General features: G+C 42.8%; 5 protein-coding genes across 9 annotated transcripts; all 5 read right to left on the bottom strand.

Annotated features, from left to right (window-relative positions):
- Nucleotides 1-3,645: 3,645 nt before the first annotated feature.
- LOC129865133 (ADP-ribosylation factor GTPase-activating protein 3-like) lies at nucleotides 3,646-17,390 on the bottom strand. Of its 2 annotated transcripts, none has more exons than XM_055937630.1 (16): nucleotides 17,212-17,390; nucleotides 16,228-16,346; nucleotides 15,969-16,041; nucleotides 15,525-15,656; nucleotides 15,267-15,347; nucleotides 15,023-15,140; nucleotides 14,870-14,926; nucleotides 14,671-14,717; nucleotides 14,304-14,458; nucleotides 14,053-14,184; nucleotides 13,152-13,289; nucleotides 12,777-12,929; nucleotides 12,487-12,610; nucleotides 10,400-10,487; nucleotides 6,273-6,397; nucleotides 3,646-5,886 (listed from the first exon to the last, which is right to left on the bottom strand). In XM_055937630.1, exons 1-16 carry the CDS (start codon nucleotides 17,278-17,280, stop codon nucleotides 5,869-5,871), a joined length of 1,629 nt encoding a protein of 542 aa, XP_055793605.1. In that variant the 5' UTR covers nucleotides 17,281-17,390; the 3' UTR covers nucleotides 3,646-5,868. The 2 variants fall into 2 exon arrangements, with proteins under 2 accessions (XP_055793605.1, XP_055793607.1); XM_055937632.1 differs by lacking the exon at nucleotides 17,212-17,390 and adding an exon at nucleotides 16,912-17,115.
- A 1,132-nt stretch (nucleotides 17,391-18,522) lies between these two features.
- LOC129865132 (protein kinase C and casein kinase substrate in neurons protein 2-like) lies at nucleotides 18,523-58,135 on the bottom strand. Of its 2 annotated transcripts, XM_055937628.1 has the most exons (11): nucleotides 58,026-58,135; nucleotides 40,542-40,632; nucleotides 40,178-40,334; nucleotides 39,787-40,022; nucleotides 32,360-32,515; nucleotides 31,983-32,158; nucleotides 31,485-31,605; nucleotides 24,802-24,926; nucleotides 21,983-22,135; nucleotides 20,332-20,522; nucleotides 18,523-20,006 (listed from the first exon to the last, which is right to left on the bottom strand). In XM_055937628.1, the coding sequence occupies exons 2-11, from the start codon at nucleotides 40,596-40,598 to the stop codon at nucleotides 19,894-19,896; spliced, it is 1,485 nt and encodes a 494-aa protein (XP_055793603.1). In that variant the 5' UTR covers nucleotides 40,599-40,632; nucleotides 58,026-58,135; the 3' UTR covers nucleotides 18,523-19,893. The 2 variants fall into 2 exon arrangements, with proteins under 2 accessions (XP_055793603.1, XP_055793604.1); XM_055937629.1 differs by lacking the exon at nucleotides 21,983-22,135.
- A 285-nt stretch (nucleotides 58,136-58,420) lies between these two features.
- LOC129865129 (polyglutamylase complex subunit TTLL1) lies at nucleotides 58,421-66,741 on the bottom strand. 3 transcript variants are annotated; one of them, XM_055937625.1, is made up of 10 exons: nucleotides 66,428-66,741; nucleotides 66,005-66,136; nucleotides 65,360-65,568; nucleotides 64,918-65,098; nucleotides 64,436-64,573; nucleotides 64,014-64,122; nucleotides 63,718-63,861; nucleotides 63,468-63,554; nucleotides 61,811-61,974; nucleotides 58,421-60,224 (listed from the first exon to the last, which is right to left on the bottom strand). In XM_055937625.1, the coding sequence occupies exons 2-10, from the start codon at nucleotides 66,115-66,117 to the stop codon at nucleotides 60,092-60,094; spliced, it is 1,278 nt and encodes a 425-aa protein (XP_055793600.1). In that variant the 5' UTR covers nucleotides 66,118-66,136; nucleotides 66,428-66,741; the 3' UTR covers nucleotides 58,421-60,091. The 3 variants fall into 3 exon arrangements, with proteins under 3 accessions (XP_055793600.1, XP_055793599.1, XP_055793598.1); XM_055937624.1 differs by having other exon boundaries at nucleotides 66,005-66,125; XM_055937623.1 differs by lacking the exon at nucleotides 66,428-66,741 and having other exon boundaries at nucleotides 66,005-66,421.
- Nucleotides 66,742-71,313: 4,572 nt separating this feature from the next.
- Nucleotides 71,314-73,674, bottom strand: mcat (malonyl CoA:ACP acyltransferase (mitochondrial)). The gene is made up of 5 exons (XM_055937626.1): nucleotides 73,021-73,674; nucleotides 72,698-72,785; nucleotides 72,380-72,597; nucleotides 72,039-72,176; nucleotides 71,314-71,741 (listed from the first exon to the last, which is right to left on the bottom strand). The coding sequence occupies exons 1-5, from the start codon at nucleotides 73,465-73,467 to the stop codon at nucleotides 71,469-71,471; spliced, it is 1,164 nt and encodes a 387-aa protein (XP_055793601.1). The 5' UTR covers nucleotides 73,468-73,674; the 3' UTR covers nucleotides 71,314-71,468.
- Nucleotides 73,675-73,919: 245 nt separating this feature from the next.
- Nucleotides 73,920-86,341, bottom strand: LOC129865128 (differentially expressed in FDCP 6-like). Its single transcript, XM_055937622.1, has 13 exons — nucleotides 86,183-86,341; nucleotides 85,908-86,096; nucleotides 84,482-84,622; nucleotides 83,312-83,500; nucleotides 82,443-82,673; nucleotides 82,127-82,273; nucleotides 77,050-77,158; nucleotides 76,654-76,865; nucleotides 76,441-76,548; nucleotides 76,131-76,297; nucleotides 75,649-75,850; nucleotides 75,272-75,362; nucleotides 73,920-75,132 (listed from the first exon to the last, which is right to left on the bottom strand). The coding sequence occupies exons 2-13, from the start codon at nucleotides 86,001-86,003 to the stop codon at nucleotides 74,933-74,935; spliced, it is 1,893 nt and encodes a 630-aa protein (XP_055793597.1). The 5' UTR covers nucleotides 86,004-86,096; nucleotides 86,183-86,341; the 3' UTR covers nucleotides 73,920-74,932.
- Between the last annotated feature and the right edge of the window lie 14,662 nt (nucleotides 86,342-101,003).

Raw genomic sequence — 101,003 nt, 5'->3', positions numbered from 1 at the left:
ATCATTTAAAAAATAAAGCGTTTATGTTTAGTGAGTCTGTCAGATCAGAGGCAATGGGGATGACATGGGATGTTCTCTTGATAAGTGTGTGAATTGGACCATTTTCCTGTGCTGCTTAGCATTTAAAATGTAACGAGTACTTTTGGGCGTCAGGGAAAATGTATGGAGTAAAGAGTACACCGTTTTCTTAAGGAATGTAGTGAAGTAAAAGTAAAATTTGTCAAAAATATAAATAGTAAAGTACAGATATTCAAAAAAACGACTTAAGTAAAAAATACTTTAAAGTATTTTTTACTTAAGTACTTTACACCACTGCAAAAAATACCCACAAAAAGGGGGTAGCCAAACATTTAGTTTATTTGGCCTTGAGCAAATTACATTTCACCAATTTACATACAGTGCCTTCAGAAAGTATTCACACCCCTTGACTTTTTTCCACATTTTGTTGTGTTACAGCCTGAGTTTAAAATTGATTAAACTAATATTTGTGTCACTGGCCTACACACAATACACCATCATGTCAAAGTGAAAATATGTTTTTCGAAAGGTTTAAAATTAATAAAAAATGAAAAGCTGAAAAGTCGAGTCAATAAGTATTCAACCCCTTTGTTTTTGGAGAGTAAACATTTGCTTAACAAGTCACAGAATAAGTTGCATTGACTCCCTCTGTGTGCAATAATAGTGTTTAATATTATTTTTGAATGACTACCTCATCTCTGTACCCCACACATACATCTGTAAGGTCCCTCAGTCGAGCACAGATTCAACCAAAGACCAGGGATGTTTTCCAATGCCTCACAAAGAAGGGAACCTATTGGTGGATGGGTAAACATTTTTTTTAAAGCAGACATTGAATATCCCTTTGAGCATGGGGAAGGTATTAATTTCACTTTGGATGGTATATCAATACACCCAGTCACTTCAAAGATCCAGGCATCTTCCCTAACTCAGTTGACAGAGAGGAAGGAAACTGCTTAGTGATTTCACCATTAGGCCAATGGTGACCTTAAAACAGTTACAGAGTTTAATTGCTGTGATAGGAGAAAACGGAGGATGGATCAACAACATTGTAGTTATTCCACAATACTAACCTAAATGACACAGTGAGAAGGAAGTCTGTACACAATAAAAATATTCCAAAACATACATCCTGTTTGCAACAAAGCACAAACCTAATATTGCAAAAAATGTGGCAAAGTAGCTTTTTGTCCTGAATACAAAGTGTTATGTTTGGGGCAAATCCAATACAACACATTCCCCGAGTACCACTCTGTCAAGCATAGTGGCGGCTGCATCATGTTATGTTTATGCTTGTAATCGTTAAGGACTGCTGAGTTTTTTGGGATTAAAAAAATAAACAGAATGGAGCTAAGCACAGGCAAAATCCTAGAGCAAATCATGGTTGTCTGCTTTCCACCAGACACTGGGAGATTAGTTGCTTACCACGAAGACAGTGAATGTTCCTGAGTGGCCAAGTTACAGCTGTGACTTAAATCTGCTTGAAAATCTATGGCAATACCTAAAAATGGTTGCCTAGCTATGATCAACAACCAATTTAACAGAGCTTGAAGAATTTTGAAAAGAATAATGGGCAAATGTTGCACAATACAGGTGTGGAAAGATCCAGGTGTGGGAAGCTCTTAGAGACATACCCAGAAAGACTCACAGCTGTTATTGCTGCTAAAGGTGATTCTAACATGTATTGAGGGGTTGAATACTTATTTAATGAAGATTCCCGAGTGGCACAGCGGTCTAAGGCACTGCATCTCAGTGCAAGAGGCACCACTGCAGTCCCTGGTTCAAATCCAGGCTGTATCACATCCAGCCATGATTGGGAGTCCCGAGGGCTGGCCCAGTGTCGTCTGGGTTTGGCCAGAGTAGGCCGTCAATGTAAATAAGAATTAGTTCTTAACTGACTTGCCTAGTTAAATAAAGGTTAAAAAAAAAACATTTTACAAATCTTCCACTTTTACAGTATTTTGTTTAGATCGTTGACAGAAAAAGTCAAGGGGTGCGAATACTTTCTGAAAGCACTGTAGTTTAAGTGCCCAATATCAAGAATCGATTATCAATAGCGTTTCTATATTTTCCTTACAATAATCCTGAATGGTGCAACAAAGACATAGTCTACCCTTATGCAAGGTAATGTGTGAATTTTACACATAGCTAAGGGCCATGCAGGGGCATCTTAATGATTTGGAGGCCCCAGGCAGAGACCAGCCTGAGGTTCCCTCCCATGTCTATTTAACACAATCATGCTGAAAGAAGAGCTGTTCGGAGCTGGCTCAATATTGACCAAGACTAATCTTTTATTTGTAATTGTATGACCTTTTTAAACGTTCTAGCCAACATTTAACATTTTCAGAAAATGTTGCAGTTTTAAAGCTTATTTACTGCAATTCTACACCTTTTCCAATAGGACAGAGAAAATGTTTCTGTTTTCCTGCAATTCTACACATTTTGCTAAGGGATGGAGAGAAAATGTTGCAGTTTTAAAGCAAATTTCCTGCAATTCTACACATTTTGCCATGACTTATGCCATGCTCATACGACATCTGGTAAGAGTAACGGACAAAATCAATGGGAGCACCCTAGTGGTAGGGCCTCTGGGCACGTGATCCGTGTGCTCGGTCGGCGTGATCCGTGTGCTCGGTTGGAAATTCAGCCATGATTAAGGAATTAGGTTTAGATAGCTGGCTAGACTAACTTACCTAGAAATCCATGTTTTTTTGCTGACATTGAGTGACTCTCAGGCTGCGTTTAGGCAGGCAGCCCAATTCTGATATTTTTTTCCACTAATTGGTCTTTTGACCAAATCACATCAGATCTTTTTCCGCTGATCTGATTGTTCAAAAGACCAAGTAGTGTAAAAAAAGATCATAATTGTACTGGCTGTGTAAATCCAGACACAGTGACAGACATAACTGATGATGCACTGCCACATTTTGAAATTGCACCTTGTGTATTCTATTCTAACTCAAAACAGTAAGTTGAGACCCGACTGAGTTACTAAACTCTATATTTATTTTGGTGGGGGGGGGGGGGGTTCCCGAATGGATGCAAGGCCCTAAGCAGTCGCTTTCTGGTAGGGCCGGCCATAAAGTAGAACAGAAAAAAATGCAACCATGTTTATACATTCACAAGGCTAAGAAATGGTCAAATAACTTGCATCAAAAGTGAGTGAAATGCATCAGAAAGGTATTGGAAAGTTCAGTAAAACATCAGGGAAGATAATCAGGAAATAATTGTGTGTAGAATAAAATATCTTCATTGTTTTCAATTACGTTTTTTTCACAGTCCCTCCTAACGTGTCCGGCACCATTTGAGTGTTGTAGAGCGAAACAGAAGATAAGTACGCGTTCCTGAGAGTCTTGGCTTTCAGGCACGGGTTATAATAATAGCTAATAGCTCCAACTATTCAAAAGCTAGAGCCAAATTCGCAGGATTAAAACTGAAAACGCTCAATTTGTCACTACCGCTAAATTGCGCACATCAGAGGTTTCTCATGTGCAGAAAGGCAAGGTAAGAGAATTTATGTATTATTAAACAGAATTATGACAAGTTTACAAGGCCCCTGATGATGTGAGGCCCCAATGCAACAGCCTGAGTTGCCTAATGGTAAGTCTGCCACTGGGGACATGCAAGTGCAGTATATTTTTTATTCTAAAGCAAAGTTTCTTATACACAGCAGCTGACAATGATACACACCTTGATTACACAAATTTAATGAATCTCTAAAGAACTCATGTCCATAGATGTATGTTGGTAAACAATGACATTTGAAATCTGATGCAAACCTTCAGGTGCTGTTCTATAGATTCACATGTACATTCAAGCAACACTTTTTTTTACTTGCATGTTTGAATAAAAATACACAAAAGTAACTAAATCTTCCCATAATTTACATTTTTTTGGGCATGTGCACATGTATCCTAATTCTTTGGATTACAGTAGAAAGAGCTTGAACAAAAGCCCTGGTTGGTCACTGAATTACACACTATACAAAATCCAGATTCAAATGGGTAACATTACATCTTAAATATATTTATCTTCAGTGTTAAATCTCAACTCAAGAATTTGTATTAGTAAGGATCAAAATACGGTGCATAAAAATGGTCAGGAAGTTAGGTATGTGATACTAGGTAGCCAGAAATACCTCTAGCAACATCCAGTTAAAGACTTCTAGCCATCCCCTTCAAAATAACAAAATCACACTATGCATAAACTCCCAAAATAAAACCCACATATACCCAGTGTGAACATATACTCTAAACACCCTAAATATTCTCTGCAAGGTACACAGTTCAGAGGTAATATACAATGAATCTGCTCAGCAAAGGGTTAGAGGTTACCCTTCACTAAACACATAGTACAACTGTTGTTGAAATGAGTCAGGCCCTAGGATGGGCAGCCAATAGGTTCTTGATCAGAGGGCCACATCCCATTTCTTTTACACAAGTTACTTTCCTTGTCTCTTTTTTACCCTTCCTTCATAGCCACAGAAGGGTAATATAATTGGATGGGTGTCCTGTGTTCCTCTCAGAGTAATGCAGTCACAGAAAATGGAATAGGTTATTTGCCTGCGTTTAGACAGGCAGCCCAATTCTGTTTTGTTCAGATCTTTTTAAGAGCTGACTTGATTGGTCAAAAGACCTATTAGTGAGAAGGAAAAAAATCAGAATTGTGCTGCCTGTCTAAACACAGCCTTTTGAGAGTACTGGGACAGAACATTAAGATACTACTCCCTTCATTCATCTGAACTGATAGCCAATTGTAATATGGAGAATATGTTTGGCTGCTGAGAGGCAGACCAGATCACACTACACAGGACCGTATCATACCAGTGTGTCCATATACACACACAACACAAAGAAATCACGGTGAGTATTCGGTCCTTCAGTCAAGTGAGACATAAGTACACTTCCAAGACTAAGGGCACTTTCAAACCAATGCAAACAATGCTTCAAAAGCACAGCAGACACCTTTTTTTCAGAGAGCAGTGTAGAGGTGGATAGAAGTGAATGAAATGGCAGATTTACACTGTCCAACAGATGAGATGGGGACATTTTGTTGCACCCATTCATGACTAGAGGTCTGTCAACCAATGTAAAACAATGTTTCTCCCACCTCAAATGTTCTCCACTTCACCATACCTCCAAACACACATTCAGTGAATCGGCACACGCACAACACGTCGCAGGCATTTTGGTTTGAAGGCACCCTAAAATTTAAGACATGTGTCCTACATGGCAACATCTCCCTGCATTTGACAGGTAATTAAAACAATGCCCATCAGATTAATTAACTAAATTATTTACATACCGCATGTAGAAAAATTCATGTTATCACGCTACCAGATGATGTCTTCATTGCAAATAGTTACATAAAAACCAAGGTGACCAAGATGACATATGATTCAATAACAATTGCACAGGGGAAAAGGAACCCAAAACCTAAGTCCCCCTCAATTAGAACCATAATGGATGATAACAAATGTATTTTGAATACCATGGATATAAACATCTGTAAATATCAAAACCAAAGGCCTGGACAGATTAAATAATAAGCTGTGGAAATAAGTGTTCTTCATACATCTACCTCATAGAGGATGTTGGTTCGACATAACTCCAATGTAGATAATACGTCCTTTATTCAAAAAGCTGCTATATACACACACACACATATATAGCTACAGCCTATGTTCTGGCCTACACAATGTCGCTAATTCTCTCTCTCGCCCATATCTCTCCCTCTCCTGCACGGCTGAACTTGTCCATCTCCCGTAAGGATGTTTACCGACTCCAATACCCAGGGGACCTAACAGGGTGTGTGTGTGTGTGTGTCATAACACAGGTACACACACTGGACTCACGTACTGTAGTGGTCCTGAAACAAAGAAGATACACAACACGTAAGAACCTACTGCTTACACCGTACCAGTTGTCTGAGTGTTGACGTTGCATAATTAGGTAACCTTTAAATAAAGTTGCCCTTATACACAATGTACTTTGGTAACTAGTATGTTGTATCTAGCATGCCTTTGACCAAATAATCACTGATACCGTTGTTACTGTGCACTTACATAGTAATTAAATCAAGAAACTGGATTTCCAATTGGAATAATGATATAAAAAGGGCAAGTTCTTATTGTGTTGAAATTGCCTTACGGCTTACAGTCACCATAACACATTCACTTCAGTATGTGGCACATGTGGGAGTCAATCTGCTGCTAGCACCAAGCTCCAACCAACAGGGCCATCTGAACCACAAACCTGAAGGGACGTGACTACTCCGCTGGCCATGACGGACAGCCTCCCGGCCGCAGAGCGGACACCCAGCTTCAGCTGGGACATGTCTGGAGCACTGGGCAGCATGTTGGTCAGACGATATGAGCTGGCTGCATGGGGACCGGAGAGAGAGAGATGGTTAGTAACATCAGTGGTAGTGGCAGTTGCTTTATAATGATCATTCTTCTGATGTTTAAATTGTGGAGGTGTACACATGCAGTGCCTGGATTAATAAAACCTCTGACTAGGAGTGCTGATCTAGGATCAGATCCCCCATCTAATTCAATATGATCTGAAGGCAAAACTGATCCTACTCAGATGCTTTGTGAATATGGGCCCTGGTGTTCACTTGATTTAGTGATATGAAATGGTTAAATTATATACTTTAAAAGTGTGATACAGTACACTCAAAGTATTCAGGCACCTTGACCTTTTCCACATTTTGTAACGTTACAGCCTTCTTCTAAAAAATATATATTTTTCAAATCCTCAATCTACAGGTTTTTTGAAAGGTTTGCAAATGCATTAAAAATAAAAAAACAGAAATACCTGATTTACATAACTACGGAGACACAAAATTGAGCTCAGGTGCATCCTGTTGTTTTCACTGATCTTCCTTGAGATGTTTCTACAACTTGGAGTCCACCAGAGGTAAATTCTATTGATTTGCAAAGGCACACGTCTACAGTCGTGGCCAAAAATATTGGCACCCTTGCACTTTTTTCAAGTTACTCAAGAAATTGAACAAACTGTCTCCACAATTCTTTATTTCACTATTAATACTACAGAACATTTGTTTTTGTTTCAGAACTTAATATATCCATTTAAAATGTAAGAAATAACATTGACAAAATGATTGACACCCTAGACTTAATATTTGGTAGCACAGCCTTTGGTCAAAATAACTGCCTTCTAACTGCTGTTTTCAGAACTCTCCACAAGTTAATGGGATGTAGATCTGGACTCATTGCTGGCCACTTCAGAACAGTCCAGCGTTTATTCTTGAACCATTCCTGGGTGCTTTTTTAAGTGTGTTTGGGGTCATTGTCCTGCTGGGAGACCCATGATCTTCAACGGACACCCAGCTTTCTGACACTGGGTCTGACATCGCGCTCCAAACTAGTGTGCCAGAGGCAGCAAAGCAACCCCAAAACATCACTGAACCTCCATTTTGGACTGTAGGGAAGGTCTTCTTTTCTTTGAAAGCTTCATTTTGTTTTCTGTAAACAGAGATGTTGTGCTTTACCAAAAAGCTCTAATTTGGTCTCATCTGTCCACAGGACATTCTCCCAGAAGGATGTTGGCATGTTCAGGTCTTTCTATCAGCAGTGGGGTCCTCCTGAGTCTCCTACCATACAACGAGTTAGCGAAGGATGGTCCGAGTTGAAACTGTCGTACCTTGTGTCTGAAGGTCAGCTTGAATCTATGTGGCAGTTGACAGAGGTCCTTCACCATTCGAACAATCCTTCGCTGCAATCTTCCATCAAGTTCTCTTGCGGCCACATCCAGTGAGGTTGGCTACAGTGGCATGGGCCTTAAACTTCTTGAAAACATTACGTATGGTGGAAACAGGAACATCAAGGTCTCTGGAGAGGGACTTGTAGCCTTGAGATTGTCCATGCTTGTGTCTGACCTCATAACTCACTGGTTTTCCTTTTGTCCACGCTCATTGCGGTACACACAGTGACAAAACAGGAGAACGAGTCCTTTTCTCTATTCAAACTGGTTGAATACATAGTTTTTATACTGCAGGCATCTTCCATTCACCACAGGTGAGTTCAATTCCAAAGTAAATGAGAATCACCTGCTTGAAATCTAATTATTTCTAACTACGTCTAGAAGGTGCCAATAATATTGTCAGGTCTATTTTAGGATTTCTGTGGAATTAGCTAAGATTTTGTTTTGTTCAACTGCACACCCGAAGACATACATATACACTACCGTTCAAAAGTTTAGGGTCACTTAGAAATTCCCTTTTTGAAAGAAAATCTCATTTTTTGTCCATTAAAATATCAAATTGATCAGAAATACAGTGTAGACATTGTTAATGACTATTGTAGCTGAAAACTGCAGATTTTTTAAATGAAATATCTACGTAGGCGTATAGAGGCCCATTATCAGCAACCATCACTCCTGTGTTCCAATGGCACGTTGTGTTAGCTAATCCAAGTTTATCATTTTAAAAAGGCTAATTGATCGTTAGAAAACCCTTTTGCAATTATGGCAGCACAGCTGAAAACTGTTGGGCTGATTAAAAAGCAATAAAACTGGCCTTCTTTAGACTAGTTGAGTATCTGGAGCATCAGCATTTGTGGGTTCGATTACAGGCTCAAAAAGGTCAGAAACAAAGGACTTTCTTCTGAAACTCGTCAGTCTATTCTTGTTCTGAGAAATGAAGGCTATTCCATGCAAGAAATTGCCAAGAAACTGAAGATCTCATAAAACGCATGTACAACTCCCTTCACAGAATAGCGCAAACTGTCTAACTAGAATAGAAAGAGGAGTGGGAGGCCCCAGTACACAACTGAGCAACGGGACAAGTACATTAGAATGTCTAGTTTGAGAAACAGACGCCTCACAAGTCCTCAACTGGCAGCTTCATTAAATAGTACCTACAAAACACCAGTGTCAATGTCAACAGTGAAGAGACGACTCCGGGATGCTGGCCTTCTAGGCAGAGTTGCAAAGCAAAAGCCATATCTCAGACTGGCCAATAAAAATAAAAGATTAAGATGGGCAAAAGAACAAATACACCGGACAGAGGAACTCTGCCTAGAAGACCAGCATCCCGGAGTCACCTCCTCACTGTTGACGTTGAGACGGGTATCAAGCTGCCAGTTGAGGACTTGGTTTTTGCTCTGACATGCACTGTCAACTTTGTGACCTGACACACATATGCATACATACACATACGTATGTAAGGTCCCACAGTTGACAGTGCATGTCAGAGCAAAAACCAAGTTATGAGGTCGAAGGAATTGTCCGTAAATCTCCAAGACAGGATTGTGTTGAGGCACAGATCTGGGAAAGGGTACCCAAACATTCCTGCAGCATTGAAGGTCCCTAAAAAAAACAGTGGCCTCCATCATTCTTAAAAATGGAAGAATTTTAGAACCACCAAGACTCTTCTGATGTTCACTAACAAAGATACAGAGTTCCTCTGTGGAGATAGAGAACCTTCCAGAAGGACAACCATCTCTGTAGCACTACACCAATCAGGCCTTTATGGTAGAGTGGCCAGACAGAAGCCACTCCTCAGTAAAAAAGGTACATGACAGCCCGCTTGGAGTTTGACAAAAGGCACCTAAAGGACTCTCAGACCATGAGAAACAAGATTCTATGGTCTGATGAAAACAAGATTGAACTCTTTGGCCTGAATGCCAATCGTCACATCTGGAGGAAACCTGGCACCATCCCTACGGTGAAGCTGTGGGGACGTTTTCAGCGGCAGGGACTGGGAGACTAGTTAGGAGGAGGCAAAGATGAACGGCGCAAAGTACAGAGAGATCCTTGATGAAAACCTGCTCCAGAGTGCTCAGGACCTCAGACTGGGGCGAATGTTCACCTTCCAACAGGACAACGACCCTAAGCACAAAGCCAAGACAACACAGGAGTGGCTTTGGGACAAGTCTCTGAACGTACTTGAGTGGCCCAGCCAGAGCCCGTACTTGAACCCAATCTAACATCTCTAGAGAGACTTGAAAATAGCTGTGCAGCAACGCTCCTCGTCTAACCTGACAGAGCTTGAGCGGATCTGCAGAGAAGAATGGGAGAAACTCCCCAAATACAGGTGTGCCAAGCTTGTAGCGTCAAACCCAAGACTTGAGGCTGTAATCGCTGCCAAAGGTGCTTCAACAAAGTACTGAATAAAGGGTCTGAATACTTATGTAAATGTAATATTTCCATTTTTAGATTAATACAATTTACAAACATTTCTAAAAACCTGTTTTTGCTTTGTCATTATGGGGTATTGTGCGTAGACTGATGAGGGGGGAAAAAAAAAAAATATTGAATCCATTTTAGAATAAAGCTGTAATGTAACAAAATATGGAAAAAAACAAGGGGTCTGAATACTTTCCCGAATAGACTGTATGAATGGTTGGCTTCCTTACCCGCCTGTTTCTTTGGGTCATCAAACAGGTCAGCTGAGCTGATGGAGTTGCTTCCAGAGAACCTCTCCAAGCGAGTCTTCGCCTCATACTGCATGGAAACAACCACATTAATACTTCAAATGACATACTTGATACTAAACAATGAACATACTACACATAGGGGTATTACTTCAACAGGGATTTTCAGGTAGATAAAAAAAAAGTAGATAATAATCAAAAAGCAATGTTGCAACAACAGGGAGAGACAGCCAGAACAGAAGCAGAGAAAATGTCTAACAGCCTTCTCTGAGAGACATATGAATTCCACAGCACCAAATGAACTGTAAACACCAGCCTCAGAGGCTTATAGGATGTCACAGCGTAGCGTAAAACTTTAACCAGAACAGTCAACACTGGCAGATATTTGATACTGGCAGTCAATTAGATCAAAAAGGTAGGAAGATCAGTACTTAGGTACAACATAATTATAGACTCAAATAAAAGGAAATCAAATCCATTTTTTGTATATTCACTACCAGTCAAAAGTTTTACAACAGCTACTCACTCAATGGTTTTTCTTTGTTTCTAGTAATTTTCTACATTGTAGAATAATAGTGAAGACACCAAAACTATGAAATAACACAAATGGAATCATGTAGTAACCAAAAAAAGTGTTATACAAATCAAAAGATACTTTAGATTTGAGATTCTTCTAAGTAGCCATCCTTTGACTTGATGACAGCTTTACACTCTTGGCACTCTCAACCAGCTTCACCTGGAATGCTTTTCCAACAGTCTTGAAGGAGTTCACACATATGCTGAGCTCTTGTTGGCTGTTTTTCCTTCACTCCGCGGTCCAACTCTTCCCAAACCATCTTGATTGGGTGATTGTGGAGGCCAGGTAATCCGATGCAGCACTCAATCACTCTCCTTCTTGGTCAAATAACCCTTACACAGCCTTTAGGTGTGTTGAGTCATTGTCCTGTTGAAAAACAAATGATAATCCCACTAAGCGCAAACCAGACGGGATGGCGTATCGCTGCAGAATGCTGTGGTAGCAATGCTGGTTAAGTGTACCTTGAATTCTAAATAAAATCACAGACCGTGTCACCAGCAAAGCACCCCCACAATACCACACCTCCATGCTTCACGGTGGGAACCACATGCGGAGATCATCGGTTGACCTACTTTGCGTCTCAGAAAGACACGGCGGTTAGAACCAAAAATTTCACATTTGGACTCATCAGACCAAAAGGACAGATTTCCACTGGTCTAATGTCCATTGCTCGTGTTTCTTGGCCCAAGCAAGTCTCTTCTTATTGGTGTCCTTTAGCAGGGATTTCTTTGCAGCAATCCGACCATGAAGGCCTGATTCACGTAGTCTCCTCTGAACAGTTGACGTTGAGATGTCTCTGTTACTTGAACTCTGAAGCCATTATTTGGGCTGCAATCTGAGGCTGTTAACTCTTATAAACCTATCCTCTGCAGCAGAGGTAACTGGGTATTCCTTTCCTGTGGCGGTCCTCATGAGAGCCAGTTTCATCATAACGCTTGATGATTTTTGCGACTGCACTTGAAGAAACGTTCAAAGTTCCACATTGACTGACCTTCATGTCTTAAAGTAATGGACTGCCATTTCTCTTTGCTTATTTGAGCTGTTCTTATCATAATATGGACTCGGTCTTCTCCCAAATAGGGCTATCTTCTGTATACCACCCCTACCTTGTCACAACACAACTGATTGGCTCAAACGCATTAAGGAAAGTAATCCCACAAATTACATTTTAACAAGGCACATCTGTTAATTTAAACGCATTCCAGGTAACTACCTCATGAAGCTGGTGGAGAGAATGCCAAGCACGCGCAAAGCCGTCATCAAGGCAAAGGGTGGCTACCTTGAAGAACCTCAAATATAAAATATTTAGATTTTTTAAAACACTTTTTTTGGTTACTACATGATTACGTATGTTATTTCATAGTGTTGATCTCTTCACTATTATTGTACAATGTAGAAAATAGTAAAAAATAAAGAAAAACCCTGGAATGAGTATATGTGTCCAAACTGTTGACTGGTACTGTATGTGTGTGTCCCGTGACAGTGTGCCTACCTCAGAGTCATCCTGCTTGCCAAAGTACATGTCAGAGGAGATGGCCTTGACGTCCCCAAACTTCTTGCGGGCGTCGCCTGAGTCTGAGACAGGGACCGGGTCTGCTTTCCGCCGGGCTGCGGTCCTGTGTGTGAGAGAGAGGGAGGGTGCATTCAGTGACAACTGCAGTGAGAACCTTAAAATAGAATAAAAAAATAAGTGGCTCAGAGAACTTATACGGCCAAATACATTTTTACTTTTTCACATGCAATTTCATGTATTTTCATCCCTGGAAATCAAAGTCAAAGTACCTGTCGTCCTGTGAGGAACTCTTGGTGCTCAGGTAGAAGTCTGGCTCTGGCTTCCTGCTCTCTTTCCTCCAGCCAGACTCCCCCGTCTCGCTCCAATTGGAGAAGAACTTGTCAGAGGATTCTGTCGGGTCATCAAACTTGGTCATCGACATCCTGATGGGTTTCATATGGAAAAGAGAACTCAATTTAATGGATTTCGTTCCCAGATCATAGCCTGGTCCCAGATATTTTTGTGATATCTTTCCAACTCCCATTACAAGACAACACAAAGAGATCTGAGACCAGGCTAGCCATGTCAGTGATTACTTCCAAGAAGGAATGGCAGAAGGAATGATCCATTGCTAAAGTATTGGAACGTTGCCGGAGTGTGGTGACCTGGATGTAAAGGAGCCTTCGTCAGTCTCCTCTTCCTCCTTCTCTGTGTACCTCCGGCTCTTAGTGGGCTGCTTGGACCCCACTGGGCTCTCCTGCTGGATAGTGTGCATGTCTGACAGCACAGAGTGAGAAACTCCACTAGAGGGAGATAGAGGGGGGAGAGACAATGGAGTCAAATAATCAAAGTATTTGTTACCACAATATCTCCAATGGTTACAACATGTTTCAGTCCCAACAATAATATAATTATTTTAGATCAGGGTTTCCCAAACTAGGGGTCGCATGATTTGAAAAATCGGGTCACGAGAGAATTTTAACTTGGTTCGTAGAACCGGGGTTACGTCAGTACCGTTTAAGCTACAAAATACTATGACCCCATCACTGAAAGATAACTCTCAGGAACACGTACTGTTTCCCTTTACTAGCCGTTAGAACCGAGTGCACAAGACCAGACACTAAATCAGACTGGGAGAAAAATAACAATCAATTATGGTATTTTATACACAGAAGACCATACAACATTATTGCCTGATGATCTTCTGAACTTCCCAATACCTTTCTGATGCATTTCAGTCACTTCAAACCATAGTCGTCAGATTGAAATAGTGTCAAAATACTGTCCAACAGATTTCTAATACTGTCATAACCCAAATTAAAAAAGTAAACATTGGCCGTCGATTACATATATTTTTTACATGGTGGGGTCGCCAAAATGTTTTAATATCAAAATGGGATCGCACGGCAAAAAAGTTAGCGAATCCCTGTTTTAGAAGATGAGTGACTTATCCCCTGCAATGTAAAGTACCCCTTTAAACTATTCTACATAGGACATCTGTAAAAAGTATGTTAAGAAATAAACGAATCCTTTTATCACCACCACCATCAATTCAATCCCCCTCACCTCCTGCTTCCAAAGCCCATGCCCAGTCTCTCAGCCTGCTCCTTCTTCTTCTCCCCCATCCCCTTCATCTTCTCTGTATTACTCCTCTGCTGCGCCTCCAGATCCTTATAGGCCAGTCTCATGGAGGCACCACTAGAGGGAGGAAGAGAGAGAAAAATGGAGAAGCAGAGTGAAGATTAGAGAATAATTGACAATGTGGATGAGAGAGCGAGAGGCCAATTAAAGTCCATTTAAATTGGAGATAGACTCACATAGATTCCTCTGCTGGTTGGGGGCTGTTCTTGGTGGTAGTGGGTGCTGTATCTCTCTCATTGAGTTTGTCTACCGCCTGTGCTTTCTTCTCTAGGTCACAGAAACTCTGTTTGCTCACCTTCTTACCCCCAAGACCACCTTTCTTAGCGCCCAACTGAGACAAAACACAGGACACAGACATGAACACGTGTCTACTAATCTACTGACCCACAAGATCCATGAGTGATGTACACAGTCCATTCACACTAAATGCCCCACCCACACACACACACACATCACCAAATTCACTCTTATTCATAAGCACAACACACATAGGTACATGGAAGGAACATTACCTCCTTAAATCCACTACCATAGAGTACATACTGTTTTCTTGGCCCCAGTTGGTTTCTTCTTGAGAAGAGAGGAGGACTCTAAGGGAGAAGGAACAGTGGGCATTAGAATACGGCTGATAGAAACTGCTAAGAGCTACTGTTCCAGGCTGAGATATTTCATGTACTCCTAATGCTTAAGGTTCTAGTTGAGTATCTTTAGTCTCTAGGGCATAATCTCTTGGTCCTCTTACCTAAGGCTTCTTTAGGAGACATACTTAGCACGTCAACACTGGGACCCTCTGTATTACCTGAAGACAGAAAGAGTTGAGGACATAGACGACATGGACAAACAGATGCAAGTGTATGTGTGTTTCTGAAGTGTAAATATTGAAGTAGAGGTGTACCGTTTTTGTCTCTCTCAGTTTCTTTTGTAGAGGGTTCCTCTACTGGGGTGGGGCTTAGATTCATCTGGGCGGAGCTTGTTATATTAGGTTGGGCGGAGCTACGATCATCAGGGATTGCCTGCCAAAATACGCAAGGTAAGGACAAGACCATGTAAACAACATGCACACATCCATAATCTTCTACAATTTCAAATAAATAAGTGCTAACAGTCATACACACACTCAGGGGTGAGCACACACACACCTGCGCATGCATACTGAAGAAATCCTCCTCCTTATTGACGGGAGATGTTGGAGAGAGGGGGGCCTGGCTGTCCAGCCACAACTGCAGGGAAACAAAACAGAGGATTCCTTGGCATCTATAAGGACCTAAGTATACAATCATTTAAATCAGCCATGTTGATGCGACATGATTATGTTGTTAAAGACAGTATAACAAGTAACCAATGTTGACTAAATCCATTTTTGCCCAGTGGAATGTCTGGATGGATGTGTGTGGCACCTCAGTGCCGAAGCGCCTTGTGGCCTGCGTGGCCGAGGTCTTGATCTTCTCGCGGTAGAGCGCAGCGGCTCGGCTGTTGTACTTGGTGTTGGCGGCATTGGACGTGCAGCCTTGCTGGGCAAAGAAGGCATTCTGAGAGACACGAGGGGGAAAACAATGGTTTGAATTACACATTGACTCTGTAATACAAAATGTATTGTTAATAGTTAACAGAATATTGCATTAATCATACAGGTATTATACAGGGCCCTATTGTGACATCATGACAACATACAACATACTGTCCAGAAACATTGCCGCCCACCTGCATACATTCTAGAGATAATGCCCACTCATGCAGTCAGAAACATAACTACTAGTACCACCCTCTCAGCGCTTAACAACACAGCAGGTTGGGACGTGGCTGCCCACCAGTCAGTGCCCACCATGGATGGCTTTACTCACCGCGCTGGCATTGCCGCCCACCTGCATGCATCGCAGCTGGTACCAGGACCAGTTAGAGTCCAGCTCAGTAGACCTGAAACAAACAATACACAGTTCTGATTTTGAACACTCCATCGGGCCATAAATGTGTCAAACTGTGTGTTGTGTGAAGCCAACGGTCCTGTCCAGAAACAATCCCTAGCCCCTACCCACTAGTGTAGATCTGAAAGAACAGGATGGGGTAGGCAACAAATGTGTTTTTTCATTCATTGTTCCTTACCTGATGAATGACAGGTGCACTCCTAATGACCTGTGTGTTCCTGAGCAGTCTATACAGAGAAACACTCCATAGGTGATACTGGCCCAACTAGGATTCTTAGCCGAACAGTCAAAGCACGCCTGTAATAGAAAAGAAGCAACTTTGGAAAACATGCGACTTGAATACAGACAAGGTGTTCGCTGTCTCCTTCATGCAGTGATAAGTCTATGGGGACATTGATAAGCAAATTAATATGAGCGCATGCCAAATAGATAGCAAAACACTAACAAAAAATGAAGCAACCCAGTAGCGTGGAGGTCTGAAGTACAAAATATTGACCTCATACTGTATATTCTTTTCTAGTATTGCCTCTACTTGTCCACACATTAAGCGAACGCCGACATTTACCGAAAGTATTTCTAAACTAGCTAATTACAAATGTTACAATATAGTGGAAACAATGTTTCCAAAACAGCATTTCGGTGCTTGCGGTTGCAACATTGTCGCGTTCAATGTAGCCAGGCCTAAACAGCAGACGGAAACAGCTGGAATCGACAGTTAATGAGCAAGAGGTATTGTTTATGTCTGTGTGATATCTTTCATCTTTGTGGTGTCCATGAGTCAACATTTACCAGACATCTATACTTTACAATAAACACACTGACGCTAACGAAGTGGACTGTCCAACCAGTTTCTTAAAAGTACCATCTTTGTTCCAACTGTCATCATGCCACATGACAGCTGGCTCGAACGTGACTGTCCAGGATGTCCTATTGTTCCATTTAAAACTGCGCAGGCCAATTATTTCTTAAACACTGCAAAAACATTTTGTCAGGAGGATGTGCAATGAGCATACATGGTTCAAAGCTTTTCCATGTGCGTTTGTTACGACGCATCTACCCCTGCCCAGCAAAACAGTGCGACGTGTCATTTTTTCCCCTCTGAAGCTAGCTAGCTAACATTAGCTACTTCCTCGTTAACGGCTGAAAGCTTTTCAACTCTCACCTTATTCGTAGAAAGGGAACGTAGTCGTTTGAAAATGGCAGCAATATCTTGCTTGCTGGGCTCTGACATCTTTCCACCTGTTGTTAATTTCACCTGATAGGTAAAGCGCAGCGTTTAGCAAATTTGTTTCCCTGTAAATCAAAAATACTTCCGGTCTCGTCATGGGTAAAGGCACACGTCAGAACGATACTTTTTTTTTGTTGCCTGTGCTCTGATTGGTCAGCAGTAACACGTGGGCATTATTGTAACATGGAGGTCTGGGTAGTAAAGTTACATTTCTTTCTATTATCCTTGATCCTGTATGTTTAATAAAAATAAAAATAAAGAAATGACAACAGTAAAACTTCTCTTTTCGTTCAATTCATTTATAATGCATGCTGTGGGACAACATTGGCAAACTGAGTTGTGCAAGTAAAGCTGCTGCGGTGTTCTGTTGATGGCATGACCTGAAACCAATGATATACATCTCATGACCTGAAACGCACAGAAAACTTCACACCTCTCACACTGACAGAAAACTAATATCAAACCAAATCGATCTTCCTCTCGATATGCAGTTGTAGGCATAAAATGTACGGGATATTTCCAGGAGCATCATGCATAAACAGTGTGTGCTAAATAATGCATTCACAACAATGTCAGAGCCATAACGTCAACTCCCAATAGGAGAAACCTATACTCGAGATAGGAATTGGGATAGGTCCTAAATAACAGATATAGTTTGCCAATACTGGTAATGCACATGTGGTGGCATTAAGGGTGTTTGTCAATCATTAACTTTTAAAAGTAAATGAGAAATATAATCTCACAGTTATTTGTCAATTACTAATCATAAGTAGGCTCTGGCCCCTCTGGAGATATGTAATATTTACAAACGTAACAAGACAGCAAATTCGCGAGACATTCGCCATAAAACATTCAATTATTGTACAAACGGATTTGTTTCCGAATCACAGCATTTCATCTGACAGAGAACAAAAGCACTTAAGGCATCTCATAAATTAACAGTCTTTGATTTCCAAATAGAAATTTAAATCACAACTCCCTAATCTGTAACTGGTTAATTTGTTCATAGGTTTCACGCTATTTACATGCAAACATACTTTTATTAAATCGAACCCTCTAGTTTGTGAAAAACAGTAAAAGCTGTGTTTTTTATTGCTGAATGTGCAACATTGTTTCGCTGCCACACAAAAAGTATATTCTCCCAAAGCTTTGAATCGGACATCCAGTGCAAGCTACAGCTAAAGCTCCTAGCTTCAAGTGACACACCTTATTGCCCAACATTCAGTGTGGAAAGAAAAAACAACATCCACATGATGTAAAAATCAACCAACAAAAAGTGAAGTCAATTGAATGAATAGCGGCTGACACAAATGGCACCCTATGCCCTATAAAGTGTGCTACGTTTGGCCAGAGCCCTATGTGCCCTGGTGAATGTCCCTGATACTAAAATGACCAGCAAACGTGTACAATCAATAGGTGAGCCGATAAAATGAAACCATTAAAGAATATACAATCCATTAAAGTTGAGGGGTAAAGGTTAAAGGAAAACTTCTGAGTGCGTCACTTATTGTTAAAATGTGGGTTGGCGCAACATGGTATCAGAGCATTTACAGAATAATATGAAATGCTCTGAGACCAGGCTGGTTGGTGACGGAGGAAGAACTGGATATAATTAATGATATCGGTTTCTCTCATTCATCAACTATTTGCTGAGCAAAACATAAATCAGATTTAAAATACAAAAAGGCATAACAAGACTTGACAAATCTGAACTATAGGCATCAGATAAGAAAGACAATTGTTCTGAACCGGCACTGCCATGAATTCCAAGCCCTTTTCTCAAAAGATTTGTTAAGTCAAATAAGAAAACGGGGTTGTAGGTTCTGATATTTCCGACAAATGGCTTTCATGTGAAAAAAAAAAAAAACCTTGATTACTGTCAAAAGGATTGGGTGAAGGACGCTCAAAACAGCGCAAGAAATAACATGCAATTACAAATTCCCCTTATTTCAACATAAGACTTCCAAATCGGATCCTGGACTCCAAATTGGTGTTGCAATAGAATCAGATCTATAGAACAAAAAATATTTATCACCAACTGTCTATGACAAAAATGATTTTAAAAATTCAACTGAGATTACTTTTAGGTCTCCAATCAGTTTCAAATCAAATCTAAAATGTGCTAGACCTCGTGAATGGGACACATGTATATCCTCTCCCATGTCTGTTCACATCTTTTAAAATCAGTTTATTCTTTCAACGTCTTCATAACTTCAAGCTACAATTGGAAGGTTACATGTTTCAAATAGCTTTTTATATTTATTTTCTGTAACAGTAATGGCTTTAAGTAACATTTGCTTTTGTAGCTGGCTTTAGACTCTGTACTGGGTGTCCCATCATAAAGGCTGACAACGAGAGCAGGCCATAGTTGTAGAAAGATTTGTGCTTAACGACATGGGATCCAGGAAGATACAAGAGAGAGCAACAACATCATCCTCTTCGATGGGCAAACCCCTTCCTTCTGCCACCCCTTTCACTCACTCACACTGCGGCCAGCCTCTACCACGTAGGGGGAGAGGGGCGAATGCGAGGCCTGCCCTGCCCACCCTCCTGCCCCATCTCCTCCACTTCACCCCATCCTCTGTCTCGTTTTCCTCCTTGTCCCTCGCTCGGTCATTACTGGATGTCTTCTACGTAATTGGCGGGGTAGAGACCCACCACGCTGTCTTTCAGGCGCCCTCTGCACCAGCCCTGGTCGTCCTCGTTTCCTATCTTGGTGAACTCCTCGCCTTCAGGACAAAAAGGGAAACAGGGAGGAATGGACAGATGATTATGTGGAAAGAAGGTGGTAGATGAGCATGTCTTTCTGTTGAGCAGCTTCAAAAAGGATTTGTGACTCAACTCAGCCTTTTCTCTGTGTTTTAATTGTCATAGATAACTGATCTGACAGGACATGGCAAGTAAAAGAAGACTGGTGGAGACATCCAGTCCTTTCCCTTAGCAGTGGTTATACAGGGCAGGGGTCTCTTCACTCGCATAGTCTTTAGTGTATTCACACACACACACACACACACACACACACACACACACACACACACACACACACACACACACCTGCTTTGAAGCTGAGTTCATCCTGCTCCTGTCCTTCGTAGTCGTAGAGGGCACGCACAGCCACAGACACCCCCGAGGACGCCGGCTCCACCTCAAACGGGTTCCCATCGCCGTTGGCGTCCTCAATGGAAAACGGGTTCACCCCAGTCTCCTCATCCGACCACTCTTGCGACTTCTCCACACTGCTGGCGCTGAACAGACAGAGGCAGCAATCAACATAAGGGAAATTTGAAAATGTTACTTGTCAATCATGCCCTGCTCACACACACACCGATTGGACAATCCAGCATGCCAGGCGAGAGAAGCGGGAACAAAAATAGTTAATAGGGCCTGGGGTAGGGGGGCATAAAAACAACACCACCAATGTAGAGTACAGCACAACATGTAGAAGGCCCAGCAAATGCATCTCCGAATCCGCCCGGATACATAGACTGAAAGACTATAGATTCCCCCTTCCTCTCTCAAATCAGCTAATGGAGGGAAAAACATGCCTTTTTAGGAAACCAATGCTGTGAGGTTTTGTTGGCGAATGGATTTGTGAGTTTGCTTTGACACCACTTGGAGTGGACACACAGACAAAGTGCTCAGGTAAGGCAAGGCAACACAATGACACAGTGACACGAGTACATTACAAAAGCATGGTTGGAGTTCACCCCATCCACCACTAGAGAGAGGTAGATGTACAGTACCCAGATGAACAAACACCCTTCTTCCCCAGTCAGAAAACCCATGAAACACACACACATCCTCACGCACACACGCTCTCTGAAGCCAGGTTACAGTCAGACTCTTGCAGTTGGTACACTCAAACACCTATGGCATCTCATAGTTCCTGCTTTACGCCAGAGAGACCGACACACACCGTTGACTTTATGAGTGCTAGTTTCTCTGTCCTGCCTTGAGTCAATATCAGACCTAATGTAAAACAGGACCCAATTAAGGTTTCCTCACTAAGTTGTAGACAGCCTTTTGTTTAAAAGTCTAAATTCTATAGAAATTGTATTTTTAGGTTCCAACTTGCAATAGATCTGACTGTAAAGTAAACACAGACAGGAAAAATACACACACACACGCAGAAAGAATGCTCTGCAGGACTTGGCACTGTTAGGAGTGATGACTAATGTAGGTTTGGTGTGATTGCTCACTGAGAGCCCATGCACCGTAACACAGCCTGCCGCTAGCCAGGGAGAGGGAAGGAGAAAGGGGAGAGGAGGGGAGCGGTAGAAAAAGAGAGAAAGAAAGGAGGGGTGACAACAGAGAGGGAGAGAGGGCAAAGGGAGGAGAGGAAGAGGACAAGGATAGATGAGAGGAATAAAAGAGAGAAGTAATGGAAAAGAGAGGAAGAATAACAGGAAAGAGTGAAGGGAAAAATAAAGATGAGGACAGGAAGGGTGTTCCTCAATAGTGTGTTATTCAAGTGTTTCTCAGGGGTGCACATTTTTGTTTTAGCCCAGCACTAGCTCACCTGGTTCCACTAGTCAACTAATCAGCAAGCCCTGTGTGCTAGTGCTGGGCTGGAACAAACATGTGCAGCCCTGAGAAACACTTGCGTGACACTAAAATACTAAATTCACCCAAAGACTGAGGGAGAGAAAAAAAAGAAGAGGGAGAGAGGGAAGAAAAGGAGGGAGAGGGTCTCTCTTTCACCAACGTTTTCACTTCCTCCACTTTTTTGACATTGAGCGGACTGCTGTTGTTGTTGACGATAGTGGGCTGTTCCTTCACGGTCCCCTGGAGATCCTCGTCGTCGTCATCCTCGAAGGGGTTCGAACCCACCGGCTCTGTGCTAGTGGGCACAGTCAGGCTGACGACACAGAGACACGGAAAGGCATTTGTGACACACACACACGTACACCCCAAAACACATACTCGTACACATACACACCTTGAATCCAGACAGCTTCGTGACATACCACAAGCTGAATCGAAAACCTTTGGATATGAGGGTTTAAGACATAACGGACACACAACTGGTACACAAGTGACACTTCCATAACCAATCAAATAGACCATATGAGCATTGTGAGAAAAAACACATGACCAGTCTGAGGACACTGACGAGGCAACGCTGGGTACGTATGGTTTTTAGACATCCATCGTGACACTAGGACACAGTCACAAAATAAGCATGTTCAGTTAACAAATAAGAAATGGTCAGTTTCCCATTCACACAACATGTATACACCTTCACCAATTCCTCTTCTACAATCTCACTGATGCTTTTACGATCATTTTATCAGTGTTTTCCCCAGCTGATACGCTCTGGGGTTAAGAAAACGGTCACACCTCACTTCACCAGGAATTCATTCTGAATTCCAATTTGACCCATATAATAGCCCATTTCCCTAGACACTTCAGGTAGATCTAAGAGGGTCCGATTGGTATAAGCAATACGGCAAATACGGCATTTTTCCCTCTGATTGGCTTGGTTAAAGCATTACCATATTACTGACACCTTTAAAAAAATATATATATTATCTAGAGAAGTACCTTGGGTTAGAGGCTGGAGGTAGATTCGGAATTCCACACTATTCTGTTGTGAGAACGAATTATGATGAAGTCACCCTAGACATTGATCTACGGTCAGTTTGGTATTACCCCCTAATGATTAAGGTTAGGATTTGGGGAAGGTAAGCTGATCCTAGACCTGTGCTTAGAGACAACTTCAACCAGGAACCCACTGTAGTGTTGTATGTACATCGTATGTTTACAGTGCAGTTGGACCATGGCACGTAGTAGCCATCTGTCCAATCACAACGTCACTGCACCGTGGACACCTTTATTGACAGTCATGGCGCCACGCTCTCTGAGATAACCACATCTCTCTCAGAGGAGTTGAAACACCAAACACTGAACGGTGGCAACAATGTAACTTTGGTTGAATGAAGTCAGAAAAAAAGAAGATGTTCACACATTCTCAATGATGTTATATTGTAATATCAGCCAGTTTTTTGGTGATAGGCACAAGTGTTCTTTGTAGAGAGATACAGACAGACAGACACAGACAGACAGACAGACAGACAGACAGACAGACAGACAGACAGACATGTGTCTGTCTGTCTGTCTGTCTGTCTGTCTGTCTGTCTGTCTGTCTGTCTGTCTGTCTGTCTGTCTGTCTCTATCTCTCTACAAAGAACCCTTGTGCATATATATATATATATGTATATATATATATATATATATATATATATATATATATATATATATATATATATATATATATATATATATATATATATATATATGTATATATATATATATATATATATATATATATATATATATATATATATATATATATATATATATATATATATATATATATATATATATATATATATATATATATATATATATATATATATATATATATATATATATATATAGCGTAATACTCGATAGTTAGTTGCCCATAAACAACTTTTAAAATGAGCAAATTATAAAATGCTGATAGCAGTAATTTACTAGCAGTAAACTATCAATTTAAGGGGGATAGCTTGATAGATGTACTATCCCTTTAAGGGGGATAGCTAGCTAGATCTACTATCCCTTGAAGTGGTTGTATCTCTGATTTTGCTATAGCGCAGAAATGTGGACCAACTCTCAATGCATGAACATGATAAGGAAGGAGTGAAGTTGTACCTCGGTCCAGACAAGAATTTCACTCTTAACCCCTTTTCCTTATATGGACATTGTTTGTTCAGTCTATTGTTTGTGTTTTCGTGAGCTGTGAAAATGAATTTCCACTGTAAGTACAACTAATCTTGATCGACACACACTCACCTTCACCCCTGTAGACACAAATATACAGTAGAAGTGACGTGACAGAGTACGTGTCTCTTATGCTAGTAGGGCGAGGCAGACCCATGTTTGGCAATATGCACATCTGATGGATACCAAAAGGGCAAATGCCTTGCGTGCCTCACATTCCTCTCATTAACTCCCCTCACACTCCTCCAGCGCCCACTAACACACTCCCCCAGTACCCACCCTACACACACTCCCCCAGTACCCATCCTACACACACCATGGGTCATGTTTGGAGTCAATTCACCAGTGTGCAACCTTTACAGTCAGTGGGGCACTTCTGTTTTCTCAGGGCTTGTTACAGGAATGTTTACCGTGACCATGGCAACAACTCAGTGGTGGAAGACGTCATTCCAAAAGCTTTTCTCCGGAATGCTTTACCAGCGTTCCCGATCAGCGGCAGAGAGCCTTGTTGTGGAGGAACAGTAACTATGATGTTTAGATGTGAAAGTGGTGTGGAATGTGTGAAGAGAGCCTTGTGTGTGTAGGAACATTAACTATGATGTTTAGATGTGGAAGGGGTGTGTGGAATGTGTGCAGCAGTGGTAAGAGAGTATTGGAAGCTACATTCTTTCACTGGCCTTCCGACACGTTTATCTACTGCACCTTGATAAATGTCTTCCCACTTCCTGACAGTGTGTGTGTGTGTGTGTGTGTGGTTACCTGCTGCTGCTCTTGGCTGCCTGCTGCTCTTCCATTTGGCTGATGCCCGTCAGGGTGACTCCCTCGGAGGGCTTCTTCTTAGTCTCTCGCCGACTCAGTGTACGGTTCAAATCTATGGACCAGTCCTGACACACACACACACACACACACACACACACGATTAGAGTCACGCACCCGTGGACATAGATGAACATGATTCACATGCTCAGTTCAACGGATTCAGCATCAATGTTCAAACATTAGTAACTAAAACTGCTTGTCTTAGCAACAATACTACACAAAGGACAAGCACTGAAATAATGCACACACTTACACCCAGGCGCACACTCATTGGAAGTTCAGATGCTCTAACTAGCACAATCACTAGGTAACGTTAGGCAAACGTTTCTCAGGCTGTGACTAAACACTGAAGACCAGGGCTGTGGAGTACTGAAACAGTGTGTGTGTGTGTATGTGTGTGTGCGTGTGTGCATAGTTAAGGTAAACACATCCATCACCATAAAGACAGACATAGCACCGAGCCATCACAAACCTTCACCAGAAGCTAAGAAGCGGGCTTGAATCAAAACTTCATCCCAACCAACGCCAACAGAACCTCAACCCAACGTTAGGAGAACGTTGTCCCAATTCAGGCCCACAGAGAGACACACACACTTTAACATAGTCCAATACTGCAACTCTATCCACAGAAGGACAGGGGCTGTGTTCAGGAGGGCCCGAGACTCACTACAGCTCTAGAGGTTACATAGGGGCTGTGTTCAGAAGGGCCCTAGATTTACTACAGCTCTAGAGGTTACATAGGGGCTGTGTTCAGAAGGGCCCTAGACTTACTACAGCTCTAGAGGTTACATAGGGGCTGTGTTCAGGAGGGCCCTAGACTCACTACAGCTCTAGAGGTTACATAGGGGCTGTGTTCAGGAGGGCCCTAGACTTACTACAGCTCTAGAGGTTACATTTCCCTTATAGTTCTACGTTTTCCCAAGCCACTCCCTGTTCCCACAGATATAACAAGTGGGTTGTTCTCGAAGTTCAAAGGTCAGTCTGAGGGCCTGACTGGTGAACCCAGAGTCAAATTATATCACACGACCTGGCAGGCATCATGTGACCCCCTGCAGGGTTCACAGGGGCTGACAAGGTCAGAGGTCACCACGGGGTGAAAGGTTAGATAGAGGAACGATGACAGAAGGAGTCTTCTGGAATACAGACATCCAGGAAGACAAACATCCATAGGATGAGACAGGGGGAGGAAGGGAGGAGTAGTCACGCACATCCCCACACGGGTCATACACGACAGACGTGGTGACGAGGCCATTCATCAGACAGACGTGTGTGTGTGTGTGCGCACTTCCTTGTGTGTTTTCAGGTGCTCCTCGTAAAGCATTAGGAGGGCCAGAATGGGCACATAAACCGAACACACACACACACACAATCACACACAGAGAGAGAAAACGCAAACAGAGGACGGAGAGTGAGGTAAATAACCCTCCCCCCAGGAACCACGGTGATAGAATAGTCCTTCCCAGGCAGAACTCACTACAATGGACCTTCTGGACCTAGAGGAGCGGGACCAGTCCACATTCTGTCAAACGGAGGGGTGGGTGGGGGTGGACAAGACAGGAGCATTATTTCCAAGTAAAGAACAGCCATTTAAAGAACAATGCTTTAACATCCAAAATGAACACATCTAAGCACAGTATCAGTTAGTCTGTGATCATGAAGAGGTGTCTTGTGATAAACGTTGCTCTTCATTTAGTGTTATGTTGATGTGGAGTTTGTTTTATGGTCCTTTTAAACGCTCTTCTTCTAGCACTACGAACATCGATTTCTGAAGAGATTCTACCTCACTCAAATGCTTGTTTTTAATTACTGAATGAACCTACGTTAAGCAACTCTGGATAAGAGCGGGTGCAAAATCAGTATTCCTCAATCCATACCAGGGGGCACATATTTCCATATCTTGCTTTTCTATCTTCTGTTTTGTAACATGTGTCATGACGTTGGCCTGGGGGTAGGTTTATGACAGTCATAAATACCTCTTTCCCCCGTTCCTCTCCCTACTCTACTGATGTGACATTAGAAAGCCCCTTTGGTTAACATACACATTCTGGGAACATCAGAAGTTGGGAGGAAATGAACTATATTCTGGTAATCCGACCAACTGAACATATGTGGTGGTACTTAAGGTATATTATGTCAGTTCGGTTGCCCTCTGACACATTCTCATCAATGATAGAATGACAAACTCTACTGTAGAAAGTCTAAACATCAGAGGTATCGGATTCACATGGAATTGTTGTTTAATTCAAATGTTTGAATATGAAATTATTTGTGAAGAGATTAAATGTAATTTTAGCTTCCAAATGAGAGATTTGGGTTTTCATAAGTTTGGGCCTCTGCTCAACCAGTGGCCCGCCCCTGTGAAGAGACATGGGTTATAAACTTTTCAGACACACTCCTCTCCCTCTACTATATAAGCCATTGACGAAGATTTAACCTTTTGTTCCGAGGATATGAGGGTGACGATCCCATGTCAGAATGGTTCAGGTAATAACTACAGAACTAAGCCAACATCAGCATGAGCTTTGGTTGTGAATGGTATGAACTTTGAACTCGTATTCACTTCAGAAGTGATACCTCCTAGCCGTTGAGTTAGCAACAGCTGCTACAAACGCAGGTTAGGAAGGACAGTCAGAGTATCCCGTCTACTACACAACGACGTTACTACAACGTATCCAGTGACCACCAGAGACATTCTTCAAAGGACAGAGGACTCGGTTTGGCAACAGGGTCTTCTATCTACCACCAACCTACTGAAGCGCAGCTCAGAGTAAATATTTATTGCATTTTCCTTTTCCAAATGGGCGGTAATTTAGAATGCATAAGATACTGTATTTACGATAGCACAGCTTCGCCTCTGTTCCAGTCTCCCGCTCTTTCACTAAAACCCAGCCCCCTTTCCTTTGTGTAACAAGCTGTCATATCTGTTCCGCCCGCTAGGAACGTTTTCCTTTATGACGGCAATTTGTAATCAAGTTATGATTTAATTGTGTATGTGTGATTAGTTAGGTATTTAGTAAATAAATAATTAAACCCAATTTTGTATTGCTGATTCAACTTGTTAGCCAGGATTCTTGCAGATAACCAAGAATTTACAACTTTCAGAATATGAGACTGAAGTAAGGTGACGATTCATGTTGACTGCTATTGATGTAAAATATTGCTAAATCTTTAAGAGTTTATTCGGAAGATAACAGCTCTATAAATATTATTTCGTGGTGCCCGACTCTCTAGTTAATTACATTTACCCAATTAGCTCAATCAGGTGATATTAATTATGGAGAAAGTCTTTTATAGAATAGCATGTCATAGCAATTAATCCGGCATAGCCAAAGACACGACACATGGTTTGACATCAACAAAATAATACTCCATGCCCTTATGTTGTGACAGCGCTATCATTTCCTCTTGGATAGAGCTTGGTTACAATCTGCGCATTGAAGACAAGTCAGTATTCGGTACAACCTGACAGACAGGTTTGGTGTCTGTGTGTGTGTGTGTAAATGACAGAAAAATGCTGGGAAGATTGCACACTGTCACAATGGGCTTTTGTGTGGTACGACACGTCCCAGTATGTCCTTACTATAGCTTTAAGTACAACTCGACGAATGGCTTGACGAACTCAATGTACTTTAAAATGACTAAAACCAAATTGAAACAGTGTAGAAAATATAATGAATCTATATTTATAGTTTCTCGACCTTCCAACTCGCTAATAATCACTAGACATTCAGGGAGCATAAAAAATAAATAAAATAAAAACGGGTAGATGTGGCTGTCATGAAATTTCATCAGCCGGTGATTGTCAAGCAAATAACTATCGGTCTCATGGTAATTGACTGTTAATTAACATAAACGCGTTTAGCATCTCCTGGCTTCCACACACAGCCTACAAGCCACTGATGCAGACCTTCAGAACATATACATTTTAAAAAGTATAATAAACCCATGTAATATAGCCTGCACCATCACAATTAAACCATTATTTATTTTAGACAGGTCTAAAGAAGCATGATATGAAGAAAATGTTTAACAGAATAGCATACTCTGAGTTGTCCGTATGTTAGGTCCTGATCTGGCTTTGCCAAATGGCTGTTGGCTACAATAGTTCATTTAGCAGACAAGATTTGCTTAGAATTCCATGGCATTATATAATAGTATGAAGAATACAATTGAACAAAGCTGTATAAAATAGAAAGGATATTTTCTCCAAGTGATGGAGTGCGCACATGCGGCTATTCTGTGTGGAGCTGTTAACAAAGAAACAGGTATTCCTATATGCTTAATTTAGTTATTATTTATGTAACTTTAGTTCTACAAATGTTTTGTTATACGTTTTGATTTTTAAATACATTGTAAGGTCACATGACGCGACTAATGATGATTTGAAAAATGTCACTCGAAAGGCATGAGTGCTGCTTTGTTTTTAGCGCAGGCTGTACACACTACATCAGCCACTCATTCACAATTTGACAAGCACTTGATAATGCATAGAATTTTATGGCAGCATCCCGTGTGTGGCCGTAATGCACCCCAAAACAATCCATGCCTTTTGCGTTGTGCCCTTCTCCCGGAGGGCTCCGCGCTCCATCATGTGATCGGTTCTTTCTCAGAGGCTACAAGTGAAGAAAGACACATGGGGGACACAACAGCGCGCATCCTTATCCAATTCCGAAGTGCATATTGAAGACATTGGAACTGTCCACATTAACTTTTCGTCAGCCAACAAGATGAGTAGGCCTAACGAACAGCAAAAGCACTAGCCTATGTCAATCTACTATCCCCCATAGTACAAATTTTGACCTATTCTGTGCGAGAAATAAATATTCCAAACATAGTCTGGGACAGTTGTGGGATGCGCTAGATCCCAAATTAATACAACCACTAGCATTAAAAATTACTTTTTTTTACACAATGTGACTGACAACAGATCAGAACGTTTAGCTTAAAATGTTGATAAACTATTAGCTATTTCTTCACATTATAAGCACAAAAAATGTGCACATGGTAGTAAGCAATAAGCGTAAATGTTCCATTAGCGGGAAAACACGATTATCAAAAGTGACAGCAAATGCAATTATGCATGTAATGCTTTTATTATAAAGGTGCATTTTTATGGTGAAAATTATCTTTACAAAACTTGAAACTCAATCGCTGCTTATGTATACCGTTTAGGCTCTACACACTTTGTAAAGCTGATTAATGTGCTTAATTTTAAAGAAGTTATTTGGCCACTTTAGTTGTGATACAAACCTTATTAAAACATATGGGCTACATGAGGTGTGTGACTATGAAAAAGCCACAAAAAAAGGCAGTTTATTATGCTGGGCATCATTCACAAGTGATAATATATAATTCAAAAGCTAATATTGTCACCCATCAGACTATTCTTGATTTAATCTTCTCTTTACATATACTAAATAATGTGCGTGTGAAATTTGTTTTGATTTAGAATGGACCATTATCATTCACCTGTATCGAAACACGGGCAGCGGAAACAAATACATGTCATCTATGCACTTAAATAGCGAATGGAGGACACTTTTCCCGTGGTTTATTTTCCTGCCAGCCAGGTAGGCTATACTCCTGTTGTAAATATAAGCAATGTGCTTAATATTAGGAAAGTTAAAAAATAAATATAGTAGGCCTAGTCTATAGAAAGGTAAGTCTCCTCTTTTTAGTAGAGGTCATCACTGTTTTCTCGCAATTGCATAGCCTATTGAAATGTTGCGCAGCATGAGCTCTCATTAAGTGTTTGATTCGATTTGTTATTACATTTGCATTGATGTCAGAGTGATTAGATGGAAAATAGAGTGCTGAGTACCAGAAGGCAGTTAGCAAGTTTGGTAGGCTACTAATGCCAATAGCAGCATCAGAGCTTGGAGATCCTTATTACCGTGACTAAACGATCACGTGGAATTTGACTGCCTTCATGACTTGTGACCGCTTTTGTGTCGGTAATACAGTCACCGCAACAGATCTAAATTGGGGACTATTTTTTGAAAATTCTGATGACATGGAAATAGCATTTTCAGCGCAACCCTTAGGACCTCGAAGACAGAATGCAGCCCCCCGGGCAAAATTACTTAGACACCCCTGACCTAGAGGGAGAAATGGCAGAGTGGGAAGAGTAGTTCCAATGGAATCTTTCCACAGAGTCATAAATCTTGTTGAGTTATTAATACCAATGTAATAACTTCTCTGCCTCACCATGTACCTCAAACTCAGAACCGTTCACGGACACTGAGCCACTCTCTCTCTCTCCCATCTCTCATTTCCTCAATACGTGTACCTCAAACTGGGGCCAGTTCATTGGAGCTAAACCCCTCTCTCTCTCCCATTCCTCTCCCATCCTTCTCCCTCTCCCCGTACCTCAAACCGGGGCCAGTTCATTGGAGCTAAACCCCTCTCGCTCTCTCTCCCCCATTCCTCTCCCATCCTTCTCACTCATCCCCGTACCTCAAACTGGGGCCAGTTCATTGGAGCTAAACCCCTCTCTCTCTCCCATTCCTCTCCCATCCTTCTCCCTCTCCCCGTACCTCAAACCGGGGCCAGTTCATTGGAGCTAAACCCCTCTCGCTCTCTCTCCCCCATTCCTCTCCCATCCTTCTCACTCATCCCCGTACCTCAAACTGGGGCCAGTTCATGGGCATGCCAGGACCGTGGTTGGAGCGGAACCACTTGAGGTCCTCCTCAGCATCAGCAGCAGAGATAGTGTCCTCCAACGTGTGGTAGACTGTCTGAAATCTAGAGAGGGAGAGAAGAGGAAGACAGGAGAGCGAGAGAAAGGGAGCGAGAGGGTACATCAGCATTTCCCTAATGATGGATGGTGAACCATGTATCAACATCCAACCATCCAACATATCCCCTACTCCCTAACCACTCCTGTAGATACAAGAGGATTGAAAAGCAGCCAATCAGAAGGCAAATAAAGCTATGAAGGTTAGGATGCAGAGGCTAGGGGTCCATTTGGAATTGATATGGAGAGGTGGAGGGGTCTTCCTCATTATTGGTGGAGGTGTCTTAGCCTACTTGTGATTCATGGAGGTGTCACAGCCTACTTGTGATTGGTGGAGAGGTATCATAGCCTACTTGTGATTGGTGGAGAGGCGGAGGAGTCTTACTTGTGATTAGTGGAGAGGTCGAGGTGATGCTTGACTTCCAGCAGAAGTGCTTTGAAGAAGGTGATGCGTTTGTCCTCAAACTGCTGCCATTGTTCAAACACCTGCTCCATGTTCTCCATGTACTGGGGAGTCACCTTGTCCAGCTCCTCCAGAGACTTCTCATAGCGCTCCTTAGTCTGGGACCCAGAGGATCATACAGGGAAGCACACACACACGGACACACGGAGCTGAAACATTTGCTCCATATTGTCAGGATACTCAAATGGTCACATTCCAGCCATGACACACAACATAGACATAAAACACATGTCCACACAGAGATGATTTAACGCCAGTGTAACCCCCCCCCCCCTCTCTCCTCCCACCCCCATCCCTACCTTCTCCATCTCCTGCTGGCACTTCTCCACCTTGTCCTGCATTTTCTTCTGGGCCTCAGAGTTGCTGTTGTTCTCCAGCTTGCTGTTGTTCTCCCGGCTGGTGGCCAGCTTCTCTTCCTTACAGGCCCCATGGTACGCCTTCTTCATCGTCTCCATCTGCCATATGGCACAGAGAAGGTAAGGTACAGCGGTTAATATCATGCTTATGTAGCTAATGGATAACCAAGTTAGCATGGCGCAGTAGCTAAGTGACTATTCAATATGATTCCACCCTTACAGTGGTAAACACAAGCTTAGGAACAAGACCAGCTCTAGCATTTTGGGGTCCATAAGCAATTATTGGCTGGGCTGACTGCTAAGGAACAATGCAATTTCAAAAGAATAAAGGTGAGAGGAATGGTGGCGGGGGGTCTTTGAAAGGCAAGAGAATACCTTGATTAAGTCAAGGTAACAAAATAATAAGATAATGAAAGTCAAAGACTAAGCACCCAATTCAGACTCTGGTAAACAGAGGTGGAAACTAAAATAGACTTAGGAAAAACTCTGGCGATTGGCAAAACCTGTCCACCTAACAGCTGGGTTTTGATTCAATCTACAACAAATGGAAAGAGGGAATGAGAGAAGTGGGTAATGAGAGAAGGGAATGAGAGAAGGGGACAAGGCCATTAGTTCCTGTTGTTTAGGACAGGGCCAGAGTGGCAGCAACGTTCTTCTCCCATTTATCATGGGATCTCTGATAAAGGCCACATAGCCAAAGAACATAGGGAACAACCTGTCTGCCATTGGCTCTGATTATATCATAGAACGGAAGCTGTCTGTCTGTCTGTCTGTCTGTCTGTCTGTCTGTCTGTCTGTCTGTCTGTCTGTCTGTCTGTCTGTCTGTGAGAGAAAGATAGAGCAAGGTGGAGTGTGAGATTTTAAATATGGAATGTGTTCCATCAGTGTTATTGTTTGTGTGTGTATGTGACAAGAATGAAACATGAGTGTGCGCGGTAGACAAGGCCATTCCACCCTCTTCTTTTAAGACAAGACAGTTAGCCCATTTCCATCTCCTCTCTCTCTATTGGCTCACTGTCTGGCCCTCAAGTACATGAATTACCTCCTTGACCCAACTCACACATAACTGTACTAATCCGTCACCGCCCAATGACAACAACAGGAAGAGGCTTATTGTGACATATCTCTCTCTCACACATACACACACCAGCCAGGAAGACTCAGATTGTGAAACTGGTACACTACAAACTCAAACTACAGACTGTTCCAGAACTCCCAGGTCAGAGGAGAAGTGACATCAGACATCATCATAGGAGTATGTGTTCATCTGCACTACTACTAGCCAAAAGCACAGCAGAGCAGCCCAGCGTATTTCCCACACCATAACAAATCAAGGCGCCGCAGAGAAACTGAGTGCCAGTTCGACACACAATGGCATTCCCTTTCTCAGCAGCTGCCTGTGTGGCCAGTGTAAAGTTACACGCCACTGGAGCCTCCCGGGTGGCGCAGTGGTCTAGGGCACTGCATCGCAGTGCTAGCTGCGCCACCAGAGTCTCTGGGTTCGCGTCCAGGCTCTATCGCAACCGGCCGCGACCGGGAGGTCCGTGGGGCGACGCACAATTGGGCTAGCGTCGACCGGGTTAGGGAAGGTTTGGCCGGTAGGGATATGTCCTCCGACACATTGGTGTGGCTGGCTTCCGGGTTGGAGGCGCGCTGTGTTAAGAAGCAGTGCGGCTTGGTTGGGTTGTGCTTCGGAGGACGCATGGCTTTTGACCTTCGTCTCTCCCGAGCCTGTACGGGAGTTGTAGCGATGAGACAAGATAGTAATTACTAGCGATTGGATACCACGACAATTGGGGAGAAAAGGGGTTAAATAAAAAATAAAATAAATAAATAGCCAGTTTATATAGAAAATGAAATGTTAGTCTCAAACAAAATGTGAGATAATGTCTAGATGCTTTTTAAAGGGGAGATCTAGTTGATAAATTGCCAGGCTGGGCTGATGAGACAGTTGATTGCGCAGTCAGATGGAACATAGTAAACAGGAATTATAACATCATAGATTTAGCCGGTGGTAACTTGTGGATTATAAACTGGGTGGTTCGAGCACTGAATGCTGATTGGCTGAAAGCCATGGTATATCAGACTGCATACCATGTGTATGACAAAACATCTATTTTTACTGCTCTAATTACGTTAGTAACCAGTTTATAACAGCAATAAGGCTCCTCGGGGGTTTGTGATATATGGCCAATATACCATGGCTAAGGGCTGTGTCCAGGTATTCCGCATTGCGTTGTTTCTAAGAACAGCCCTTAGCCGTGGTATATTGGTCATATACCACACCTCCTCGGGCCTTATTGCTTAGACAGACACCGGCTGGAATGTGGTTTAAACGAATCAGCATTCAGGATTAGACCCACCGTTGTATAGATAGCACTAATGGCCTGTTTGTTGTACAGCATAGCAGCTAGTACAGGAGAGAAGGAGCTGCAAACAGCGAAAGCAGTAAGTCAGTGATATGTGTCCAAGTGAACTGAGGGGTGAAAGGAATAATTGTGGTGGTTATTGCAGAAATCAACGGACTGATAAATGCAGGGTAAAGCTGGTGTGTGTATGTACAGTCGTGGCCAAAAGTTGAGAATAACACAAATATTAATTTTCAAAGTTTGCTGCCTCAGGTTAAATGGCAATTTGCATATACTCCAGAATGTTATGAAGAGAGATCAGATGAATTGCAATTAATTGCAAAGTCCCTCTTTGAATTGCAAATTAACTGAATCCCTAAATAACATTTCCACTGCATTTCAGCCCTGCCACAAACGGACCAGCTGACATCATGTCAGTGATTCTCTTGTTAACACAGGTGTGAGTGTTGACGAGGACAAGGCTGGAGATCACTCTGTCATGCTGATTGTTATTCGAACTCAGACTGGAAGCTTCAAAAGGAGGGTGGTGCTTGGAATCATTGTTCTTCCTCTGTCAACCATGGTTACCTGCAAGAAAACACCTGCCATCATCATTGCTTTGCACAAAAAGGGCTTCACAGGCAAGGATATTGCTGCCAGTAAGATTGCACCTAAATTAACCATTTATCGGATCATCAACAACTTCAAGGAGAGCGGTTTAATTGTTGTGAAGCCTTCAGGGCGCCCAAGAAAGTCCAGCAAGCGCCAGGACCGTCTCCTAAAGTTGATTCAGCTGCAGGATCAGGGCACCACCAGTACAGTGCTTGCTCGGGAATGGCAGCAGGCAGGTGTGAGTGCATCTGCACGCAAGGTGAGGCAAAGACTTTTGGAGGATGGCCTGGTGTCGAGAAGGGCAGCAGAGAAGCCACTTCTCTCCAGGTAAAACTGGGACAGTGATATTCTGCAAAAGGTACAGGGATTGGACTGCTGAGGACTGGGGTAAAGTCTGATGAATCCCCTTTCCGATTGTTTGGGGCAGCCGAAAAAAAGCTTGTCCGGAGAAGACAAGGTGAGTGCTACCATCAGTCCTGTGTCATGCCAACAGTAAAGCATCCTGAGACCATTCATGTGTGGGGGTGCTTCTCAGCCAAGGGAGTGGGCTCACTCACAATTTTGCCTAAGAACACAGCCATGAATAAAGAATGGTACCAACACATCCTCCGAGAGCAACTTCTCCCAACCATCCAGGAACAGTTTGGTGACGAACAATGCTTTTTCCAGCATGATGGAGCACCTTGCCATAAGGCAAAAGTGATAACTAAGTGGCTCGGGGAACAAAACATTGATATTTTGGGTCCATGGCCAGGAAACTTCCCAGACCTTAATCCCATTGAGAACTTGTGGTCAATCCTCAAGAGGCGGGTGGACAAACAAAACCCCACAAATTCTGACAAACTCCAAGCATTGATTATGCAAGAATGGACTGCCATCAGTCAGGATGTGGCCCAGAAGTTAATTGACAGCATGCCAGGGCGGATTGCAGAGGTCTTGAAAAAGAAGGGTCAACACTGCAAATATTGACTCTTGCATCAACTTCATGTAATTGTCAATAAAAGCCTTTGACACTTATGACATGCTTGTAATTATACTTCAGTATTCCATAGTAACATCTGACAAAAACATCTAAAGACACTGAAGCAGCAAACTTTGTGGAAATTAATATTTGTGTCATTCTCAAAACTTTTGTCCACGACCGTATGTGTGTTTCTTTACATCTGAGCTTGTTGGTTCTGTGTTATTGTGTGTGTGCTAGCTTGTCACTCTGAATCCACATCTAACCTCATTTCATGATGGTGTGTGTATGTATATTGTGTATTGTGTGTGTATGTGTATTGTGTATGTGTATTGTGTATTCTGTGTGTATGTGTATTGTGTATGTGTATTGTATGTGTATTGTGTATTGTGTGTGTATGTGTATTGTGTGTGTATGTATGTGTATTGTGTGTGTATTGTGTATTGTGTGTGTATTGTGTATGTGTATGTGTATTGTGTGTGTATGTGTATGTGTATGTGTATGTGTATTGTGTGTGTGTATGTGTATGTGTATGTGTATTGTGTATGTGTATTGTGTATGTGTGTGTGTATGTGTATGTGTAGTGTGTGTATTGTGTATGTGTAGTGTGTGTATGTGTGTGTATGTGTATTGTGTGTGTGCGTCGTGTGTATTGTGTGTGTGCGTCGTGTGTATTGTGTGTGGTGTGTCGTGTGTATTGTGTGTGGTGTGTCGTGTGTATTGTGTGTGGTGTGTCGTGTGTATTGTGTGTGGTGTGTCGTGTGTATTGTGTGTGGTGTGTGGTGTGTATTGTGTATTGTGTGTGGTGTGTCGTGTGTATTGTGTGTGGTGTGTGTCGTGTGTCGTGTGTGTCGTGTGTCGTGTGTGGTGTGTGGTGTGTATTGTGTATTGTGTGGTGTGTATTGTGTATTGTGTGTCGTGTGTCGTGTGTCGTGTGTCGTGTGTCGTGTGTCGTGTGTCGTGTGTGTCGTGTGTCGTGTGTCGTGTGTCGTGTGTCGTGTGTCGTGTGTCGTGTGTCTTGTGTGTCGTGTGTCGTGTGTCGTGTGTCGTGTGTCGTGTGTCGTGTGTCGTGTGTCGTGTGTCGTGTGTCTTGTGTCTTGTGTCTTGTGTCTTGTGTGTGGTGTGTCTTGTGTGTGGTGTGTGGTGTGTGGTGTGTGGTGTGTGGTGTGTGTCGTGTGTCGTGTGTCGTGTGTCGTGTGTCGTGTGTATTGTGTGTGGTGTGTGGTGTGTATTGTGTGTCGTGTGTCGTGTGTGTGGTGTGTCGTGTGTCTTGTGTGTGGTGTGTCTTGTGTGTGGTGTGTCGTGTGTCGTGTGTCTTGTGTGTGGTGTGTCGTGTGTCGTGTGTCTTGTGTCTTGTGTGTGGTGTGTCTTGTGTGTGGTGTGTGGTGTGTCGTGTGTGGTGTGTCGTGTGTGGTGTGTCGTGTGTGGTGTGTCGTGTGTGGTGTGTGGTGTGTGGTGTGTGGTGTGTCGTGTGTGGTGTGTCGTGTGTCGTGTGTGGTGTGTCGTGTGTGGTGTGTCGTGTGTGGTGTGTCGTGTGTGGTGTGTCGTGTGTGGTGTGTCGTGTGTGGTGTGTCGTGTGTGGTGTGTCGTGTGTGGTGTGTGGTGTGTGGTGTGTCGTGTGTGGTGTGTCGTGTGTGGTGTGTCGTGTGTGGTGTGTCGTGTGTGGTGTGTATGTGTATGTGTAGTGTGTGTATGTGTATGTGTAGTGTGTGTATGTGTATGTGTATTGTGTGTGTATGTGTATGTGTATTGTGTGTGTATGTGTATTGTGTGTGTGCGTCGTGTGTATTGTGTGTGTGCGTCGTGTGTATTGTGTGTGTGCGTCGTGTGTATTGTGTGTGTGCGTCGTGTGTATTGTGTGTGGTGTGTCGTGTGTATTGTGTGTGGTGTGTCGTGTGTATTGTGTGTGGTGTGTCGTGTGTATTGTGTGTGGTGTGTCGTGTGTATTGTGTGTGGTGTGTCGTGTGTATTGTGTGTGGTGTGTCGTGTGTATTGTGTGTGGTGTGTGGTGTGTATTGTGTGTCGTGTGTCGTGTGTCGTGTGTGTGGTGTGTCGTGTGTCGTGTGTGTGGTGTGTCGTGTGTCTTGTGTGTGGTGTGTGGTGTGTGGTGTGTCGTGTGTCGTGTGTCGTGTGTCGTGTGTGGTGTGTCTTGTGTGTGGTGTGTCTTGTGTGTGGTGTCTTGTGTGTCGTGTGTCGTGTGTCTTGTGTGTGGTGTGTCTTGTGTGTGGTGTGTGGTGTGTGGTGTGTGGTGTGTGGTGTGTCTTGTGTCTTGTGTCTTGTGTCTTGTGTCTTGTGTCTTGTGTCTTGTGTCTTGTGTCTTGTGTGTGTGTGGTGTGTCGTGTGTGTGGTGTGTCGTGTGTGTGGTGTGTCGTGTGTGTGGTGTGTCGTGTGTGTGGTGTGTCGTGTGTGTGGTGTGTCGTGTGTGTGGTGTGTCGTGTGTGTGGTGTGTCGTGTGTGGTGTGTCGTGTGTGGTGTGTCGTGTGTGGTGTGTGGTGTGTGGTGTGTGGTGTGTGGTGTGTCGTGTGTCGTGTGTCGTGTGTCGTGTGTCGTGTGTCGTGTGTCGTGTGTGGTGTGTCGTGTGTGGTGTGTCGTGTGTGGTGTGTCGTGTGTGGTGTGTCGTGTGTGGTGTGTCGTGTGTGGTGTGTCGTGTGTGGTGTGTCGTGTGTGGTGTGTCGTGTGTGGTGTGTCGTGCGTCTGCTCGCGCCGGTGTGTCGTGCGTCTGCTCGCGCCGGTGTGTCGTGCGTCTGCTCGCGCCGGTGTGTCGTGCGTCTGCTCGCGCCGGTGTGTCGTGCGTCTGCTGGAGGTCATTTTGCAGGGCGCTGGCAGTGCACCTCCTTGCACAAAGGCGGAGGTAGCGGTCCTGCTGCTGGGTTGTTGCCCTCCTACGGCCTCCTCCACGTCTCCTGATGTACTGGCCTGTCTCCTGGTAGCGCCTGCATGCTCTGGACACTACGCTGACAGACACAGCAAACCTTTTTGCCACAGTTCGCATTGATGTGCCATCCTGGATGAACTGCACTACCTGAGCCACTTGTGTGGGTTGTAGACTCAGTCTCATGCTACCACTAGAGTGAGAGCACCGCCAGCATTCAAAAGTGACCAAAACATCAGCCAGGAAGCATAGGAACTGAGAAGTGGTCTGTGGTCACCACCTGCAGAATCACTCCTGTTTTGGGGGGTGTCTTGCTAATTGCCTATAATTTCCACCTTTTGTCTATTCCATTTGCACAACAGCATGTGAAATTTATTGTCAATCAGTGTTGCTTCCTAAGTGGACAGTTTGATTTCACAGAAGTGTGATTGACTTGGAGTTACATTGTGTTGTTTAAGTGTTCCCTTTATTTTTTTGAGCAGTATATATATATATATTCTCTGCGTGCTGTGTGTGTGTATTGTCTGCGTGTGTGTATATATATATGTGCGTGTATGTGTCTGTATGACTCCCCAACCTCTTTCAGTTTCTTGGCCCAGGGTTTCTGGGCCTTGCGGAAGCCGTCGTCAGCCTCCTTGGTCTCTTTGAAGCCTCCGATCATCTGTTTGTGGTAGTAGTCTCTCTGCCACACCTTGAGCTTCTCAAAGTCCTCCCCCATCAGCGCCGCCTTCACCTCCATGTGGAGCTCGCTCACCTTCTCCGCCTCCGTGCACAGGGCACCCCACGCCCGCTCCAGGGTCCCGTACTGAGGGCCTGGGGATGCACATGATTAGATGCATGCTTACGGTGATGGAGAGTGCAGTACTGAGAGTCCAGAGGGGTGAAGGGGACAGAGGGGTGAAGGAGTGGAACAGACACACACACACCAGTCTTCAGTGCTTGGACCACTGAAGTGTGTGTGTGCCTACCTTTCTCTATAAGCTGTCTCCAGCGTTTGGACCACTCTGTGAGCTGCTGTGCGTAGGACTTCTCGATGCGTGCCCGCTCATGGAGACAGTTCATCAGGTCGTTACACAGGCGACTGCCATCGTCCACCCGCCTCACTGTTCGCTTGTAGTTCCCCACCTGGGTGAGAGAGAGGAAGGGAGAGAGAGGGAGGGAGAGATACTTGGAGTTATGGGGGGGTGGGCAGGTGAGAGGGTGTGTGTGTGTGTGTGTGTGGCAGGGTGGGAGTTGAGTGTACAGCTACATGCATATCATATAATGACGTATGTTTGTTAATTGTATGTTTTTCAGTGTGTGTGTTATACTGTATGTTGTCTACGGTCTCACCTCCCAGAAGCTGTCACTGGAGACGTCGACCATGGAGTCATCGTAGGAGCCGGACATGGCTGCTGCCCTCAGTACCCACAGTCCTCAGGGGCTGAAACACACAGTTAATAACACCATAACACACAGCAGACTGGCTGTTATACAGACTGGCTGCAGGGGACAGGACAGCACTGAGTCTTTAAAAAAGTGCTATTTTTATTGCATTAAAAAAAGTTTTACTTTCTACCCTAGCTGGGTCTTCCTTAGGTCCTGTCTGTCTGTCCATTCTTTCCAAGGGCACTGGGATGTGCTGACAGCGTCTGGTGTTCTACCACGTGTAGAGAGCCCTGTGTGGGGCAGACTTAATACTCTGATCCCCTGGCTTCAGCACGCCTAGTGGGGCTACTAGCCTACGTACCGTATGAACGAACACACACAAGAGACAGACAACTAGGCTACTCATTTCTCTCCATGAGTAGGAAAATGAAGCCTGTAAATGAAGGGTATGACAGTGAGAGAAAAAACCGAAGACAGAAAGAGATTTCACAGGCGGACTTTAAATCAGTCCATCCACACACACACACACACAATTTAGTTTCACTACAATCATATGACACGAAGTGGCAGCTGGGAGCAGAGCGTCATTCTCTGGTGTGTTCTCAGTCAACTAGTAAAAGCCCGTTATCATAAAAGGCTCCAAACAACACCCAGGCAACGTAATTATCATGCTGTCACTGTGACACTCCTGAGAAATGGTGAACTGGGACCACGGCCAAAGATATGATCTGAGAGAGAAAGAATTAACAAGAGGGGCAAAGGAGCGAGACAGATAGGAGTGTGTGCAATCTGGTGTGAATTTAAACAGCAGGTGAGTGTCTTCACCCATTTCAAAAACCTTACAGCCTGAAAAAAACAACACACAGCTCTGTGCAGGGTGGCACAGAGGGCCTAGTGTGTGTGTGTCTTATCTGTCGTTTTAGCACACACAGTGGGGAGCTTCCGTTTACCGAGTGACATGGGAGCGGAACTCCACTGACAGAAAGACCTCTGTTCCTCTCCTCCTTCATCCTCCTCTACCCCCCTCTGTCTGCTTTCTCTCTCCATCCTCCTTCTCTACCCCTCTGTCTGCTTTCTCTCTCTATCCTCCTTCTCTACCCCCCTCTGTCTGCTTTCTCTCAATCGCTGCTCTCTCCATCATCTGGTCTATCTTCAGCTTCCAAGTAGGCCCCTGATCCTCTCGCCATCTCTTCATGATTGTGTGTAAGATAGTGTGTGTTTCCTGGCGGTCAGTGGCCCATGTCCTCCAAACCACAGCTAGGGCTGGAGGACAGAGAGAGGGTTGTTGTGGCTGGAGGGAGGAGGGGGGACCACAGACAAGAGTGTCTTTCACAACACTCAACCAACACATGCTCTCTGTTGTGCTTTTCTAGCATGCGCACGCACGCACACACACACACACACACACACACACACACACACACACACACACACACACACACACACGCGGCTAGATAGGCAACAGACTGCACTGATTTCAGTGCTGCTCATATTCAAGTACTGTCAGGGTAATGATCGTGTGAGGTCAGGAGTTCCATCGACAGAGAGAGGTTGATGACCAACATGACTTTGCAATGGAAAGGAAGGAGACTATCTCTGACCTATCTAACATGTCCCACACTAACAAATATTGAACTGCAAATCAGAAGATGTGGAATCTGTATTTAGTGGCATAACCCTGCTAAAGTGTTACCATAAGTCCCTGGGCCAGACAACATTAGTGGTCTCCTACTAAAGGGTTACCATATCAACTGTCAGGTGTTTTCTGTGAGCTTTTCCTCGCTCTCTGGCAGAACACTCCATCCCAGCAATATGGAAATCGTCCACCATATGCCCAGTAACTAAAAAGAGCAACCACTCCTGCAACAATGACTACCGCCCTGTAGCTTCAACATCTGGTGACGAAGAGCTTGGAAAGGCTGATTCTACAAAAGGAGGTATGCTGTTCTACAGAGCCTCTCCAGTTTGCTTACAAGCGGCACAGGGGTGTTGATGATGCAGTTCTGTCCCTACTGCACTGTGCCCACAACCACCTGGAGAAGCCCAAGACATACGTCAGGATGGTATTTGTGCATTTCTCTAGTGCCTTTGATACAGTCCAGCCTCACTTAATGGTTCAAAAGTTCCAGAACATGAATGTCGATTTTCTGGGTCCTCTCCTTCCTGACAAATAGAGAACGGCTGGTCAGATTCAATGGTCACTGCAGCTCTTCCAGAACCATCTGTACAAGATCACCGCAAGGCTGTGTCATCTGGCCTGTTTTATTCACCCTGTACACAGAGGACTGTAGGAGCTCAGACCCAGAGATGATGATCATTAAGTATTCGGATGACACAGTAATTATGGACTAAGCTCATATAGAGCTCTCCCATTCAAATCCATCAAACTCCTTAAATCTGAAGTTTTGATGTGTGTACACACAGAGATTGCATAGAATGCTGCTAATCCTTTATACTGTACCCTACATGTTTGTGTTATGTGTCTTGTACGTACCATTCATTACCACATATGAAACTCCCTCCCAGGAAATAAAAGTTGTTTGAATTGAACACACACCAGAAAAAGGGCCACCAGAGGAATCGTAGATCTTCCTGTGCTCTCTCTCCCTCCTGCCCTCTCTCAGCTGCTGCTGTCCATCACTCACCAATCGCTGCCATGACAACCATGGAACACAGCAGGGCATGGAATGGACCACAACATTCTACAGCTGAGCTAATCCCGTTTGTAACTTTATAAAAAATAAACAGAGCACTGTTTGTGGACCTGGTGGATCCATTCACACAATGTCTGATCAGTGCCTGTTCAGTGGCTTCTATAAAGCATATTATTGTATCGATTCGACACCTTTCATGGAGCATACAAATGGAGCAAACCCTTTCATTGAGCAAACAGTCTACATTTCTATACTGCTACTATACCGCTAACTAACCTAATAGAAACTAAGAGCTGGGTAGTGGCTACAACAACAGACTTCCTAACAGAAGAGAACTCTGTATAGGGTGCCAGGTAGCCTAGTGGTTAAGGTTTAGACACAGAGGCCTAATTCAGTCTTTCCAAATTCTCTCCAAAGTCTGCACTTGGTTGCTATATGTTTAACCAAACCCTAAAAAGGAGTGTGCCCACAGCCATGGAAGGACGCTAAACTAATTCCACTGCCTAAAATAGTAAAGCACCCTTTGCTGGCTCTAACAACCACCCAATCAGTTAACAGCCTGTTCTTAGTAAACTGATGGAGATAATTGTGTTTGAACAAATACAAGGCTATTTTTCAGAGAACAAGTTAAATACTAATTCAGCATGGATATAGAGAAGGGCACTCAACTTGTACTGTACTGACTCAGATGACTGATTGGATAAAATAAATGTATAATAAGATGATAGTTGGAGCTATTTTGTTAGATTTCAGTGCAGTCTTTGATGTTATTGATCATACATTATTATTGAAAAAACACACTTGTTATGGCTTTACATCACCTGCCATCACGTGGTTGGAAAAGTACTTATTTAATTGAGCTTGGAAGCTTCTCTAACATCAGTGCGGTGTCCCGCAGGGCAGTTGCCTTGGGCCGTTACTCTTTATTTCTACAAATGAGTTGCAACTTGTCTTACAAGAAGCTAGATTTACTATGTATGCTGATGATTCCACACTCTACATGTCAGCACCCAATGCCAGTGAGCTCACAGACTCTTATAACAAGGAGTGTCAGTATCAGAATGGGTGATTAACAATAAACTGGTCTTAAGTATATCTAAAACTAAAAGGATTGTATTTGGTTCATAACATTCTCCAAAACCTAAACCTCAACTGGAGTTGTGTATAAAGGGTATGACAATTGAGCAAGTTGAAGAAGCTGAACTCTAGGATAAATATTGGATGGTCAGTTATCATGGTCAGATGTGTTCATGGCATCCAGATCACAAAGGACTTAACATAGTCCACACACACCCCCACAGTCGTGAAGAGGTCACGACAGCACCTCTTCCACCTCAGGAGGCTGAAAAGACTTGACATGGATGTTCTACAGCTGCACCATAGAGAGCATCTTGACTGGCTGCAACACCCTCGACCGCAAAGCGCGAGAGAGTGGTGTGGACAGCCCAGTAAATCACTGAGGCTGAGCTCCCTGCCATCCAGGACCTCTATATCAGGCAATGTCAGAGGAAGGCCCGAAAAATGGACAAAGAGTTCAGCCACTAAAGCCATAGAGTGTTCACTCTCCTACCGTCCGGCAAACAGTGCCAGAGCATCGGTTATCGGACGGACCAACAGGCTCCAAGACAGCTTCTACCCCCCAAGCGTTAAAACTGCTAAATAATTCCTGGTTACCCTGACTATCTACACTGACTCTATGCACACTCACAAGACACACACGTGTAGCTCTTTCCACTCACAGCCAATAATCCCTTATATGGGTTTAAATTGGCAGATGTTTTCATTAAGCACCTACATTGGAACCCAGTGACTGTTACAGTAACATGTCAGAGCTCAGGTTCACAGCGTTGTATGGGTTTTTGACTGATAGCCGCTACAAACTTGAGCGCTGCTCGTGACAAGAATATGCCCCCATCCCTCCTGCTAACTAGGATATATTTGCACATGTTATTGTCTGAGTGAGGGAAATGCTGTAAAACGAGAGGAGTCGATGTGTTCTGAAAGATGTGACGTTGAGGACTATAATAAAAACCAGTCCAAATGTGCACAAACTCATGGAATGTACAGTGTCAACGTTTATGATCGCTATATTGGATCCACAGTTACAGGATGACATGCGTTATACCCTGGGTTGTCCTGAACACAACGAGCCTGTGTTTGATCCACAGTTACAGGATGACATGCGTTATACCCTGGGTTGTCCTGAACACAACGAGCCTGTGTTTGATCCACAGTTACAGGATGACATGCGTTATACCCTGGGTTGTCCTGAACACAAAGAGCCTGTGTTTGATCCACAGTTACAGGATGACATGCGTTATACCCTGGGTTGTCCTGAACACAACGAGCCTGTGTTTGATCCACAGTTACAGGATGACATGCGTTATACCCTGGGTTGTCCTGAACACAACGAGCCTGTGTTTGATCCACAGTTACAGGATGACATGCGTTATACCCTGGGTTGTCCTGAACACAAAGAGCCTGTGTTTGATCCAGTTACAGGATGACATGCGTTATACCCTGGGTTGTCCTGAACACAAAGAGCCTGTGTTTGATCCACAGTTACAGGATGACACGCGTTATACCCTGGGTTGTCCTGAACACAAAGAGCCTGTGTTTGATCCAGTTACAGGATGACATGCGTTATACCCTGGGTTGTCCTGAACACAACGAGCCTGTGTTTGATCCAGTTACAGGATGACATGCGTTATACCCTGGGTTGTCCTGAACACAACGAGCCTGTGTCATATTTTAGAAGAAAATTAGGCGTGGAGCACGCACATGAATCCACTCATGACTCCAAAATTACACTTTAGTGCCTTTTGAAAGCCTAACACTAAGATCATATTTTATAACTTAGCTAACCGTGTTGGCAGTAGAATAAGCTTTCAAATGATGCCAAACTGACCCAGATTGCGATTTAAAATGGAATGTTTCTGGATTGTGTAAACAGTAATTGTGTGACGGTGGGGACGCATGGCTGTGTTCCAAACAAACAACTGCAAGAGCGCTTGCTTCAGTTCCTCAATCGCAAAGCTGGGAGAGCTAAAAAAAAAAAAAAAGCATATAAGGCTCTATAAGGCTCTTTCAGTAAAAGTGCACTGAAATTACATAGGAACTGTGCATAGCTTGGAGAGGTGTGTGGCAACTTAGCGACACCAGTTAAACATCTAACTCAACCCTTAATCGTTTTTTCTTATCTTGCACCTACTCCAAAATGTCAATGAATATTCTTATGTTACTGAATGTATCCAGAGTATTTTCAGATTTTGTTAACAAATGCTGTGAGAAGTAGCATAAAATGTAAAATGCACATAAAATCAACAGTGTAAAGTTTGGCTTCAGTCTTGTGTCAGGTGAAATGTCGTGTCCTCAACTTTGGTCTGATAAAGTCCCCATAATCTCCAAAGTGTTCTTTCAATTGCTTCCATGTTCATGTGTATGATTTTAGAGTTCTTCTGTTAAAAACATTTCAATTCATCCCTATCCACATAGGCCAAATTCCACAAGTGTAAGGGGTTAAATTAGATCTTTAGAAAGAGGAGAGGTACTGAGAAACAATAAAATATATATTTTATTTTACTAAACTAAATTAACTAAATGGAGTAGGGTTCCCCAACTGGCGGCCCACGGACTGAATTTGGCACAAGGGGTGGTTTTATTTGCCCCAAACATTTTTGAGCAAAAACAAATAAATATCAATTTTCATTGTTGGACATAAAAGAGTAAAAACAGCAGAAAATCATCTCCAAGTGATTTTAATTTTGGAAATCTGTTTCCAAGTATTCCTACGCATAATAGAGAAACACCTGTGATGTGATGGTATACAAATGTCAAAATTATGTTCTAGTTCAATGTTAGATCCGTTTGGGCTTCTTGCAGTCAATTTGCAGTCTACAAATTATTTGTAATTATGTTACAAATAATATCTATCCACTCAAGAAAAAGAAAAAAGTTGGTGATCCCTGAAATAGAGAGACAATCAATCTCCATTTCATTTTTTGGGGGAGGGGGGGGGGGCTTTGGAGAGATGTATTATTACTAAAGTTGCTATTTGCCTGAACAATCTCCTGGTGGCAGAGCATTCCCTGATGACATTGCGCTATAACTGATCGATGCATTAAATACGTTTTTGGTTTGGGTGCCGTGAAGAAACCCATAGACATATCCTCTGACCCTAACCAATACACATATTCCACTATCTGAAGTGTATGCAAAAAGATCAAACAAGTGGTTAGGAATTTTCTAAACAAATGTTTATTAAAAATGACTAGAAGAGAGAAGTAGTCAATCTCTCTTCAACCAGGAAAAATCATCATGCATGTTGTTGATATTTGTTCTGTTTTTAGTTAAGGCCAAGGCGTGCTGCTCTGTTTTGAGCCAGCTGCAGCTTTGCTAGGTCTTTTCTTTGCTGCAACCTGACCATAGCACCAGACAGTAATCAAGATGGACAAGACCAGAGCCTGAACAAAAATATAAAACGCTACATGTAAAAAGTGTTGATCCCATGTTTCACGAGCTGAAATAAAAGATCCCAGAAATGTTCCATATGCACAAAAAGCTTATTTCTCCAAAATGTTGGTACAATGACGATATCCTGATGGCCCATTGTCATGCCATTCATCCGCTGCCATCACCTCATGTTTCAGCATGATAATGCATGGGCCCATGTCACAAGGATCTGTACACAATCCTGGAAGCTGAAAATGTCCCAGTTCTTCCATGGCCTGCATACTCACCAGACATACTCACCCATTGAGCACGGTTGAGATTCTGGGTGATCACACCAGATAATAAATACAAAATCTTTGAAATTGTTGCATGTTGTGTTTATGGGGAGTGTCGCTGCACATGTATTTTCAGGTCTCTCCAGAGATCGGGTTCAAGTTCAGGCTCTGGCTGGGCCACTCAAGGACATTCAGAGACTTGTCCCAAAGCCACCGCTGCGTTGTCTTGGCTTTGTGCGAGGGTTGTGAGGGTTGTTGTCCTGTAGGAAGGTGAACCTTTGGCCCAGTCTGGAGCAGGTTTTCATCAAGGATCTCTCTGTACTTTGCTCCATTCATCTTTCCCTCAATCCTGACAAATCTCCCAGTCCCTGCCGCTGAAAAACATCTCCACAGCATGATGCTGCTACCACCATGTTTCCCCGTAGGGATGGTATTGGCCAGGTGATAAGCATTGTCTGGTTTCCTCCAGATGTGATGCTTGGCATTCAGGCCAAAAAGTTCCATCTTGGTTTCATCAGACCAAATAATCTTGTTTGTCATGGTTTGAGAGTTCTAATGTCTAAAGGCCTGATTGGTTGCGTGCTGCAGAGATGGTTGACCCTCTGGAAGGTTCTCCCATCTCCACAGAGGAACTCCAAAGCTCTGTCTGAGTGACCATCAGGTTCTTGGTCACCTCCCTGACCAAGGCCCTTCTCCCCCGATTGCTCAGTTTGGCCGGGCGGCCAGATCTAGGAAGAGTCTTGGTGGTTCCAAACTTCTTCCATTTATGGAGGCCACTGTGTTCTTGGGGACCTTCAAATGCTGCAGACATTTTTTGGTACCCTTCCCCAGATCTGTGCATCGACACAATCCTGTCTCGGAGCTCTACGGACAATTCCTTCGACCTCATGGCTTGGTTTTTGCTCTGACATGCACTGTCACCTGTGGGACCTTATTTAGACAGGTGTGTGCCTTTACAAATCATGTCCAATCAATTGAATTTACCACAGGTGGACTCCAATCAAGTTGTAGAAACATCTCAAGGATGATCAATGGAAGCAGGATGCACCTCAATTTCGAGTCTCGTAGCAAAGGGTCTGAATACTCATGTAAATAAGGTGTTCTTTTATTTTGAATAATTTTGCACAAAAAAATCAAACCCGTTTTCGCTTTGTCATTATGGGGTATTGTTTAAAAATAATGTAATCAATTTTAAAAGTCTAACGTAACAAAATGTGGAAAAGGGTCTGAATGCTTTTCAAATGCACTGTAGTAAGAAGTGAGGAAATAGTAGTATTGTTTTTTTGTCTCTTGCTGCCTTGACAATATTACTTTTTATGTTAATGTAATAACTTATGTTGTTCTTGTCTATAGCTGTTATTTCTGTACTCTGTCATGCATATTTTATGTGGACTCCAGGAATAGTAGCTGCTGCATGTGCAACAGCTAATGGGGATCCTAATAATGTACAAGTTTTCACTCCCCGTTACATTTACGGACCGAAAGATTGAAAAACAATGAATTGGTTCAAGTGTGGGCTAGAGGACATCTTCACTTTTAAACTTTATTAAGAGCTCTCATTTTATTGTGAGGAACTGCAGTTGGAGCAGCCATTTTTTCTGTTTTGTCCTCTGTTATGAATGACCCCTTACACTCAAGGAAATTTGCCTACAAGGATTGAGCCAAATTGAAATGTTTTTAACAGAAGAACTATAAAAGCTATTGCATGACCATGGAAGCAATTCATTCATTTGAATCCTTCAAGGGGAGAGAGCACACTTCAGAGAGGAGGAAAAATGGAATTAGGCCCCTAGTGTTGTTCCTGGCAGAGTCTGCAGTCCACTAGGCATACACACACCGGCCACAAAATACAAAACAGAGGGAGGGGAAAAACAAAAAGAGGAACAGAAAGAAGAAGCTATCTAGTTCACCTTTCAAACCAAGACGTTTTCCCGCCAACTTTTTGCCGACTTTTCATATACAGTGGGGCAAAAAAGTATTGTCAGCCACCAATTGTGCAAGTTCTCCCACTTAAAAAGATGAGAGGCCTGTAATTTTCATCATAGGTACACTTCAACTATGACAGACAAAATGAGAAGAAAAAAATCCAGAAAATCACATTGTAGGATTTTTAATGAATTTATTTGCAAATTATGGTGGAAAATAAGTATTTGGTCAATAACAAAAGTTTCTCTCAATACTTTGTTATATACCCTTTGTTGGCAATGACAGAGGTCAAATGTTTTCTGTAAGTCTTCACAAGGTTTTCACACACTGTTGCTGGTATTTTGGCCCATTCCTCCATGCAGATCTCCTCTAGAGCAGTGATGTTTTGGGGCTGTTGCTGGGCAACACGGACTTTCAACTCCCTCCAAAGATTTTCTATGGGGTTGAGATCTGGAGACTGGCTAGGCCACTCCAGGACCTTGAAATGCTTCTTACGAAGCCACTCCGTTGCCCGGGCGGTGTGTTTGGGATCATTGTCATGCTGAAAGACCCAGCCACGTTTCATCTTTAATGCCCTTGCTGATGGAAGGAGGTTTTCACTCAAAATCTCACGATACATGGCCCCATTCATTCTTTCCTTTACACGGATCGTCCTGGTCCCTTTGCAGAAAAACAGCCCCAAAGCATGACGTTTCCACCCCCATGCTTCACAGTAGGTATGGTGTTCTTTGGATGCAACTCAGCATTCTTTGTCCTCCAAACACGACGAGTTGAGTTTTTACCAAAAAGTTCTATTTTGGTTTCATCTGACCATATGACAGTCTCCCAATCTTCTTCTGGATCATCCAAATGCTCTCTAGAAACTTCAGACGGGCCTGGACATGTACTGGCTTAAGCAGGGGGACACGTCTTGCACTGCAGGATTTGAGTCCCTGGCGGCATAGTGTGTTACTGATGGTAGGCTTTGTTACTTTGGTCCCAGCTCTCTGCAGGTCATTCACTATGTCCCCCCGTGTGGTTCTGGGATTTTTGCTCACCGTTCTTGTGATCATTTTGACCCCACGGGGTGAGATCTTGCGTGGAGCCCCAGATTGAGGGAGATTATCAGTGGTCTTGTATGTCTTCCATTTCCTAATAATTGCTCCCACAGTTGATTTCTTCAAACCAAGCTGCTTACCTATTGCAGATTCAGTCTTCCCAGCCTGGTGCAGGTCTACAATTTTGTTTCTGGTGTCCTTTGACAGCTCTTTGGTATTGGCCATAGTGGAGTTTGGAGTGTGACTGTTTGAGGTTGTGGACAGGTGTCTTTTATACTGATAACAAGTTCAAACAGGTGCCATTAATACAGGTAACGAGTGGAGGACAGAGGAGCCTCTTAAAGAAGAAGTTACAGGTCTGTGAGAGCCAGAAATCTTGCTTGTTTGTAGGTGACCAAATACTTATTTTCCACAATAATTTGCAAATAAATTCATTAAAAATCCTACAATGTGATTTTCTGGATTTTTTTTTCTCATTTTGCCTGTCATAGTTGAAGTGTACCTATGATGAAAATTACAGGCCTCTCTCATCTTTTTAAGTGGGAGAACTTGCACAATTGGTGGCTGACTAAACACTTTTTTGCCCCACTGTATATGAAAGGCATTGCCGGCGACAAAGCCTCTACTTTTATTTCTGCCAACCGACCTAGACATGATTAAGGTAAAGGTCTGCCTACGGCTTAGTATGAAATGTAGCCGTAATGCTGAGGCAGCATTGGCACGCACTACGCTCCTAAGCTCTTGATGGTTGCTAGGCAGCGCCCTTTACTTCTATCCTCCTGCCAGTTCTAAACTTTGAGGCATGTCACTTCACCCATCTCTTCACATAGCCCACCGCATGCACTGTTTCTTAACCACGACTGGATGGATCCATAAAGAATTACTGTGGGAATAAATATTACTGAATGACGAAAATATTGGAATAAAATAGGCTAGTGCAATTGAAGGCATCAAATTGTTGCTTAATGATACTCCCACAGCCATCCTATTTTTACAATACATTTGAAGCAATAGCCCTTTACCCTGCTTTGAGACAAGCGTGAGGACTTGTATTGATAGAATCCATCAATGTCTGATTTTCTTTTCACTGAATCTCCGTTTGGATATTAGTTAGGCAACAACTAGGCTGGTGAAATGCTAAATTGAGGGGAGTGCTGCTCATGATGATCTTGTCTAGTTGGCTCATTTATTATCGCTGATTAGAACATTTTGTCAGCATGTTATGTAGCTTAACAAGCAGACTGTTTTGCTCTTCATTTTCAGTTGCTTAGTAACCTAGGCCAACTCCAGACCTAAAGCCTGTGACTTGTCTTAATCAATCAATGTGATTTTGTATCATTGAATCTCCCTCTGTATGCTATATATGGTTTATTCTCTGGCTGGGAAAATAATTGGAGGTGGTATAGCTCATCTATCACTGATCAGAAACATTTACCACGCAATAATGTAACCTAAATCCAGTGTAGTTTGTAATGGTGTATATTCAATGGATTTATTCAAATAGACGTCCACCCACATCGGCCCATGTCTACTGCCACTCCTAAACTTGCCGGCATGTGCACAGGAGATATAAAAGGTTTATCCCGGCAAGAATGTATCAGGCTCTAAAAAACATGTCTATTTTTTATAGGCAACATACAGTAAAGTCTGTCTGTAAAGGGTATAGGATGTGCGTGTGTCTCTCTCTGTGTGTGTGTATCCTCCTAAGAATAGAATTAGGGGTGGTGGTCTTCAAACACCTGCAAACGAGGCCACAGATAAGACGTCGCGCCAAACGGACAACTGCTCAAGTTTCAATTCTTGATGAAGGAAATAGGGAACTAGGCTTACATGTGATGTGATCAAACAGTCATTTCATTTTCAGATATTACTACAATTATAGTCCAGGTGTACCAAGCATGGTGCAATTCTGCAAATGCCAGCAGCAGAGACATTAAGTTCCAACATTGTCCAATAGCCTCTGATAAACTGAACAAATCTAGGTCTGCGTAGAGCATAGACATAGACTGCATACTGTCTACAGTGGGCAATGCATTAGGCTATGTGGGGTATAGGCAGCAATGCATTAGGCTATGTGGGGTATAGGCAGCAATGCATTAGGCTATGTGGGGTATAGGCAGCAATGCATTAGGCTATGTGGGGTATAGGCAGCAATGCATTAGGCTATGTGGGGTATAGGCAGCAATGCATTAGGCTATGTGGGGTATAGGCAGCAATGCATTAGGCTATGTGGGGTATAGGCAGCAATGCATTAGGCTATGTGGGGTATAGGCATAGTATGCTGTGTGCGTGTCTCCTGGCGTGTTGAGAAAACACAGACTCCCACTAGCTCCAGAACTGGACCGGCTGGGGTTATATGAACCAACATCAAGGGATACAAGGGCCCCCTCGGATTGGACACCTGTCAGCTGCACATAGAAATACAGGTTCCCAGAGTCAGTGAGACAGAGATGGGTCACCCAGGCAGTAATTGAATGCACATGACCAGTGAACAGCAGCACTGAGGAGCCTGAGACTGGAGGGGCCTGAGTCATGACACACTACAGCCCTGCTGCACCCAGAACAGATGCATGACATGAGACTCCACTGACCTTTACCACAGAGACAGAGAGAGACAGAGAGGGGTAATTGAGAGAGAGAGAGACAGAGAGGGGTAATTGAGAGAGAGGGGTAATTGAGAGAGAGAGAGGGGTAATTGAGAGAGAGAGACAGAGAGGGGTAATTGAGAGAGAGAGACAGAGAGGGGTAATTGAGAGAGAGAGACAGAGAGGGGTAATTGAGAGAGAGAGACAGAGAGGGGTAATTGAGAGAGAGAGAAAGAGAGGGGTAATTGAGAGAGAGAATGTGGGAAATAGAGTGAAACTGAATGAGAATAAAAAGAGAGAAAGAACGTGGAAAAAATAACAAAAGAGAACAAGGGAATAAGATAAGTGAGAGCGAGCGAGAGAGTTAGTAACAAGGTGATGTGGGAGATGACTGGTAGACTCTTCTAAATAGAGAGGATCCTCAATGTTGGCTAAATGACATGGGTGGACGGCTAAACATAGCCTACCGTCTATGAGTGGGCATCAATTCTTTTCTATTCTATTTCTGAAGCTGACTACTCTCCACAGATAGCCGTTTGCGGTAGACGGACAGTGCTGGAATGCTCTTAGGCAACTCTGGGCTCAGGGCATTGTACTACTGGTTACAGGTCTGAACTCAGCCACACAATCCTGGCAAACAGACCCTGTCCATCCCACTATTCATAGCGTCAGGTCTGTACTCTTTAGCAGCCCCAGAGAGACAGACAGTGCTCTAATAGAAATCGATAAAAGAGACAGGAGACAGGGACAGTGGGGTACACATGTTAGGATGTTGATCTGTTCATAACTCCACTGCAGGGGAATAAAGCGAAGCTCACAAGCATGTCATCCACAAGCATGTCTGCTGACAGGCACAAGCATGTCATGCACAAGCATGTCTGCTGACAGGCACAAGCATGTCTGTCCTCGAGCAAGGTGCGTGTGTGTGTGTGAGACTGTGTGTAAGTTCTCAAACACAGCCCCAGACAGATCTCACAATCATGCCCTTATAAATAAGCACCTCTCACACAATGAGAGTGGTGTGTATTTAGAGACGGGAGTGTGTGTTCACCACTCTGTTGTCTGCTCCTGTCCCTGAAACGAAGTTCACACACCAGACAGCAACAACACAATGCAGGGCATCGATAAGAATTTGACATAATCACACATCTCCCCTGCCCATTCTGCCATTAAAAACTCTGATTTCTGATCAGTCACCCTAGTTTGCGCTAACCTACTCCATTATAAGATGAAAAACAAACACTGATATAGGTCCAGGACAATACCAGTATCGAGATACTCATTACTATTGTGGCAAGGAAACAAAACACAAGGCAGATTTGACTTCTTTAGGAAAACAGCCGTAATGTTGGAAACAAACATCATTATGTTGTCATCCAGAGTCACATTTATTTTCCAAGTTATAGAACACAATATGTTACATACATCAAGTTAACGGACCAAAGAGTTGGGTCTGCTTCATGTTTTCCATGGAAACAATGTCACGATACTGATATCGTCACAGCCCTACACTGATCCAGGGTAGTCTACCTCAACACACAATGGCAACAAGTTACCTTGGAGGGGTGTTGTGTCTGATTAGTCTCCCTGTTTCAAAAGGAGACACTTCCTTGTTGTCTACCAGTGACTCACTGACTATGTGAGCAGGGGAGGCCCCAATCACAGATGTTACACACTGTTTGGCCTGACCAGGAAAATAACACTTCCTCTCTTTTGGGTGTGAAGTTAAAAGAGAAGAAAGAAGAACACAGACGCCAGAGTGAGGTCCAGGTCCGAGTAAGAGTGCTGCTGATCTAGGATCAGGTTCCCCCTGTCCATGTATGATTTATTAAGAATTAAACTGATCCTTAAATCAGCGCTCCCCAACCAACTCAGTGGCTTTGTGGTAAGAGTGTTCGCCTTGAGATTGGAAGGTTGGTAGTTTGATCGAGTTATACCAAAGACTGTAAAATGGGACCCAATGTGTCTACACTTGGCACTCAGCATTAAGGAGATAGATTGGGGGTAAGGCACTGCAATAGACTGGCATCCTGTCCAGGGGGTGTACCAAGACTCGTGCAAGGCAAATCAGCACTCCTACTCTGAGACCCTTGATACATAAGGCCCCAGAACAAGCCTTAGGGCTGTAGTAGGACATATCACAAATGTGGAATGGAGTCAAGACCAGTCATACATTGTATAAGTAAGCCTACATGTATATACTAAACCCCAAATGAACCCTGATTAGAAGCCCCTGGCTGAGTCCCAATTCTCCACCCTTCTCCCAAAGTGAGCACTTGAACACCCTTCATGTTTTAAACAGTGGAAACTCCCTCTAGCCAATGCTTTGACTATTCCAATGCTTTTAAATCCATGACGGGAAGTGTGTAAGTGCACACTTTTGTAAAAGGGTGGGGAATTGGGATGCAATGCTGAATGTCCTGTTGCTGCCTCTGAGCATTGCATGATCGGTTCTTGAGGGGTGTTCAGATGTAGGGTTTTAGTGGATCATTGTGACAATTCAGTATTATCATTTGCCATCTTCCGGGAGGTGATAACATGGCTGGCATGGAATTATCTGTCATTTTACTGAAATGGAAATGGCCAAACTTGTCATCTCTATGGTTCTACTTTCTGGCCTTAGTATAGACAAAGGCCTGCATAGGGTGAATGTTAGCACTGTTTCGTCAGAGCCTTATCATGGCAATGGAATGTAAAGACTAGGGTACAATTTTGCTACTAGGTCATCAACCTATTAGCAAATGTCCTTCTACTTGTAGTCCTGAGGTAGTTTTTTCATAAGAAAAATATATCCGTTTCCATTTCCTTCTTTTGTTTCCTAAAATAAACATGTGTTGAGATGTATTTTGCAATGATGGCTGCCATCCCTACCATCTTATGTTAGTTCACAGTGGGACACCATATTTAGAAATCCCTATGGGGGTGTTCTGGAATAGATTGGGTAAACTTCTGACTTGCACACAATCGACTTTAGAGTGAAGTGTTTCCATAGCAACCACAGTTTGTAAACTTGGATTGTTTTTTCGCTGTGTCAGTCAGTCAACCTTGTCCTCCTTGGTGATGAAGCTGTGCATTGCTGCTGACAGAATGGGGCTTATAGTGGACCCTCTCTGTATGGCAAACCCCATCCCCAGTGGGGATCAGAGTCAAGAACTCAATGTTGAGAGGCTCAGAACTGTGCTCAATGAATGTGTGTAGCCTAGATTCTCTCTACTTGGATAACACCAGCAGTCAACCCTACCCAAAAACTTTGGACCAAGGGGCAGGCTTAAACAATTGCATTTGTTTCACTCTTACAGGCATTTTCCATGTTAAAGTGCCAACTGAGGGAGACACATAATGGGGGAAATACTGGATTAAGTGACATCACAGATGTGAGCAGCTTTCTGGTCACTTTCCTGTGGAAGCCCATGTGCTGTGCTGGCATGATGTTAAGGGCCCGGTCACCATAGAAACAAAATGAGTACAATGCCACTCCAACTTCCAGGTGACAAATGATAATGATGATGATGGATGGTACTTTAAATCCTATAGTTTGACAACCCTGTTGTTTAAGCTTTCAAATGATATCAAAACGGGTCAGATATGCAAAATAGGTCCAGTCAACTTTGAGAATCTCCATCTCCCGAATGTTTTGGCATTCAGGTCCAAAAAGTCACTTCCATTCCACTTCTCTCAAGGGAAGGCTTTGGGTCATCAGTATTTGTCCAATTGATAAAGTCAAACTCCTATTTCTAAAATGCATCTTGTTAAAATCAGACTTTAAACCTAAGTCACACATTTTGACAGTGCCAATTGGCCATTTAGCATGAACCAATGATTTATTTTAAAGTGAAAACTAACTAGCTTTTTAACTAGAAACGTCTACCCTGTGACAGAAGATCGCTAGATACAGAACATTTGTGGCGATTAGTTGACTCTGAAGAATGCATGAGATGACAGCGGAGTTATCTTTACTTCTGAAACCTGCCCCGCCCTTCTTTCATCAGTCATCGACGCAAGGGCTCTAGTCAGACAGACAGATCTTGAGCTAACTAAAAAATATACCCTAACAAATATTCCCGATCCAAGATGTTAGTTCCCTAGTTAGGGAGCTAGCTCGTAAGTAAGCAATTGGCTATTATGCTAGTAATAGTTGACTAGGACTACATAGCGGGCTATCTTAAACATTGTTAGTTAACTAAATCATTAGCCGACGTTAACGTTAGTTAGCTACCTAACTAACTAGGTAGCCTTCTACCAGGACCCATAACAAGTAACATTAACTAGTTAGATCTAACGTTAGCAGTACGTTCGGTAGTTAGCTATGTCAACCATAGTTCGTTAGCTAACGTTAATTTAGTTGTTTCATACGCGACCTTCCAGCTGGTTGGATAGTAGTGGCTAACGTTAGCTAAATAGCTTGCTTCTGGTAATGTTACATAGAAAAACTTTCGTACAGTTGCTGTAAAGTTTAAAAACCAAAGTTCCAAATGAACAAAATAGGTATTAGATATAGCTGGACATGCTATCACTTTACCTTGAACAGTTCCGCTCCTCTTGAGAGACGCGAATCAATGAATAAATTAGCTGTATTTAGCTGGCTAACCTTTTACCAGTTTTTTTCTTACCAGCAACAGGAGCCGCAGCATAAAGGCACCCACCATATCTTCCGGTATGCAAAATAAAAAAACCTTCAAAATAATAGTTCTCATTTCAAGAAATTTCAGGAATTGCAAACAAAATGAATATATGGCCACTAATATTGTTTAGCAAAACGGCAGCCCTGCCACTTGATTTGGTATACAGCTGAGGGATGGGGAAATGTAACCCCTCTCATATTCAGAGAGTGCTCTGACACAGTCCGTGTCAGGTGTGGGAATCTGTCTAAAGCACACAGGTGACCCCTAAAAATTGAGATTTACACAAATCCCCCATTGTTTAATTGGATTTATTACATGCAGACATTTGAGGCACCAGGAATTATTAATACATTTAAAAACCAAAAACATTGCATGTTATAATTCCTATATTCAGCACATGTATATAAAACATATATAATTGCAACTACCTATATGCAACAAAGAATGAGGGTAAAAGGATGACATGAAATGCATAACCAAATAGTGTCAAAAGTACATCAAAATACGTTATTTTAATGTAACAGTGTATATTTCATTGTGTACTAAAACCATCTGTAAGACAAAGGCAGCAGCACCATATTAGTATATATAAAACATGGTACAGTCTTCTATACAAAAAAGTCCACATCATTAAAGGCAAAACCTAATGGTGACTGTTAAAGTGGTAATAAACCCAAATTACATATTGGTTTTCTTTGGGTGAACTATCCCTTTAACAACTCTGGGGACCACAGTGAGGTGGGGTGGGGTGTTTGGTACTGTATATAAGAAATTAATAAAGATACTCTATGGGTTATTACATCATGTTCACTTTCACACAATCAGAATGGTTCAGTCTGTTGTAGCTCAGTAGCCACTTCAGCTTTAGTCTCTTGTATGCCAACCGCTCGAGGTGACCACACACTGTGACCAGAATGGGATTATCTTAAACACACAGGCAGACCAAGGGTGTGCTGGTCAGTGTCTCAAATGGCACCCTATTCCCTATATAGAGCACTACTTTTAACCAGGGCCCATAGGTAATAGGGTGCCCTTTGGGACGCAACCCTGGTTTCGAGGTCACCCCTCCAAGGTCACACCACAGGAAAATATTTGTTAGCATGGCAATGTCATCCACAACACAAAATGAAAGGTACTTCAACGTTTGAAGAGCTGACCTCATCACTTTATATCCAGATATTTAACTGAAAGCATTTCTTTATCTCGAAGTTGAATTTATGAGTAACAACTCAAAAGTAAAGTTGTATAACCAAACATTGAACAAGTCTCTCAATTTTATAAAAGTAATTCCAAAACATTGACTGTCCTATGCATACTGTAGTCTTATACACTTTATAGCCTACTTCAGTGGCTTGAAAAGCAAACGCTTCAAAGCTCACTTTCCAGTCTTACTTTCGTTTGTTGTTAGCATTGTCCATTACACTATGTTTTATACAGTCAACAAATAGCAAATGCTTTTCGGGTCATGCATTTCAGAATAAAGAGGTGAAACCTGTCGGTTTTCAGACATGAACAGAATAATTACACACGTCAATGTGTCTTAACCTTGCAAATATTCTGCTTGAAAACATAAAAAACATTCAAAGTAAAACAATTCCACAACAATATATGTAAACATTATTCAAACAGGTGCATTGATTGAAATCCTCTAACAGTCATCTGAGAACGTCCCCTTCCCATTGCTATATAAATGGTTGATAAATGCTATTATTTACTGTATTATACAGAGCTTCTGATAAACGTGAGTGTGTGTGACCCTTTCTTTACTGACACACACGTGTCCTTGCTTGTGATGTATGGCAGGGTCCTCAGAGCTTACTGGGTCCTCTCCCTCCCTCCCTGTCATCCTTCCATCCCTCTGTTTGGGTCGTCCCTTGCCCCCGACCCCCTTTACCCCATGAATGACACAGGAAGAGCAACGAGAGGTCAGTGAAGGGACAGTGAGGCGTTGGACATTACCACCTCACTTCCAGGTGGCGGCAGCTGGGCGAGGCCCGGTGCCCCCCTTCGCTGTTCCCTTAGACCCCAGCGACTGGCCTGAGCGACTCCGTAGGTCGCGTTCTACATTCTCGCTCAGTGCCTGCTCCTCGTCGTACCTGAGGAAGGGAGAGATAGAGGGAGGGAGGCAGGGAGAGAGAGAGAGAGAGGCAGGGACGGAGGGGAAGACAGAGAGGCAGGGAGGGAGAGAGTGGTGAGTGAGAGAGACGGAGGCAGGAAGGGAGGGGAAGAGAGAGAGGCAGAGGATAGAGAGAGGGAGTACACTCTTAGAAAAAAGGCTTCCAAAAGGGTTCTTCGGCTGCCCCCATAGGGGAACCTTTTTTGATTCCAGGTAGAACCTTTTTTAGGTTCCAGGTAGAACTCTTTTGTGTGCCAAGGGTTCTTTAAAGGGTTCTCCTATGTGGATAGCCGAAGAACAGTTTTAGGTCCTAGATATCACCTTTTTTTCAAAGAGTGCATGTGTAAGACAGAGTACTGGTAAGACCTACAGTGGGGTACGAAATTATTGACACCCTCGATAAAGATGAGCAAAATTAGAGATCTTTGGCCATGCACACCAGTGGTGGGTTTGGCGTCGACATGAGAATGCATGAGCAGAAAAGAACCCAGTACCTACTGTAAAGTTTGGTGGTGTATCTTATAGGGCTATTTTGCTTCCACTGGTCGTGGGGTCCTTGTTAAAGTCAACGGCATCATGAACTTTACCCAGTATCAGGATATTATTGACAAAAACCTGGTTGCCTCTGCCAGGAGGCTGAAACTTGGCCGCAAGTGGATCTTCAAGCAAAACAATAACCCCAAGCACACATTAAAAAACACAAAAAATAGGTTAATTGGCCCCAAAATCAAAAGTAGAAACATATTGAAAAGCTGTGGTTTGAATTGAAGAGGGCAGTCTATTAGCGCAGACAAAGCACATCAAGGATCTGGAAGAATTCTGTCAGTGGAGGCTGCTGAGGGGAGGACGGCTCATAATAACGCCTGGAACAGAATAAATGGAAACCATGTGTTTGATGGATTTGATACCATTTCACTCATTCTGCTCCAGCCATTACCAAGAGCCCTTTCTCCCCAATTATAGTGCCACCAACCTGCTGTGGATTCTGTATGTAGGAATGGTCTAAGATCCCTCCCAAAGTGTTCTCCAACTCATAAAATAAGTAATGATGCTAGATATAGGAAGTATAAAGACAAGATAGTGATAACATCACAACAAAAATGTAACTCTGAGGTAAAAGGCTGTCTGTTGTCATTCTGATCGGTCAGATAGCTAGAAACAATGACTAGAAGCTGCTATGCGGTAAATCGTAGATGGCTTGCTTCAGTTCATCTGATCCTGAATCAGTTCACGGTTATAGGTATTTTCTCTAACCGTTAATCCTGGCTTGACGGACCAATAGTTCCACAACGGCAAACCCTGCCCATCTGGCACTCCAGAATATTTTTTTTCTTTTTTATAAATAGTGTTGTTTTTTTACCCTGGGCCACATTCCTTAGTCAAACGTTGTCAAATGCTGCAGATAGAAATGCCATGATTAGATCCGACTTCATTCCTTATTCTACATGTCAGAGAAGCATAGCATATTTCTATCTAAATATTCCAAAACGCTGCATCCTGCTGAACACGACCCAGGCCTGTTTTCTCCCTTGAGCGCTGTGATAGGAGGAGGGGGCTGTCACTCACAGGACTTGGTAGTTGCCCAGGGCCTCTCGGGGTGGGCTGCGGTTCCAGCGGCAGTCGGGAATGTCCCCGTTGGGTGTGACGATGTTGAGAGTGTCATTGATCAGATTGTACTTCAGGATCCGGTCGTTAGCTGTGCTGGAGGTAAGCGACGGAGAAGCGTTGACCTGGAGGACAGATGCGGAATAGACACACACACACACACACACACACACACACACACACACACACACACACACACACACACACACACACACACACACACACACAGACACACACACACACACACACACACACACAGCAGAGAGCACAGGTCAGGATAAGCATTAGTCATTATGTATACACGGGCCAGCATGGAAAGTTCTGTCCTGAGTATGAGTAGAGTACAAAGTACTGGAGACTAGTAACAGGCAGGAATGACCTCACTATTTCACTGTTTTCATTTCCTATTGGTCCCCATAGGAACTGGGAGCTGCTTATCAGGCAGGAAATGTACCACATGGACAATGTAATAGCAGCAGCGGTGGGTGTGGGTTGTAAATATACTGGCACACAGACACCCACATGGACAACTAAGAGAGAGAAAAAGAGAGATCAATCCCAGAAAGACACACACACACACACACACACACACACACACACACACACACACACACACACACACACACACACACAGCAGAGAGCACAGGTCAGGATAAGCATTAGTCATTATGTATACACGGGCCAGCATGGAAAGTTCTGTCCTGAGTATGAGTAGAGTACAAAGTACTGGAGACTAGTAACAGGCAGGAATGACCTCACTATTTCACTGTTTTCATTTCCTATTGGTCCCCATAGGAACTGGGAGCTGCTTATCAGGCAGGAAATGTACCACATGGACAATGTAATAGCAGCAGCGGTGGGTGTGGGTTGTAAATATACTGGCACACAGACACCCACATGGACAACTAAGAGAGAGAAAAAGAGAGATCAATCCCAGAAAGACACACACACACACACACACACACACACACACACACACACACACACACACACACACACACACACACACACACACACACACACACACACACACACACACACACACACACACACACACACACACACACACACACAAAGCTTGGTTGGAATCACTCCCTTGTTTCCCAGCCCTTGCAGACTGAGAGACTGCTGCAGGTTGGTTCCCCAGCTGTTCTTCTACAATACACATTAAGGAGAGTTTGGCATTGGCATGCCGGCTATTCTGCCCCGGGTGGCTGTACCAGAGGATCTCACAGCGGATCAGCACTCCTACACACAGGGACGCTTTGTGAATACTGTTTGTTTCCTGTACATCGCCTTGAGCAGGTTTTAGTCAAACACACTTCAGACACAAACACACACCTCAGACACAAACTCACGCACATATACAAACATCCACACACAGAGAGAAAAGTCAACCCTAAGGACATTAAACTTGATAGAAAGGAGCGCAGCACTGGTTTCACTTCACAAACAATGCAGAAAAAATGAAAACATTTTGACACGAGGTCATCTTAGTAGGAACTAGAATTAGTGAGTAAAACTATAGTATGTTCACAATAAGAGAGACTTTTTTACTTCGTTATTTTTGCCTATGTCATGTAATTACAGTGTGTGTGTGTGTGGGTGGGCGCCTCACCTCAATAAGCCATGGCTTCAGCTTGTCATCGATGATGATGTCATATCCATAACACTCAAAGCAATGTTTATCATTGTTCATGACGGGCTGTGAAGAGAGAGAGAGAGGGAGAGGGAGTGTTTAGAGGGAAAAAGGAAGTTAGTGTGTTGAGTGTGTGGGACAGGAGTAAAAAAGGGAAGAGCAGCTGCAACACAGCAGGAATAAAATGGGGAACATGTTTTTGTTTCAGTATGTGTGTGTGACCACTCACAGCGACAGCCTTTAGGGACTGCACCATGATCCAGTGGATCTGGTCAAACAGTCGGCTGGTCACCTCCTTCCCCCTGGTGCTCTCCAGGTACAGACGCAGGTTACTGACCGTCCACTTCCCACCGTGGACATGGTTATAGTCATCCTGCAACGTGTATAGATGTATTGTACACACGTAGAAATATATACACATAGAAACTCGTATATTTATGTAAGAGCCATTTCTGCCTGTTTTAGGCCCATTTAGTGTGTTGTGTATATGTTATCTGTCTTGACAACACACACACACACACTTACCCCATGTCTCTGAATGGCCACATTGGTTAGGTGCACAAACATGTTGTCCAGTTCACTAGTGCTGGGGGTGTACTTCACTGTGCAAAACCGGCAGAAACCCAGTTTATACCTGGAAGCAACACAAAGGTCCAAATGGACCAAATTGTCAAATACTGATCTGATCAAATGCTGAAGTTATCATTTATCCTAGTGGCAATATCCTTTATTAATGTTTTACAGAATTATGAAAACGTATATGCATACTGCACTGCTTATAATGATGTATTTGCATTACATGTAAAATACTGTCTATGTTTATGTTAGTATAGGGACAATTAAGTTATTATCTATCTATTACCTATCACCTATCCAGTCATTTCAGAGCGGTAGGACTTGAGGGAAATGAAACCAGGTTGTAGATTTTAGGTTAATCATAAACCTACATGTAACACTTGAGAGGTCGATAGGTGGTAACCAACACATAGAGACGCAGGTCAAACTTCTTGCCTCCGATCAGCAGTGGGTTGTCGATGTACAGAGAGATGACATAGGCCTCCTTGCCACTTGAGGCCGCTACAAACCTAGCAAAAACAAAGGAAACAGAGCATCAGTCATTTATCTATGGACAACTCATCTATGGACAACGGTGTTGAGAACAGCAGATTCAAGAGTAGTGGGGTAATACTACCTGTATGACCTAAGACTGACTGTGAACAATGCAAATGCAAGCAAAGACTCACCTTTGGCAGCCACACACAGGACATGTTTATCAGTAGTTAGTAGAGATGTGTGTGTGTGTGTGTGTGTGTGTGTGTGTGTGTGTGTGTGTGTGTGTGTGTGTGTGTGTGTGTGTGTGTGTGTGTGTGTGTGTGTGTGTGTGTGTGTGTGTGTGTGTGTGTGTGTGTGTGTGTGAGTCAGCACTCACGTGGAGGTACGGCTGTCTCGGGACCACTTCTTGATCTGGGAAAGTTTGTTGATGAGGAAGATGCCTTTTCCCTGAGCCTTCCCACACGGCTTCATTATCCACGTGCTGGAGGGACTCTTCCGGAATTCCTCCACAAACAGATTATAATCCGCTGGAAGCATGAACGTCACCGGCACAAAGTCTGGGACACAACCAGAGAGGGAGAGAGGGAGTATAAAAACGCAGAGAAATATGAAAGGACAGTATTGATGACATTTGTTTAACAGCACAAAACAATGAGTGAGTTTAGCTGTTATAGCCCAAGACCCCGAAAAAGGGCCACTTCTAATCAGAGGCCCTTGTAGCAGGTGCAACTGAAATTTAAATGTATCTTACATCCACATTTATTTACATATACTGTAAGTAAGCAGTGTGCGTGTACGGGAAAGCTCATAACTAACACCTAAATAAAGGTATTTCCCGTTTTCGTCTTTCTCGGCCAGCGGGCTTCCCTCCTTCTCCATATCTTTGCGGTAGCGTTTGATGTTCTTGATCATCAGGTCCTTCCTGGTCAGCTCGTAGTGGTTGGGGAAGTGGTTGACCATCTGCTCGTCCGAGAGACGGTAACCCGTGTCCACACTGAACACGTTCCGGATGGTCTGGACGCTCATCCTATTGGGAGGCATAGACGGATCATAAACAGGGTTTCCCCAAGGCTGATGGAGATTTGCGGGGGTAGTCAGTCAGGGATGGGATTTTTGTGATTAATCAGGAATTTCTGTTTTTCTGAATCTGTTATTTACAGTTACACAATTTGTCTAATTTACCCCTGAACCAATATCTTAATATTTTTTTTACTTTTTTTTTTTTTTTAATGTTGTCCTGGGCTGTGTTCAGTAAGCACAAATAAAAGAAAACGTTTAAAAAAGAAGATGAGTGCTTTTATTGGACAAGACCAAGTAGTAACGCCTGTTTCAAAGCATTCTTCTCTCCCGTTTTGTGCCCACTGAACACGACCCTGATCTCTGTATGTGCTACACTGGCATTCATAAGCACCCACTGTGTATTGTCACTCAGAGAAAGCTCCATAGCTCCAATGACAGCCTACCAGTAGAAGTTCCAGTCCTCGCTCTCTGTGACCTGAGTCCATCCTCTCTTCTCAAAGTTGTTGATGAGTACGGATTTCTCAATGTCGGTCACCCATTTCACCTTATTAGCCATGGTTCCTCCTAGAGTCTCTCTCTCACACACACACACACACACACAGAAACACACCAATGCAAGCACAAACACACACGCACAGATGAGCTTAGCACGTGTAATAAACATAGGTATAACTAACGTTAATAGTCTATTGTTTTGCCCATGATGAGCCACTGCTATTAGCTATCTCGCAAAAACACTGAATTCATGTGCTATATTCACAACTAGCATTTTGGTGTACTGTAAAGCATTGGACACAATCGCGTTATGTCAGCTAGCTACGTATCTATGTATCCTTCCACACCAAATAACCGTTTTAGCTAGCTACCTGGAAATCGATCTTCTAATCTTCTTGTAAAACAACCGGTCATCAGCCCCAGCTAGCTGGATCCACCCTGCCTGAGACACCTGCAAAGGATAATGATTTTCATCCAATCGTGATGTCTGGTTCAATCGCCTTCAAGGGGAATTTAATGCAAAGTATAAAGGAGAAATACTACATTTATTGACTTCACCCATGTAACGTTAATCTGCTAAAAGGGTGGATGCTAGTTATCTCTTATCTTGATTTATCGATCCATCCCAGTCAGCTGGAAGATGAATACCGTGCTCTTCCGGGTGAATAACCTAGCAACCGACGACGCTTCGATCTGTCAAATATTCCTCGCTCGTTTCACCACAGGGTTGCGCTAAATGCACATGGTCCAATTTTTAGCATGCACGGACATTTTGCGCCTCATGATGCCCTCTAGTGGCTGTTGAGAGAAACACACCTCAATGATCTTCCTGGTGTAACTGCCATAGGCGTGGCAGTTGAAATGATAATTGTGGCAGTTACCTGAAAACAACAAGATTAAAGGACGCTGCTGTAAGTAGGAACATTATAAACAACTGTGAAATGTTCAAAATATTTTTATATTTAGGATATTGTTCTATAATGCCCATATTATTTGCGTTACAGGGCGGCGTCTACTTTAATCTACAAAATATGTAAGTTTGACATTTTTGTTATTCTACAATGCACCTGTTCTTTTGTTGTCAGACAAGGAACCTTGTGTAGACAGATATTGACTGCAGTACTGCTCTTCTATAGATGTGAAACTCGATGACAAAATATGAATAATGACAGGATCATTATCATTGTTTAAATATTTTACATTCAAATAGGGCAAATTATGCTGTATTTCTTGCTTGTGTGATCTTCAAATCGACCTTAGGTTTGTTTGGTGAAGAGGATGACATCACCTTGTTTTGACAACCCCTATCAAACATTACTATCCACAAATAATATTTTCCCCCAATTATTATGATTTGATCATGCTGTAGAGCTAAGGCATATATGATGTTATTAACAATAATACTATTATTAATTTAATAGTTAAATAATTCATATTATCTTTATTACCTATATTTTACATTGTATTTATTTTTATTTGCCAATTATTTTGCCGCTTTCCATGTTGTCTGTTGTCTGTAGCTTGTGAGGTGTGGAAACACTTTGTTGCTTTAATGAATTTTTTCTTGCTGCTTTTTGTTCTATGTTGCTCTGTCTGTATGCCACGTCTTGCTTGTCCTATGTTGCTCTGCGTGTGCTCACTGCTCAATGATTGTCTATATTGTAATTGTTTTTAATAACCTGCCCAGGGACTGCGGTTGAAAATTAGCCGGCTGGCTAAAACCGTCACTTTTACTGAAATGTTGATTAATGTGTACTGTCCCTGTAAAAAATAAAATCAACTCAAACTCAATAAACTCAAGACTAATGACAAATCCATCCTTTCATTGGATTGGCTTGAGACATTACATTTGTAAAGACATTCTGTAATATTACAAAATCAAATGTATATTTTAAGATGACAAAACAAGGAAGCAAATGTTTTGCGATGGTAGCCGTTTGGTTGATTTGAGTAATGGAAATCCACCATTTGCATTGCGACTACCTCTCCAACAGCACGTGAGCAGAGGGACAGAACAGCTTAGGTACAGGTGAGCAGAGCCAGGGGTGTGTTCAACACTAAACTCTCTTGTGTTTCACATTGAGATTCCTAGTCAAAACTGACGTGACATGCATTAATGTAGGTCACACACACACATATGTGTGTTTATTTTCTGTATTACACACACACACACACACACACACACACACACACACACACACACACACACACACACACACACACACACACACACACACACACACACACACACACACACACACTGTATCTTGAAACCTCACTGAGCCCATCCTGTGCAGTGAATCCTGCAGTAATCTCCCCGGCAACACACTTCTGGTCATATGACTCAATATTTACACAGGTAGATAATTATGGGCGTTAAATTTATTATGACCATAGTCACACACACAGCTAGGTGCACTCACTCACCTGTTAACACACACACACAACTGTTGTCCTGACATGGCTTCCACATTATTTATGTGTAACACCCTGAAACTCATAACATGTGTGTGGCAAACTCTTTTCTTTATCAGAAAACAAAATGGTGGAGCACAGAAGAGAGCGACGCCGTGCCATTTCCCTCAGGGCTGGACCTAGTGAGGTGGACAACGTCTCCCTGTCTGATGTGAATCTCAGGTAGAGGCTACGTCACACCAGTCCTGACCTCTTGATCAAATCCAATTTTATTGGTCACATACACATATTTAGCTGATCTTATCTCTTATGTCATAACAGACATTCAAAGGAGGTATTCAAACCCTATTTTTTTCCTCCATTGAAGTAGTCACTAATTTGACATTATGGGTGAAAGCAAAATGCTTGAAACTGGACACTTTGTTGTTCCCCATCACTGATTACCTCAAGGAATAAAGAACGCATTTCTAATGTTTTTTGAACATAATTTCTGTCCGTCCCTCCTTTAGGATCCATGCCAGGGCTGCCCGGACTACAGGTCGTCAGCTGGCAGAGATTGGTGACAGACTGGACCGTGAATGGGCAGAGAGACTCCCTAACCAGTGGCATGTGCCCCAAACTCTCCATGTGACAAGGCCTGCCCACGCCCTGACTAGAAGCATCTACAGGTGAGAGGGCTCAAAGACCAGGATGTCTTGTGCCAAACAACTAGTAAATCAGTGCTTACTTTGCACATAAGAAAAATGTAACACGCAATAAATTAAAATAATATGGTTAACAAAGATCTCATGTAACTCATTATCAGGGGGATACAAGAACAGCTTTGGGGAGTGACGAGTTTGCCTGGCGTGGCCAGAGCCTGGTTGGCCTCTGCTGTCCACAGGCAGGCTACACAGAGAGCAGAGGCTTGCGTAGCCTGGGTAAGAGCCACAAGCACACTTCCTATACCTACAATATATACTTCTCCTCATGTGCATTGGGAGTAGGGGCTAAGGGTAGATTTGGGATTGGGGATAAGTCTCTTACTACTACTCATGTGTTGTCCCTTGCCCCTACACAGGTTTCCAGTATTGAACCTGCTAACTGCCCTGGTTGGGCCAAAGCAACACTTGCCACTGTGGCACTGGTGGCCACGGCAACCACTTGCACTGCCTTGTGGAAGGAGTAGAAAGGCTAACCGTTGCACTGAGGGGGCCTTGGCTGGACTTCTGGCTACAATGTTTTGTGTTGGACAATTTCCTAATTGAGTGAGATTTTTAAACAATTTTTACTATTGACTTTAATTTAAGAAAACAATTAATACAGTGTGTGTTATTGAATCGATTGTGCTGGATCACGGTTTTTATAGTCTTATCAACTAATGCATGTTTTAAAGACTGTTGCTGGTCTGCAGTCTTTTCTATGAAGATTGGGCCTGTTACTGGTTAGACATTTAATTGCCACAACTATTTTATGTAGCTTATTACACCATTAAATGGAAGCTGGAAAATGATTTTTTTAATGAGTTGAGGAAAAAATTAAACGTGAGAAAAACCAAACTGACTTGACTCTCATAAATACCAGGTATTTATTTATTGGTGCAAGGTCACTTGAATGAGTTCATATGGACTGAGTCATTTCTGTCACATTGAAGGAAGTATACTGTAGGTAATGTATGCGTGTCTGTCTTTAGTACTGTTTTACTCCTTTTGGGTGTCATGACGTGGCCCTCTTTGGATATAGCAAGCACCAACTCTCTCTCTCTCACCACCTCTCTCTTCCCCCTACACCCAGGCTCTGTTATCTCAGGTTGTAAATTCCTGGAGACTCTCCCCCTCATGCAGTAGAGAGAGAGAAAGGTTCACAGTAGAACAAAGGAACTTCTTCTACCTCACAGAACTTGAGAACTAAACAATATCCATGTTTTGGAGAATGTATAACCGGTCGGTGGAGAATCCAGCTACGACCGGTCCATTTTGTTTGTTTGTGACCTCATTGAGAGACAATAGAGCCACATTACCATAACTCTGTTTATACAAGAGTCTCCGTTATGAGATTTGCATCTAAATATAGTATAAAATTAATGAGTAAAGATGAAACTATTTGTGAAATTATGTAATGTGATTTTAAACTTTAATGAAAGAGAATCCAATTCCCTTTAAAGTTAACTAAGTCATTGGCCCGCCCCATGAGCACACACATTGATCTGGCGTCATGGGACAGCCTTTTCTGCTGTTCCGAATAAAAACCCCACCTAAAGAAGCCCACTTCAGACCAAGTGTACCTCGATTATCGAGAGGGCTAAGGTTTGAGACGGACGATTCCAACAGATATCATGACGACACACTGAGCGTAAATATATATATTGATTGCAATTATTCCCGAATGAGTGAGTGTTCATGTGCAAAGGATTAGCATTTCAATTATTATAATTATCAACTTGTGTAGTGTCTTTTGTCTTTCCTGGCCTTCTCAGCCACACCCACTTCCTCTTTTGTCTACCAAGCCGTCATATCGGTTTAGCCCACTAGGGCACATTCCCTATCATTTCCTTATAACCGTATCTACTGTTTGTTTGTTATGCATTTCTGTGATTATTTAGTTAGTAAATAAATGATTAAGACAATTGATGTATGGATGATTTATAGTGAAGACTGGGTTCGTGCAGATAACCAACGATTTACGACGTTCGGAATGAGACTAACGTGAGGTTAAGAATGATTAATTAGACTAATTGATCAGATATTAAAATATTAGGAAAATTATAACCTTAATCTGAAGATTTTCTTTGGTGCCCCGACTTCCTAGTTAATTACATTTACATGATTAGTTTAATCACGTAATAATAAGTACAGAGAATTGATTTGATAAAATAAGTCTTCACTTTAATGATGCCAAAGACACGACATGGGTGATTGTCAATGGGTGTACACTGTACAGTATGTAGACTGTACTGTATTGATATGAGTCTCTTCACAAATCCATGAGTCCTGTCTTACTCCTCAGACCATAATCCTCTCAGTCATCGTGGGTGGTGACGTCCACATGTGTGTAGCTCTTGTAGGCCTTCATGTTGCACTTCTGCAGCGTGGCCCCCAGCTGCTTCCCGGGGCCCACCTCGTAGGTGTGGGGGAAGCTCTGACCCTGGGTCCTCTCGTACACCTCGTGGAGGGTCTGCTCCCACTTCACTGGCGACACTAGCTGCTTGACCAGCTGCCTGCGCACGTGGCCCTCATGCATGTAGCGCTTGGCGTCCACGTTGGAGTACACGTTGATCTCGGGCCGACGTACCTAAGTTGGGATGGGTAGAGAGACGGGTTTGGTAAAGGATTTTTCCACTCCTTTACATTTATTTTGGCATTTATGAAGGGAAACTGTAAATGTTTTTAAACAGACTTATACAATTGACAATCTGTCTGTGGTCCATGTTAGGAATCAAATCTTGTAAAGTCCACCATACTTCAACCAACACGAATGGAGATATTCTATACTTGACGTATGTTGTATATTGTAACGTCCTGGCTGCACAGTACATTAACCAACTGGAAATTGAAAATATATTATTGACTGATTGATGAAGTTCCGTACCTCCACCTGTCTGAGGACATCTCTCAAGGGCTCGGTGGCAGACTCCATCAGTGCCGTGTGGAAAGCCCCACTCACCGGGAGCGGCCGCGCACGCAGGAAGTGAAGTTTCCTCGAGTTCTGTTGTAGGAAGTCCAGTGCCTGAGGGAGGGAGGACAGGAGGAAGTGTCTGTGACTCATTCCCAATGTCAATTCCACCCCTAGCCCCTTTCCCTAACCCATTTAGGTATATCTGAGAAGTAGGCCTATAGCCTGCTTGACTCTGATCTCAAATAAATGTGAGGTACGTAAATCCAGGATGTTATGGCCCAAGAGAGTGACCCAACTCCCCATCCATCCACTACCTCTTTGTGGCCAGCGATGACTCTCCCATCGGGGAAAAGGTAGTTGGCCACACTGCAGACAGGCTCCTTGATGCCCAGGCTAAGGCAGTGCTCCCTGGCCTGCAAACAGGCATGTTTGTACTTAGCCTGGGGCCGTCCCATTACCGACAGCATGCCGCTAGAGATCAGCTCTGACGCGTTCTGCATGGCCTCTGCCCGCACCTTCACCGCATACAGGGCTGTAGGATGAAAGACAAAAAAACTATGGCGACTTAGAATTGTTTACCGTCCGTTCATAATTAAGTATAGCACAGCATTGGATAGACTATTGAGGCTCACCTTCTGTGAAATCCATGGCACCAGAAAACACCAGGGCTGCAAACTCTCCCACACTAAATCCTGCAGCAGCCACACAATTCTCAATGGCCTTGAGATGGATGAGGTCGCATATGATGACAAGATGTGCGATGAGAGTTTTGTTTGTGGTGAAATACAATAATATTATTAGTATAAAACATCAGGGTCTCTTAGGCTGTATAGTTAAACATATATTTAATGTATACTTTGCCATTAAATGCACACGTGTAACTATTTAAATAAGATGCAACTCACAGCATCGGCGCATAAGCGGCTACAGACATGGCAACTACTATGTGGCTTACCGCTGGGTTTTCGTGGTTCAGCCTCTCCACAGCTGCCAGTGACGTGACAAACACGGCGGGCTGACAGTGGACTGTCTTCATCAATTCATCCTCTGGCCCATCTAGGCACAGAGACAGCAAGTCGTAGCCCAGTATCTTCTGCGCGACGGCAAACATGTCCTTGACGTTTCCGTATTTCAGAAGCCCGCGACCCATACCCACGAACTGACTCCCCTGCCCGGGGAAGAGCAGCACAGAACACTCGCTCGGTTTCTTTTTGAGTCTCCGTTGCTCTTCTTCCGTGGGCTCATTCTCCATGAGTTGGTCTTTGGTCTCGGGTGATGTTTGTGTCCCGTTCTGTGAGCCATGCTGATGGGGGGTGTTTGACACTTTCCTGCACAAGGGAAATGACCTAAGCTCCGTTATTGAGGGTGTCCTCATCATGTTGAGGAGAGTAGCGCCTCTCATGTTGACTGATACACCTTTTCGCAGGACGACAACCTTAATGTGCGTAGTATTGCCACATGCAATCTCTAAATTTGGTGTCCACCGAAGCGGTTCATAAGTTTTTATAAGTTCACGGTACTCATATTATACACTCCATGAGACTATCAATCGGCGCAGGGCGCAGCCATATTGCTTAGGAGAGAAAAGTCGCTTTCAAATGACGTAGAACGACGGTCAGTGTTTGGGCGCGTTGCAGATTCACAAGAAATCACACAAAAACATCACCTGTCAAAAATACTCACATTGAAATAGCAATCTTTTGTTAGAAATATTGCACTTGACTGTTTGAATATTTTTTCATTGCTTGGTAGGCCTACTTACCTACACAAACAAATATATTAAACTTCGAAAAAACATCAACCACTCGATATACTGTATAATACTATATGTGACATATGGACATGGGTAAGACATGTATTTAGATATTTTTATTTTAAATATTAGTACATATTACATATATTTAATATATGTCAATATATTAGGCATATGTGAGCCACAGATTTAAGACATTACTTCAAAGAGATTGCATTTCAAGAATAAAAGAGGGAAAACAAGAATGTGTTGTGCTGAATACTAGGCCTATTTCAAAAGGGGACTGTACATATTTGCGTGTCCCGATTTTTCCTGACATGACACTTTTCCTTTCCTGACAAAAAAATGGCATACATGGGTTTGTTAGACTGCCTTGGAGAAGAGAGCAATCACTTTGTTCACACACAACATACCATTATGTGCACTTCTTTTGTACAGAAATTCAAACCTGTCATTTATTCTCGGTATTCTATCATTTACAATGACTGTTGTCCCCGAGCAAGATGGAAATCTGAACAGTCAGTTGGTTGATGAGGTGTTTCTCAGTTCTTGAAGTAGTGTATAGGCTACTGGGTCCACCTGTCAAGAATCATAGTCCTCATCATGGGACATGTTCGTACGGAACGGAATATTTTTTGTGAAGGAAGAAACTAAAATTAGCATTCTTATTGCACAGGTAGTATCTCCTCGATCAAAGCACTTTCTAATAGGAAGACAAATTCCCTTTAATTTATTTTTTACAGATCCTACTCATCTCCTAGTCAGCACTACCATTGGTAGAGGTCGAGTTCCTCCCCGACTACATTCCAGATCTTCAAAGCCTGGATTGGTATTTAACACATCAGCTAAGCACCTCAATTGATGTAGAAATCTGATGCCCGACTGCACAGTCGATGACGTGGCACACAACCATTGATTGATGCAATGCAACACCTGCACATCTAGTCGGGCAGGAACTCGGCCAGACTGTTGACATGTAAAACAACTGGGAATGTTCGACATTGCAGACGACAGTGCAGACGACTGCCGAATGACTGATCTGCAAAGATCCTTGCATCATAAATAACTACAATATTATTTGTAGATCAGTCAGTCACAATTTACCCATGACACATCACGATTCCCCAGGGTCTGACAGGGTGATAGCCTCCACCTGTTCCTGTAGTCCTTTCTCTTCTGTAGCCGATTGGCTCTCAAGTATTTGCTGAGTTTCTTGATTGGCTCTTGGTTGGAGTTTAGCGATAAACTCACTGCTGGCTAACGCCCCCTCCTGTTTCGAGCAGGTGATTTTTGCTGGCAACGATGATAACTTGTCTGTAGCAAAAGATATGGCATACCATATTGAATATATTTTATTGACTGTCCATCAAATCTGATTTCTTATTGTAGTATTTTTTTTTATTGCAACACACACACACACAGAGAGAGGGAGAAATACATGGCAGAGCATTACCCCCAGGAGCGACGGGTTTCATTAGGCGGTTGAGCTGAACGTTCCAGTGTCGGACATGGAAGCTGGCTTTACGTAGCTTCTCCTGAACTTCCTACAGACCCAGAGAGAGGGAAACAAGGACACGAGAACACAGTTAAAGTTGATGTCAGTTGCACTTTGTTTTACCATCTATCATTTACTAGGTGTTATTGACTTATAGGTGCCCTATGCAACAATTCCACCTGCAAATAATTCTATAAAGCTTTTTCACTGTGGAAATTATGGCTGCCTAAAGTCCAATGTAGCAAGATTCCCACCTAAAAAGATCCTGAACAATAGCCTTATCCTGCTCTCCCCTCACCTCCTGCCACCTCTTCCTCTCATCTCCTCTCTCTCACCTCCAGGTGCTGGTGACTCCTTTCTCGGGTCTCTCGGAGGCTCTGGAGCTCCTGGGAGGCGTAGTGGAGGGCAGAGGGGGCCGGCCGCTCTTCCTTAGCTCTGTTTGGGGCCTCCTCCATGGGGCTGAAGTGGCGGGATGCCTCCTGCTGCTCCTGGAGGAGCAGACACTGCCTGCTCTTCTCCTCCTCTGCCTGCAGTACTCTGGGAAAGGAGAGGAAGGAGGACAACGGTAGAGACAGTAGAAAGGGAGACAAGGATAGTTAGGAGAGAGGATGAGGGATATAAGTACACAGAAGACAATTCTACTGCAATAGACAGGGACGTTTGGTGATCTGATCTGTGTCTTTAGTCTTGCAGCCATGTGTGTGTGTCCGTGTGTGTGTGTGTGTGTGTGTGTGTAAAATTGCGTGTGTGTGCCTGACTCTCTCCTCTATGTGGGCCTGTATCTCCGTGTTGAGATACGTTTTTGTAGGCGTGTTACCCTTCTAGCTCCAGCCTGACTCTCTCCTCCTCCATGTGGGCCTGTATCTCTGTGTTGAGAGCAGCCTCCAGTTTGTGCTGGGTTAGCTCCAGCTCCTGGATCCTCTTCCTCTGCTGCTCGGCCTCCTTCTCCTTCTCTGCCATCTCAGCCTGCATGCTCTCCCGCAACTGGGGAACACACGCAGGCAGGCAATCAGGCACGTATACATGTACACCGGCTGCATTCTCTCTCTCTCACACACACACTAATCATTTATCTGGGGAACCTACATAGGTACACTGATAAACCTCATTCTTCAGTATTATCTTACCTTCTCTGCCTCCTCTAGCTGTCTCTCCAACTCTCTCTGGACCTCCTTCTGTTGCTCCCTCTCTTTCTCCTCCTCCTCCCTGCGCCGTGCCTCCACCTCTCGCTGGTGCTGTGGGACACAAATACATCCTAGATGTCATGTTAGGTACTGTATGCATTACCCCCTCTTTCCCCCCTTCTCTTTAATGCCTCACTCTCTCTCCCTCCTGCTCACCTGAATAATACTCTCTATCTCCTGTCCTTGGCGTTCCTTTTCCTTCTCCAGGTCTTGAATGGTAAGCTCTTCTGATTGGCTGCCGTGGCTGCTGCTGGCGCTCAGGCTGCGCTCCCGTTGACTCTGCTCGCGCTGGACCCGCCTCTTCAGCTTTAGTTCCTGGTGGAGGGAGGACTTGCGCTCACCCTGGAGACGGACGGCAGTCTGCAAGGCTGGGGAGAGAAAAGACACACACAGGAGAATCAGAAAAAAGTGATGTTCCTTCCCTAATGCTTTTCAACCGAGGGGTCTCCCAAATGTTTTAACCATTAAGGCAACAGGATATCCTCTTGGTCCGAGGACGACAATTAGGCTTGTGTCTCAGGCAGGGCGTTACACTTGTTCACATCCCCTCACCTTGGGTCCATTCCACCCTCTGTCTCTGGTCGGCGGCACTCATCTCATAGGTCTTGCTGGTGGTCTTCACACAAAAGAGACAACGCTTCCCATCCCTGTCTGGAATAGCCTAAGACAAAGAGAGGACAACTGGTGGTTGACTACCAGGGTGACATTGACTTATCAACACCCCAAGTTCCGCTCAGGTAATCCCAACCATAAATGATCAGTATTTGCATCAGGCTCGCAACAGGTAACCCTCATTGACTCTTGTTGTAATCCACATCTTAGTTCAAAATATAGGCCCAATGGTACAATTCTAGACAAGCTTGTATCTATACCAATTCAAGCTAACCCTATGGTATTTTCAAATAAGGGGTTACCAACTGAGCATATGTGCTGATATTAGAGTCTGATATGAAATCCTGCAGCTGTGGCGTTGGACTGATTCATGTAAATGTCAGAAGTTTGATCTTGAACTCTGACCTCTCAAACCAATGTGGACATTCTGGTAATATCTGAAACATCATAAATGGAAGAGGGAAAGAGTAAGGAAATTGTCGGTCGGCCCTGCATTAAAGACCAAAAGTGGTTAAAGAAAATGATAAATAAAAAAGTATACCAGTTTCATTTAAGGACCAAAAATGAACAGCTGTGCCATATAGATTGCCAAATAGTTGGGAAGAGATTTCCAATACACCAATTCCATGGCACATGGTTTATGAACTGATACACAAAACAACACCGGATTCAAAACTTTAAATTGTTCCATTTAAATGATTATACAAAATTCTTGCAACCAATTACATTTTATATATAGGGGATAAAACCATCTCAGCACTGCAGATTTTGCTGCGAAAAGACAGAATCATTAGATAATTTGTTTTGGTACTGTCCATATGTGGCTTGTTTTTGGTCACCGGTTCAGGAATGGCTGAAGAATTGCAACATTTACTTGGAGCTAACTCTGCAAATAGCACTGCTGGGTGATTTGAAAAGTCATTGACAATCAATTAATATAATAATAATTTTAGCAATTTTTTAAAATTTAATTTACAATCTGTACAAACTATGAGAATAGAAAGGTTCAGAACTTTTGTGAAACATAGCACAGTTGAAAAATATATGGCTAATAGAAAAAACTGGATGGTGTTCAAAGATAGATGGGAGGGGTTGAGGGAAACTTGGCTAAATGAGACTGTGCCGGATAATGATGTGTCTCTAGCTGGTTATAATGTTTTGGATCTGACAGAGGTGTCGCCATATTTACAAAGGACAACTTAAATGTTTCTGTATCTCTCACTACCTCTGTCCCTAAGCAGTTTGAATGTCTAGTTCTAAATGTGGCCCTTGGTGATAATGCCCAATTTATGCTAGTTAGAATTTATAGTCCTAATCAGAATAGAAAGAGGAGTGGAAGGCCCCGGGGCACAACTGAGCAAGGAGACAAGTACAGTAGTGTCTAGTTTGAGAAACAGATGCCTCAAAAACAGCTCTAGTGGACATTCCTGCAGTCAGCATGCCAATTGTATGCTCCCTTAACTTGAGACATCTGTGGCATTGTGCGGTGTGACAAAACTGCACATTTTAGAGTGGCCTTTTATTGTCCTCAGCACAAGGTACACATGTGTAATAATCATACTGTTTAATCAGCTTCTTGATATGCCACACCTGTCAGGTGGATATTTTTGTTCAGTATAGTATACCTTTTTTCAAGGATGAGTGATGACAAGAGAATCATCCAGCCTTTTGGGTATCTCACTACACCCCCATATGTCATGTCTTGAAATATGCAGACGGATTAACAGACATAGCACTGTTTCAGCAGCTATACTTGTCTAGATGATGTGCTATATTGTTTACACCATAAAAATCATTGTGCTGCCTTATTTATTGACCTGTCAAAAGTATTTGATACTGCTGACCATTTCTTACTTGTACAAAGGTTGTGTGAAATATGTTAGATCAGGCATCTTGCAGTTGGTTCAATAACTATCTAATGGAGAGGACACAACTTGTACTGACGGTATTAAATCTAGCTTCCTCAATATTATTTAAGGTATGCCGCAGGGGTCGATTTTTGGCCCTGTTCTCTTCACTATTTCTATACATAATATTGGTCTATCTGTTAAAACCTGTAACATTCATCTCTATGTGGATGATACAGTTATTTACTCCTGTTCCCCCTCTTAAGAGCAGGCCATTCATAACCTTCAGCATGGTTTTGACTCTATTCAAAAATTGCTTACTGATCTAAACTAGTGCTAAATACTAATAAAACCAAGTTTATGTTGGTCTCCAGGTCTCGTAATATTAACTTTGAGGACCTACATATTTGCACATTGACTACAGGAAAAGGAGGACCGAGCACGCCCCCATTCTCATCGACGGGGCTGTAGTGGAGCAGGTTGAGAGCTTCAAGTTCCTTGGTGTCCACATCAACAACAAACTACAATGGTCCAAACACACCAAGACAGTCGTGAAGAGGGCACCACAAAGCCTATTCCCCATCAGGAAACTAAAAAGATTTGGCATGGGTCCTGAGATCCTCAAAAGGTTCTACAGCTGCAACATCGAGAGCATCCTGACTGGTTGCATCACTGCCTGGTACGGCAATTGCTCAGCCTCTGACCACAAGGTACTACAGAGGGTAGTGCGTACGGCCCAGTACATCACCGGGGCTAAGCTGCCTGCCATCCAGGACCTCTACACCAGGTGGTGTCAGAGGAAGGCCCTAAAAATTGTCAAAGACCCTAGCCACCCCAGTCATAGACTGTTCTCTCTACTACCGCATGGCAAGCGGTACCGGAGTGCCAAGTCTAGGACAAAAATGCTTCAACAGTTTTTACCCAAGCCATAAGACTCCTAATTTCATTGTGAGCCCCCCCCCCGGCAACCTCTCTTTTACACTGCTGCTGCTCTCCGTTTATCAAATATGCATAGTCACTTTAACCATATCTACATGTACATACTACCTCAATCAGCCTGACTAACCGGTGTCTGTATGTAGCCTCGCTACTTTTATAGCCTCGCTACTGTATACAGCCTGTCTTTTTACTGTTGTTTTTATTTCTTTACCTACCTATTATTCACCTAATACCTTTTTTGCACTATTGGCTAGAGCCTGTAAGTAAGCATTTACACCAGTTGAATTCGGCACACGTGACAAATAAACTTTGATTTGATTGAAATTAGCCCAAATTGAACAAGTCCTCCATTATAAGTGTTTGGGTGTTTGGATTGATAAGCTGTCTTTTAAAAACACACATTGACAAACTGACAAGAAAGTTGAGAATTAACATTGGTTTCTTTTATAGAAATCAATCCTGCCTCACTTTGGAAAGTAGAAGGAAGATTGTTCAAGCAACGCTTCTCCCAGTACTTGATTATGGTGATGTAATCTACATGCATGTGGCAGCCTCTGCTTTAAAACCTTTAGATTCAAACTAGCATTCAGCACTTTGCTTTATCACTGGGGACAATGTTACACATCACTGCATTGTGTATAGTTCTGTTGGCTGGGAGTCTCTAACTACCAGAAGGGTCCAGCACTGGCTACTTTTTGTACATAAAGCGGTTTTTCAGAGACTCCCCCCACTATATCAGCTCTCATATTAACTGAAGATCCAGCTCATGGAATAGCCTTCAGGTCACCTTGAAATTAGACTCACTGCTCTCCATTGGACAGCTTAGATGGAGTTTAAGGGAGGTGATGTGAGAATTGTGTTTGTTTTGATTAATCCTGTTTTATTTCTTGTATTGATATTATTTATTGTATGTTAATGTTCACAGGGATCCCTTTCAAATTAGACCCTGGTCTCAATGGTGACCCACCCTGTAGAAATAAAAGTTGAATAAAAAAAATACAAAACATGACAAAGTATGTGGACATCTGCTCGTCGAACATCTCATTCCAAAATCATGGGCATTAACATGGAGTTGGTCCCCCATTTGCTACTATAACAGCCTCCACTCTTCTGGGAAGGCTTTCCACTAGATGTTGGAACATTGCTGCAGGGACTTGCTTCCATTCAGCCACAAGAGCATTTGTCAGGTGGGCACTGATGTTGGGCGATTAGGTCTGGCTCGGAGTCTGCATCCCAATTAATCACAAAGGTGTTTGATGGGGTTGGAGTCAGGACTCTGTGTAGGCCAGTTAAGTTCTTCCACATCGATTTTGACAAACCATTTCTGTATGGACCTGGCTTTGTGCACGGCGGCATTGTCATGCTGAAACATGAAAAGGGCCTTCCCCAAACTCTTGCCACAAATTTCGAAGCACAGAATCGTCTAGAATGTCATTGTATACTGTAGCGTTAAGATTTCCCTTCACTGGAACTAAGGTGCATAGGCCAAACCGTGAAAAACAGCCCAAGACCATTATTCCTCCTCTACCTAACTTTACAGTTGGCACTATGCATTTGGGTAGGTAGCGCTCTCCTAGCATCTGCCAAACCCAGATGTCTGTCGGACTGCCAGATGGTGAAGTATAATTAATCACTCCAGAGAACGCGTTTCCACTGCTCCATAGTCCAATTGCGGCGAGCTTTACACCACTCCAGCAGACGCTTGACATTGAGCATGGTGATCTTAGGCTTGTGTGCGGCTGCTCGGCAATGGAAACCCATTTCATGAAGCTCCAGACAAACAGTTCTTGTGCTGACGTTGCTTCCAGAGGCAGTTTATTACTCGGTAGTGAGTGTTGCAACTGAGTACAGAGGATTTTTTGCAGCTGGCGGTCCCGTTCTGTGAACTTTTTCCGGCTGAGCCGTTGTTGCTCCTAGACGTTTCCACTTCACAATAACAGTACTTACAGTTGACCGGGGCAGCTCTAGCAGGGCAGATATGACAAACTGACTTGTGCCAAGTTGAATGTCACTGAGCACTTCAGTAAGGCCATTCCACTGCCAATGTTTGTCTATGGAAATTGCATGGCTGTGTGCTCGATTTACTTTTGTGTCCACATACTTTTGTATATATAGTGTACTTCTCAGTCTCAGGTACACAGTAGCGATTCACTCAGCCATTAACAAAAAAAATGTATTACCCTAGCCAAGATTTTTGTGGATTGAAAGATAAACCAGAAAAACAAGATTACCTCCACAACACAATACTGGTCCAATGGAATCTCTCCCTTCTTGTCTTTCAGGTCCTCGCTGGCGTAGTAGGCCATGAAGGATGGCCTGAGTACAAACCAACGCTCCATCCAGTTCCTGCGCACATGTCCCTTTTTCCACATGTAACCCTGCGAGAGAGAGACAGACCGAGAGAGAGGGAGAGAGAGGGATCAATCATTGTCCCTGTAATGTGAATTTCATTCAGCGCAAACACACATATACACACACACACACACACACACACAGAAAAACAGCCCACACACACAGCCCCACATCCATACAGTCCCACCAACTCACCCTCTTGAGGACGTTGTGGTACATCTCAAAGAAGACCTGGTCCAAAGCCAGACTGAAGGCACCCGCATTGCTGACCCTCAGCAGCCTCCCGGCGCCCATGTGATCCAGGAACACCCACACCGACATGCCCTCCTCCTGGACAGAGGCATTTTGGGATAGCAGGTCCTCCAGGGGCTTGCCATCCCACTCCTGGTTCATCGCAGTGGAGATTTTCTTCATCAGGTACTCCACCTGCGTGTGTGTGTGCGTGCGTACAAGTCAGAAAATATCTTTATCCTTCTATGGGCGAATTTGCTGGGACCCATATTCAGAAAGTGATCTAGTAAAGGGATAATGCTGTGGTCAGCAAGTTGCAACACATCTTCATAAAGCCTGCAGATGTTATCAACAGGAAACTAAACCTCCCTCCTATTGGTTTATTCTACTCTGACTTCCTGCTTAGGGGGAGGAGAACAGGAAGTAAGGACCTAGAGTAGAGATATTTTAGAAAATGCACCGGAGGATTGTGGCACCATAATTGAGGAGGACGGGCTCGTTCCAGCTATTATTATGAGCCGTCCTCCCCTCAGCAGCCTCCACTGAGCAAGGGGCTAATCGATGAACATACAGTTTGTATACTGCAAGCGTCAAAGCACACAGTGTAGTCAAAATGGCCACTGGACTGCATAACTACAACTATTCTCTTACTGTTTATATACAGTACGTGTGTCTATTAACCCTCTATTCTCCCTCCCTCTTTTTCAGATTAACTATTTCCTCTCTACCTGTACATCTCTTTTCTCTCTGAAAGATACTATTTGGCTTTATATTTAAATGTGCCAATGGAGGTCAGTCTCTCCCTGGCCCCCTCATCCCTCCAACCCCCTCACCTCCTGTGGAATCATGATGAGTGGGTAGTGGTCCTCCGAGAGCAGGTTGAAGAGACAGAAAAGTTTGAAGCAGTCTCTCAGGGAGCACAGCAGCCCCCCCTGGCCACTGGTAGGTCTGTAGTTTTTCTTCATGGTCATCATCCAGCACAGGTCGTCAAACGTCTCCTTATCGTATGCACCCTCTTTGACCTGGGTGCAGCACACCAGGGGTTCATTTGTTCATTAGTACTGGTAAAGAGTTTTAGATATTAAACGGATAGTTCACCCAAATTACATATTGGTTTCTATACTCTGTAAGCAGTCTATGGACAAGGTAAGACAGCAATGCATGCTTCGGTTTTGCTCACAGGTTAAGGAAACCAATATGTAATTTTGGGTGAACTAAGATCAAGATCAAGTGCAATTCATCTCCTGAATGGACTGGAATTCACTCATCTCAATGTGAAAATCCTCAATTGAGTATGATGGGATGGTTACCTTGGCCAGTATGTATTTGTTGAGGTAGTTTACCTTGGCCAGTATGTATTTGTTGAGGTAGTTTACCTTGGCCAGTATGTATTTGTTGAGGTAGTTTACCTTGGCCAGTATGTATTTGTTGAGGTAGTTTACCTTGGCCAGTATGTATTTGTTGAGGTAGTTTACCTTGGCCAGTATGTATTTGTTGAGGTAGTTTACCCTGGCCAGTATGTATTTGTTGAGGTAGTTTACCTTGGCCAGTATGTATTTGTTGAGGTAGTTTACCTTGGCCAGTATGTATTTGTTAAGGTAGTTTACCTTGGCCAGTATGTATTTGTTGAGGTAGTTTACCTTGGCCGGTATGTATTTGTTGAGGTAGTTTACCTTGGCCGGTATGTATTTGTTGAGGTAGTTTACCTTGGCCAGTATGTATTTGTTGAGGTAGTTTACCTTGGCCGGTATGTATTTGTTGAGGTAGTTTACCTTGGCCAGTACGTATTTGTTGAGGTAGTTTACCTTGGCCAGTATGTATTTGTTGAGGTAGTTTACCTTGGCCAGTATGTATTTGTTGAGGTAGTTTACCTTGGCCAGTACGTATTCGTTGAGGTAGTTTACCTTGGCCAGTATGTATTTGTTGAGGTAGTTTACCTTGGCCAGTACGTATTCGTTGAGGTAGTTTACCTTGGCCAGTACGTATTTGTTGAGGTAGTTTACCTTGGCCAGTATGTATTTGTTGAGGTAGGGCATGTAGCCATGTTTTGACACCGGTCCATCGTCATCGTCTTGGAAGTGTTCCTCCAGTGCCACGGGGTCGTGAGGGATGTTAAACACCGTATACAGGTTGTGGGAGAGAACCTGCGACATGCACACACACAGACACAGAGAGAGAGTGAGAGAAATGAAGAAAATGCCTGTGTCAAAGGGAGATTCTCAATTGGTTCGCTCAACTCCTCTGTCCTCAGTTGTCCTCTCCTCACCTCCTTTTGAAAAAGCGAGGACACTCCTCCGTTTTAAACTAATTGACACTATCCTCAACCACTCTACAACTTAGCGGTTTCCGGGTCACCAAGGAGAGAGGACAGAGGATTCGAGGAGAGGATGGTCTTTTGGCCAAATGAGAATCTCCCAAAAATGACCCTTTAAATGTATAATGTTACTGTCAATATTACATCTACTATTCCTATATTTATATACAGTATGTAAGTGGTTACTGAAATAGTTCACAACTTCTAATCATCTCAAATCATATGAAAAAACAAAGCGGTCAATGATAAAAACCAAAGCAAGCAGTGTAAACAACATTGCAGGCCTCTGTTGACTGACTGACTGACTGACTGACACCCACACACACACACACACACACACACACAGCCCCCTCGGTGTGAGCATGTCTGAACACCTGCCTGCTATTTCCTGGGATTCTCACCAAAGGGAGAACGCAACTTGTTTGAACTCGACAGGCCAGAGACTAAGTGAAGGGGAAGATGACTGGGGAAGATGTCTGAACACACAGCACCGTCTGTTTCTGTTGTACAGTAAACTCTGATATGTTGTCATGTGTACAGGTTGACTGCAGTAAAGGGAGAGGGCCAGTCCTGGACTTTGAAACGAGGGCATAGGTGACTATCGACTGACTTTAATGCTCCCATTTCTGTGTGTAGGCTGCCGCTGTTGTGATTACTCACTGAAAGAGGGTTTCATAGATACACACTCATGAGGGTGCATCCACGTATTAAAGACACCAATGTATCCAAATTGTGTGTGAGTGAGAATGTTTTCATGTGCATGTTTCTCATACTGAGCAGTATTCCTGCATGATCCATGCAAATTATTATTTTTACTGGTGGACTGTTAACTTTACACATGGCATACATCCCTAGATTCAAGCAGAATAATGTATTATAGCCTAATATAATAACTTGTAAGAGGCTAACAATGTATTTTTTAGGCTATCTTGATCAGATCTTCAAACCTCAAAATGTTTGTTTATAAGGTTATCTAAACAAACGATTATGTGGATATTATTATGTGAATTGTAGGCTATGAGTAACAAGCTGGCGCCAGAGGCACAGAAGCAATTCAACGCCCATTTCATTATTATAAAACTCAGCACTTGGAAATATTACACTTCAAATCTAACCTTCAGCTGGGACTTCGATACTTTGCCGCATTTCTCCATGTCCAGCGATGTGAACGCGTACCAGATGGACTTGAGCAGTTCGGATTGCAGTTCCATTGTGGAGACAGACGTATTTGCGTCTACATTCCCGAAGCGAGCGGAGTTGTGCACAGCACAGTGATATCAGTATTGTAAACTGAAGTGGAAGCACTTAACGAGAAGGCGAACAGGACATGTTAAGAAAAGGGGTGGAGAAGAGAGGAAAAATTATGTAACCAAAGTAAAATACTACGTACCTTATAAACCTATAATTATGTTTTAGGTCACTCAAAGTTAAAACTTCGAAAGACTTTGGAAAACTCTGGCATCCTTGTAAATGATTGACCTCTCTTTCAAGTGGGTGGTGGTAAATTACCCCCAGCTCTTGGTTGATGTCATTGATATACATGCGACTTTTCCCCAACGCAGTTAAGACAAAACCACGCCCCGTTTTTCAGAGAGGCGTTCTACTACGCTCCCACTGGCAAGCTAGTGTTGTTTGAAGTTATATTATCAATAGTAGTCTATTATCAGGTAAAATCATATGCTTACAATTCATAATTTCTCAAATATGTATTAGCTAATCATTCAGTCGAATAAGCAATGCTACAACCATTGAATCTGTCTTTGAGCGTTAAGGGATGTTAATGGCTAGTTTGGCCCACTACATTATGTTATTATATTTTTCAATCTTGAAATACAAGGGTAAATGTTATTAAACAGTGACTGACATTTCGCGCTTCGTGATATTCACTTCCGGACTTGGAGAGCGCTCAAGGCTGTAGAACACCGGTTATTCAGAATAACTTGGCGTGGTTTTGGCTTAACTGCGTCGGGAAAAAGAAAGACGCAGTCGGCGTTATCACCCACCACGCGTACATCCCCCAGCAGCCACTCTGGGTTTGAGTCACACTCTCATACGTCCACAAACTCACAAGTTGTTTCCTTAAAAGCCCGCTCTACCGTACACCTTGCCAGTCCAAATAAAATATTTAAATATTGATAGTTTATTTGACTTTGACCGCGACGTACGCGGACAGAAAGACGCATCGATCTCAGTTAAAGCATCCGCGCGAGCGAAACAGCGCCCCGCTGTCTCAGTATGTGTAGACCATGTATCTGATGCTGTCTGGACCAAAAGAGAATAACATGTCATACTAGTTCTGTCCAGCCATCGTCAGATACATGGGCTACTCATAGAGGGGCACTGTTTCACTCGCTCGAATGCTTTCTCCGCAAACATAGTTTCAGCAGAAAGGAAGAAGCGAAGCGAGAGGGCTCACTCTCGCCCAAATCTGTCCAGAGTAAGACAATGCGTTTTTATGGGCATAATATGCAGACATAAGATAATCGGATGTCTTCCCCCCTTTGGGACAAAGACTACCATTGTTAGGGCGGAGACAGCAGCGTCTCGTCATTATATACAGATCTCTTGTTTCAGCCTCTTGCGAAATGGAAAGGAAGGTTAGCGGGTGCACAGTCACTGTTAGGATGCTGGATTCCCCTAAAGTAAATTGAGCTTTCGCCAAAATTATATAATTACTCCTGTCTAAATAAAATCATTCGAAATATTTCACCAGGGAGGATGAGGATCATTAGCCTCTTTTTTTCTTTTCTTTTTAAATAGCTGTGGACAGAGGGGTGTCCGGGGTGGCACCCTGGGTGTCACCCCAAAATTCCATTCGCTACTGCCAGTTTGATGCTGATTGACATCTAATTTCACCTCTTGTTGAAAGAAGCATTTATTTTGACATTCGGCGGCTCCATGAGCTCTTTTCGTGATTGGCGAAAGCATCATATTTGAAGTAAATTTTAAGGTTTAGCATCGGGTTTAGGTTTCCTGAACAACTTTTACAAAAGTTGAGTCACTGTGTAAGTTAACGTTAGACCTTTGGCTCCATTAACAGACAGTTAATCAGATGAGAGAGATCGGTTCCCAATTTAGCCTAACATTATGTTTACATCTGTGCTAGTAATACACTCATATACAGTGCAGTGTCGTAAGTTACAGTATATGAATGTTTAGCTAATGTGGGGTAACTAGTAGGCTACAGCTGTCTGTGTTCAGCAAGTTAACATTCAGTACTTGAACTCAAAACGAACAACTGTTATTATCAATCTGTTAACGTTACTCAAATAGGAGAGAGAAAAGTGGTCAGGACAGACGTCTACTCTCCTTGACTTTGTTGTGTTTCTAGAACCTTATAAAGAGGTCTTCCATGAGCTATTTCGACTTTGTAAGATTTCTGTTACTCCAGTCAGCAGGGCTTCTTGCGAGAGAAGCTTCTCAGCTTTAAAACTGATTAAAACCCACCTTAGGACAACAATGGTTGATGACAGGATAAGTCACCTCGGAGGGCACGCTCCCTCAACATGGATGAGTTTGTGAACATTTTGCCAGTTCTCACCAGAACCGCAGAATTATGCTGTTTTAAATCTACCAGGGATAATTTGGCATTTAGGTGGTCCCTCTGGTCATGATTAAAACCTGCACTGTGTACTAGCTAGTACACTGACATTCTAAAATGATAAATCCAAAGGGTATCATGTCACACAGATTTTATTTGGTCTTGATTAGGCCAATTCCAAAACATTTCTTTGCTATTAGTTAACATAATATAAACTCAGCAACAAAAGAAATGCCTTCTCACTGTCAACTGCGTTTATTTTCAGCAAACTTAACATTTGTAAATATTTGTATGAACATACAAGATTCAACAACTGAGACATAAACTGAACAAGTTCCACAGACATGTGACTAACAGAAATTGAATAATGTGTCCCTGAAAGGGGGGGGGGGGGTCAAAATCAAAAGTAGCAGTCAGTGTCTGGTGTTGCCACCAGCTGCATTAAATACTGCAGTGCATCTCCTCATGGACTGCACCAGATTTGCCAGTTCTTGCTGTGAGATGTTACCCCACTCTTCCACCAAGGCACCTGCAAGTTCCAGGACATTTCTGGGGGAAATGACCCTAGCCCTCACCCTCTGATCCAACAGGTCCCAGACGTGCTTAATGGGATTGAGATCCGGGCTCTTTGCTGGCCATGGCAGAACACTGACATTCGTGTCTTGCAGGAAATCACGCACAGAATAAGCAGTATGGCTGGTGGCATTGTCATGCTGGAGGGTCATGTCAGGATGAGCCTGCAGGAAGGGTACCACATGAGGGAGGAGGATATCTTCCCTGTAACGCACAGCGTTGAGATTGCCTGCAATGACAACAAGCTCAGTCCAATGATGCTGTGACACACCGCCCCAGACCATGACGGACCATCCACCTCCAAATCGATCCCTCTCCAGAGTACAGGCCTCGGTGTAACGCTCATTACTTCGACGATAAACGCGAATCCGACCATATCCCCTGGTGAGACAAAACCGCGACTCGTAAGTGAAGAGCACTTTTTGCCAGTCCTGTTTGGTCCAGCAACGGTGGGTTTGTGCCCATAGGCAACGTTGTTGCCGGTGATGTCTGGTGAGGACCTGCCTTACAATATGCCTACAAGCCCTCAGTCCAGCCTCTCTCAGCCTATTGTGGACAGTCTGAGCACTGATGGAGGGATTGTGCGTTCCTGGTGTAACTTGGGCAGTTGTTGTTGCCATCCTGTACCTGTCCCGCAGGTGTGATGTTCGGATGTACCGTTCCTGTGCAGGTGTTGTTACACGTGGTCTGCCACTGCGAGGACGATCAGCTGTCTGTCCTGTCTCCCTGTAGCGCTGTCTTAGGTGTCTCACAGTACAGACATTGCAATTTATTGCCCTGGCCACATCTGCAGTTCTCATGCCTCCTTGCAGCATGCCAAAGGCACATTCACGCAGATGAGCAGGGACCCTGGGCATCTTCATTTTGGTGTTTTTCAGAGTCAGTAGAAAGGCCTCTTTAGTGTCCTAAGTTTTCATAACTGTGACCTTAATTGCCTACCATCTGTAAACTGTTATTGTTTTAATGACCGTTCCACAGGTGCATGTTCATTAATTGTTTATGGTTCATGGGAAACAGTGTTTAAACCCTTCACTTTGAAGATCTGTGAAGTTATTTGGATTTTTATGAATTATCTTTGAAAGACAGGGTCCTGAAAAAGGGCAGTTTCTTTTTTTGCTGAGTTTATATGAGGATAAATATGATACTGTAAGTTTGTAATATTGATGGGCACCAAATGTATTTTTACTTTTCAAGTCCATTTCTGCTTGATACCTGGTATGTCAAATTGCAGTGTGCTTTTTTATAAATGTACTTTTTTGTAAATAAACTATGCAATTTATGTAATAGTCCTACATGATTGAGTTGCGGCTGTTAGTTATAAGCATTTAAAATGTTGCAACAAGAAGTAGGGGAGGTGTGTGTGCAGTGCTTGACTTGGGCAGGAGCTCACCAGAACTGAGTACCAGAACCTTACATTTTCTACTGCTTGAGTTCCTGCACATCTTATAAATATTATATCAAAAGTATTGTACAGTTCCTGCACCTAAATATAAACAGTACCCCGACACCAAAAAGGAGTACCGGCATCTATTTTAGTCCAAGTCAATCACTAGATGTGTGGCGAAGATATGGCTTGTCTCTCTGGAATGAATGCACTCAGCTCTCCAGAATGCGCTCAGCTGTTTCCCGCTAATTCTTGTGCATTCATTGTTTCATTGTGGGAATAGTTTCCTCTTCGATTGCTTATTTTTGATCAATTCCCCATTACATATGTTTTCCAATGTCATGAAGCTAGCCTTTTCAGTGAATTGGCTAGCAGAGATGTGAACAACCCCCCCCCCCCACCCCTCTCCTGTTAGGAGGGGAGGGGGGGGGGCAGTTTTACAACTTAACCACACTCTCAGAAATTCTGTAAAGAGACTCTCCCTGGCCATGCAGTATGGAGGGAGAGTTTCACTGTAAGACAAAGGGATTCTCCGGCCCAATTCTACTCCATCCCAGAATTTGGGAACTGAACAATATTCCTATTTTGGAGAATGTATAAATGGTCGGTGGAGAAGCCAGCTACGACCTGGTCCGTTTTGTTTCATGTTTGTCACCTCATGAAAGACAATACAGCCACATTACCCAAACTCTGTTTATACAGGTGCCTCAGTTATGAGGTTTGCATCTAATTATTGTATAAAGTGAATGAGTGAAGATGAAAGTATTTACGAAATGATGTTAACATTTAAAATGACAGAATTGTTTTCATAAGTAAAATATGCTCACTCAGTGGCCACACCCAAGTGAATAGGCATTGGTTGGAAATGATGAACCAACCCCTTTTCTACATTTCTATAAGAGCCCCCTTTACCCAATTCACATCAGACCACGCAAACCCTGGTGTAAACTATGGTTGCAATGGTTGTTGAATTCCTAACCATACCACGTGGAGCATTGGCTACACAGCTGGAAATGGTTAAACTCTGAGACTATTGATCCCTACAGAATAAGAGCAAATCTTAGATACTAATTACTAGACTGCACCTACAAATTATGTAAACCTAGGATGCGAAAACCGACGAAACATCTATACTAAGAACAATGGACGCCTGACGTATCCATTACAACAGACGCTATCAGGAGCCGCCGATAGAGCTACAACCATGAAAGACTTCTGTCTTCTGACTTCTGTGACTTCTAGGGAAGTAACCAGAGACTCTCTGATGAACTGACTCTTCAGCAGACGGACCGAAAATTCCAACAGAGAAGATCACAACAACAGATGGGCGTAAATATATTGATTGCAATTATTCCCGATTGAGTGAACGTTCATGTGCAAAGGATTAGCATTTCAATAATTATTATATAATTATCCACTGTGTGTAGTGATCCATTTTGTCTTTCCCGCTCCTTTATCGGTTTAGCCCACTATGGGATCTTCCCTATCATTGTTAGTAACCAATATACTGTTTGTTTGTTATGCATTTCTGTGATTATTTAGTTAGTTAGTAAATAAATGATTAAGCCAATTGGTGTATGGATGATTCATAGTTTAGGCTGGATTCGTGCAGATAACCAACAATTTACGACGTTTGGAAAGAATAATTCATTAATAGAAGACTAATTGAGTTATATTTGGAAAATTATAACTGTAATCTGAAGATTTTCCGTGATTCCCCAACTTCCTAGTTAATTAAATTTACATGATTAGTTTAATCACGTAATAATAATTATAGAATTAATTTGATAAAATAACAGTCTTCACATTTAATGATAGCCAGAGACACGACACCAGTAGGCCTAGTAAATGTACCGTTAATCCCGTGTCATTTACATTCATTTCTGTTAATGCATGTATTAACTATAGTCATTTACCGTTCTCATTATGTTGTTTACGGTGTTGAGTTCACAACCTCCTACACTATTGAGAAACAAGTTTTGGTAAATTTCATAACAATTACAAGTTTAGTCAAATATTTGTTTATTGTCTTTTGTTTGGAGTGCTCCGTGAGCATGTTCTCTGTCCTGATAAAGTCGAGGGAGCGTGCGCCTGAGCACGCACAGAAGTAGACGTACCTGGCCTGCTGCATGCAAAAGTAGGAAAGTGTCTATTTTGCAATGTCAGATTTCGTGATTGTCATAACTCACCACGTACACCACTAATAATCTGAGCTTCGCAGTCATTTTTTTCTTGACCTCACACAGTAAGTCAAGGAAGTCTGTTTCTTTAACATCCATGGCGAATGATAGTTCCTCAGGATTTGAAATAGCTTTCCAACACTCCCGGCCTCGATAATCACCAAGCCTCGATGTGAAAGAGTGAAATATCATGATCTGATCATTCCATATATCCATCAACTTTAATATAACACCCATAACAAAATGATGCGTGCACACATAGGAGGACCCATGAAAAAAGTCAACGGCATTCAACTGATTTGTCTGTAGAGGAGTTTTTCTCAATAGTTGGAAGAAATTTACTCCTATAAGGAATGTCTCTCCTTATCAGCTTTCCTTCATCTGACTGCAATGATTTAAAGAACTGAACAGGTGTAAGCAAACCCTGGACCCCGGTCATGGCTAGGCGGGATCCTGCTTTTGACAAATTAACGTCAGATTTGACTTTTTATGCAGCAGTTTAGGATAATTACCGGAGCAAGTTATGATAATCAAGCTAATGTTAGGAAAAGGGTTAGAGTTTAGCTAAAATTCACAACAAAACTACTTTTGACATTAATTTGACAAAAGCTGGATTCATTCTAGCCATGGTCCCCCCACATATTGGGTACATCTCAATAGTCTATAGTGGCTTCTTCTTCACAAAGGGGATCTGTCTTCTCTCCTGCACTCTTCACTGATCTGAAACACAGTACAGGTGAAAGAAATGGGTACATTTCAACAGTCTACAGTAGCTTCCGCTCTCCTCGTTTTCTAGCCCTCATCTGCTCTTAGACAAGATAACAGGATTGTATTGTAGGGGTCAGTTGGGTCAGAGCATGGTGCTTGCAACACCAGGGTTGTGGGTTCGATTCCCATGGGCGACCAGTGCAAAAAAAGTAAGAAGAATGCCATGCACTCACTACTATAAGTCGCTCTTGATAAAATGGACCAAACATTTTAATGTAAAAAAAAAAAATGTATTCACTAGCTGTATTCATTAAATTTGTCCAATAAGAAACGCTTTTTTTTCTTTTCGGTTGCAAAACGTTTTGATACGGTGTGCACTAATGAATATGATCCAGGTGAAAGCAATGCTAGATGCCCACTAAGAATTTGCTTTCACCTGGTAACTACATTTTCCACTAGAGGGTAATTATACAGCGAACTGCCAAAATAAAAGAAACACCCAGATAAAGTGTTTTAGTAGGGCGTTGGGCCACCACAGGCTGCCAGAACACCTTCAATGTGCCTTGGCATAGATTCTACAAGTGTATGAAACTATTGGAGGGATGCGACACCATTCTTCTACGAGATATTCCATCATTTGCTGTTTTGTTGATGATGGTGGAAAACGCTGTTTCAGGTGGCGCTCCAGAATCTCCCATTAATGTTCAATTGTGTTGACATCTGGTGAGACTCACTCACTCACTCACTCACTCACTCACTCACTCACTCACTCACTCACAGAACTTTGGAACTGAGTTATATACAGTGCCTTCGGAAAGTATTCAGACCCCTTGAATATTTTCACATTTTGTTATGTTACAGCCTTATTCAAATATGGATGAAAAAAAAAAAAATTGGCAGCAATCTACACACAATACCCAATAATGACAAAGTGAAAACAGGTTTTTAGAAATGTTAGCAAATTTATAAAAAAATAAAACAGAAATACCTTATTTACATAAGTATTCAGACCCTTTGCTATGAGACTTGAAATTGAGCTCGGGTGCATCCTGTTTCCATTGAAAATCCTTGAGATGTTTCTACAACTTGATTGGAGTCCACCTGTGGTAAATTCAATTGATTGGACATGACTTGGAAAGGCACACTCCTGACTATATAAGGTCCTGAACCCGGCAAATCTGAGCAATCGGGGGAGAAGGGCCTTGGTCCAGGAGGTGACCAAGAACCCGATGGTCACTCTGACAGAGCTCTAGAGTTCCTCTGTGGAGATGGGAGAACCTTCCAGAAGGGCATCCATCTCTGGAGCCCTCCACTAATCAGGCCTTTATGGTTGAGTGCCCAGACGGATGCCACTCCTCAGTAAAAGGCACATGACAGCCTGCTTGGAGTTTGCCAAAAGGCACCTAAAGACTCTCAGATCATGAAAACAAGATTCTGATGTTCTGATGAAATCAAGATTAAACTCTTTGGCCTGAATGCCAAGTGTCACGTCTGGAGTCTCTGAATGTTCTTGAGTGAGCCAGCCAGAGCCTGGACGTGAACCCGATCGAACATCTCTGGAGAGACCTAAAAATAGCTCCCCATCCAACCTGACAGAGCTTGAGAGGATCTGCAGAGACGAATGGGAAAAACTCCCCAAATACAGGTGTGCCAAGCTTGTAGCGTCATACGCAAGAAGACTCGAGGCTGTAATTGCTGCCAAAGGTGCTTCAACAAAGTACTGAGAAAGGGTCTAAATACTTATGTAAATGTGATACTTTATTTTTTTTATTTTGAATAAATAAGCAAAACATTATAAAAACCTGTTTTTGCTTTGTCATTATTGTGTGTTGATTGAGGAAAACACAATTTAATACATTTTAGAATAAAGCTATAACCTAACAAAATGTTGAAAAAGTCAAAGGGTCTGAATACTTTCCAAAGGCATATTTCAATATGTTAATGAATAATTCAACTTTATTCTTTGCCCATCTTCCTATAAGTGGGTGTAAAAACAAACAAGGATGTGGTCGAGCAACATATCTAAGTATGGGCTTTGTGGGTGGTGGGTGTGTTTTGTGCTGATCAGCAGCATATAAGAAAGGGATGATTGAGCACTAATAAACACACACTCACTGTAGACGGCCACCTCTTCATACCTGTCTGCCTCTAGGGGGGCCAAATGGAGCGTTGGAGGTTGAGCTTACAGGGTAAGTGTAGTATTATATATTTTAAATTATTTTATTGTTTTAGAATGGACTTTAGAATGCAGCTTGAAATATTTTTCCATTTTATATTAATTTCGCAATGTACTGTATATGCACATTTGTAAATGCAGTTCATGGAATGCACCTTGAAATGTTGTTCCATTGTTAATGTTTTTTGGCTGACTTTCAAGGGGAAGTTCAGGATTTTATATCTTAGTGTTAGATGGTTCCTCACCCTGAAAGTAGTCTATGGGCCAAGAGAAACTATAATCCTTTGTTCGGTTTTCATTAAACAGCAACTACAAGCAGCTAACTTTAGCCACCGCTAGCTAAAAATCAGTGGGAGTGATAGGGATAAAAGTGCAATTAATTTTTTTTTATTGACAAATCAACTGAAATCAACTCATTATTTGGTTTAAGTTTACTTGGAGTGATTTAGCCATGTAGCCCTTTCCTGCAGTCAATGACCAAAAGCGCCCTCTTTGGCCTCATGGGTGGAATGTTATTAATATTTTTCATAATTTAATCATTAATAAAGATTATTTCAAAATACCTAACGAAAAACCGGTGTTTCTAACAGTTTTTCTATATTTCAGTCTTCTGTGATGTATATGAAGTGTAATATTGAGATGCAAACTCAAAATTGAATGCATTTCAACTCTATATCTGACATGGTACAGGTGTCTTCTTTTTAAGCCCATAACCATGTGTGAGGTGTATACTTTTGTTTCGAAGTAGATTTGTTTGACTACCAATAATCACTTTGTGTGACCCTGATTTAGCCCACTGCAGTAAAAGGTTAAAGAAATTAATCTGGGTTCTCTTTTCACTACCATTGATTGTTCGCTAGCGATAGCTAAAGTTAGCAAAAGTTTGTACTGCCTATTTTTGTTTCGATTTGAGTTACTTCCATTACAGATAAAGCAAACCATGAAAACCCATTGTTGGTTTGTGAAAAAAATAGGGTGCATTGGCACATTGTTTCTTATTCAACCATCTAACAAGAAGCTTGTAATGCAGCTATGGTGCAGCTATGCAAATCACTATTTTTGCATTTAATGTCATCAATAGGACAAGATAACACAACAATGAAAGCTCAATTTGATTATCTTTCCCTGTGAGTTACATTTACTGCACTCTCCAATGTGTTATAAGGAAATTAATGTCCAGCTACAAGCTGTACAGTTACGTATGCCATGCCTGTTTATAGTTTATCTGTCTTTATGACCTAGGAAATATGGAGTTGTATCAGCATGTTTAGCAATTCACATGACATGATTGTTTCTACCAAATTCCCCTGGTTTCTTGTTCATGATGCTAAACTGACTTGGCCTACTTCCTCACTCACAGCCAGCATGTTTCAGTTCATGCTGTTCACTACTCTTCTGCTGGGTAAGTTAAATCTAAGAATTTTGCTACATCGCTGGATATGCAGAGATTCACTGAAAACCTGCACTAACACACGATTATATTAACAGTATTGCACTTTTCAAGTAGCCTACTTTTGGCCAGCTAAAAGCATATAACCACCGTTCAAGCAACATTATGGACTAAATGTTCAAATCCTGTTGCTGCAGGATTATTTTGCTGTGACAATATGGGTGAAATTAAGATCCTACATCTGTATAGTGATTTGTGAATGTTTGGTGGTCTTATGGTTTGAATTGCTCTGTGGATGCTCTTCCCACAGATTTATCCTCAGTGTCCAACACAGCTGTTCTAGTACGGGATGGATCCTCTGTGACTCTGCTCTGCAAAAACTCTGACATGAGTAATGCTTGCTGGAGCAGAAAATGTAGTAATTGGTTTTGGTGCGTTGAACCAATAGTGGATGTATCCGGACCTGACATCATTTTTGGCCCGACACACCCTGACAAATACAGCCTCAGAGGAGACCTGAGCATTGGAGAGGTAGACCTCACCCTTTCAAATGTGAAGCCAGCAGATGACGGGACCTACTGCTGCATGACCAGTGCATCACCAAACCCAATGACCTACCGTCTGAAAATAGTTAATGGCAAGTGGTTTTAAGTCAATGTCCTTAAATTCTGGTCCAGGGAAAGCACTCCCTTTCTAAGTATGTTTGCCTTTATTGTTGCTTGTGTCACTGACAGTTGTCACAAACAGTATATTTACTATCAACTCACTGCGATACTAGACTTTTGTCCAACAGCCGCAAATGTCAGATTTTGGAATGTCGAATCATCAATAGAATTGACTTGCCTGGTCAAAATAATGACAATAGCTCATCACATTGATGACTTCAATGACGCAATAACCCAGATTTGGTTAAGTTTAGGCAAGGACTCAACTTGGTCAGGGTCAGGGCTACTGTTAATTAAGGGAGAAGTTAGACGACCATTAGACCTGATCACGTGATAACACCTGCTCAGCAGCCCTCTGGTGGACGAACTGTCATACTGCCTCCCGAAGTATAACGACCTTGGTCAGACGTCCAATAGCGCAGTCTGAGGCTTGCGACCTGGCTGACTTGCCTGAACTGTTTTATTTTATCTTTGTCACACAGGTTGTGTGAGGGAGCTCTTGAAAGATGTTTGTTTCATTTATAATGACATTAAGAACTTTGCAAGCCCAAATGCAAACCAATGTCAACAGAGCTGCACCCAACTTGATGCCTGTCAGTATTTCACATATATTCACAGGTAGACATCTTCAATTGAAATATACAACATTCCAATGGTACAGCTGTTAGTGTAGTTTTTATAACTGTTACGGGTACCCACAGATATCCTATCAAATTACAATATATCTACAAATTCATTGTTTTATCCAATATTTTACCATATTTGATCTGTTTCTAGAATTAAAGCTTTTCTTTACCAATATGGATGATTCTGTTAGAATCTCATTGTGCATTCTAATAATTCTGTATGTAATTTTATGCTGCTACCAGTAACACTGATCATAGTAGTTCGTAAACCATGAAAAGGAATCTCCAGCTGCACATAGCTTCATAACCTCAACAGCGAATTTACCATGTGACTGAGTTAGCAATTACACAAACTTTTATATGCAACAGATATCAACATAATCAAAAGATAAAGTCCGACTAAATGTTGATCTTCTCACAAAGTCGACAGGAGTGCTATCTGAAGGGCTCAGCTGGTGGCAGGGCAATGAATGTGATACACTTAGAAGACAGAGTTTCAGGCTACACCCTTAAAGACTGTGAGGAAAAAGGTAAGCACCCCCACCTATTTTTATCTGAAGATCGTTATAAAGACACATTCCGCAGCTTTTCCTTCTCTTTTGGACTACTATCATGGGTGGTATTCACTAGAACCAAAAAAGGAAGCAAACGGGCCAAACCAGAGCTGTCTGAATTTGTCCAATACGCTATGCAAGTGATGCATTGTTTTCGAGGAAGTAGCCTTGTCGTTTGTTTTGAATGGTCTTCAGGGCTAAAACTTTACAAAAGCCATCTGGCCATCCACCAACACAAATATAATTATATATACACTACCACTCAAACATTTGGATACACCTACTCATTCAGGGGTTTTTCTTTATTTGCACTATTTTCTACATTGTAGAATAATAATGAAGACATAAACTATAAAATAACACATATGGACTCATGTAGTAACCAAAAAAGTGTTTGGTTAAACAAATCTAAATATATTTTATATGTTAGATTCTTCAAAGTAGCCACCCTTTCCCCTGATGACAGCTTTGCACAATCTTGGCATTCTCTCAACTAGCTTGACCTGGAATGGTTTTCAAACAGTCTTGAAGGAGTTCCCACATAGGCTGAGCACATGTTGGCTGCTTTTCCTTCACTCTGCAGTCCAACTAATCCAAAACCATCTCAATTGGGTTGAGGTTGGGTGATTGTGGAGGCCAGTTCATCTGATGCAGCACTCCATCACTCTCCTTCTTGGTCAAATAGCCCTTACACAGCCTGGCGGTGTGTTGAGTCATTGTCCTGTTGAAAAACAAATGATAATCCCACTAAGCGCAAACCAGATGGGATGGCGTATTGCTGCATAATGCTGTTATAGCCATGCTGGTTAAATGTGCATTGAATTCTAAATAAATCAGACAGTGTCACCAGTAAAGCCCCCTCACACCATCTCCTCCATGCTTCACGTTGGGAACCACACATGCGGAGATCATCCGTTTACCTATTCTGCGTCTCACAAAGATATGGCGGTTGGAACCAAAAATCGCTAATTTGGACTCATCAGACCAAAGGACAGATTTCTACCAGTCTATTGTCCATTGCTTGTGTTTCTTGGCCCAAGCAAGTCTCTTCTTCTTATTGGTGTCCTTTAGAAGTGGTTTCTTTGCAGCAATTCAACCATGAAGGCCTGATTCACGCAGACTCCTCTGAACAGTTGATGTTGAGATGTGTCTGTTGCTTGAACTCTGAAGCATTTATTTGGGCTGAAATCTGAGGTGCAGTTATTCTAATGAATTTATCCTCTGCAACAGAGGGAACTCTGGGTCTTCCTTTCCTGTGGCAGTCCTGATGAGAGTCAGTTTCATCATAGCACTTGATGGGTTTTTATTTTTTATTTTATTTAACCTTTATTTAACTAGACAAGTCAGTTAAGAACAAATTCTTATTTACGATGACGGCCTACCAGAAGGCAAAAGGCCTCCTGCGTGGACGGGGGCTGGGATTAAAAATATATATTTTTATAAAATACTGTATAAATATAGGACAAAACACACATCACAACAAGAGAGACAACACTACATAGAGACCTAAGACAACAACATAGCAAAGCAGCAACACATGACAACACAGCATGGTAGCAACACAACATGGTAGCAGCATAAAACATGGTACAAACATTATTGGGCACAGACAACAGCACAAACGGCAAGAAGATAGAGACAACTTTTGCGACTGCACTTGAAGAAACTTTAAAAGTTCTTGACATTTTCCGGATTAACTGATCTTCATGTCTTAATGTAATGATGGACTGTCGTTTCTCTTTGCTTGTTTGAGCTGTTCTTGCCATAAAAGGGACTTGGTCTTTTACCAAATAGGGCTATCTTCTGTATACCACCCCTACCTTGTCACAACACAACTGATAGGCTCAAACGCATTAAGAAGGTTAAGATATTCCACAAATGTACTTAACTTGGCACACCTGTTAATTAAAATGCATTCCAGGTGACTACCTCATGAAACTAGTTGAGAGAATGCCAAGAGTGTGCAAAGCTGTCATTAAGGCAAAGGGTGGCTACTTTGAAGAATCTCAAATATAAAATATATTTTGATTTGTTTAACACTTTTTTGGTTACTACATGATTCCATATGTGTTATTTCATAGTTTTGATGTCTTCAGTATAATTCTACAATGTAGAAAATATAAAGAAAAGCCCTGAAATGAGTAGGCGTGTCCAACCTTTTCACATATCTTAAATTACTGCGTTTTTACAAATGTTATGATATAATCGTCAACCCCATTGAAAGGATTAGGGGACATGATACGGAATGAGAGGCAGTTAAGAGGCAGTTACTTTCAAAGGGTATAAGAAACGTTTGTTTTCATTTTCTGTTGCAAAACCTTTTGCTACGGTGTGCACTAATGAATAAGAGCCTGATGTCAAGATGTTTCTCTTCACAGGAAAGAAAACTGTAAGCATGGTGAAGATGTTTCTGA

Source organism: Salvelinus fontinalis, chromosome 11 (assembly GCF_029448725.1).
Source record: "Salvelinus fontinalis isolate EN_2023a chromosome 11, ASM2944872v1, whole genome shotgun sequence".
Lineage (NCBI taxonomy): Eukaryota > Metazoa > Chordata > Actinopteri > Salmoniformes > Salmonidae > Salvelinus > Salvelinus fontinalis.
The sequence above is the reverse complement of the archived record's forward strand: the minus strand, read 5'-3'. Positions and strand labels throughout refer to the sequence as shown.

Bases quoted from the DNA above. Each gene is read 5' to 3' on its own strand.
- LOC129865128 (XM_055937622.1), bottom strand. From the start codon at position 86,003: ATGGAACTGCAATCCGAACTGCTCAAGTCCATCTGGTACGCGTTCACA. The intron at 82,274-82,442 runs GTGAGTTGGTGG...TCTCTCTCGCAG, and splicing joins ACCACAACGTCCTCAAGAGG to GGTTACATGTGGAAAAAGGG. The intron at 76,866-77,049 runs GTGAGGGGATGT...TTCTCTCCCCAG, and splicing joins GAGGGTGGAATGGACCCAAG to CCTTGCAGACTGCCGTCCGT.
- LOC129865129 (XM_055937623.1), bottom strand. From the start codon at position 66,225: ATGTTTATTACACGTGCTAAGCTCATCTGTGCGTGTGTGTTTGTGCTT. The intron at 65,569-66,004 runs GTAGGCTGTCAT...GCCTCCCAATAG, and splicing joins GAGGACTGGAACTTCTACTG to GATGAGCGTCCAGACCATCC. The intron at 61,975-63,467 runs GTGAGGCGCCCA...TCTGTCCTCCAG, and splicing joins TGAAGCCATGGCTTATTGAG to GTCAACGCTTCTCCGTCGCT.
- mcat (XM_055937626.1), bottom strand. From the start codon at position 73,467: ATGAGAGGCGCTACTCTCCTCAACATGATGAGGACACCCTCAATAACG. The intron at 72,786-73,020 runs GTAAGCCACATA...ATCCATCTCAAG, and splicing joins TGAACCACGAAAACCCAGCG to GCCATTGAGAATTGTGTGGC. The intron at 71,742-72,038 runs GTACGGAACTTC...ATCCCAACTTAG, and splicing joins ATGTCCTCAGACAGGTGGAG to GTACGTCGGCCCGAGATCAA.
- LOC129865132 (XM_055937628.1), bottom strand. From the start codon at position 40,598: ATGTCCGGCTCCTACGATGACTCCATGGTCGACGTCTCCAGTGACAGC. The intron at 40,335-40,541 runs GTGAGACCGTAG...TCTCTCACCCAG, and splicing joins CCAGTGACAGCTTCTGGGAG to GTGGGGAACTACAAGCGAAC. The intron at 32,516-39,786 runs GTTGGGGAGTCA...GCCATATGGCAG, and splicing joins GGGCCAAGAAACTGAAAGAG to ATGGAGACGATGAAGAAGGC.
- LOC129865133 (XM_055937630.1), bottom strand. From the start codon at position 17,280: ATGTCAGAGCCCAGCAAGCAAGATATTGCTGCCATTTTCAAACGACTA. The intron at 15,348-15,524 runs GTGCCACACACA...GTTTCCCTGCAG, and splicing joins CAAGGCGCTTCGGCACTGAG to TTGTGGCTGGACAGCCAGGC. The intron at 12,930-13,151 runs GTCACCACACTC...GAAACCCATCAG, and splicing joins GAAGGCTCCTTTACATCCAG to GATGTCGATGACCAAGTTTG.